At 39.8% G+C, this 144,179-nt stretch overlaps 1 protein-coding gene across 2 annotated transcripts; it reads left to right on the top strand.

The window, feature by feature from the left end:
• Window positions 1–39,509: 39,509 nt before the first annotated feature.
• On the top strand, window positions 39,510–133,420 carry CTSK (cathepsin K). 2 transcript variants are annotated; one of them, XM_044080049.1, is made up of 8 exons: window positions 39,510–39,695; window positions 56,534–56,667; window positions 94,537–94,659; window positions 99,734–99,889; window positions 106,023–106,241; window positions 106,519–106,684; window positions 116,357–116,462; window positions 133,099–133,420. In XM_044080049.1, exons 2-8 carry the CDS (start codon window positions 56,542–56,544, stop codon window positions 133,196–133,198), a joined length of 996 nt encoding a protein of 331 aa, XP_043935984.1. In that variant the 5' UTR covers window positions 39,510–39,695; window positions 56,534–56,541; the 3' UTR covers window positions 133,199–133,420. The 2 variants fall into 2 exon arrangements, with proteins under 2 accessions (XP_043935984.1, XP_043935986.1); XM_044080051.1 differs by lacking the exon at window positions 39,510–39,695 and adding an exon at window positions 55,866–56,013.
• Window positions 133,421–144,179: the final 10,759 nt, after the last annotated feature.

The following is a 144,179-nucleotide window of genomic DNA, read 5'->3' as shown; positions in this document are numbered from 1 at the left end:
TTAACACAAATCCTATGCAACTATCCATCTATGTAATAGCAGTATTTGATATATGTTCCTAGTTATGGGTAATTGTGCACACATGTCGATACCCTGCCCTAAAAGGTGGAGAGGTATAGTCTGTAACATAAAGCAACAGTTGCACATTCTCAGATAACAGTGAACATAAGTTTATAAAGTGTAAAAGGAAACACTTTTTGCATTATGTTGCATTCCAAAGGAAAAGTACAGTATTACAGTACTCACCGCTTATGGGTTCTAATGCCACACTCCCCAAATTTAAGACCCAGATGATTAAACTACTGTTTTAGCTTGTCATCAATAAAAAATACAGTACTGTTATGTAATCGTCATTATAGCATTTGCACTGCAGACTTCTAGACCTGTGGCTTGAATGGCCTGCTGTCAAGTGTAATCACTGTACATGTATTTCAAGTAATAAAGAAAATTCTTAGCAGTTGTTATTGTTAACAGTAGACTGTAACAGAATAGAATAAATTAATTGTAGAAAGCTTTGTATATTATCTGTCAAGTTACTAATGTTCCTCTTTTATTTATCTCACCCCCACTCCTTCTCTTATTTTATTTATTTATGGATTTCTTATTTTTATTATTATTATTATTATTATTATTATTATTATTATTATTATTATTATTATTATTATTATTATTATTATTTATATAATCATATTTCTTATTAGTGTACTATTTGGTATTACTTCTTATATTTTATGTGTAATTGTATATTTCTTTGTTGTTAAATAAGTTTTCATATTTATGATTTATTATTCTGTTCATAATTATATAATTAAAAACTTTTTATACTGATTTATTATTGTTTCTTTATTTTTTATAATTTTCATTTAATTTGTTTTATGTTTTATTTAATTTTTGGTTTGAATTTTTATTTATGTTATTACTACAGCACAGCAGGGTAGGCTGGTTCCAGGGTTTATATTACCTTTTCAAAACGGCTGTTCATCGAACACCCTTTCATCGATACATATCCACCAAAATACCAAAACTCCGAATGGCTACATTAACAAATTTTTCCCAGGGGAAAAAAATCGCCTGGCCATTGTCAGGAATTTGCCCTTTCCTCCACTGTAGTGCAATCTCAGAGTTAGTATATTTTAGTAGGGAGGTGTGGGGAGCACAGGCCCCCACATTGGGGGGGTGTGGGGGAAAAGCCCCCCACTTCATTGTGTCTGTAGGTTTGTTTTGTTTATTATTGGCCCAGTGATTTTTTTCCCCTGGGAAAAATATCACTTTTGTGGCCATTCTAAGTTTTGGTATTTTGATGGATATGTGTTGATGTAAGGGCATTCTATGAACAGCCCTGTCAACATCATAATATAGACCCCAGTTCCCCATGATCTGCCTACACTCACTCCATCAGCTGAAGCACCAATGCCCAAAACTTCTGGTTTGCAGCCTGCCGGCACTCCCCCTGCTGCCATTGCCCTACCTGGACCCTCAGGTAGTTCTTCCCCAGGCATGAGACCTATGGTCCTCTCTGGGTGCAGAGGCAGAGGGGTGCATACATCACCTGAGTGGAGTTGCCAGGTGTAGTACATAGGATTGTGTACCAGACCATGGGCACACAAGTACACACACAATGGAGAACCTGCTTTCCATCCTGGTACTGCAGACTGGCCGTAGGCACAGATGTCAGCCACTGCAGCCAGTGGCGCAGTGATGGAACAGTGCTGACAGTGCAATGAGTGAGGAATTGAGTCACACTGTTACCATGTTGACATCCATGGGATCTTGATCCCCCACCCCCACCCCAACCAAGGTGTTCATCCCTCTTTTATGTCCTTCACAAACCTTGTCTTTTGTCTTGTCTGTCTGCAAATGCTTCCTCACCTTCCCATCCTGCCTGCCCCAGACTTGCCTATGTTCCTTCCCCAATATTCCACTCTCTCCTTAAAAAAAAATAAAAAAAAAAGGACACCTCTCCCCCTAAAAAATGTTGGCCCATACATAGCTCTCCATTTCACACATGTCTAATTGACACACTTAATTTGGTCCAATTGGGGGCGAACAACTTGGTTTGGGTGGGGGTGGGGGGATCACGAACCTATGGATGTCATGTTTGGTGACATTAAGAATTGAGTCCTCACCTACTGGGCTGTCATCACTGTCACATCACTGTGTCAATGGCTGCAATGTCTGATGACAGCGTGTCTTTGTGTTATTCAGGACAACAATGGAGAGCAGTCTCTCCACTCAGTGTATTCATGCACCAATTGTGCAGCATACAATCCTATGCACCAGACTTGACAGTTCAGCTCTGGTGAAAAAATCACCCCCTCTGCCTCTACTCCCAGAGAGAGCCACAGGCCTATCCTCTGTGGCAGATACACCTAAGGGTCCAGGTATGGCAGGGACAACAGGGTAGTGCCACCGGGCTGCAGCCCAGAAGTGCTGGGTGTGTAAGCGGGCTATGAGGAACTGGCCTACCCTGCCGTGCCGTAGTAATAACATAAATACAATTAAAATTCCATAATGAAATAAAACATAACACAACATAATGGACAGAATAACATTAAACTGTAAACATGTAATAAATTAATATAAAAATAATAAATAATACAATTACAAACACAATGAAAAATAATATGAAATGAAAATGTATTTAACAGAAAAACTATACAATATTATACATAATAAACAAAACATAGGTAATAAAACATGATTCTGATAAGGAAAAATAAGATTACATACATAATATAATAATAGCACTACCACAGCACTCATATATTTCACCAACACTGTAAATCAGTATAGGAACCAAGGAAACCTAGTGTCTGCCACCTTCCTCTATCTGTCCAAAGCATTCGATACAGTACCCCACAGCAAACTACTTTCTATCCTAGCCAAACTCAACCTAAACAACCCCTCCTTGCTCTGGTTTCAAGACTACCCATCCAACCACCAACAAGCTGTTAAGTGGCAGAATTCCCTCTCCCCCCTTGTCCCAGTAACAGTAGGTGTACCACAGGGATCTATTCTGGGACTCCTACTACTTAATATCTTTACAAACACCCTCCACACCACCACCCAGCAAGCTACAATAGTCCAATATGCAGATAATACTACACTGATCTGCTCAGCCCCCACACATCAAATGCTCCAGACTAAATCCCAAGAGGCCTTCTCCAGTATCGAAAACTGGTTACAAAACTCACAACTAATACTTACTCCCCAAAAGACTCAACTTATGTTTTTCCACCTACCAAAACTATTGACTGCTCTGCTCTTTTCTGTATCAATTCTGCCAATAACACCCAAATCTGCCCAGTATCACAAGCTAAGCTTCTTCATCTAGTACTTAACCAAAACCTAAAGTTTGACAAACATATAGCACAAAACATATCCAAAGTCCATAACAACTTGGAACCCTATACCACTGCAAAAACTATCTAACCAAAGACACCAGAATTATTATATCCAGAACTCACCTTCTGTCTACATTGCTCTATGCATCCCCTGTATTAACAAACCGTAACAAGGCAGACCTACACAAACTGTTCATGTGCTATAATAAAATAGCTAAATTCGCAACCAACTCCAATTTCCACTCCCACCACTGTAACTCACTAAAACAACTAAGTCGGCTAGAAATCCCCAACTTACTAAACTATAAACAACTCACCATGGCTCATTACTTGCTGTACCACCCAAACAAGATTCCTGATCTCTCAGGCTTACTCAACTTTCATAATTCTGCTCACCAACTAAGATCCACAAACAAAGCCCTTCTTGAAGTAACTAAGTGTAGACAGAGTGCTGATGAATCCCTCTACTCCTACACAGTTGCTAAAATCTGGAATTCTCTTCCACCAGATTTCAGATTGCAAAACAGCAGTCCTACCTTTAAAACCTAGTTAAAAGCCCACCTCATTCTCATCTGGCAATGTACCTGTACTGACCATGGCAAGCCCTACTACCACCATTCAGATATATCTTCCTCCGGTACTACTCAAAGGTCAAACACATAAAAAAACTACCATAACAAACTGCATTTTTAAATGAGTGTATATAATTGTATATAGTATTACTGAGCTTTCTTACTCAAATACATTATATTTTCTGCTTTACTACTGTGCACTCTATATATTGTGCACGTCTGTAACTTCTCATCATAATATGCCATGATATACTGTTGTTTGCTCTATTAATCTGTACTCATATCTGACTTTTGTATTTTTATCATGTAAGTGGAGCTTTTGTATTTTTATGATTGTCATGTATGGGGAGATTTTCTCCCCAGGTCTCTGCTGAAAATGGGCACCTGATTGTCCTGTCAGACCAACCCAGTAATCAAATATAAAACAAATAAAATAAAATAAAGTAAAATAAATAAATAACAATACAAATAATAAAAATAAGAAATACATAAAAAAAAACAAGGAAGAGAACGGGTGGAGTGAGAGAAATAAAGAAATGACATTAGTAACCACACAGATAATACACAAAACTTTCTACAAATAATTTACTATATTCTGTTACATTTTACTTTCAACAATACCAAAGGTGAATAAATACCTTTATTACTGTGAATACTACCCTGTTGCTAACACAGACACAATATAATTCAGATCATATCACATCCAACAACCATTCATGGGGGCATATATTGCACATATGTATGTTCCACATACACTGATTACATTTGACAGCAGGCCATACGAGCCACAGCTACAGAGGTCTGCACTTCTAATGCTATCATTATGAATACGTAACACTACTGTACTTTTATTGATGACAACCTAAAACAGTATTCTAAACAGCTGTAATATTGGACTGCTGTTTAAACTAACATACTAATGCATGCATGCTTTTGCTTTACAATGGCATACTTAATGTGATGCAAGTGTTTACTACAATAAGCTGTATTTACGCCTAATGCTAAAATAAAAATACTGTTTGGAAGCATACATATCACTTGTATCTCGCATCCTCCTTATTCTTTCCTCATAGGTTTGCACATTCAGTGTTCATTCCGCATTAGTTATGTAAAATCAGAAAACAACATAATACCATTAAGAACATCAATAATGAACATATGCAGCTGCTACCTCTTACAAGCAGTGTCTGTAAGTGATACTTACACATCTGTGGAGTGCCATCAGTCCTGCATTCCTTGATGCAATGGCCGAGGATATCCCTCTTCCTTATCCTGAGGTCTCAGTAGTGATTCCTACACTGTTCACCAGTGCAGGGGGATACAGATAACCTGATCCATGATAGTGCTCCTGCAATAGCCAGGGACCATAATCAGTCACTAGGAGTCCAACAAACACTTTGGACTCCTGCACACTCCACCTTTGGGACCGAAATCTAAGAACCTCTTCCTGAACACCAGCCATGTCTAATGCAGATGAAAACCAATGTATAATGACTTTTCCTGCCAATTCCAGTTGTGACAGATACTGAGAACGCACACTATTGGACTTTGCAACATTTGAAAATGGTGCATACTGCTTAGCATTGTGCTAACATATTGCCAGAGTTTGCACAATGGGAAACAATAAAGTGAAGTTTATTAATACAGATATTATCATATCATTATATAACTGACAATATTACTGTGTCATACATCAGGAAAATACATAGGATATAAGAAATACTAGGTCAACTGTAATAACTCAAGGTGACTATAATGTGAAGTGGGTACAATTGAAAAGAGACAGATGTCTGCTGTATTAGAACCCTGAAACTTATCCATGGTAGTCCTAAACTCACAGCTGTTGCCAGTAGAAGAATTAAAGAACACATGTGCATGTTTAATTACACTGCAATGTAATGTAAGGACACATTAGTAAAATACAAGTTGCAATCCTTTTATGAAAACCGAAGACCATGTGAACTTCAGGCCAACACTTAACATCTGCAGCCGCAATTCAGTTGCGCATAACTGACGCCATTTCTGCTACTAGCATAAATGCACAGCAACACGCAAACAGTGGCTCCAGATATTGAGATAAAAACAAGTGAGAGTAAGCAGAATATAAAATCAATGTATCACATACACTACTAGACTATGTAACCACACAGGGAATATCTCCACATAGTATTACAATCCAATTCACCATCCAATGCACATGCCAAACACAGGATGGGTGCTTTAACCCTGTGTTTCAAGCATACACTTTTGCAGCAAGCAACAGCAGGCATACGGCACCATACCTCCCAACCTTTTTGAGCAAGGAATCTGGAAAAAGGTATAAATAATGGGGGGGGGGGAGACAAAGGCCTAAAAATAGGGATACTCTTTAAATATTTCTCTTACATACTTAGGAAGTGGATAGAATAACAGGTTATGCATTGGCATGACGTTTCTGAAAGATATGAAGTCTGTACTCAAATGTGTGCCATTATTTCCTGACTTCAGTCCTCAGTGATTTGCCAGAACACAATTGTATGAGAAACATACCAAATATATGAGTCCAACATCTGGACATTCTGCAAAAATTTGTACAGTTGAAAGGGATGTGCAGCACACAATCAAACTGAAAATAATGTACAGTCATAATAAAATATTACGTTACCTGTACATCTAGTGAAATGTTTCACTTTTACAATACTGCAGTTACTGATTACACACTCCATTATGACGTTTGCTTGCAAATATATAGCATTATTTTAGAAGTCTGTGCTTCCTGGTCATTCATCAGTTATCTGTCCAGTAGTCTGGGACATACAGAGTGTACACCATTCAATATCATTGCATTTACAATGTCAATGGATATTAACTGGGAATAATATATGTGGCTACCAACTAAGAAAAGACAGGTTGGATGCCACAGGCAAGCACTGACTTTTCTTTTCGGGTTGGGGGTGCAAAGATGTGTGCCTGCTATGGCACTAACAAGACTGTGTTAGTCTGGATACCCTACATGTCTGGCATGCTTCCTTTCATATGATTTAGTTATGGTTGATAACTGTTATCTCTAATGCATCCCTACTACAGATGTATAGTGATGTGGGAGGATGGTTTTAGCTTCCTAGATGTTGAGTCAGTGTGTTATGCCTTGTCTCATAGCCAATGCAAGGACTTACTGAGCATGGCTATACCTGCCTACAACCACAGCTGCTGCTGGTTCCTTCTACGAGTCATCAATAGACTGTGGCTATAGTGACCTTGGCATTGTGGGTAGAATGTGTTCCCCATCCCCTTGATGATCCAGCTGCAGCTGTTCCCACTGTAATTTGGGCAGCATAGCACATACTATGAGCACTGAGGGACATGTCAGTAGATTGTAACAATGTCATCAACCAGAGGTATGTAGGCACTGGCACTGTGAGTGCAGTAGCTGAAAAACATGCTCTATGGCACTACAAGTCGGACTGTGCATCTTGTTAAGGTGTTCCTCTGTGTGTGTGTGTGTGTGTGTGTGTGTGTGTGTGTGTGTGTGTGTGTGTGTGTGTGTGTGTGTGTGTGTGTATCTCCGATGGGTTTCCTCAGCTATCACTCCAGTGCATAGAATGCATCCACACCTAAGTGAGCCTTAGAGATATTCCCCATAGCACACATCTGGTGCAGTTGAGGAATGTGGCACATACGCAAGTCATGTTAACTGCAAGGGTTGCTAGCACACACATTCAACATGATTCCCATGACATTACACTTGACTTGGCAGTTATTTGAGTGGTAGACCTTACAGTTAATGTAAACCTTACCTGGTTCCCCAGGTGTTGTTCTCTTGTGTACATGACTGCGATGTATGGCACACATTATTGGAGAGTAATGTGATATATGTTAGAGTTGTAGCATACTTGTGATTGTCTCATCAGAACTTATGTTAAAATATATGTGCTCTCTGCCATGTTGTAGCATAGCATGCAGGAATGTTCGGAAGATACTGAATGCTGTTGCATATGAAACACCAAGCATGTCCCCTGGTAATCTGTTAATGGTACCTGTGGCTAACATACTAACTTCAACACATATGTTATATTCCACTGGGATGGGTTCCTGCATTTGGCTCCGTATGTGACTCAAGACTGCCAGAGGTTCCACAGTTCCTCCACTGTTTTCTTGCCCTGCAAAGTCTTCACCCCAGGGATGGCTCGTGCTATAGGACTGCAGGACTGCAGCCCCCCACCTAGGAAAAACAAAAAGAAAAGAAAACAAAACAGTAAGGACAAGAAGAAAACAAAAAAATAACTTTTAAAAATTCACGAGTCCCAGAACTTCACTCCACGCATGCGCGGATGCACTGAGAACTCAGACAGAACTCCAGACTTCCTTTGTCAATAGTCTGGATACAGGGGAAGGCATGTCCTGCAGATGCTCAGGAATCAATGCAGTGAGACTGCCTTTGTCAGCAGTCCAGATACAGGGGAAGGCATTTATGCCCCGCCGATGCCCAGGAATCAATGCGGTGATGACCGCACAAAACAGAGGCGCTCCGGACTGCTTCATCTGCAAGCAAGACCAATCAGGAGAGAGGTGTGGTGAGTTTTGAACTCTCACAGGGGATTGCACTGAGTGGGCTACGTGGATTTTAGTTGGGTAACTGTGACTTGGATTTTGGGATTGCACTGTGCGGGCTACGTGGATTTTACTGCTCCGTTGGACTGGGTACAATATTTTACAGCAGGTATGCTCTCTAGTGTGTGTGTGTGTGTGTGTGTGTGTGTGTGTGTGTGTGTGTGTGTGTGTGTGTGTGTGTGTGTGTGTGTGTGTGTGCACGCGCGTGTGTGTAGGGGCATCTGGCTGGGAAGGAGGCATTAAATTAGCTTTGGGATCAGAGTTAGAGACTCCACTGGAAATGAGCCTGGTGCAGCAATAGGCATCAATTCTAAACTTACTACCATAACTGAAGAAAGCTTTTGGAGCTGGTAGTGAGTAGTGATACTGAATTCCCACATGGCCTTGTACTATTTGATAGCTTGAGGGTTTTAATTATAGTTTTAAGTCCCTGTTATAATGGGGGAGTGGAGATTTGTTGCAGATAGCTTAAAGTTACTTATTTTTGCTGTAAAGATTGCTTGCATGGTAACTCCACCATATGGGCTACATTTTGATTATCAATATTCTTATGGCAGTTGGGAAAAGAATTCAGAGGAGTATGAAATGGCATTGGGTACAAGGTTATTAGGAGAACTGCGCTGTTTGAAGTTGTCAAAAAAGGTCTGCAAATGGGGGGGGGGTTATTTTACAGCAGCGATTCCAAAACTGTGTTCCACAGACCCCTAATGATGAATTCTAAAAGTCCATGGAGTTCCATTTCTCATTTCTGCAACAACCAACCAACTATATTAACAAAGAAAAAAAGAAAAACTTGTGTGTCTTCCTCGTTCATGGCTAACCAGCATTTTTATAGAGGAATGACGAGTGATAACTTTCGCGTTTGCGGCTGATGCAGAACTGCTTACTTACTCTATGTTTTCTGTCTGGCTGTTGGAATGTGGAGGGAAATTTAAATGAACTGTTACTTCTCCCCCAGTCAGACAGTTAATGTAGTTGTTTTATGCTGGTTGGTTCCTTTTACCAGTACTGCAGAGCTGATCAAGACTATCGTTTGGAAAGACCCTGAAGGTATTTTTTTTTTTTTTTTTGGTAAGGCTTGAATAGAAAACATATCTGTCCAGGTTTTTGCCTTATAGTTGTGGTCTGCTTCTCATAAAATTGAGTTTTTCTGGCAAATCCCTGGCAATTCATTGAGGACTGAGCTTTAGACTTTATATCCTTCAGAAAGAAAATTCATAGTAATGCAAAACTTGCTACCTTGTGGTGTGTGTGTGTAAAATGCTCCAGTTGCTATATACTGGTGGGTAGAGATATTTAGGCTTGAACCCTGTACCTTGGATGCAGGTGGCAAGGACCTGAATTCCCTACCCACCACCATTTGTAAAAAAGAAAAATTCCAGATTTTTGCCTCATATTTGTTCTGTTCCTCATAAAATCTGTGGTTTCTGTATCTTCATTTTTCCTTGCAAAGTCTGTAGTGCAGTGGTGCACTGGTAGCATTGTTGCCTGACAGCTACAGCTTCTCTGGTTTGATTCTTGGCTGGGGTGCCTTCTGTGTGGAGTCTGCATTTCCTCCCATCTTGCAAAGATGTGTTTCTCCCTGCTCTACTGAAAATTGGCTTTTGTTCCAAGTTAGACTAGCTTCCTGGTTAACAAATGTTTAAAAATAACAGCAGGCATTTGAATTTCAGACTTCATATTCTTCAGAAAGTACATGGTAACACAAAACCTTTTATTCTAGCAAGTTTCTAAGTTTATAACATGGATATTTGAAATGTGTCCCTATATTTGGGACTGTATTTCCCCATTATTGGCTTCGTCCGGGTATTTTGTGCTGAGGTTGAGAGCTATAATGTGAACTGAATTCACTGAATGTTTGGGGGCTGTATTCCCCCATTATTGGCTTTGTTCAGGTGTTTTGTGCTAAGAGGTTGACAGCTATGGTGAGAACTGAATTCACTAAATGGTAGCCATTTAAGTTTTAGTCTTCCTCTCTTTCACAAAACAGCTAATTTGGCATAGTGCAGTGGTATGTTTCTCTGCCTGTTTTGCCCAGGGGGTTCAAGACGTGGCAGTGAAATGTATGGTGGTAACACAGCATTTTATTCTAGCAACTTTCCAACATTATACAAGCAATATTTAAAATGTGTCCCAGGTTTTGGGGCTTTTGTCCCCCCCCCAATAAATTTCAGCTTTTTCCAGATTTCTTGTGCTGCAAAGTTCAGAGATACAGCTGAGTGTCGAGTAGATTTTACAAAGAGCTGAGACCTGCAGGGGAACAAAGGTTTTTAGTGCTGCTTATGCTGAGTCTGCTTGCGTTGTTAATAGCACAACAGGTAGAATACTTGCTTTTGATACAGAAGGCTGTGAGTTCTACTCCCACAGAAAGTAGATGCATTACTGATTGTGTACTGTGTTGTAAAGGGGGTGGATGCTGCAGTCCTTTTTGGCGAAGATACCTAGTAACTATGAACCTGTTATCAGTTTACCATCCATTCCCTATTGCGATATTACTAGCTTATCATTTTTTTTAATACATGCAACATAGGCAATTTATTCTTCAAGGGCAACAGGCACTTTATTTGTAGATGGAACAATGACATATAAAGCTGGTTGCTAGCAGCAACCTCTTCATTAGTTACAGATTTCTTTAATGTGGAATTATTTAGATGACCTTTTACTTCTTCAGAGATTGTGCATATTTACTGATACTGGTGGACTGCAGAAGGTTGAGTAGACTTTTATGATGGAAATGTTCTGAACTGGGCAGTTTTGTCATTGGTGCATGCATTTTGTTTCATTGTTTACTGGAAAAATGTCCAAAACAATAAATGCCCTCTAACAACTGTACTGTATTGTACAAGGAATATAATTTAATACAATCAGGAAGGTGTATTAAAGAGCATGTGTCTGTTTCGTGTTCAAGGGGCCTATGATTTAAAAACAGCTCAAAGTTAATCTTTATCTGCCACTGGCAAAATGTATTTTCTTTGAATATGGGTTTTAGTGCTGTTTCAATGCATGTGAGTTTCAAGGGCAGAGAAGTTTTAATGCTAAGTCTATTTTCATTGTGAGACTGCATTGCTTTGTTTAGCAGATATATATTAGGGTTTGTGCTGTAAAATGCAAAATAAAACTTTCAAATGAAATCCAAATAATCGCAGAAGTAAAGCAGTATGCACATTATAGTGTTTATGGTAAATGGGGCGAAATAACCAAGGAATGGGACATTGGAATGGCTGCATGGGGGAGGCTCCATTCGACCATGATTTTGTGAGGGGGGGAGGGTAGCAAACTCAGACAGTCCCGGTTGAACTATACCTCTCAGCCGTCCATATTTTTGCAGAATTAATAGATATTTGCTTCTTATTTTTGGTTTGTTCCTCATAAAATTTGTGGTTTCTGGCAAATCATTTAGGAATGAAGTCACTAAATGACAGACATTGAGTTTCAGACGTCATAACCTTCAGAAAAATGCATGCAAGACCTGTTATTCTATCAACTGTCTTAGGTTTATACAAGAGCAATTTTTAGTAGTGTTTGTATGTTCCCCCAATATATTTGGCCTTGTCCAGATTTCCAACATTAAGAGGTTGAGAGGTACGTGCAAATCGCTTTATAGAATTAGGAATATCCAAACCTCTCAATTGTCCCATATTTTGGCTCAAAATGTTGCTCTCCCCTAATAATCCCTCCTCAAAATGGCAATTTTGGAACAAAATATGGAGGGTTTACAATTATATATAACTGTAATGATCAGAGGTGTAGATTATTTTTATTTCAGAAATGCATGTAGATGCTCTTATTTTGTTAGTTGCTCAAGTTAACATTGTTAATATTAAAAAGGTGTCCCTTCTTTGACAGGTTCCCAGCTGTATTGTGTGGCAATTTTATATTTTTGCATCACATTTTTGGTCTGTTTTTCATAAAATTGTGGTTTTCTGGCAAATTAGTGGCAAATCATTAAAGATTGAAGTTAGAAAATAATGGCAGACATTTGAGTTTCAGATTTCATATCCTTCAGAAAATTCATACTAATGCAAGACCTACTACTGTTCTATTATCTTTCTGGGTTTATAAGAGCAATATTTAAAAATTGTCCTTATTTTTGGGCCTGTGTCCCACTTCTAGTTCTATATATGGCTTTGTCCAGATTTCTTGCCCTGAAGTTAAGAGGTATTAGTGTCAGTGCCCTCACCATCAGCCAGAGACATTTCAAATTGTGACATACTTGTTGCACCCCACTCCCCATTGTAGTGGCTTTGGATATGTCCAAGGAAGGCAAGGAGCAGTTATGCAGTGGAAGTGTGCAGAGTATTCCCCCATCCAAAGTAGACCACAAGTATGACCGTGGCTTTTCATCTGTCCTTGATTTTGCAGAATGTTCTGGTTTTCTGTCATATTTTTATACTGTTGATTTATGCTTCTTATTATTCAGGAAATGCATGCTGTCGCAGTGCCCTGTTGCTCTGTGTTAAAGTAGCAATGCTTTAATGACCATCAGGTAAGCTTGTCGGAGATTGCAAGATGCAAGTAAGCTTTAATAAGCATACTGTTAAAGAATTACCAGCATTGAAAGCCTTTTCGTTGTTGCCATGCAGAGAATATTTACATAACTAGATAATGTATAAGCCTTGGGTATTGAAATGCATATGACAGTATTTGTAATAAAGGACAGGATTACAGTATTTTCAGAAGCTCATTACATTTGTTGGAGACTTGCAGTCATCTTTGCAGTCTTTACCCATAAACTAAACAGAATGCCAATCTATCATGTGTGGTCCATAACTTGTGCAGGAATTCTTTAAGCAATTTATCTTGAGCTTGTTTCTTGTTTGCTGTTCATTTTTTTACTTTGACCATGTCTTCCACATGAAACAAGTAGATAGTTAAAAAACAAATAGTGAACTGTTGAGGAAACCAGAGCTGGAAAATGCCTGTAAAAAAGTCACTGACTGTGCAGGATATCCACGCCAAAAAAGAAGCTCGCAAATAGTCAAGGAAGTTTATTAAAGCGCTTTTCGTTTACCTGTTTAGGTAAACTTCTTCAGAAAACATTATACACTGTTAAACCAACTTTAAATAGTGTGACTTCATGATAAGTTTAGGCTGAAACCAATTACCAAGTTAATTGAAAGTGATAAAATAAAGGTATACTGGCTCAAAACTTTAAAATACCAACAGTTCTGTTGTAAACAACCCACCTTAAAACAATGTGAATAACACTATATGCACCAAAAGTGTGATAAAAATCACTACTCATAGAAATTACTAGTTAAAAAGTTTCCTTGTTAAATAACTCACTAAAAAGTGGATTTCACATTGAAATTAAAAATATAAAAGTAAAAAAATAAAAAAATATTAAAAATAATACTTCACATTGACCATAAAAAATTTTTAACTACATATATTATACTAATGTTACAAAATATATATGCAGATTAAATCATGTCAATGTCAAACATTGAAGTGGATGCTTTGAAAAGGTTAGTGGAAATTAACCACTGGTCAAACAAGAAGGATGTAACACCCTACTTATACTGTTAAAATTCCAACTTGAAAATTACATTTATCTTATCTCTTCAAACTCAAAATGCAGAGCACACTGGAAATAGAACATGTTTCATTCAACCCAGGCGTATGGTACGCTTCCAGTCTAATTTGCCAATACAGCTCCCTTTCCAATAGTCTAAGCTGGGTTGGCCCACCTCTACTATCCTGTGCAACTTGTTCAATACCAATGAATTTAAAACAGTGGGTCGGGTGCTCCTGAATGTGCCTAGCCAGTGCATTTGTTTCTTTGAGTTTCCTTATTGCGCATGTTACGTCTCTAAGCCTACGTTCAGTCTTGCCTATATAAAATCCTGAACATTTTTGGCACTGAGCCAAATAGACCAACATAGTAGAATTACAGTTTAACCTGTGTTTCAACTGGAATTCATAATTATGAACGAAAAATCTGTTTGATTCGTGTACTAACTTGCAGGATTGGCATTTAAACATGCCTGGTGATCTTGTTGATAGAGATTTTTGTCCAAACAGTGATTTAAGGTTCTTGGCTCTCCTGTATGTAATTTTTGGAGCAGACCCTAACTTGAGAGATTAATGGGTCTGCCCGAAATAGTTGCCAATTTTTGTTGATAATATGCCGTAAACTAGAACTATCAATTGTATATGTAGTTATAAACCTAGGTAGTTCCAGTTGTTCGGATTCAATAGTACTTTCAGTATGTTGGCCAAGAGTACTTTCAATATGTTGTTCCAAAGTAGGCAAGGCTGTAGATGCAGTGATGGAATGGATTTTAAATGGCAAGAGAGGCTCATAAAACTTGTCAGATCTTTTATGAGTGACCTCACTAATAAGGTCATCAATTAACTTGAGCGGATAGGCACGGCTCAAAAACATGCTTTTCATTAGTGTGCATTCTTGAAAAAAATCTTCATCTTTACTGATCATTCTTGCTGCTCTAACTAGTTGTCCCTTAACAACTGCACGTTTTTGTGAAAAGGGATGACAACTAGTAAAGTGCAAGTAGGTTTTCGAGTAATTAGATTTTCTGTGAATGAGTGCAAAATAGCAAGCAGCTTCCAAATCCTTGACCAACAAAATGTCAAGGTAAGGAATCTTCATGTTGTTAAAAGAGCAAGTGAATTGTAAAAAATTGGTGGTGTTGTTCAAGTAACCCACATACTCAACAGCTTCAAACTCTTCGCCTTTGAACAAAATGAAGATATCGTCCAGGAAACGGGTGTAATACCCTTCTTGTTCCATGTATGACTGGTGTTCGAATACAAATTGATGTTCCCAATTGGCCATGACCAAGTTGGCCACGCTCACCCCACAAGGTGACCCCATGGCTACACCAGTGTTTTGCATATAAAAGTTCTCTCCAAACATGAAAAAATTGTTAGCCAAAACCAGTTCAACTAGTTCACCTACGAGCCCAATTTCATAACTACTGCCACCAGCTCTCATTCTAGCACTGACCCACTCTATTGCCACTTCATGAGGGATACTCGTGTATAGATCTTTAACGTCGATAGTTAAAAAATTAAATTGGTGGTGGAACTTGATGTTGTTGATTTTTGTCAAAAATGACCATGAATCTTTACAGATTTGGGTCTCTAGTTTGACAAATTTCTGCAAGATACTATCAACAACTTTGGCACAAGCGAAGAGGGCTACGACTATCAACCAAGGGCGCATTGGTGGGTCTGATAGATTTTGTGCAATTTTGGTATTCCGAAGAGATAAGGATATCTCGGAAAAGATGTAAACATGTAGTCATAGTATTCTTGGTTAATCCTCCCCTCAAGGAACATTTCTTCAATGCTGTCCCTGATAATTTTGTATGATTTATTGACTTCACTCCTAGAACTTAGAGTGTAGGCTGGTGGTTCCAACATGGACCTCATACGTGCAAAATAATCATCTTGGTTGAAAATTACAACACCCCCTCCCTTGTCAGGTTTACACACACGTACGTTGTGTGATCTAAAGGTGGATAAGCTATCCATCTCACTAGTTCCAGTTCGTACCCTTTCTCCCCTAGACTCGTTTCTAACATTCCTAATGTCCACCTCACAAATTTGTTCGAATGTGGACAATAAGGGATGAAGGGGTGGATTAAATGTACTAGGTACGTGTAGTTGCTTGTTGCCTCCAGTATAAGTATTGCCTCCCATCATTAATTGGAAGTTGAGCTTCCTAGTGAATGTTTTTACATCTATTACAGCTTTCACAATGTCTAGATGTTGTTTAGGGACGTAAGTTTGACCTTTGGCCAACAAGTCTACCATCTCCATGGAGACCGGCATTTGAGAGAAATTGTATACTTTAAAGTCTCCAGAGGTGTTCGCTATAACCACTGGTTGTGTTCATAATTCCAACGTATCATTAATGTCAGAATTATCTACTTCGGGTTCAACAGACCCTAATGAAAGTGGACTCATCAACATGACATGTGAAAAGTCTGATACGGAAGGAGAATCAACCTTTACCTGTTGGTCCTTCTCTCGTCGGAACGGTTCGACCATTGATTCCTCTGTTTGGGTTTGGCCCCTAAAAAATTATTGTTGTTGAATTCTTCTTGCGTGTCGCTATTAAATCTATCATTCCCGTTGTTTCTATTTAACAACCGTTCACTCCTACGTAATTCAACTGGTGGAAATTCAACACTGTCAGTTCCTACCTCCTCCTCAATTTGATCAAAATTGTGAAATGTTGTGTCAGGTTGAGCATAGTAGGTAGTGTTCATTTTGTTTAAAGGGGCTCTCGAACTAGCCTTCCATACCTGACCGTGGGGGGGGGATAGGATAAGCTGCCCCATCCCTGTATGCCTTGGTGTCCCTGTCCAGTTTCTTAACCTTGACTGCCTTAAGCTTAGATAAGTAAGACTCAATACTAGAAAACAACCTGGCATAATCATAAGTGTAGCTTTCAAACAACAGGTCAGTTTTAATTGCATTGTCCAAAGCCCCTGCCTCTATGTTTAATTCACCAATTTGTAGAGTGTAATGTTTGATCATTAAATTCAGTAGGTCGGCTCCATGATGATCAAATAAAGCCAGTAGTTCCTGATGGAAAGTAGAATTAATTATTAGCCCAGTTGGAAACTGGTGATGTCTTAGTCCTTTAGGCACTATCTTACATGCCAAGCATTCTTTAAAGTACGCAATCTCCAGCTGTAATTTTTTAATCTTAACCAAAATAATGTCAAGCTGTTTTAGATTGTGCACAATGTCCAAGTCACCAACTCCTTGCTGTGGAGTAACCCCCAGTGCATTAGTACTGAAGGAAGGGTTGAAAGAAACCCAGTCAGTGAAAATAGGAAAATTTTGAATGTTGTTACTCACCACTGGAAATTGGTTACTAGCCCCTGAGGTAGGCAGTATTTGTTTACTGCCACCAATGTTCAGGCCTTGGAGTGTGTTATTCCTCCCAGAAACATTGTTCGTATCCATCAAAGATGTTGTTTGCTGTCCTATTTGTTGTACCAAACTAGGATGAATATTAGCGTGCGTAGGACCCACTTGGAACTGCTGGGCACCAGACATCGACGCTGTGGCCGGAATTCTCCTCTGCTCATCAGCGTTCGGGTTTGAATTAACTGCTGCTGGAATTGCGTTGTCGTTCGAGGTTCCCTGGTTAAAGGCTGGCACATTCACCGTCAAGAGATTAGAAGGGATTACGTTAAAGTTGTTACGCAGTGCACTTGGTGAAGCGTTAGCATCAGTTTGTTTCACATGCTGTTTTTCAAGGACATCGATCCTTAACAGCATGGCATCAATTTTGTTAAATAACAAATCTAGTGACTTATCGCTGATATTGTGAGTCTTGTTGTGAGCGTTAGAATGATGATTAGAGTTAGGCGAGTCCGGTCTGAGTAATTCCGGAGTAGCAATAGGGAAATCACTCGCAGGTTCACTGTTACTTTCAGACGCCATAACCAATAAAAAACAAATAGTGAACCGTTGAGGAAACCAGAGCTGGAAAATGCCTGTAAAAAAGTCACTGACTGTGCAGGATATCCACGCCAAAAAAGAAGCTCGCAAATAGTCAAGGAAGTTTATTAAAGCACTTTTAGTTTACCTGTTTAGGTAAACTTCTTCAGAAAACATTATACACTGTTAAACCAACTTTAAATAGTGTGACTTCATGGTAAGTTTAGGCTGAAACCAATTAACAAGTTAATTGAAAGTGAAAAAATAAAGGTATACTGGCTCAAAACTTTAAAATACCAACAGTTCTGTTGTAAACAACCCACCTTAAAACAATGTGAATAACACTATATGCACCAAAAATGTGATAAAAATCACTACTCATAGAAATTACTAGTTAAAAAGTTTCCTTGTTAAATAACTCACTAAGAAGTGGACAACAATAATTTTTTAGGGGCCAAACCCAAACAGAGGAATCAATGGTCGAACCGTTCCAACCAGAGAAGGACCAAAAGGTAAAGGTTGATTCTCCTTCCTTATCAGACTTTTCACATGTCATGTTGATGAGTCCACTTTCATTAGGGTCTGTTGAACCCGAAGTAGATAATTCTGACATTAATGATACGTTGGAATTACGAACACAACCAGTGGTTATAGCGAACACCTCTGGAGACTTTAAAGTATACAATTTCTCTCAAATGCCGGTCTCCATGGAGATGGTAGACTTGTTGGCCAAAGGTCAAACTTACGTCCCTAAACAACGTCTAGACATTGTGAAAGCTGTAATAGATGTAAAAACATTCACTAGGAAGCTCAACTTCCAATTAATGATGGGAGGCAATGCTTATACTGGATGTAACAAGCAACTACACGTACCTAGTACATTTAATCCACCCCTTCATCCCTTATTGTCCACATTCGAACAAATTTGTGAGGTGGACATTAGGAATGTTAGAAACGCGTCTAGGGGAGAAAGGGTATGAACTGGAACTAGTGAGATGGATAGCTTATCCACCTTTAGATCACACAACGTACGTGTGTGTAAACCTGACAAGGGAGGGGGTGTTGTAATTTTCAACCAAGATGATTATTTTGCACGTATGACGTCCATGTTGGAACCACCAGCCTACACTCTAAGTTCTAGGAGTGAAGTCAATAAATCATACAAAATTATCAGGGACAGCATTGAAGAAATGTTCCTTGAGGGGAGGATTAACCAAGAATACTATGACTACATGTTTACATCTTTTCCGAGATATCCTTATCTCTTCGGAATACCAAAATTGCACAAAAATCTATCAGACCCACCAATGCGGCCCTTGGTTGATAGTCGTGGCTCGCCCTCTTACGCTTGTGCCAAAGTTGTCGATAGTATCTTGCAGAAATTTGTCAAACTAGAGACCCAAATCTGTAAAGATTCATGGTCATTTTTGACAAAAATCAACAACATCGAGTTCCACCACCAATTTAATTTTTTAACTATCGACGTTAAAGATCTATACACGAGTATCCCTCATGAAGTGGCAATAGAGTGGGTCAGTGCTAGAATGAGAGCTGGTAAAGCGAGTAGTTATGAAATTGGGCTCGTAGGTGAACTACTTGAACTGGTTTTGGCTAACAATTTTTTTCATGTTCGGAGAGAACTTTTATATGCAAAACACTGGTGTAGCCATGGGGTCACCTTGTAGGCGGCGTAACTTGGTCATGGCCAATTGGGAACATCAATTTGTATTCGAACACCAGTCATACATGAAACAATTAGGGTATTACACCCGTTTCCTGGACGATATCTTCATTTTGTTCAAAGGCGAAGAGTTTGAAGCTGTTGAGTATGTGGGTTACTTGAACAACACCACCAATTTTTTACAATTCACTTGCTCTTTTAACAACATGAAGATTCCTTACCTTGACATTTTGTTGGTCAAGGATTTGGAAGCTGCTTGCTATTTTGCACTCATTCACAGAAAATCTACTTACTCAAACACCTACTTGCACTTTACTAGTTGTCATCCCTTTTCACAAAAACGTGCAGTTGTTAAGGGACAACTAGTTAGAACAGCAAGAATGATCAGTAAAGATGAAGATTTTTTTCAAGAATGCACACTAATGAAAAGCATGTTTTTGAGCCGTGCCTATCCGCTCAAGTTAATTGATGACCTTATTAGTGAGGTCACTCATAAAAGATCTGACAAGTTTTATGAGCCTCTCTTGCCATTTAAAATCCATTCCATCACTGCATCTACAGCCTTGCCTACTTTGGAACAACATATTGAAAGTACTCTTGACCAACATACTGAAAGTACTATTGAATCGAAACAACTGGAACTACCTAGGTTTATAACTACCTATACAATTGATAGTTCTAGTTTACGGCATATTATCAACAAAAATTGGCAACTATTTCGGGCAGACCCATTAATCTCTCTTAAGTTAGCGTCTGCTCCAAAAATTACATACAGGAGAGCCAAGAACCTTAAATCACTGTTTGAACAAAAATCTCTATCAACAAGATCACCAGGCATGTTTAAATGCCAATCATGCAACTATTGCAAGTTCGTACACGAATCAAACAGATTTTTCTTTCATAATTATGAATTCCAGTTGAAACACAGGTTAAACTGTAATTCTACTATGTTGGTCTATTTGGCTCAGTGCCAAAAATGTTCAGGATTTTATATAGGCAAGACTGAACGTGGGCTTAGAGACCACATGCGATAAGGAAACTCAAAGAAACAAATGCACTGGCTAGGCACATTCAGGAGCACCCGACCCACTGTTTTAAATTCATTGGTATTGAACAAGTTGTACAGGATAGTAGAGGTGGGCCAACCCAGCTTAGACTATTGGAAAGGGAGCTGTATTGGCAAATTAGACTGGAAGCGTACCATATGCCTGGGTTGAATGAAGCATGTTCTATTTCCAGTGTGTCTGATTTTGAGTTTGAAGAGATAAGATAAATGTAATTTTCAAGTTGGAATTTTAACAGTATAAGTAGGGTGTTACATCCTTCTTGTTTGACCAGTGGTTAATTTCCACTAACCTTTTCAAAGCATCCACTTCAATGTTTGACATTGACATGATTTAATCTGCATATATATTTTGTAACATTAGTATAATATATGTAGTTAAAAATTTTTTATGGTCAATGTGAAGTATTATTTTTAATATTTTTTTTTATTTTTTTACTTTTATATTTCTAATTTCAATGTGAAGTCCACTTTTTAGTGAGTTATTTAACAAGGAAACTTTTTAACTAGTAATTTCTATGAGTAGTGATTTTTATCACACTTTTGGTGCATATAGTATTATTCACATTGTTTTAAGGTGGGTTGTTTACAACAGAACTGTTGGTATTTTAAAGTTTTGAGCCAGTATACCTTTATTTTTTCACTTTCAATTAACTTGTTAATTGGTTTCAGCCTAAACTTACCATGAAGTCACACTATTTAAAGTTGGTTTAACAGTGTATAATGTTTTCTGAAGAAGTTTACCTAAACAGGTAAACGAAAAGCGCTTTAATAAACTTCCTTGACTATTTGCGAGCTTCTTTTGGATATCCTGCACAGTCAGTGACTTTTTTACAGGCATTTTCCAGCTCTGGTTTCCTCAACGGTTCACTATTTGTTTTTTACTAGTTTGCTTTGGATTTATTGGTTATGGCGTCTACAAGTAGATAGTTGTCAGGCAGCAGGTCTTTTTGAATAAGAAACTTTTTTACAAGTTGGGGTATAATAGAGATATCTACTTTCAGCATGTTACTTGGTAATTTTATAAAGCTGAATATAAATTATAATTAGAACTGCATTGCAAGGAGTAGTGGTTTGAGTTGAGTGCTGCTTGTTTTTTTTATACTTGATTTTGACTGGCATTCCAGTAATGTATTTAAGAAGTAATTTATTTTATTATGCCTCACAACCTGTGTTTCCATCTAGATATTAAGTAAGTTGTCATGTAGCCAATGCATTGAAATATTTTTTTCTTCTACACTTCATTTTGTCTTGACTGGACTATTGTAATGACTGTTTGGCACCCAGGGTAGCGTATTTAATTAAAGTTCCAGTTGTTGTGGTTTTGAGCATAGCTCCACCCCTTTCTAGTTGGCCACACCCATTCCAATTGGCCACACCCATTAAGCTGTCTCCTGCAGCCCCCCTTTAATTTGTAGTCAGCAGCCGCCACTGCTTCACCCTATCTGTCTATGGCTATTAGCAGCAGCAACATCAGCTTCAGCTTGTAGCACACACAAATGTATGCAAAATGTAGCTGCTACTAACAGTCTGTCAGTGCTTATGTTGTATCTGTACTCCACTATTTCCTCACTGCACATATAAGAAACAGCATGGTGTCTACATTGATGCCTTATTTCTTGTTGAGTAGCTCCACGGGATTGGTTGATTAGCAAGTAATTCAGCAGTGCATGCTGCAATTAGCATGTCTGAAGCACAGACTATGTCAGATGCAATCAGTTTAGTAATGTACACCATTATAAAAAGGCAAATGTGTAGCTAGGCAAACCAATGTGGATGAGAGTTGTGTCAGAATTCAAACTCAGTTACACATTTAATTTGGAACAGTATATTTTTACAGAGGAGTATTGTACATCAAGTAAGTATCCATTTTGTTGCCTAAATAATGCATATGTTGGAATGTAATTAGAAATTATGTGAAATAAATCAGTATGCATTTGTTAGAACTGTACTCATGACATGGCCTTGTTTTCCAGCCATTTGAAAGGCACAGAGGATGTAGAGTAAGCCAAAAGTCTAATGCTGTGTGATAACTATGCACACATGTTTCATGGATAGGTCCTTTGAGGGCACTTTTAAACATTACACTATTGTTTGGTTAGCAAATGTGTCCCTTAGCCTGTCATATTGTTTTTTTGAGGGGACGAGATGAGTACCTGCTATGGCACAAACTAGAATGGACTGTTGTGTTGGGTGTGTGATCAAAAGTGAGTATCTGTTATGGCACAAACAAGCATAGATTCCTCATGCTACTCTCCTTGTTTTTTAGCCCCTGTGTTACTTGTTGGCCACTATCGAATCTTTAAATTGTATTCAAGTGGTGACTACTGACCGCCTTCCTGTACTGCCTTATTTGTACTTATGAGATCCTTATATGTGTATCATTATTTTGCCTTTCAGTAAACAATATGCCCGTTCGGCTTAGGCCCCCATTTTCTGAGGCAGAGCATGACCTCATAATTGAAGCATTATGGCAACATCATGTGGACTTGATGTCCAGAGGGCAGGTCAATATGTCACAATGTGCAGCCCTGTGGGAAGAATTGGTCCAAAATGTCAATGCAGTTCAGAGACAAAATCGCAGCTATGAGCAGGTGCAACACAGAAGCATGGACATGATTCATGCTGCAAGGAGGCGTACTGCTGAAGCGGCATTTGATCATCAGTTCACCAGTGGTGGGCCTGCAGCAGAACAACCCCTCACCACCACCAAGGAATTCCTGGCAAACATTGCTACACAGGAAATCTCCCAGCAGTCCATCAGCCAGTATGTTCTGGATGTGGGTGCCACTCCTGCTTCTCAGGAGGAGCTTCCAGGTAGGCTTTGTTAGATCATCAGTAGAATACTGTTGCATTCATTCTGTAATAATGTATATAGTTTTAATGTGTGTCAGGTTGCTTTTTTGGTGGGGGTATTTAAGATAGCTGCAGTTTTAAGGTCATTTAGAAGTTGTCAGCCACATTCTTGTCAACATTGCAGTTACTGTAGATATAGATTATTAAAAGTATTACCCTCTGCTATACTGTTAAATGTAGTGCTGTTGCCATTACCTCTCCCTTTACTTTTTTTTCAGGACTGTCAGGAATCTACAGATCTAGGGTTCTTTCAGATATTTGTAGAATGTACAGATATGTGATTCATACCTCTGGCCCATATTTAAGATCATAGTGATTGAGTTGCAAACTATTGACAGGTCATTAAAGACTGGAGACATAAAATAACGACAGGGATCTCAACATTCAGACTGCATGCTCATCATAAATGTCATGGTGAAGCAATACCTGTTATACGATCACATTTCTAGGTTTATAAGGGCAATACGTCACAATTATACCTATTCTTGGGCCTTTGTCCACCCATTAGTCACAGCTTTGTCCACATTCCTTGCTCTAAGAAGTTGAGAGGTATGAATGTCTGTAATAGTGGCAGCTGGGTAAATTGCTTAACATATATTTCAATATAGTAGTGCAGGTATTAAGGTATTCCTGTTTTCCTTCCTTTTATCACAGGTGAACATGGAAGTGGTTCTGTGTCCCCTACACCACCTGATGTCAGTGTCTCATCAGACTCTGATGATGATGGTGGCCAATGTGAGGCACAGCCAGGGGTTGCAGAGGCTGATTCTGACACAGAGGTTAAAATCCAGTGACCTCCCTCATTATCACCAGACACAGCCAGTATGCCTACACATACTCAGTCTGCTGAGGCCATAGATACTGGACAGTTGGAGGGTGTGGACATTGAATAGAGAAGTATGGCTACTGTTGCGGCTTCAGTGACTGTTGACACTGGCTATAGCCAAACTGTTGGTGAGGTCCCACACAGGCGGATTGATAGAGGTGCTCGGAGGAGACCTGCTGTCCCTCCCCAACCTGTTGCAGGTGTCTCATCATGTGTCACTCGATGTATGTTTAGGGCCATCATGGAGGCATAGGTACGTTCAGAAAGGAACTCCAGTAGAATGCTCAGGGTTATAGTTGCAGCACAGTCTGATATCCATGACTGCCTCCACTGTATCTCAACTGTCAAGATTTTCGCATAATGTCCAGATGTTAGACTCATATTTATGGTCTGTTTCTCACAATGTTGTGGTTTCCTGGAAAATCAATGGCAAATCATTGAGAAATAAAGTCAGAAAATATTGGCAGACATCTGAATTTCAGACGTCATATCCTTCAGAAAATTCATGTTAATGCAATGCCTGTTATTCTATCAGCTTTCTAAGTTTGTAAGAGCAGTATTTAAAAAAGTGTCCCTATTTTAGGGCCTTTGTTCCTCCATTATTTGTGGCTTTGTCCTGATTTCTTGCTCTAAGAGCTTGAGAGGTATGTAGAGCACTATGAACACACACACACACACACACACACACACACACACACACATATATATATATATATATATATATATATATATATATATATACACACACACACATACACACACACACACACACACACACACACACATGGACACACACACACACACACACACACACATATATATATATGTATGGGTCTACTTCATATGATCGACAGACCATTTGATCGACACCCATTTGGTCGACAACCAGTATTCAAGGCACTTAACAGGGATTTGCCCCCCTCCTCAAAGTTGTGCGACCCATGAGTTGTTATATATAGTTAGGGGGGGTGGCGAAGCCCCCCCACCTATTTACGTTTAAAATGTGCAATTTTCTTGTATTTTCATGCTTTTAAATGAAAATAGGTGGGGGGCTTTCCACCCTAACTATATATAACAACTCCAAGGTTGCACAACATTGGGGAGGAGGGCAAATCCCAAAGTGCCTTGAATACTGGTTGTCAACCAAATGAGATGTCGACCAAATGAATTTCGATCAAATGGTCTGTCGATCATATGAAGTAGACCCATATATATATATATATATATATATATATATATATATATATATATATATATATATATATATAGTGCTATGACGTGAGAAGCTGCACTGTGGCTAACTAAACCTACAAGAATACATGTTTGCCTTTTCTTTTTACCCATTTGCATGCACTTAAGAAGTGTGCAAATGCAAGGTGCATTGCTCACATCTGAGACTTACTTTTATATAATACATACCTGTTACTATAGCCCACTCCAGGATTTCCCATTTACTAAAGGCAATAATTGAATGTATCCAGTGTCTAGGGTTGGCAGTTTGATATAAATCTTATTTCCTCTTTCACTGTTTCTGCACTGCTGCGCTCCACGCAAACTGGCTAAACCTTATCACAATTGTTTAATACATGTGGCACACCATGCAAATGTGGAATTAAAACAAGACAACACTGATAACAATATAGGACACAGAGTCACAGTCTGTAAAACACAACCTATTTCTAGTACACATCCAAAACCTCTACTTATATCAGGATTCGAACACTTGACAGCATTACAGTTTCATCAGACAGGATGGCAGCCTTAGTCATTTTGGTCACAGAAGCAGCTTGCCAAAACTGGGGTCATTCATCACACAGTCACCTGCATAAAAATGTACACTGCTATAAATCAGTTACCTAACAGATACAATGTATGATCAAATCTATATTATTGTCCTGAATATGTGGGGGATAATAACTGTGACAAACACCCATATACTGTGGGGTTTGTGGGTAGCATAGATTAGTTACTGTTATGGCAGTTACAAGGGGACACTCCTGTTTTGGGGCAGTGGGGGGAACAAACCACATTTACTGTTAGACTACAGACAAGTCTGAAGTCAGACACTGCAATGTGTAGCCTCACTTTCTAACTTCTGTCTTGAATGATGTACCAGTAATCTGCTGCAGCAGGACTATATGAATATTTCATGCATGAGGCCTACTAATTACAAATGGACACGTAATAGTAAAATAGCGTTTGTAGTCATGTTAATTTAATTTCTGTATAAATACACCACTATTTACTTGCGTACTGTACCATGTTCATAGGTACAAAAGTTATGTCATAATACTCTACAAGAATGCAGTGTAGGTTAAGGACCTACCTTGCAAATGCAGTATTTGACACAACTGTAGTTCAAGGGTGACTCTGTCTGAAGCAAGCAGTACACAGCCAATACATGGATAGGTACAGGTTGTGTGGGTTGCCTGGCATCATTTTTAAAATATGCATGTGAGTAGGAGAAAGGTATTAGTCCATAGGTCCCTAAGTGGTCAGTGAGTGTGCTATGTGTTGTCTCTTAGCCAAAGCAAGGGCATACTGAGCACACCTACATCTGTCTACAGAGACAGCAGCTGGGGGTTTCCTCCTCTGAGTCCTCCTTTGACTGTGGTGACCTAGGCATTGGTTGGGGGGATGTGTGTCTTCCCCTTGCTGATCCTGCTACAGCTGTTTCTGCAGGAGCAGACTGTGGCGTATAGCACATACTGTGAATATTTGTGTATATGTACATGGAGTATATTGCAAGGTTCCACCAGATATATCTAGGCACAGGAGCTGTAACTTCAGAAGCCCAAACACTTGCTCTGTGACATTCCTAGTTTGTGCGTGTGCCTCATTATGGTGTTTGTCCGCGGGTATGTGTGCATTTCTGATGGTTGTCATCATCCACGGTTCAAGGGCATAGCTAGCATCCCCCAAGTAAATGCCCCTGTGGGATGTCCCCCCAGCAGACATCTGATACAGCTGTGATGTGTGCCAGATATGGGAGTCATGATAACTGCCAGGGTTGCCCACACATACATTCAAGATAATCCCCTATGCATTGCACACAGCTTGGGAGTTGATGGAGTGGTATCCCTTGCAGGTAAAGTAGATTCTATCCTGCTCACTAGGTGATTCCTTAATGTGTACATGAATACAATCTATGACACCCAGTACTTCACAGCAGTGCACTGCATGGTAGAACTGTTGCATATTGCTGGCCTTCTCCTCAGGGGAAAGGGGGGAAGTTATCTGCTCACTGGCATGTAGGAACATAGTATCCAGGGACTGGTGGAGTATCCTGGATGCCAGTGCCTGTGACACACCCATCATGTCCTCAGCTTGCCTTTGTAAAGTACCTGTAGCTAATATCCTAAGAGCTACACATGCCTTAGTTTCCATTGGGATGGGTTCCCCTCGGTTGGCTCTGGCTCTGAGATGAGGGTGGCAGAGCTCACTGAGTTCTTGTAATATGTCCCTGTCCACCCTGTAGCACTCTACAATCTCCAGCTCATGTAACACCTGGAAGTTTACCCTGGGCCTGAAAACTGTTCTCCTCCTCAGTCTAGGCCTATTGTCAGCAGTACCAGCAGCACTGACTTCAGCCTCTAGCACATGCAGATGTAGAATAGCTGCAGTAGCCCCTAGGATTATCTTGGTTAAAATTTCCAAGTCTCTACTCCAATGGTCTTGAAGTACTGAGGGAAATCAGAATGTAGGCTATTATGCATACTTTATACATTTCTTGAGTAGGTCCACCATGTGCAATTGGCTAATTAAGATGCAATTCACCTGCGTAGGATATAATTAACAAGATTTAAAGGTCCTACTTCAGTGCTCAGTAATGCACTGTGTGCACTGTCATACAACAGAGTGCAGCTGTGCAAAGTTAAAGTAAGCCATGTCAAAAATTTATATTTTCATCCCTGTTGTCATGACACGTACAGAAAATACTAATTACTGCAACTTACACTTTATGTGTATAAGCTGCAATCTCAGAACAGTATGAGAAAAGTTGCCATACCCTGTAGTAGAACCCAGGACCATCTGCACCCCAATACAATACTTAACACCTGCCAACACAGAAGTACTTACACAAATTCCCATCACATGAAGATATTAGCAGAGTGCAACCCCACTTACCAGGTTTGTGTGATTCCCAGCAGTGTTCAGCAATATTAATTGAATGCATCTGGTTTCTATTTTTGGATGTATAGCTAATGCCTGATACGAGGGGTGGTCGGGTCGCACAAAGAAGGTATGCATTGCCAAAACTGTTTGCAGCAAGTGGTGCACTGCACAAACATGTGCATTACACAAAAAAAAACAAAGTAACCTGACATACCCCTCTGATCTGTCATAGACATCCATTGGAAACATAAACACCATGTAGGACCCTACACGAAGTGAACATCCTACACAGTTCCTGCTTTTTGTAATTCAACAAATCCATTTTTCCACTCATTTACATAATAACCATGCTGACAGCCTAGAATATACACTGTTAGTAGCCGTATAAGCTGAGCAACCGCACAGGAGCACAACTTTAACAGCAACCTCTCTTTTGACCACCACATTGCCACTGTGGTCAGAAAGTCCTTCTATGTGGCACATCTCATTATTAAGGGTTTTGCATCAAGGAAGAAAGAGGTCATTGTCTCCCTCTACTCTTCCCTCATTAGGCCAATCATTGAGTACAATGCCTTATTTGGCATGTACCTCACTAGACACCTGCAACAACTGGAGAGGCTGCAAAAGTACCTCACAAAGAAGATCCTAGGCCTTAAACTATGGACAGACTCAAAAAACTCCAACTATTCTCTGTCTCATATTGCCTACTTAGAGGCGATCTCTATTTGACTTACAAAGCCATGTTTGACCCAGATCTGTTAGAAATGCTACATCTAAAGAAATCCCAATACCTCCTCACCACATGCTCCAGAGACCTCAACCTCATTACCACAATCAACAGAACATGCTGGAGGGACAGGTTCATAACCCAGAGACTGCCCATGCTATGAAACAGACTTCCCATACATGTCAAGCAGAGCACCTCACTGGCCCTCTTCAAGAGAAATCTTGATGAGTGGATTGGAAATAGAAAATTCAACCCGGGGATCACTCCAGTGGCTCTACTCAACAGCAGCACTGGGAACTAAGGTTGGTTGGCACGATGCCAGGTTAATCCTATGGGCTAGGCTTCTAAAGGCTCCAGGACCATTAGCATAGTACACATCTATGAACCTATGAACCAATGAGCAAGGCAGAGTATTACTTTCCCTATGGTGACAGTACATTATACTTCTCTTTAACATTACATTTCTGGTAATAATATTTAAAACATTTTGCAGCAAGTGGCATACTGCGCAAACATGAGGTAAAAAAATACATTTAAATTTATAGTAATCTGACACAACTCCTGATGCTTTCAGACATCCACAGTGTATACTTCGCCCATTATATGTGTGTTGTTACATTTTCATAAGAATTCTGTCTATATTTCTGGACTTTTCCATGTCCTTGCTTCTGTGTAGACTCCTGTACACAGATATTTTCTATGTACACTACCAACATGGACACAGAATCTACACAGGTGTATTGAAGATTGTTGGATCACTCCACAATGTTGTCTCACTTCATTTGCATACATTTCAGCTACTTATGCTGACATTTGCATTCCATGAAAGTTTCATTAGTTGTGGATGAATGCATGTGATTGCATACCACTACATGGAGTTTACTGAATCTAAAACTCATTGCTCCTGTGCTTGTATCACACCATGATGCACACATGGAAAAACTAACCCTGTTAGTTTTACTGAATTCCTCCCGAATCAATGGGAACTGACAATATACCAGGATGTCTCCTTAGTAGCAGGAAACATGACTTACTGGGACCACTAGAAGCACTATTCATTTGTTGCCTCCAAACAGGCTTCATGTCATGTAAATGGAGGACTGCAACTTGTTATCCCTCTCCACAAGGGTGGAGCAACCATGGAACCAGGAATCTACCAACCCATAAGCCAGACTAGCCACATATGTAAGGCCATGGAAATAATAACCATGGAAATGATAAAGAATAACATAAGAAACCTTCAGATATTGGATCCAACCTAGTCTTGTTATGTTAAGGGCAGGCCATGCCTACTCAGCCTGGTGGACTTCTTTGAGAAGGTCATGAAAGCAATAAATGAAGGCATAATGGTACACAATGCCAACCTCAACTTGACCAAATCATTCTTCACAAGACCCCTCTCTGGCATTGCAGACAGTTTCTCAAAATTAGGAATAAACCACTATATCACCTGCTGCATAGGATCATAGGATCACAGGAGGTTACTAGGATAATGGCCCCAAGGCCCTTACATTCCTAGCCAAGTTCAACCTGTGTGCCCAAGGATATCTAGTTCAAGCAGACACTAAAATTAGCACCTATTATCCCTGTCCAAGAGGGACACAGGTGGAACCTCTGGGGTGAAGTTCAGGTTACTCATTCAATCATCCAAATTGTGCTTAAATAGGGGCAAAGAGGGGCTTTGTTTAACAAAATCCTTTACTAATGCACTCTACGGGCACCTACAGGAATGCATGAATCGTGCTATCCCAAACAAAACCAAGACTCACTCCTCCAAGAAAAGGAAAACAGTCTGGTGGACCCCTGCCATAAACAAGCTATACAATACAAGGAGGAAATTAGTACAGAAAAGAGTAAAATCCCAAAAAGGGAAGACATCCCTGATCAGTATCAGCAAGAAACGACATTCCCTCATAAAATCATCCAAGGCTAGCTTCAAAAGAAAAATTGCCATGGACTCCAAAGATAACCACAAGGCATTCTTTAGCTATGTCAAGAATCTAAGTGGCAATTCTCAGATCTACTCTGAGTTAGTGCAGAATGGCACAAAATATGCTGAACCGACCGATATAGCCCACATCCTTGCAGACAGGTACAGTGCCAACTTCACCCCCCTCTCAGCCTCAAAAGGGCCCATAACTTTACCAGAAGAATGTAGTGCCCCTGAAATCACAGACACTCAGGTTAAAACAGCCCTCTCCAAAGCCAAAACCACAGCATCAATGGGACCGGACAGTGTCCCAGGCTGCATCCTACACGAGCTCAAAGATGAACTAACCCCTCACCTAAACACACTGTTTAAACTCAGTCTCTCCACAGGCTATGTGCCCACAGAGTGGTGCACAGCAACGGTTATTCCGCTCAACAAAGGTGGAACCACAACAGACCCCAGGAACTATCACCCTATAAGCCTGATTAACTTTGTCTGCAAAGCTATGGAGCGCATCATCATGGATCTCATTAACAGAGACATTAGGAACCTCCAAACACTGGACCCTACCCAGTTCAGCTTTGTTAAGGGCAGATCATGCCTCCTAAACCTGGTGGACTTCATTAAGACAGTTACCAAGGCTATAGATGAGGGAAAGGTAGTCCACACAGCCTATCTAGTCCTCACAAAGGCCTTTGACACCATTCCCCACTCAGGTATTATATACAAGTCCACCAGCCTGAACATAAACCCCTATGTCACGAAATGGGTTGCCAACTGGCTCATGGACAGAACCCACATGGTAAGAGTTGCAGGAGCTAGGTCTGACTCTAAACCGGTTACAAGTGGCGATCCCCAGGGCTCAGTCCTAGGACCCCTCCTGTTTGGCATATACTTCTCAGAGGTACAGGCAAGCACAGGAGGATTATGGCTGACCAAGTTCACAGATGACTGCAAACTAGGGGCTATAATTGACTCTCCGGCTGACACAGACATCCTCCAAAAGGGTCTCACTGTGACAGATACCTGGTGTCATAACCATGGCCTCAAGCTAAATGCCAAAAAGTGCATAGTCATCCCCTTTGGAAAAAATAAAGTACCCACAAACTACCACATAGGTGGTAGCCCCCTAAATACGGAAGACGTAATAAGGGATCTGGGGACCCAAGTAGATAGTAACCTCTCCTTTGATAATCACATTGCCAAAGTGGTTAGAAAATCCTTCTATGTTGCCCACCTAATCACAAAAGGGTTTGCATCCAGATTGAAAGAGGTCATTGGGCCCCACTACGCATCACTCATCAGACCCATCATAGAGTACAATGCCCCATTTGGGATGTACCTTACAAGACACCTGCAACAACTGGAAAGACCACAGAAGTACCTCACCAAGAAGATCACTGGCCTCAAGAAGATGCCCTATGCAGCTCAACTGAAGAAACTCCAGCTGTACTCGGTTGCATACCGCCTACTCAGAGATGATCTCTGCCTGACATACAAGGCCATGGTCCAACCCAGAATTGATGGACATGCTCCACCTAAAGAAAACCATATCCCCTCGAGCCACACACTCCAGGCATCTAAACCTCACCACAACAATAAATAGGATGTGCTGGAGGGATAGATTCCTGTCCCAGAGACTTCCCATGCTCTAGAATAAGATTCCAATCTACATTAGGCAGTGCTCCTCGTTAACCCTCTTCAAGATAAACCTTGATGAGTGAATGGGAAACAGAAAGTTTACCCCAGGGATCACTTCAATGGCTCTGCTGGACAGAGGTACAGGGAACTAATCTAAGGGGGTGGCAAAAGCCAACACATTCCGGCTAGGCTTATAAATGCCTTTGGGTAGATAGCCTAGTACCTACCTATGAACCTATGAACCTATGAATAGGAAGCTCCTTCTAACAGTGGGGCAACCTCTGTGAGACAAATCTGTCTGTCCAGCAAGTTCTGTTGATGTCACATACCAAGTTAAGGTCCTTTGAATGAGTGACCCATGCCCCATTTAACTTACGAATGTACAGCATTTCCATTAAAGCTGGGTCAGAGATTACTCTATATGCAAGGCACAGGTCGCCTCTGAGCAGTCTGTATGATACAGACTAAAGTGACAATGATTCCAATCTGTCCACATATGACATATCTAGAAGACCCTGACTTTCTTTCTAAGGAACCTTTGTGGTCTCTCCAGTTGCTGCAGGTGTTTGGTGAAAAGGAACAAACCAAAGGGAGCATTGTACTCTATTATTTGCCTGATAAGGAAACAGTACAGGGGAGTTATAACCTCTTTTTTTTCTGTAGGCAATGCCTTTACCTATGAGATGAGTAATATAAAATGCCCTTCTTACCACTGTGGAGACATGGTGATTGAAGTTAAGGTTGCTGTCAATCTAATAAGTAAAAGAAAGTAAGGCAGAACACTGCTACGAAGCGTAATTCTTTTATTAAAATGCAAATATCCAAGGTTAGCGCTTTCGGGATAAAAACCCTTCTTCAGACACAGTAAAATCTCATCAAACATTATTTAAAATATCCACCAGCCAATGAGCTACTAGTAAACAACCCGCCTTTTTTGTAGTGCAGGTTTTAAAGGGACCATGTCATTAAGACCAGGGCTCCTATGAGCCATCAATTGTAAAATCCATCGTGATTCCAAGGATTCTGTGATTAATTTTACATCACCACCTCTATTATTCATTGTCACATTGGTTATGGCCTTAAAAAGGTATGGGTAGGATTTAATTCAATATGCCTATATAGTGCATTATGCTTGTCCTTATTCCTAATACTGGACAGGTGCTGTAGCACCCTTACCTTGAGCATATTACCCTAATATCACCTATAGTAGCAACATAGGTGATATTAGGGATATTGTACACAAAAATTGGAATATCCTAAGGAGTGATACCAAGTTGAGGGAGATCGTTGGTCCACGTCCCATTTTTGGGTATAGGCGCAACAGGAACCTTGAGGACATATTATGTAAAGAGAGGGGATTTACCATAGAAAGACCATTCAAAGTAAATATAGGCACCATACCCTGTGGGGCCTGTAAAGCTTGTCCACACATTAATAAGGACAATACTTTTATTCAACCAAATAATGGGCTAACTTTTAGTTTTAAGGCTAGAGCTACTTGCAGGACAGTAAATTTGGTTTATATAGCTGAGTGCATACAATGCACAGGGTTTTATGTAGGAAAGACAAATAATATGCTCAAGGTAAGGGTGCTACATCACCTGTCCAGTATTAGGAATAAGGACAAGCATAATGCACTATATAGGCATATTGAATTAAATCCTACCCATACCTTTCTTTTTAAGGCCATAACCAATGTGACAATGAATAATAGAGGTGGTGATGTAAAATTAATCACAGAATCCTTGGAATCACGATGGATTTTACAATTGATGGCTCATAGGAGCCCTGGTCTTAATGACATGGTCCCTTTAAAACCTGCACTACAAAAAAGGCGGGTAGTTTACTAGTAGCTCATTGGCTGGTGGATATTTTAAATAATGTTTGATGAGATTTTACTGTGTCTGAAGAAGGGTTTTTATCCCGAAAGCGCTAACCTTGGATATTTGCATTTTAATAAAAGAATTACGCTTCATAGCAGTGTTCTGCCTTACTTTCTTTTACTTATTGGATTTGGCTGTTGCTGTCTGGCAGGACTTTGGCATTGACACAGGATTTTGGTTTGTTTGCTGTCAATCTGTGTGCCAAGATCTCTCACCACTGATTGTGTGCTTTGGGTATTGCTATTGATGTGGTAATTTTCAGGAACATCACCATTGCCGAAGGGGATGATAATGATTTTTTGTGCATTAAGTTTAAGACCATGACTTTGACACCAGTCGTTAGTCTCCATAAGACCTTCTTTCAGGATGTTGATATTGCTAGGGGTTTCAATGATAGCTCCCAGTTTGCAGTCAGCAGCAAAATTTGTAAGCCACAATCCTTTAGTTTTAGCCTGTACTTTGGAAAAGTAGATTCCGAACAATAGGGGTTCCAGAACAGATTCCTGTGGAAAACCACTGGTTACAGGTCTGCCGGAGGAGGTGGAGTCCCCTATTTTGACCGTATGAGTTCTGTCAGTGAGCCAGTTTGCAACCCACCTGACAATATATGAGTAGATACCCAGCTGGGTGAGTTTATCAATGATTCCTGAGTGGAGAATTGTGTCAAAGGCCTTGATTAAGTCTAGGTAGGCTGTATGCACAGATTTGCCCTCGTTTAGGGCTTTGGTGACTATCTCGAAGAAGTCCACCAAGTTTAACAGGCATGATCTCCCTTTGACAAAGCCAAACTGAGTGGAGTCGCTCATTTGAAGATTTTGTATATCTTTGTAAATAAGGAATAGACAACTGGCTAACAGATAGGACACAAGAAGTCAGGATAGGTGAGTCTACCCCCACAAAAAGGCCAGTTACTAGTTGAGTCCCCCAGGGATTAGTGCTAGGGCTGCTCCATTTTGGCATCTACTTTTTTGAAGTCAAGGCCAACATCATAAGTTTCTGGCTGACCAAGTTTACAGATAATTGCAAACTAGGTGCAGTCATAGAATCTCCCAAATACACAAATATCCTCCAAAAAGGCCTGACAGAGACTAGTACCTGGTGCCAGAGTCACAGTCTAAATCTGAATGCCAAAAATTAGTCTTTTGGAACAGGAACTTCCACATGGAAATACATGCATTGATAATGCACTCCTACAAATTGGCCCCTTGGTCAGGGATTTGGGAATGTATGTATGCAGTATCTTGTCCTTTGACCATCATGTGTCTGCTGTAGTAAGTAAAGCATTTTATGTTGTGCAACTTATAAGCAAGAGTATGGCATCTAGGTCCGTAGATGTTATTGTTCTATTGTATTCGACTATCATTAGACCAATCATTGAGTACATCACCCCATTCAGTATGTATCTGACCAGGCATATGGAACAACTGCAGCATTTTCCTCAAAAAAGAATATGTGGTGTAGACAATATGTCCTGTGTGGGCCACATCAAAGCCTTATCCTTGTATTGTATCTTGTACAGACTGCAATCTATGCCTGGCCTTTAAAGAACCTCTGATCCAGCTCTTGTGGACCTGTTGCACATCCACAAAATAAATTGCATTAGAAACACCTAATTTAGTGATCTAAACTTCATATGCAGCATAAATAAGACATGTCAGATGAACAGGGATGCATCTCAGAGAATACCCCTTCTCTGGAACAGTTCCTCCCTGCACTTATTCAAGCACAACTTGGATCAGTAGATGGGAAATCAAAAATTTATCGTCAATCTGGTACCTATGTCTCTATTAGAAACAGGAAGCTTGTAAATGCTTGATCACCCATACCTAAGCTATACCCTGATAAAATGAGTGGTATGAAAACCTATCAAATATATATGGGAAGGTAGGTTTTAAAAGGCTCTTTAGGAACCTATGAGAAATATATATGACAAATTTAAAATTTATCTCCACTATATATTACATTTCTTGGAAATTGGATTAGATTGGGGCCTTATCTGAGAAGACTTTGGTTTGTTACAAGATAGTTGGCAGTCACTTCCCTTTGGGAGGGACAAGTTAGGAAGCTAGTCCAGCCAGTCTATGGCTGGCAAGGGAGTGCCTAAACAAAAAAAAAAAAAAAGACTGTCAGGGCTACTACCCAAAAGACATCAGTGAAGAAACAGAGAAAGTCATACATCCACCATTACTGAGAACAGCTCACATAGCTGTACTTTTCAATAAAATATATAAAATAAAAAATAATAAATGTCTCAGCCATCTTCTTTGTCTTCTCACATAATACCCAAACCAACCCTTCAGTAATAATGGGGGACATACCTCTCAACTGTCCTCATTTTCGCAGAATGTCCAGATTTTTGCCTCTTATTTTTGGTCTGTTCCTCATAAAATGTGTGGTTTTCTGGCAAATTAAAGAGAATTCAAAGTCAATAAATAATAATAAATAATGGCAGTCATTTGAGTTTCAGTCTTCATATCCTTTGGAAAATACATAATGGAAAATCTGTCATTCTAGCCACTTTTTAAGCTTATAGGACCAGTACTTTAAATCTGTCCCTATTTGGGACCTTTGCCCCCCCCCCCCATTATTTCTGGCTTTGTTTAGACTTCTTCCATTGAGAGGTTGAAAGCTATGGCTGGGCAGTGCTCAGTCCCCAAGAGTCAAGGCCATATTTATGGGCATTGACAGGGGACTGATCCAGCACTGTTGGACATTTGCAATGAAGAATTATCACTTTTATGTTCAGTGACATCTGGAAGTATATCTTTCAGTTGTGCACAGATGTTTAAGATTATGTGCTGCTAGACCTAAAACCTGGAGCAGTCCAAAAAATGGACTGTGTATCCAGATGGTTTAACCAGTTGATGCATGTTATTTTGGGATGTACTACAAGTGCTTATGTACTTGTAGGTCATGACACACATGCTCGAAAAAGCATGTGCTCTAACTCCAACTAGCCTGATCTTCAGTAATTACTTAGCCCTCTAGCATTCAAACTTATTATAAATCTGTATAGCCTTACTAGAGCCCAACTCTAACCCTAAAACTCCTACTGAGTTTCTAACATGAGTCCTCCCTCCCTTACCCAAAAACTCTAACCCTCTCACTAAACCTAAATTCCCCAATCACTCCCTAACTCTAAAACTCTACTCCTGCTCCCTAAACCTAAGACTCCCTTTCTATTCACTAACCTTAAAACTTCCTCCCTGCTCCCTAAACCTAATTCCCCTTCCAGATTGCTGCCCTAATTAACACCCCCACCTCCTTCCAAGCTACTTGACCAAACTCATGTTTGAGTTTGAGCATGAGCAACAACATGTATGAGTTATAAGACACTTGAATCTCTGGCTTCAAGACAGCGGTCTTTGAGTACCTGGGACTCAAGTGTTTGTAGCAGATATATTATTTTGGCCTTTAGTGACCGGACATCATCTCCTACACTTTTTTCCAAATTTCTTACTGAGGTCTCACCATACAACAATCCCATACTTCACCAATATTTCCTACCTGTTGCTGCAGAATCATTTTCTTTTCATGTCTTTACTGCTTTGGAACTAAACACAAAATGAGAGAAGGCATGAGAAAAGCATTACTGCCTATATTAGTAGAGAATGATAAAATGTTCTTTATTGGACTTTTGGATTAACGTTACTAAAATTTACTAATATTATAATGCAGTGTTTTTAATTAGATAAACACAGTTTCCTAACTTTTCCAGTTTAGTTTTTTTAATTCAAAATTTTCAAGACAGCCTATATACTGCTTTATAAAAGCAAAAGTTGTCATTATATAAAATCCCTGTCAAAATGTAGTTTTCTACCCCTAAAGTAGGTGTTGGTCTTACTTTGCAAAATTACATTTTGAGCACACATTTAAACCTCTTTTCTTCTTGTATTTATGAAGAGGATTCATTGAAATATTATGATGTTTTGTTCATAGGTAAATACTTGGCTACCTGCCTTTGCAAACAATTTCAAACGTAGCCAATTTCCCTTCCAAATGTGAGAATCAAACGTTGTGCCTTATGCCTATGAGGTAAGCACCTCAACCCATCACACCAACTTGGAGATAAAACCTCTGATAACTGTCAGAGGTAAGCACCACATTTAAATAAGCAAATGCAGTTTTATAATTTTGGCTAATTATACACTTTTCCACCAAATGCCCCCAACTCTGCTTCAGTATGACAGGTGTGATTTAGAAACACAGGCAAATGCACTTTTCACAACAACATTTTATTTTATTTTTATTTTATTTAACATTTGTTAACTGGGAATTTCCGACTTGGAACAAGGCCAATTTTCAGCGGAGGCCCAGGGAGAAAGGCTCCAGATGAGAGCATGATATCAGACCCTTCCTTCGCAAGACTGCAGTGCCTTCTGCACGGTATTTGAACATTTTTCCCTACCGGTTTAATAAGCAGCAGCAAAAACAGTAATGTAGACTGCATATTTTTATCCATTATTCCTGTATTCTACCTTTCATGAATCACAGTGTTTCATATTACAATGTATTTTGTACTTGTAGTAACACAAAGCTGTACGGAAGTAAGTAACATTTACAGGCAGGACCCTAAAGTACTGCATAAATGAAATGCCTTGATGAAAAATGTAGGCTATTCAAAAGTTGATGGAAAACATAAGTCTGCTGGGTCAATCAAGTTCACAGCTGTAAGTTCTCAATTTTACCGGCTGAATTTAGCCCTTAAGGATACGATTTATGGAAAAATACTTTGAAACAATGATACAGACCTTCCTCGTGCTTAGTAAGGGTTAAAAGTGGACACTCACTGACTTCCCAGTTTGAGTCCTGCCTCCTGCTTGACTCAGTCGCCATACAGACTAAAAGCAGCCGGGATTTTTTTCCATCTATTAATAACACTTCCTGATGCAAAAAAATCATATAAATGTGTTTCCTGCTGTAAGTGTTTCAAGAGGGAGTCTGCCAATTCAGAAGTGCTGAAGAAGAAACAAGTTTAAAAACAGCTCTGTAAAACAGATTGACAAGGAAACTTGAAGCAGACCATTCAGCTCATCAAAGGTACCCAACTTTTATTATATATTAGCAATTCTAATACTTGCCTTCTTTCACTTTTGCTTTCTTATTATATAGCACCAAGTAGGAACAGAAAGTTTTACCTCAGCTGGTGTGTACTGTATTTAGAAAGAACATACTGCTATGAACTAAATCTAAACAGTGGGGACCTATATATATATATATATATATATATATATATATATATATATATATATATATATATATATATATATATATGTATATATATATATATATATATATGCAATTTATTCTAAAAATGTGTGCTTTCACTGAGCTTGCCACTCAACGGCCGCACTTTCCTGAACTGGTACAGCCACACAGCTATTTAACATAGTTACGAAAATTTGTTCAATGACAGAAACCCATCAGCCAAAAATAAAAAAGTCACATGCTAGCATTTCATGTCTGCCTCCAATTATAAAACACACGCTGTTTTTCACAATTTATGGTTTATTCAAGGGAAGTAAAACACTTTTGCAGGTGTTAAATGGGGAACTAAATAAAAGTTTAACAGAGGTGGGTAGTCTTCAGATGTTTCATGTGAGTAGAAAAATCAAAACACCAATGAGACTGAGGTGGAACAAGTTTCCAGCCTTTACATGTCTGTTGTCAAAATCCACTTTGAAGTGGCTATTATTCTGTAACTATAGGTTTGAAACATACGGTCACTGTAGCTGGAGGAGCTAAATTGGGAAAGTCACATCAGTAATACTCAAAAGAAATGAAGTCAGCATTCCACTGATACAAGGGTAAGTCAGCTCTGTGTGTTGGTGGGTTTACCCAGCTCTGATAAATAGTTATTTCTCAAGACAAAGTATGTGGTTGCTTGGTGGGAATTGAGGCTAAATAGTTGCCACCAGCTTGGACTCAGGTGATGCATTTTATTTATTTATTTTTATTTTGTTGATAGGGTTGTCAGGCTAGGTATACAACAGCTAAGAAAAATAAAAAAAAGTACAGATGCAACAACTGTTGAAGATATAGAAACATAACGGGTTACCAGGTCATACCTCTTAACTGTCCATATTTTCACAGAATGTCCAGATTTTTGCCTCAAGTATTTGGTCTGTTCATCATAAAATTTGTGTTTTTCTGACAAATCACTGAGGATCAAATTCATTAAATAATGGCACACATTTGAATTTCAGACTTTATATCCTTCAGAAAATGCATGCTAATACATAATCTGATTTTCTATCTACTTCCTAAGTTTATAAGCACAATATTTAAAATCTGTCCCTGTTCTTGTACCTGTATCCCTCCATTATTTCCAGCTTTGTCCAGATTTCTTGCACTAAAAGTTTGAGAGTTTTGACTAGGATAATTCAGGCAAATTAGACAGTAAAATATCTTTTATCTATTGTCTTTGTTAGAACAAAGTTAACTGCAAGTCAAGCGAATTAGCATCAAGAGAAGAAAGAGCAAAGTAAAAAATAGTGTATGTGCGCTGGCGGATGATGTGTGTGTGTGTGTGTGTGTGTGTGTGTGTGTGTGTGTGTGTGTGTGTGTGTGTGTGTGTGTGTGTGTGTGCGTGTGTGTGTGTGTGTGTGTGTGTGTGTGTGTGTGTGTGTGTGTGTGTGAGTGTGTGTGTGTGTGTGAGTGTGTGTGTGCACGCGTGTGTGTATATGCATATATATATATATATATATATATATATATATATATATATATATATATATAGGTTCATAGGTTGGTGCTAGGCTATTGGCCCTAGGCCTATACAAGCCTAGCCATAACAATTCCCTGGCTATTTCTTCCCACAATATTTACACACACACACACACACACACACACACACATATATATATATATATATATATATATATATATATATATATATTACACACGTACATACAAATAAACAGAGAGGGGCATGGAGATTACAGACAATAGCAGGCATTTAGGATAAATTACTACAGCAAGTAAGGCAATCATAGAAACATATTGTATATACTCTGTAAAATACCTGCAGAGTTCTAAGCTACTAAGAATTACTTAGAATTAGAAGTTATCCTGGTTTAAAGTATATCTGCTTGGTATTCTTATAACATGTGTTATGAATATACAGAGCATCACTACTACATATACTTAGCAAAATCCATGATTATGTTGATTTAAAAACAGACAATGGGGGCAGCAACTTAGCCTGTAGAATGAAAACATAATGCATCCACATATAACACACCTGTGATCAGTTCCTTCTAGGAACAAGAGATGCTATAAAATAGTCTGTTAGCTCAGAGAAGACATGTAGCACAGGCTGTGATATTACACCAGAGTACCAGCACAGCACTATACGATCCTGCACCTATATAAGTCTTGTAACTGAAAATAACCATTCACCAACGATTCCTACTCAGAAAAAACATAGTAAGCTCACTCTCTTTGATATAACAATTTGTTTCTGTGAAATGTATATGCAATGCTTAAATATGCTATTTCCACACAGATTTTCACATCTAGCCAACACAATTTAAAAGGAATTTGTTAACTGAACTTCTCAGAAGAGAACATAGTAACTGAATATCTTGCTGATGGAGGGCAAGTAGAATTAAAACTGTTTGTGGGTGAAATGCAGGTGTTTAAATGTGTCCTTGTTTTGCAGACATGACCATTTTAGTTACGTTATGGAGATATAAGGAGGTTTCCTATATTAATGTACAGTGGTAAATCTGGCTTTCCTATTGCTGGCATTACAAGTTTAGATGTGGAGGTGGTCTGTCTGATATGCATACTTGATAATAACAAAAAGAATTTTCCAAAGAGAATGACATTAGCAATTTTGATCCATGCTTTGTGTCTGAGAAAGTATTTAGTTCTAATAAAGCTCTCCAAGTTACTGATTAACATTCTTAATTTCACTTTTTGTGTTTGAACTCAAATTTCAGCTTGTTGTCAAGCCGTAATGACAAATAATGTAATGGATTCCACATCAAATCATTTTCCTTTTAAAACTCTAAAGTATATCAGGGTAGAACATTCATCCCTCATTTTCCCCCAAGAAACTATATGTTTAGGTTGAGTGAATTCATTGTAAGATCAGAGGTTTCCAAAGTTGACTAAAACTACCCAAAAGGAACAGACACGTGCTGTGTGGTATTATCAGGGAAGAGAGAGTGGGGCCATGTGTCTATTGTACCAGATTCAATTGTTCACAGTGTTTCTCAGTCACTTACCAGTATGTAAACCAGTAAGTGACCAAGCACAGAGTTCTCTGGTACTAGTGATGAGAACCTGCCCAGAAGGAAACAAGGTGAAGGTGAGGTGTATAGCAGAGCTTCAACAGTAAATACAAACTATGTCACACTACTTGATATTATGTTATTCGCAATAGACTTGCAGATTTCCTGAAGCAGACTACTACAGGCAAAGACAGACTACACTACTTTTCAAATTTTATTTAAATGTAATGTAATTTAATCATTTCTTAATTGGGTACATAAATTAGTCATCATGAACCCTTTAACAGCATGGGCTGGGCCAACATGGCAAAAGTAAATGCAATAAGACTGTCTAGTCAACCACAGCATGATTTTAGGAGGTGGGAAGACACCACATTTCCCAGAGAAAGCCTTCATAGACATAGAGAGAAATGCAAATTCCACACAGATAGTGAATAGGATCATATTTCAACCCCAAACCTTGGAGCTCTGAGAGAGTCATCTTAAGCGCTAAATCACTGTGCTGCCCATACTGACAGGGATTGTAATTTGGTGAACTGCGGTTCTTTTCTGGTTCTTGCAGTTATGCCTGTCTAAGTTTGAAAGCTCTAAGATTATATGTTCATAGACAAGCACTAAACAAACAGATAAGGTTCCTCTGTGAGCAAGTCGTTGCAAGTCTAGCCAAATAATCAATTCAAAAGTTCAAAAAAACCTAAGTTCCTTCCTGCCTCGAGGAGGACAAGAAAAGATAGACTGACGGGGAGAAGTTGATGCTGCCCATCCAGTTTTAAGTTTACCTTGAAGGTGACAAGGGTGCTACATTGCTTGAAACATAGTAGAAGTTTGTTTCAGAGATGATGCATACACAATGTGACATATCTATATGTTGATGTAAGTTTAGTTACTTTATCCAGGTATATGCGGTGCCGTTTGTTCCATTGAGTAATAGGATGTCAAAGAAGGTTGGATCCTTCATTGCTCAAAAGGCTAGACACAGATCTTCATAGAGGATTTACTAAAAGACTGAATACAAAGACAGGACTGCCAGTCTGTCCTGAAAATTAAGATTTTTTCAGGTCACTAATCTTTGTCATTATGAATCTCTGGGGTTACTCATGTTGAAGTATATGTGTAGTCAAATACATGACAAAATATGCATTATATTCAATAACTGGCCTGAAGAGATATGATTAAATGGGATTTAAGGCTTCTTTAGATCTACTGTTGATTCAGAACTACTGCGGAGACATGACAGCTAAACAAAAAGGAATTATTGTTTTACTTATGCAGGATTTCTCAGCCTCACAAGAAATTGTCATAGATCTCTCAGTAAGATGATGCTAACCACCCATGCAAGTCTAACAAGTGGCTAGAGTTCTGAAACTGTACAAAATGTTCTGAGTGATTCAAAGACTTCTGGACTAGATACTTTCAGAAATATTATATAACTAAGCAAAACATAAAAGGACTAGAGAGGAGAAAGTAAAACTAACATGAAAATGCTGCAATACAATGGCTGTAGAGTAGTAATCTCCCACGGGACATTTTGCAGGGTGCAGTGTTTCCTCATGTATAGGTAACACAGTCTGCTGATAGAGGTGGTCACCTGTCTCCGAGTAACATTTGCTAGGATTCAGGAGACCTCTTGTCCCACACAGGACCCACAAAGACCACCACCTCTGCACCAGAGTTTGCTAATGATAAGGAGCACCTGGAAGTGATTTTTTAAACTAATAAGACTACAACACTCACATTCAAGGAGCATGCTGGAAATATAGTCAGGGAAGACCCACAAGAGGGAGGTATGGGACCCAAGTGGTGAAATTATCAGGTTCTGAAAAGTGATTTAATGGTTTGGGAAGGGTAGGAGGTGATATGGAGTAGGATTATTACCTGATGACATGACATGGAGTGGCAGAGAGTGAATCACAGAAACAGCTACATGAGGAAGGAAGCACTATACCATTGTCCTTCTGGGGAGAAATGGCTCCCTGGGAGTTAGAAACAGTGCAAAGTGAAACTGTAAAGTCTCAATGGCTTCTTAAGAAACAGCATGCACAGAAATATTCTCTAAGGTATTACATGGTTGAGGCTAGGATTAACCACATACTATATCTAAAAATTTGACTGAATCGTTGATGCAGATTCCATGGTTCTGGCATCACTGGGGACTGAGGACCAACATAGAAGGATCTGTGTCTAGAGCGATGTGATGAGTTCCATCTGTCTGGGGGGGACCCACGCTATTAAAATTAGTTAATGAGAAGACAAAGAAATCTGAGCCTTTCCCACAAATTATCATAAAGGTTATGTCACTAGGAAGAACAGTATAAAGAGGTTATTAGTAAATGGATAAAAAGTGTATAGAATACCAGCATGGATAACGGAAAATTGGTGAAGATAAATAAATAAATAAAAAGACAGACAGTACCAGTACCCCTGCTCTGGGTAAAAACATACTTGAGCCTTTGCCTTATTTATTTATTCATTTACTATTTGTTCATCAGATAAGTAGACTCGACTATTGACCTTTTTCAGCTCCAACCTGGGCCCATAAAGCAGAAAATACATCACAGTCTTTCAATCAACAATATTATATACAGAATGAGTACGTAACAAAATTCAGAACATAACAATAAGACTGAATGCAAACAGAGTAAGATTAAAAGACCCAGTCAGAGTGCAATGAGAAATAATATATATATATAAAATACAAGCTAAAATATGCATAAAATACAGTGCAATCATACATACATATAATACATAAACTCCTTCTCATCTGAAATATATGCATATAAGATGCCACATTAAGAGGCTGAGAAAAGTTTCTTAAATGTATTATATTATTCATGATATGGGATGGTAAGTTACTTAACCATTGTCATGGTACTAGATGCACATAGATTCAGTAAAGAGATGCACTTTGGGTGCATCTTTGAAGCTTCTAACTGTTTCCAGATTTTTTATGTCTGTAAGTAGATGGCTCCAGGTAGCAGGTCCTAGTCTAGAGAAGGCTCTTTCACCTATAGCAGTTTTAAATGGAGGGCATACTAGAGAGAAATTGTTGCCCTGTGTACTTCTGTGTACATAAACTTGTCTTTTAAAGGTAGTTTTACTCATAAAGGAGGCAGTGATTGTATTTTAGTACCTTGAAAATTAAATTACTGAGAAGAAAAGTGGCTCTATGAGGTATTGAAAGCCATTTCGAACTTTTTAGTACATTGTAATGGTACATCTTTGGTTCTGCTAACTGAGTGAATTTGCAGATTTTAGTGTCAGCAGTCTTAATTCTGTGAGTATTGTGGGCCAAATGCATAAAGATAAAAGGAAGGCCATATTCAAGTTTGGGTATTAAAATATTTTTAGCAATGGACCTGTGAACAGCAGGTGAAAGGAGGTGATGGATCTTATAATTGTAATTCAGCAAAGAATTATTTACAAAATCTGTGTTTGTGGTAAAGGAAAGGAAGGGTAAGGTCGAATATTAGGCCTGTGTACCTCTGTTCAGTGACATCAGTTATTATGTTCCCATTAAGATTTGTTAAGATAAAGGAGAAATGGTGGGTAATTTATTGGCTTAGGCAAAGACCATAATATTGGTTTTCTTAGGATTAATTAGTAGTGGACCAGGTGCATAATTGAATGAAATTGTCCTATAAATTGGTTTGCAGGTCAGAGTGGCTAGTACTGGATTGCTGAGCAGCATATCATCTGCATACATTATTAGTTTAAGATTTAGTAATTCTAGTGGGAGATCATTAACAAAGAGAGAGAGAGAGGAGAAGACATGACATAGACTCCTGTGGTACACCTGTAGTTAGTTTACCAGCGATAGATGAGACATTGCTATGGACTTGGAAGGTTGAGTCTTTTAGATATATCCCCAAAGTTGAGTCTTTTGAGTTCCTTCAGTTGAATCAAACATAACAAGGTGCATAATTTATTGGATGGACAGGAAGGATAAAAAAAATAATTACAGAAAGAAAAGACCTCCATGTAAAATAAATATGCAAGTTAAAACAAAGGAAATAAAGTTAGTGTGGTTTTCAGATGATGTGCTACCAAGAGGTTAGATAAAATGTACAGCAATTTGGGAAACATAAAAAAGAAGCAGGAAGTTATGCAATAATACAAATTATGGCAGAAAGGGCAGGGGAAAACAATCAAAACAGCAAATGCGAAAAATTAAGAAAGTTTAGTCAGTTCAGCCATGAAAATAGATAACATATTTTCTAGATGTAGAAAGGTGCAGAGAAAGACAAAAACAAAGACAGGGAAGCTTCGAACAGGTATGTAAAATAATTCTGAAAAACAGAGCTTTGAAATGAAAAGTAAATAATTATAATTCCCTCGTGCTCAATGATGACGTCATATGGTTTGCCAGTCCCCAATCCCTGAATGACCCTACAGCAAATACTGCTAAACATACCTAAAGTTTATATTCCCATCTCAGTGGCTGCATACAACCTCATGTTCCTGTTCACCAAAAATACGTCAGGTTTAGAAGCAACTGCCTCTGATGGAACAAACTCTACTATAAAAGGCAAAAGCTCCTAACACTAGTGAGAACAGCAAAAGTCAACATATTATAATTAACTTCAACAGGGTTAACAATAAACTCAGGAAGAAGATCAAATCCTGTAGATCTAATTATGAACTCAAAATTGTTACATCAGCAGAGCATAACTGCAAGACATTCTTTAATTATGTAAAAAAACCTCAAAAGTAATACACAGTATTACATCAGTCTTATCGCTAATAGCATCACACATGCAAATCCTGAGGATATAGCTAACATCCTTGCAGTTAATTCTGCTTTACAGTTTTCCCTTTGTCATGTGCAAACTTCCCAATACAAGTATCCAATCCATACCAACCCCCAGTAATCACATTTGAACAGACACAGATAGTAAAAGGATTCTCCAAGACCAAAAAACACCAGTTCTATAAGTTCAGATAACACACCAGCTTGTTTCCTGAGTTAGTACAAAACACCTTCCCTATCCAAACCTTTTTCTTCAACTATTCAAGCACAACCTCCTAAGTGAATGAATATCAGAAGCCTGGAAAGACACTGTAGAACTTTCACCTCAAAAGGGAGGCCCCTCCCCCACCACCACCACCACATTCCCTGGCAACTGTAGATCTAACAGCCTCCCCAACATTATTTGCAAGGTGATGACAGAGATCATCATGGACTTCATAAACAGAGTGATAAGAAACCTACACTCTTTAAACCATGCACACAGATTACCTTGACTTAGCTGGAATCATCAACAAACTGGTCAGATTCAATATAACACCCTATGTAACCCAATAGATTGCCATCTGGCTCACTGATAAGACACCATTCTCTTAGAATTAATTGTACATTATCCTGAAAGAGACTTCTAAACAGCGGTATACCCCAAGGGTCCCTTTTGGGACCATTTTCATTTGGCAATATTTCTTTGATATCATATCTGACATTAAAGGCCTTTGACTGACCAGATTAATAGATACTAGCATGCACAATCAACTCCTTGAAGATGCTCCAAGATGGCCTTACTTGATCAAACTTGTGGTGTCAGGATCAGTCTCTAAATCAGAATGCCAAAAAGATCTAGCATTGTACAATCTGAGAAAAAATCAATTCTCACACGTATCACATAAATTATAGGCTATGGATAAAATAGTATAATTTTTCAGTTATGAAGAAATGTTTCTCAAATAAAATTCATCTATCATAGCTGTCATTCTTCCACTATTTTGCTTTGATTATTATATTTGTACATTTCAAGAATGGAATCATGTGATCTGTCAAAGCCACATTCCATGAAAGAAAATTAATTAAAGACACTGCCAAAATTACTTTCAGTGAACCTCGGAGAGATAAGTTTGTAGGTGAGCCCCCATGTGGGGAGACACTTCCCACACCGCCCAAGCATATATATGCCTACTCCAAAGCTACACAGCTGTGAAGACAGTCTCCCTCATCTACAAAACATTACACATGATGCCTTCAACTCCATCAAAAACTGGTTAACTGAGAATCAACTATTCTTCAAACCCCCCACCCAAAAAAAATACTCTTATTCTTTCCTAAATCCCTAACACCTAACAAAGACAACTTCAAAATTTTATTATTAAATAGTACCATTATAGAAGTAATTTCCAGTACAAAACTACTAGGCATAATAATTAACGACCAATTGAAATTTGATCTACATATTCAAAAATCCATAAAAAACTACCATAAACTTAGAATGCTTTATAGATCAAAGACATTTATCACAAATCCTTCCAGAACTACACTTCCTAACTTTTTCCTTATTGTATGCTTCTCCCATTCTAACCAATCTACAGGCTAATCTAACATCTAAACTAGAAGTATGTTACAATAAAGTGGTTAGGTTTGCAGCAAATCAGTCGGTCAGTTGCCATCATTGCAGTGCACTCAGATCACTGGGCTTGAGCTACCTCTCTACCTCAAATATAACCAATTTCTCCTGGCATACAAGATGATATACAACCCCTCAGGTTGTCCTGCTGTTAGCTGTACTCTTAAATCACTACCTACTTAACTGTCCCCTTTGCTGCTTGAAAAACAACTCCTTACAGTTTATAAACCCAAAAAGTCAATCAGACTCCCTCTATACTCAAACTCAGTAACCAACGTTTGGAACAGTACCCCAATGGACATTAGACTGATATCTAGCACTCACTTGTTTAAACACTCATTTAAATACTTTCTCACCCAATCCTGGCTCTGTACTTACATGACACCAGGCTGAAACATAATCCTTTCTCTTTTTCTGGTTATCCTCTCCTCTTTCTCTTCATTTGTTACTCATCCTCTCTTTTCATCTCATCTTCTTATCATTCTTCCAGTCTTCTGTACTATCCACTGTCCCCTCCCCATCCTTTTAATAAAAACTAATCTGCAAAACTTTGCCTTAGCTCACTTCTGTAAATAAGCAAAGTCTGAAATTGTAAAATTGACAGAAACACAATATTGTTAACCAGCTATTTAGAGAAAAATGTAAATGCATATAAATGTAAATATTATACTGTTGTTTCTTCTGCCACCTCATTTGTATTGTGCCAGTATTACCTGTTATCTCTTCTATCATCACACTTGTGTTACAAATTGTGTATTACTGTGCACATATTAAATGTCCTGCTACTGGAGTTTTTCTTCCCAGGCCTCCACAAAAAATGGGTTTTATGCCCACTTAGACTTTCCAGGAAAACTAGTGTCAAATAAATAAAAATAAATAAAAAGGAACAAGAAAACTCCACTACTGCCTAATATTGTTTTGGTAGTCGAACGTCAGTCTATTGATATTTGTAGGATAGGCTGTTAGACTGACACATTTCCTTAAGAATTTGCTTTATTAATAGTGAGGGTAATAAACTGCTTATTTTGCCCATAATATGATTTAATACTGTGACTGCAGAAAGAATCTTCCAGGCTGTCTTGCACTATGACAGTTCCATAGTTCATTCATTGAGGTGCCAAAGTTGCCATCATGTATGGTGTTACCTACTCTTCAGAGGTATGCTGTAGTTCATTAGTAAGGTGTGCATTGCCAGAGAACTTGCATTGCCAGAGAACTTACACAGAGCAGTAGTAAATGAACAGATATTGTACACATACAGGTGTCCACTTTGACTGGGTTCCCCTGTAAGCATAAAATCAAAAACACAGTCTAAGGAGGCTTGAAAGAATGAAATTCAGAGTAATTGCAGAGCTATACAAATGTCTGACTGGTTGCAGCGCAAGCAAAAACCCATACCTACAAAATCAGAATGATGTCTTTCAATTTTGGTTCTAAGTTCTAGTCTATAGAAACAAGAGTCAGCCAGTGGCAAATAGCAGTTCACTGGGTAAGGATCATATATTATTCATAGGATCATAAGATCATAGGAGGTTACTAGGCTAATGGCCCTGGGACCCTTACAAGCCTAGCCAAGAGTTTATTCCCAAAAAAGAAACCTCAGTCAGCACCTGTCACCCCTGTCAGTGAGGGACATAGGTGGAATCCCTCGGACGAATTTGTAGTTTCCCATCCACTCATCAAGGTTGCACTTGAAGAGGGTCAGTGAGGTACTCTGTTTGACATGTATGGGAAGTCTGTTCCAGAGAGGAGACAGCCTCTGAGAGACAAACCTGTCTCTTCAGCAGGTTTTGTTGATGTTGCATATTATATTTAGACCTTTTGAGTGGGTAATGCGTGAGGAGTTAGACTTACGGATATGGAGCATCTCTAGTAGGGCAGGGACTGATATTGCCTTGGAGGCAAGACACAGATCACCTCTGAGCAATCTGTATGATACTAAATCTGTATGATACCCAGTAGAGTGATAGTGATTCGAGCTTGTCCACATAGGACAGTTGTTGGAGGTCATGGTTTCTCTTTATGAGGTATTTCTGTGGTCTTTGCAATTAGTACAGGTGTTTGGAGAGGGACATACCAAATGGGCATTATACTCAATTATAGACCTTTGAGGGATGAGTACAGAGAGGTAATAACCTCCTTTTTTCTGAATGCAATCCCTTTACTTATGAGATGAACAAAGTAAAAGGCTTTTCTGACTGCCGCTACATGATGGTTGAATGTAAGATTGTCATCAACCTGAGTACTCAGGTCTTTCACCAGAGGTTGTGTGCATAGGGGGTTGCTGTTGATGTGGTCATCAGTAGGGGTAATCAGACTTACAGTCATCAGCAAACGTGGTCAGCCACAGCCCCTTTGTCTTTGCCTGGACTTCTGAGAAGTAGTTGCCAAGCAGTAGGGGTCCCAGGACAGATCCCTGGGGAACACCACTAGTGACAGGTCTGCTGTTGGAGGTGGTGGCACCTGTTTTGACCTTTGTGGGTCTTATAGGTGAACCAGTTTACCACCCACCTGATGAGATAGGGATTTATGCCAAGTTGAGTTAGCTTTTCGATGATGCCCGAGTGGGGGATTGTGTCAAAGGCCTTTGGCCAAGTCAAGGTAAGCTGTATGTACTGACTCTCCCTCATCTAGGGCCTTGGTGACAGTCTCAAAGAAGTCAACCAGGTTCTACAGGCAAGATCTGCCATTGATGAATCTGAATTGGGTGGGGTCAAATGTTTGAAGATTGCCTATGTCCTTGTTTATGAGATCCATAATAATATGCTCCATGGCTTTACAGATCAGACATGTCTAGCTAATGGGGAAATAGTTTCCTAGGTCAGTACTGGCACCACCTTTCTGCAAGGGGATGACAATTGAAGTTCTCTACTTTGCTGGAATGAAGCCTGTAATTAGGCTGTGGTTGAATAAGGTAATCAATGGCAAAGCTAGTTCTTACTAGAGATGGTGCAGAATACAGCCTTGGATACTATCAGGTCCCATGGAAGCTGTGTTCTTTGCCTTGAATAGGGCCTTTAACATTTGATGTATGGATATGTGAGGTGTGGGACAAGTATTGGGAATGTCAAAATGGGCCTTTGGATGGGACAGGGGGGTGAAGTTTGTGCTGAACCTATCAGCTAGCAGGTTGGCTAAGTCAACAGGATCAGTGTAAGTGGTACCGTCGAATTCTAATGCAGAACAAACCTGGGCTTTTCCATAGAGGTTCCTTACATAGCTGAAGAAGGCTTTGTGGTTTCCCTTTGATTTGGAGGCTAGTTTCAATTCAAAATTGGCTTTGGAGGTTTTCACTAGTGATCTAATTTGCTTGTTGAGGCTGAGGAGGGTGCTTTTTCCAGTTTGGAATTTGTTCTTTTATTAACTTTGGACAGCGGTTTCTTCCTTTTGTTGTAAAGCTTGTTGATAGAAGATGACCACCAGACAGGTCTGTGTTTCCTCGAGGAGCAGGTTTAAGTTCTGTTGGGTATGGCTGAGTCCATGCAGTTGTACAGGTGCTTGTATACTGCATTGGCATACTGTTCAGCATAGTTGTCTGCATCCTCTGAGGGGGGAGATGATGTGAAGCTACTGATACCCTCCCTTAGGAGGCTGTAGCCAGCTTCTGAGAAGCTTTTTAGCCTGGTTACAGCTGGGGATGAGGGGTGGAGGTTGGGTCAGATAGAAACTTCAAATGAGGCAGACCGATAATCTGATCGCACCAGGGATGAACATACTATGCAAGTGGTGCAGCGGTCACCCATGTTGGTGAGAACAAAGTCCAGAATGTGGGAGAGGAGACAAGCTGATCTAGCACGTTAGAATTGATGAGGTCAAGGAATCGTTGCGTGAGTGCAGCAGGAATAGTTCACCCAGTCTATGGTGGGGTAGTTGAAGTCACCAAAGATCAAGGTATAAGGGAGTACCTTGATGGAGTCAAGTAGGTCCAGGTAGGAGAAGTGGGTGTCCTGAGTCATGGAGGGGGGGTCTATAGCTGGCTATAACTTGGATGGGTGTCTCCCCAACTGTCAGTTGCAGCTGGAGTAATTCCAGTGCGTCATGCTGGCAAACCAGTCTGGAGGTGTGCCTGTCCTTAATGAAGATACAGACTCCACCACCCTTAGTCTTTCCAACTTCGTTTTGGGGTTGAAAAATGTGGAATGAGGTATAGTCTTGTAAGGCAGGGGTGTTCTTCATAGCCCTGAATCAATTTTTTTAAGTTTTCCTCTACGATACTGACTGGACAATATGTATGCCTTTGCAGTCCACAAGCATCTGCCCAAACAAGTAATAATCCCCAAAAACTATTACTGTATATTTGTACTGCCATTTAAGGCCATACAAGTGACAGCCTCATGATAGGAATGAACTTCCAGCACCCCTTATGTGGGGGTCGGGGGTAAATGTATCTATTACCTAATTATTTTCCTACTGCCTTTCAAACAAAGATGTTGCTTGCTTTCCACATTTGAATAATTAGTAAAACTACCACTGTGTTGACAGAGTACCTTCTTATCATTTTTCCACGAGATTCTAATGTATCTTAACATTATATAATTGCAACGATGTACACTTTTTGCTGACAGGCGCAACGTGCTAAGCAGCCCTGACTTTTTTCCTGAGCAGTTGTTATAATTGTTGCTATAATGGCCTTTTCAAGAATTCTTGAGCAAAGAAGTAGGTTTTTATAGGGCAAAAGTGCATGTTGGGATAGATGTCCCACCTTTAAATGGCATAGTTAGATCACACAAAGAATATTATTACCCTGCATCAACTAAAAAGCTTTTAAGACAGAGGCAAGTAAAGTTAAGTTTAACAGATATGGAAGAGGGAAGATAATGGAAGGTAAATGAATGAGGAAACCAAAAACTTGCCTTTGGATTTCAAATTAAATCTGAAATACCTAACATATGCTCAGTTGGCAGTAGTTATATAAACAAGAGGGTGCATTGCTATTCCTCTGAAAGGCAATCCCAGATGGAGTGGGGGAATCTTTCAGTTTTACTTGGACCATAAATGAGGTCGTTCACCATTATTCAGTCTAGCTGTTCAACAAATGTGAACCTTACACAGCAGGAAAAATTAGATGAATTTTTAGCATTCCAAGTGCTAGGCTGATTGAGGGCAGACAAGATGGGGGAGTTATAAATGGTGTTTCCAAGACAAAAAAAAAATAAAATATTTTATAGTAAGTTCACATGCCTTCAACATCATTTGCAAGTATGGAATTTTCATTCTATTTCATAACCTCAGCTGCTCAGTGATGCTAACTAGGCTACAGGTCACCTATGTTGCTCATATTGGAATTGCTTTGTGATGCTATCCACATTCCTTCCCCATTTCAATCACTCCATAACTGCTATGTCCCTGCCACGGTCTCCTTTGATTTAATCAAAAGAATTTTCCTTCTTTCATCTGCCGGAATGTACTAGGTGGAGACCTGTGAGATATAGGAGGAAATGCAATCTAACATGATGGTAAGAGATGCATGGACCATTTGGTGGCACACTTCAGGGGAAATGGTATCTCATTGCATTCGCACCTGCTGTATAGGTTTAGCATGGGTATAGCTTTATATTCTGCCTACTACCTCTGAATGCTGGATGACATAGTCTTTATTTGTTTGTTTTTATGTATTTGTTAAGCAGAGCAGTGCACTGATCCACATGGACCTTGTTCAGACTCATTCTGTGAACACTGTATCATCGGTTAACTTACTCAGTCACACAGCTGGCAAATGGAGGTTGAGGGAATCACACTAGGGACTACAGCAAGCAGCTCATTAACAGTTCATAGCCTTAATCCTCACATCAGCTCAGTGCTTTGCCATGTTTCAGCCCATATTGTTTTAGCAGCTGTGTAGAAGCTATTTCTCACTGAGAAAGGGAGTTTTTATCCTTGATAGTTCGGAATCTTATTGAAGCTTTTGAGAACACTGATCCTGGAATGGGTCTTGAACATTTGACTTATACATGCTTAGCTATTCCTGATAATTTTTCAGCACTCCATACTGAGCTACAGCAAAATAGTACAGCATATGACTGCTTGTATGATAGAATGTCACCGTTGCAAAACCAGTATCTAATGTTTTTGAACCATGATCAGCTTGCCTTTCTTTTAGTTTATTGCTTATCTGGTTTGTAGATTCTGCTGTGCTATGGAACTGCAACAGAATATTCTTGAATAGTTTGTGTCCATGCTGGACTACATCAGTGGTCAGCTCTGAAGACATCTGTATAACCCCCGTCATATAAACATAATAATGCAGAGCACACTATCATAGATATATGCCCCAAGAATTTTAAGTTATCATAGCTGGCAGAAATGTTAGTGTTCAGATATACAAAAGGTTGCATTACTTTTTTTCTCTGTCCTTGGGTGTGACTGCACTGCTTACTGCACACACAGTATACAATAAACTCATTTGAAGGCAGCCCAGAGTGTGCCTTCAGTGTAGTGCAGCCCAGCCTTAAAACTCAGACAGATTCCAGCTTTGTTTGGATAACAGCTAACTCTTCTGGGTTAGTCTCCCTTCGTTTCTTTGGCTTCCAGCTAAGGCATACTAGTTGTAGCTGGATAACAGCAACATGATTGGTGGTGACGTCTCTGTGCTGGTGGGCTGTCCAATAAGGATGACTTAACAATTTTACTGAACAGAGTAACAGCATACTTTTCTGGTTGATTAGATTTTTGTCAGATGGTTCAGGGATTCTTTCAAACAAGTGAGAAGACAGATAACTTGTATATTCCAATACAGAGCAAGGTATTCTGTGTCTTGTAAGTATGTTTCATGTACCTTGCATAATTGCTTTAAATGTTGATTTGAATAATTGATTCCAGAAAGAAATAAAGATGATAATCACAACTGAGTTATTACATGTAAATAAAACTGTTAAAAATTAGAACTGGCATATTATTAAATGTGTATGATAAACATATAAATGACAGAACTTGCAGAACTACAGTTCACGTCTGGGAGCATAATAACTAGCTTATGCCTTTTAGCAGTGTTTCTTTTCGGAGATCTGGACTTTGCCCAAGTTTAGAAATGTTGCATTACTGTAAGTCAGATTTAACCTAACTAGACCTCTGATAATACGGAGCAGGAGGCATCTGGAGTTAATGAAACAGAATTTCTGTCTGACGTTAGATATTTTTCCATGTTAAGTACTACATATCCTGTGCTAGTACTTTGTTTACTAAAATCAACAGCTTCAGCTTTCATTTGTTAAAAGTGAACTTCATACTCATCAGATTCTTGTTAGTTGTAACTTTTTTTTTTTTTTTTCACTTCTAGATAAAAAAATGCATCAGTGGAGAATTCTGGTATTAATCGTGGTGGCAGTGCAGGCAACCTTGTCTCTGGATTCATCCTTAGACTTGGAGTGGGAGCTGTGGATGGAAAAACACAACAAACGATATAACAGCCAGGTACTGAATTGCCGCAAACAATATAACAAGTAATGATACTGCTGTCAGCACCATGTATTGCATAATAGCATCATAAAAAATACAGTTTGCCCTTTTCTATTCTTTCCTCCTTTTTTGTTTTGTTTTATTTGTTTGTTTTTGTTTTTATGAAGGGTTACTTGCTTAGGAGGCTCAGAGAGATCAAATGTTAAAAATGTCAAGGGTTGTATACAAGCAAATAGTGTTAATCTCATTTTGAAATAACTGAATGTAGGTCCTCGCATACATGGGTGAGTGATTAAGCAGATTTCTATCTAAACAGATACAGCTATTTTCTAGAAGGGGGGCTACAGATTTATAATGCTTCTCTATCTCTATCACCTTTAATAGCATAAAGTGCTGCTATAGCACTGACTGGAAAACAGAAGGAATGATTTGCTTACTGGAAGGTATTCTGCTGAGAATGTGTTTCTGAAACATGTTAATCAGCATCTGACTATGAACAAGGAGCTAAGCTCTGGAAAGAAATGGCTGTCATTTGGCAGCTTCTTGATGATTACAATAATTAGAAAGTGTTAGATTTGCTTCAATCAATGGATACTGGGATATTGAAAAATGAGCACATAAAACTATCACCTCAAGAAGAGCACCTGTTAATAGGGCTAAGCTGAGTGTCTCAATTAGCAGCTGTTTCTCCCCAACTCTATAGTTCTCATCATCTGACTTTATGCTCTATTGCTATCTTTGCTAATACGTTTCAAGGTCCTATCACGCTTTTCTTGAAATGGTATTTTCTTAAGTCTGTCTTCAAATATCCCTTCCCCAGATGTCCCACAAATCCTTTCTCCTTCCACTCTCACTCCTTTTCTACTCTACTCTGTGATTTGTTTTTTACTAGTGCACTCCATACAGTTTATACTTCACACTACTGTTCAATTCTCCATTGTCTGCATAGCCACCAGGATGGAGATGAGTACTCTAGATACAGCCTTAACACCATCTTATACAATGGTAAAAGGACCTCAGCATGTCTAAAATCAATACCCTGTAGTTACACATTCCACTATGGTACTCACTGTCATCACTAGTCCTTCCTATTAAATTGCATCATTCAATGTAGCAGTGACTATCATTATCCAGATTCCATTTTTCCTCACTCCTGCCAAGGGAAACATCTCCTATTATGCATGTTTAGCTTGGATTATTCCAACCACAAAGACCTAAAATTTACATTAAATCCCTGCTGCTACTTATTGACTACCTCTGCAAGCCTTACTAGGTCCCAGTGGGGCCTAACCAGACATCTGTGAGCCCCACTCTGTTATGGGTGTTATTGGTGAACAGTTTGCTCTTATGCTAGAAACCCAGTTTAATATCAGGCAAAATATACTAAATGGTGTAATTTACAATGCCGAACTTTGTGGTATTCTGTCAGCTCATAACTTTTCATAAAAAGTACTTTCACAAAGTCATCATCTTTTTTCGGCTGTTCCTGTTAGGGGTCCCCACAGCAGATCATCTGTTTCCATTTCTTCCTGTCCTCTGCATTTTGCTCTGTCACACCAACCACCTGCATGTCCCCTCTCACCACATCCATAAGCCTTATCTTAGGCCTTCCTCTTTTCCTGTTATGTGGTAGCTTCATCCTTAGCATCTTTTTCCCAACATACTCAGCATCCCTCCTCAGCACATGTCCAAACCAACGTAATCTTGCCTCTCTGGCTTTGTCTCCAAACCTTCCAACTTGGGCTGACCCTCTAATATACTTATTCGTAATCCTGTCCACCCTCGTCATACCCAGTGCAAATCTTAACATCTTTTAACTCTGCCACATCCAGCTCAGGTTCATAGGTTCATAGGTAGGTACTAGGCTATTGGCCCTAGGGCCTATACAAGCCTAGTCAAAAATGTACCCTAGCTTTCGCCACCCAAGAAAATTATTTTCCTGTGCCCCTGTCAAGCAGAACCACAGAAGTGATCCCCAGGGTGAATTTCCTATTACCCATCCAATCATCAAGATTTTTCTTGAAGAGTGCTAATGTGGAGCTCTGTTTCACATAGATAGGTAGTCTGTTCCAGAGTATGGGAAGTCTCTGGGACAGGAATCTATCCCTCCAGCATGTTCTGTTTATTGTGGTGACAAGGTTTAGGTCCCTAGAGCATGTAGCTCGGAGGGATTGGGATTTCTTTAAGTGGAGTATGTCCAACAGCTCTGGGTTTGACATAGCTTTGCATGTTAGGCAGAGATCGCCTCTGAGTAGGCGATATGTGACGGAGTAAAGCTGGAGTTTTTTGCGTAAGGCATCTGTTTGTGGCCAGTAATCCTCTTTGTGAGGTATTTTGCGGCCTTTCCAGTTGTTGTAGATGTCTTGTGAGGTACATACCAAAAAGGGCGTTGTACTCTATAATGGGTCTAATGAGTGATGAGTAGAGGGGAACAATGACCTCTTTTTTTCTGGATGAGAAACCTTTTGTGATGAGGTGTGCCATGTAGAAGGATTTTCTGACCACTTTGGCGATGTGATTATCAAAGGAGAGACTACTGTTCACCTGTGTCAAAGGTGTGTCAAACTCCTGCCTTTTTGTCAATGCCACTGTCTCCAACCTATATAACACAGCTGGTCTCACTACCCTCTTGTAGAACTTCCCTTTAACTCTTACTGGTACTCGTCTGTCACAATCACTCCTGACACTCTTCTCCACCCACTCCATCCAGCCTGTACTCTCTTCTTCACCTCTCTTCCACACTCACCGTTACTCTGAACTATTGATCCCAAGTATTTAAACTCATCCACCTTCGCCACCTCTAATCCTTGCATCCCCACCATTCCTCTATCCTCCCTCTCATTCGCACACATATATTCTGTCTTAGTCCTGCTGACCTTCATTCCTCTTCTCTCTAGAGCATATCTCCATCTCTCCAGGGTCATCTTCACCTGTTCCCTACTCTCACTACAGATCACAATGTCATCTGCAAACATCATAGTCCACGGGGACTCCTGTCTGATCTTGTCTGTCAACCTGTTCATCACCATTGCAAATAAGAAAGGGCTCAGAGCTGATCCTTGATGTAATCCCACCTCCACCTTAAACGCATCCGTCACTCCCACCGCAGACCTCACTGCTGTCACACTACCCTCGTACATATCCTGTACCACTCTTACATACTTCTCTGATACTCCCAATTTCCTCATACAATACCACAACTCCTCTCTAGGCACCCTGTCATATGCTTTCTCTAAGTCTACAAAAACACAGTGCAACTCATTCTGACCTTCTCTGTACTTCTCCATCAACACTCTCAGAGCAAACATCGCATCTGTAGTGCTCTTTTCCAGTGTGAAACCACACTGCTGATCACTAATCATCACCTCCCTTCTTAACCTAGCTTCCACTACCCTTTCCCATAACTTCATGCTGTGAAGCTCTGCACATCACCCTTATTCTTAAAAATCGGTACCAAAACACTTTTTCTCCATTCCTCAAGCATCCTCTGACTTTCCAAGATTTCATTAAACAATCTGGTTAAAAACTCCACTGCCATTTCACCTAAACACCTCCATACTTCCACAGATATGTCATCTGGACCAACAGCCTTTCCATTCTTCCTTCTCTTCATAGCTATCCTTACTTCCTCCTTGCTAATCCATTATACTTCATGATTCACTATCCCCACATCATCCAACCTTCTCTCCCGCTCATTCTCTTCATTCATCAACCCCTCTAAGGACTCTTTCCATCTCCTCAACACACTCTCCTCGCTTGTGAGTATGTTTCCCTCATTATCCTTTATCACCTTTACCTGCTGCACATCTTTCCTAGCTCGGTCCCTCTGTCTAGCCAATCAGTAGAGGTCTTTTTCTCCCGCCTTAGTGTCCAACCTTTCATACATCTCTTCATATGTCTTATCCTTAGCCTTCACCACCTCTCTCTTTGCCATGCACCTCATCTCCTTATACTCCTGTCTACTTTCTTCATCTCTCTGACAATCCCACTTCTTCTTTGCCATCTCTTTCTCTGTATACTCTCCTATACTTCCTCATTCCACCACCATGTCTCCTTGTCGTCCTTCCTCTGTCCAGATGTCATACCAAGCACCTTTCCACAAAGTACTTTCACAAAAAACTCCCACTCCCTGTTTCTTTCAGTCAGGCACTTCCTTATCTATTACACTGATGTGGACCCCATATCCCTTAATTTCATAGTCATTGTCTTGCTAAGGTACTGTGTGAGCCTTGCTGATGCCTAGATTTGTCATGTCTCCAGGGTTCCCTTTGTTCATGTTATGTTTGCCCAGAAATCATATTGGATCAGGTTAGACTGGCAAGACCTTGTTGTATCTAGCCACTGGGTCCATTCAGGAAGTAGCTTGCCATGTTTCCATAAGATGTAAGTTTTCTGAGCAGCCAACTTTAGCAGAATCAAGGTATGATTGACAACCTCAATTCCTGCTGTGACATTCTGATTTTTAAAAAGAAGATGAGCAGGGTCAGATTCATCAGGGGGTGCACAGCATTACTACCAGATCCTTTAGAACATTAGATGTGGTGTTAATAGTAATAAACTAGCAGACAAAATAATCACAAAAGCAAGACTAATGTAGTCTTTCCTTGATTTTTAAGGAACCCTGATCTAGATTTCCATGCTATCTGTTTTTCAAGGGAGATTCAGGGCTCAGAGTCATAATAAAATACATCAACAGAACATAATAAAATAAATGCTAACTGTGGTAATCACACAGAGTGCTGAAGCTTTGGAGGTGCTTTATGAATAACTGGCATGATTTATTTAACATAGGTTCATAGGTTCATGGATGTGTACTAGGCTAATACCCCTGAAGCCTTTACAAGCCCAGCCCATAGGATTACCCTGGCATCATGCCACCTGACCTTAGTTCCCAGTGCCTCTGTCAAGTAGAGCCACTGGAGTGATTCCCAGGGTGAATTTTCTATTTCCTATCCACTCATCAAGATTTCTCTTGAAGAGGGCCAGTGAGATGCTCTATTTGACATGGGAAGTCTGTTCCATAGCATGGGCAGTCTCTGGGTTATGAACCTGTCCCCCCAGCATGTTCTGTTGATTGTGCTAATGAGGTTGAGGTCTCTGGAGCGTGTGGTGGGGATGGATTGAGATTTCTTTAGATGTAGCATTTCTAACAGAGCTGGGTCAGACATGGCTTTGTAAGTCAAGCAGAGATCACCTCTAAGCAGGCGATATGAGACAGAGAATAGTTGGAGTTTTTTTTTAGTCTGTCCATATAGGACAAGTGTTTAAGGCCTGGGATCCTGTTTGTGAGGTACTTTTGCAGCCGCTCCAATTGCTGCAGGTATCTAGTGAGGTACATGCCAAATGGGGCATTGTACTCGATGATTGGGCTAATGAGGGAAGAGTAGGGGGAGACAATGACCTCTTTCTTTCTGGATGCAAAACCCTTAGTAATGAGCTGTGCCACACAGAAGGGCTTTCTGACCACAGTGGCAATGTGGTGGTCAAAAGAGAGGTTTCTGTCAACCTGTGTTCCCAGATCTCTTATAAAGCCTTCTGTGTTCAGTGGACTACCATTGATGTGGTAATTCATGGGAACTGGGTTTTTCCCAAAGGGGATGATGACACATTTTTTGGCATTGAGCTTAAGGCCATGGTTCTGACACCAGTCGTTGGTCTCAGTGAGGCCTTTCTGTAGGATGTCAACATCACTTGGGGAGTTAATAATAGCTCCCAACTTGCAATCGTCTGTGAACTTTGTCAGCCAGAATCCCTTTGTGTTGGCCTGGACTTCAGAGAAGTAGATACCAAACACGAGAGTACCCAGGACCGAACCCTGTGGGACTTCACTCATGACTGGTCGGCAGTTTGACTTGGAGTCAGCTGCTTTCACACTGTGAGTTCTGTCTGTGACCCAGTTTGCAACCCACCTAGTGATATATGGGTTGATGCCTAGCTTAGTAAGTTTTTCTATGATTCCTTAGTGGGGTATGGTAACAAAGGGCTTGGCCAGATCAAGGTAGGCTGTATGAACCACCTTGCCTTCATCCAGAGCTCAAGGTCTAACTCAAAGAAGTCGACCAGGTTGAGCAGGCATGATCTACCCTTCACAAAACCAAACTGTGTGGGATCCAGAGTTTGGAGATTCTCTATATCCTTGTTTATTAGGTCCATGATGATGCATTCCATACCTTTGCATATTAGACTCGTCAGCTAATAGGGCGATAGTTCCCAGCGTCTGCAGTCATTACTTCTTTGTGGAAAGGGATGACTGTAGCAGTGCGGCATTCACTAGGGACAAAGCCTGAAGTGAGGCTGTGATTGAACAGGGCACACAGGTGAGGTGCCAGTTCACTCTGTAGTTCATGTAGAACACAACCAGGGATATTGTCAGGTCCCACAGAAGCTGTATTCTTGGTCTTAGACAGTGCTGTTTTAACCTGTGCAGCAGTAATACTGGGTGCCTGGCAATCTACTGGTATTGTGATTGGTCCTTTGGGAGGATGAGGGGGGTAAAGTTGGCACTGAATCTGTCGGCCGGTATATTGGCAATGTCTGTTGGCTCGGTATAGGAGGTAAAATTGTGCATTAGCTCAGAGCAAATCTCAGTATTGCCATGAAGATTCTTTACATTAATTTAGAAGGCCTTGTGGTTGTCTTTACTATCTGCTGGAATTCTGTTTTCATAGCTAGCTTTAGAAGATTTGATGAGGGATCTCAATGTTTTGTTGAGGCTGATAAGGGAGTTTTTCCAGTCTTGAGACTTCACCTTATTCCACATCAGTGTCTTCCTTCTGTTGTAGAGTTTGTTTATGGCAGGGGACCACCAGATTGGCTTCCTTTTTTGGAGGAGAGCATCTTGGTTCTATTGGGTATGGCAAGATCCATGCATTTATGTACGTGTTCGTACAGTGCACTGGTGTATGATTCAGTGGTCATGCAACTATTCTCCATTTGCATGGGTGCCATGAAGTTAGCCACCTCTGTTTTTAGGAGCCCAAAGCTAGCTTTGGAGATGTTTTTCTTGGTGGTTACCTTTGGGGGGGGGGGGGGTTCTGGAGAGATGTGGATTTCCAAGGTGATTAGTTTGTGGTTGGATCTAACCAGGGAGGAGTTGACTATTGGTGCAGAGCAATGGTCGCCCATGTTAGTAATGACCAGGTCAAGGATGTTGCTACCTCTAGTGGGGGTAAGAATAAGCTGGTCCAGGGCATTGGAATTAATGAAATCCAGGAAATGTTGGGCAAGTTTATTGGTACATGAGTCATTTTCCCAGTTAAGAGAGGGGTAGTTGAAGTCGCCCAGTATGGAAGTGTTAGGTTGGACCCTAATATTCTCTAGGGTGCTTAGGAACAGGGGAGTGTGAGTCTTGGAACATGGTTGGAAACCTATAGCAGGCTACGACCTGAATCTCTGTCTTACCCAATGTTAGTTGCACCTGAATTATCTCTGATGTGTTATGTTGGACTACCAGTCTGGAAGTGTGTGCATCCTTTATGAATATGGAAACACCACCACCTTTGGAGCTTCAGTCCAAGTTCTGGAGCTGAAAAGTGTGGAATGAGTTATAGCCTGGTAGTGTAGGGGTGCTTTCTGCTGCTTTGAACCAGGTCCCTGTTACAGCACCAATGCCGATGTTTTCCATTTTAAGGAGTGCTTCGAGTGAGTGCATTTTGAGATTTAGACTTCTAGCACTGAGCAGCATGACCCTCAGATTGCATTTCTTTGTAGCAGTAATTTGATCTTTGGAACACTGCCTACAAAAGGCACTACAGGGGTGGCAAGAGCCTTGGCCAGTATCTGGAAGTCCAGGGCTGACAAGCAATCTCTGCAAGCCATCTCTGACAAAGCATCAAGGTCTATCAGTCATGTCATCCCAGGCAGACAGATACTGGATCCCCGTAGAATGACACCAAAAACCTAGCCAATTGTTGAAATCAATCATTTTCTGCTTGTACTGTGGTATAATTCTGGGTCATAGTAAGATGCTGCTCAGGGCTAGGGTCATACTCACCTGGGCTGCATAATCCAAGAGCTCCTCCACGTCTCTTTTCATGTAGTCCAGGGAGGTATGTCTCAGTTCATTCACACCCACATGTACAGTGACAGAGTTATATTTGTACCTGTTGTTGAAGGACCTGAGTGTGTGCGTTATGTGGCAGCTCCTGGCACCTGACAGACAGCTGACTGTTACTTTCTCCTCACTATAGAGTCACCTATGACTAGTATGTTGGTCATGCTGTTTTGCCTTAGGGGCTTTGGTTGAGTGGCAAACTGTTTAGGAGAGTTATGTGTCGCATGATTAGTGTTGTGTTGTGGTGGTTGATTGCGTTTCTGCCTTGGAGGTCTCTGCTGTTTGGGTAGATTTTTATTGAGAGCCTCTGCGAAGGTGGGTGTGTGGTTTGTGATTTTATGTGAAAGCAGTGCTGGTGTGTATTCTGGAGGGCTATGTGTTCCATGTGGTGTGGTGCAAGTGTTGATCTTCTTCTCTTGATCAGCGTAATGTGCGTAATTATAATCCTTACTAAAGACATTTGCCTGAGGTATTGGAACCTCTGCCATACCAGACAAGGTGTTTAGCAGTTTCCACAAGAAATCATTTGGGAAAGTGTGTGTGAGCTGACACAGAGAATTAAGGTGCTGTTGACAATCTCTTTCCTGTTGTCCAGTGGTCCAGAGTTTGATTCGCTCAGCCTCCATTGACTCTGAACAAGTCACTGACTGAGACAGCACTTCCTGCTGAGTCTGAAAAAGGTCCACTGAGGTCAGTGTTCAACCCTACTTAAAAACAAAAACAAAGCAAAAACAAAAATGAATAATAAATAAATTCCTGAAACAAACTTCTAAAGCTGCTTATTCAGCTGACCTGCTGCTAGGACTATGCTGTGATGTATAATGTACTTGCACTATACATGTGTCTGGGCAACCAGGTTACAGTGTTTTCCAGTAAAGTGTAGAAAATAGTACAACAAAATGAATAGTAGAGGTCACTGTTTACTGACAAGTGCCGAAAGCATCATAATTTCCTGTTCGTGTGCAAGGCACATATGTGACACCCTGAGATGTGCTCCATTACTGCAGGAACCATTATATTACGACATACAGCTGTCCACTCTGCCCTTCTTTGGTAACCTGTATGAACTTGTTCATAACTCCATCTTGCACAGTAGTGGGCTTATTAGCATATTTTAATAACACATGGAATATATATGGAATCCTAAAGCCAGTTTGGACATAGCCAGGCAGACATAGGACAAAGCATGCTATGGTGTATATTTTTAAAAATCATTTTTATTTGCAATAAGGTGTGGCAGAATTTATGTTTTTTTTTTTAATCTGACATATCTGTTTCATATAACTTTACTAACTAATTGTTTTTTTTTTCTGATACTTGCGCTATCTTACTGTCTTACTACCAGATCAAAGAACTGGTTGCAGACTAAAGCTGAATGCCAGTGCTGGAAGCTTTTCCAACAATTGGCATGTTATGCTGCAAAGATGGAACAGAGATGTTTACTGCCTGGAGCCAGCCACGGTGGTACGGCGGTAGCATTGTTACCTCATAGCAAGAGGTTCTCCCGTTCGATTGGGAGTGCCTTCTGTGTGGAGTCTGCATGTCCTCCCCGCGGTTGGGTAGCGTTCGAAAGACATGCGTGTGTAAATGGGCGTGCCTTTGTTGAAGGTTGGGCGTCGAGCTGGCACCTCGGCGTTTCATAAAAATCTACTGCCAATCATTAGCGGACCGGAGTTCTGCTGTGGCGACCCCTTAAAGGGAAAAAGCCGAAAGACAAACAACAACAACTGAAATGTCTAGGCTATGGTATAAGAAGGAGTTTGTTTTTTTCAGAATGAATATGACCAGTTCAATGTCAGGCAAAATGTATCCAGTGTAGTAGTGAAGGTCACATGCAAAGTCTCAGGCTGTAAAGTAGTTTGTTGTCCATACAGGGTCAGATGCAAATCTGGTCACTTTGTAATCAACCTCTTTTAGCAGGACAAAAGTGTATTCTGCACAAGTGATAGTGATGGGCAAAACACAGCAGTATGGTATGGTATCTGATCAAAACCAACTTATTATGTGTTTGAGACATGAATGCCAATAAATTTGCACCCCGAGCAAAGCTTCAGAGGTGAATCTTGGCATCCTTGTTGAGAACACTAAATAGGGGGTTGGCATCCTTGCTAATAACACTTAATAATGGGTTATGATCATTAAAATTTGATCATAATTCTTCGCAGAGTATGGAGCTTTGTCTGCACCATATACTAGCAGTTAGAGAAAAAAGAAAAAAAAGTGTAGGAGTGCAAAGTGTTTTATCAGCTTTCAATGTCTTTGAAAGCCAGTAAAACACTTTAGTACTGTCAAAGGGGCAGTAGGAAAAAGAAACTGGTGTCCCTCTGAAGAAGGAATTGCTTTAAAAGCTGTTAAGACACTTCCTTCTGCCACATCTGTAGTAAAGTGAAGCATCTTACAATTTTCTGCAGCTGTTCTATGCCGGCTAGCTCTGTCCATTGTCAGTCCCCAACATGGGAGATAATCTTAATAGTGCTTACAGGTGCTTAACAAACTTTCTCAGCACCTTTCTGGCAACAGAAAGATGCTAAATAAGCTTGTTTTTTCCTGTTTTTGGAGCATAATCGTGGGACTCCATGCACTACATTATTAGTAATTACCTAGAGTATAGGATTAGCAGAGATGGCAAAGATGATAGTCAGCATTCCTCTCAACTTCTTTGCTCAAGAATTTTGCACAAAGCCAAAAATAATGGGAGACAGCGGCCTAAAATCAGGGACATTTTTTTTTTAAATATTCCTACAGTTCACTTAAAAAGTTAATAGAACAACAGGTTTTGCATCAGCATTCATTTTCTGAACAATAATAAGAATAAAATTAATGTCGTGCATTATTGACTGACTACTGTTCTCCTCAATGATTTAGCAGAAATTCAAAAATTTTATGAGAGGTAGAACAAAAATATGAGACAAAATCAGGGACAGTTGAGAATTATGGTCGTCAGCATAGCCAAGCTAGCCATGGATTTTTTCCCATGATGCAAACCATGTCTATTTTCAGCTCTAAGTCTACTAGTACAGTTAGCTCATTTTGCAAATTAGACTATTAAATAATTTAAAATAATTCAACAGTTCTGGTTTGTAGTACATCTGTGGAATCTGAACCCAAGTGCCAGGTTATTGAACAGCACATATATATTGGAGCTGGAATCAAGAAAGCATCTGAATATACTCATCTAAATAATTGTCTCTTTTGTGTGTTTCATTGCCCGACTAGATAAAATACTAGGTCAGTCATCTACTGAGTCACAAGGTAGCACAGTAAAACAAGATCCCTGCTGGCCCTTCTAAGGCTAATGAGAGACAGAGCCTCACTCTAGGTGGTACGTTTAAAACCAAAAGAATACCCAGCTGGTATGCAATAAGAAGCAGTGAGCAATCAGTTTGTCCTTGATATCTTCCACAGTTTACTTGTCGTGATGAAGTCAGAAAGAACAAGTTTTCCATCCAGAGGTAGAAGTCAATAATGATTTTTTTAATGATTGCTGTGATACTTAAATCAGTAAGAATATTAGATACAAAAACTAGGCTTACTACATTTATATTCTGTCTGCCATTCTGTGTTCAAAAGAACGTGATGAATAGCCAAAAGCTTAGTGGACCACTCAGGCTTGTCATTATTGTTACTGATTCTTGAACCCCTTTGTAGTTTGTCTAAGTGTTGCAGATGCCATGAGGGATGTATTTATTTGGTCACGTATTTGTACATTTATTTACTTTGCTGACTAGACAGATTCCACTGGGTATATGGCTGTATTTCAAGTGAGACTGAGATATTGAGTCTAAGTATAGGAAGTTTGGCTAAGATACCAGAACAACTCTCAAATTCATCATTGACAGGTGCTATGAGCTCATTAACGTCCTCATGAATTAATACTAGCTCAAACAAATGACTGATCATTAAGCAGATGTTTTAACACATCACTTGAATGATGTTTAGAAGTTTTTACAAAAAGTTTGAGAGGGATTGGTCTTTGACTAGTCTCACACTCATTGATTCATATTCATACAAAATCCCCTATGTAGTCACTTATCATTATTATATTTAACCTTATGAATCCTTATTGATAGTGCCTGTCTTATAATGGAGGCAGTGTGGGTGATCTGCTTAGTGCAGAATCCACATCAGGGAATAATACATTAACCAATCTTTCACCAGTAAGCTTCTTCTTTTGCAACTAAACTATAATTTATTTTCCAAAGGGATTGATAGACCTCTTCTCTGATTGAAGTGCCGTAGTTATAAGAGATGTTACTCCTTCTGTGGAGATTATGAGTACCATATTTGTCAAGACCTTTCCAAAGAATAAATAACAAATAGCCCAGGTGCCATATTTAGCCCATCAATAATAGATTTATGTGAACTATTGGGCAAAGTGGACTGTTACTAGGTTAGCCTGCTTAGAATAAAATTCTCAAGCACTATTAAATCCATAATCAATGTAGAGTTTATTAATAAAAGTGATGAATTGTTAGAGACCAGACCACCCAGTCTCAGAGGAGTTGTACTCACAGGGTATGCACAGAGTGATGCAGGACTCAAAAAAGCTTTGGAAATATCTGCTTAGAATACATTGTACCTGGCAAAAATGACAAGGTTGTGAAGTGGTCTCTGACAGGAGCATCATTCTGCCTCTGATATTGATTAAATGTATGTAGTTAGATATAAAAGGGTTAAAATCACTGCAGAGAAATATTGAAATTGTAATTTTTGAAGTTAACTGTCTCTAGTCATGTTTAATACTGAGTATACTAATTTGGACTGCAATTAAGCCTTGTATGATAAGCTAAGTTGGATCTAGGCAACAGGTAAGGCAACATTTAGACTGGGAATTACCTCTTTTTTCACCATTAATAATGTCTCCATAGCACAGTAGAACTATGAACTAGTATATAATCTATAATGGCTTACAGTAGGTGACATTCTTTCTATATGCAGACAGAAAGAAAATGGGACACAGAATGAATAAGTAAAGACATAGGTGATTAGACAATACATTTTATATGACAAATATATTCTACAGAGTAATCAAAAAGAAACAGTAAAAAAAGGCTAGCCCAGGTTTAGAAGGAAGAGACCCTTAATAAGGGTACTGCTTTGACAGCACATCACCTTACTGGCCGAAAATGGAGCCTCAGGTTTGTCAGTAAGTAGCTTAATACATAACTTGTTGTTGTTGTGTCTTTTGGCTTTTCCCAGTTAGGGGTCGCCACAGCGGAACTCCGGTCCGCTAATGATTGGCAGTAGATTTTTATGTGCCAAGTTGCCAGCCCTGACGCACAACCTTCAACGAAGGCACGCCCATTCAAGCAAGTCTCCACACAGAAGATGCTTTAGCTGAGAATCGAACAGGACAACATCTAGCTGTGAGGCGACAACGCTACCGCAGCACCACCACCGCAGTTCAAGTAGCTTAATACATAACTAAAGCAAATAAATAAACATCACACATTCATGGTGCAACTAAACACATTACACAAATTTATTATGACTTCTAAGATGAAAACATTATGTTGCAGAGAAATGTTGGAAGCACTCTCTCAGCTTACTGACAAATAGGGCACCAATCTGCAGATATTTTGCCTGTAGGCAGAATGAAATTAAAAACATGAGATTCTGAGTCATATGATTAAAACTATGTAATATGCAGTGTATGCAAAACATTGGGCCAAGCTGATGATTCACTGGAGATCAGGAAACTCTTGGCACAGCTATTTCTGGTTAGACCAGAAATGCAGGAAGCTAGTTATTTTTTTTCATACAAAGTTGTTGCTTTTTAACTGGTTTCATTTCTGATTTTTGTATCTTTGCATATCTTGCAAGTAGCTGAAGGAAGGTTTTTTATTTTAAATAGGAAGTAAGAGCCTTTTTAGAAGTCTGTGATATACTGTATGCCCTTTTTAGTCAGAATGGCATCACACACACACACACACACACACACACACACACACACACACACACACACACACACACTTGTTTGTATGTGTGGGTGTGTGTGTATGAGAAAAGAAATACACAATCTTAAAGTAAAATCCCTGTGATGGTGCTGGATCCAATAAGCTTGCAGGATTTACTTTCTCATACCTTTATCCTGCATTTACCTCTGCTTTCACACTCATGTTCTTTGACATTCCTTTCCTGACTTTTGTCTTCTATTCCTCCCCAACTGCTGTGTAACCTTTTGAGAAATATGCAACAAGAACATCAAGTGAGATTATGAAAACCTAAATGCATAAAAAGATAGCAAACTGCCCTGTTCTTTGTTGTTTGGTCTGTCTTGTTCATTTCATTTGAACAGAGCTACCCATACCATGCTGTATAAGAGAAGAATAATATGATAATATCAATAATGCATATGTATTAGACACAAACCTATTAAATGCAGACTTCTTTATATACACAGCACTGTTCTACCCCATTCTACTCAACTGCTGTGATTCTAGGGGCTGTGTCAATTGCTCGAAGGACCAAACTGACGAGCCCATATGGCTGACTGAGATTACAGTACAAAATGTCCACGGAGGCAAGGGCTCACCCAAAAGATGTTTTGGGTGAGCCCTTGCCTCCGTGGACATTTTTTACAAGTTTCATTTTTGTTCTTTGGTTTGGATTGAGATTACAGTACAGTAGGGATCTATTCTATAAACTTCAGTGTCACCAAATCAGCAAGTTCAAAGGAGGGCAGGCCAGGCTATAATGCGTGAAGTTCACAGGTATGGAGAGGAGGATTCTCCAACTGTGGGCAGAGATACAGCATTTCTTTCAGGAACTACATGACTAGCTAGTTCTGGTTAATAGTCCTGCCCTTCACAATTTTGCAGCTTGCAGAATAAGCTGGAAGCTGACCATCGAGTGTGGTATAGGGTCATCTCAGATGGAGAACTTCGGCCATTTGAATATACTGGCCTGTAAAGTGAAAGGCTCTGTGTAACCTTAATCCCCTGGTAAGTTTGCCTTTCTGCAATTGGAAGGTGTAGTGGAATCAGAGGGTCTATATCAGAAGCAAGGCCCTGAAGTACATCTGGTTGAAACCCCAGCAGTGGGGGCATTCTTAGCCAGGAATGTGGAATGTCATGGACTACAATGCCTGAAACTGCACCCTTCTTAGCCACTGCAGAGTAATGTGCAACAATTAGCTTTGCCTTTATACCCTTGGATTTTGCTGAACTTTGCAATAAGTTGCCGAATCAGTGGGACTGGAGGGAAGGCTTATAGGAAACATTTAGTTTCATAAGTAAGTACTAGACTAGCTGTCCTTGTGGCCACTTTAAGCCAATTTCCCTTCTGGTGCTCGAATTAACCTATCCAGTTTGGTGTTAAATTGGTCTTACCCATCCCATGGTCAATAATTTTATATTACCCCTAGTGAGAATAATTGGAATAATACCATAGATAATTTAGGGTGACCCATGCATGGGTTAAAGTGTTTAGGTGTTGCCACTGGAGAATGCATCCACTGCCCCCTATGACACGCCTTTCTACAATGAGCAGAACATAGTGAGAAACATTCTCCCAAGTGGAAAAAGGTCAATTTTTGGAACGCCTCCTTCCATATCTGAACCAGACATGATCTCTAAATCTGCAATTCTAGAAGAGGGCTGGAGGAAAGACCCTTCCAACTTGCTCACTTCCCCTGTGATATGAGCAACTGAAAGTGTAACATCTTTCCCTGTAGCCCACTGCCAGATATGCATTGCCTATCTACAAATGGAACATGACTCCATGTTACTTTAATAGTTCAGATACCACACAATGGATTAGTAGTCTAACCAAATGAGGAATCCTGGCAGCAGCTTTTACTCCAATCCCTTCAGGCACATAAAGACGCTCAGTGTTCCAAATGGTTTATGTAGGCCCTTTTTCCAAGAAATGCTGAAGTAAGCTTCCATCCTACCCACAACACATCCATTGTCCAAACTTGCAATAGGTTTGGCTGCAGAGTGCCATATTTCACCACAGGCTCCAGGGTTTGGATGACCCAGGAGATATTTTCCTTCTTCACTAAGTACATGCTTTGGCATTTTTGAAACAAGGAATGGTAGCCAGAGACCATTTCAGCACCTCATGAGCATCAAGGGTATCCAAGGAAGAGATAAGCCAAAGGTGAGCTGGAAGGTAGAGAGGACTCAATGTATTTATTGAGGTCATCCAGGTGTAGATAGGAAGGTGAAGAAAAATCACTATCCTTGTCTGTCTCAGAAACAGTGGTTTCTGGATATTCAGACTCTTCATAGAATGATTGGATGGAGGAAATCTCCCAACCCACTAGGTGTAGGAGTCATCTCACATACAGTTTTCTACAAGGCTAAGCATATGATGAGCATGACCTGAGTGTGGGGTGATAAAGAGCTGTTGCCTGAGAACATGTCTGACAAAGGTGGTGCATGGGTAGCTGAAGCATCCACCAGGCTCAGTGTTAGGCCTGGTGTGTGCATCAGGTCTAGCACTGGTATGAGGCCATTCTCTCTATATGAGTGTGGATCCATATCTGTAATTCAATGTCCCACCAGATATCAAATAATTGTATGATATCTATGCTTTAAGCAGCAAGCTGTGATATAAGATGATCCACTGTCCTCTTCAGCCAGGATCAATGGACCCAACTGAACCTGGAAGATATCTGAGGAGGAGAAGTCTTGGCCATGTGTCCCCCATCCTGTGGCCAGATCACTCTACAGACAACTCCATGGACTCAGGCCAGTTTGCCTCAAGTTGCACATGATCAACCAAGAGAAGGAGAGTACCAAAATCCTAAAATATAACCCCAGGGGGCGAGCGTCTTTTGGAGCACTCATTGCCCTCTGAGGTGAAGAAGTAGATTCAAGCCATCAGCTTTCAAGGATGAGTGCAACACCTCTGGGACCCAGAACACCATTTATCAGTGGGCTTACCTTCTGAAAGGCTAAGGTCCTTCCTACCCTCTGAGTTTCAGACCTTGTGACATTGTTCCAAACAAGGCTTGAAGCTGCACATGGGTCTACTTGTCAGTCTCCATATGAGGAGTTTTCATCTGATGCCATCCTTCTCATAGAGAGGACAGACTTGTATTTTTCTGTGTAATATACATGAGTGACAGGGTTGAAATTTTGTCATTTATGTCAGTGCTTCTCAGCATCCTCTTCTCCAAGACAGTAAAGGAGATGCCACTGTAGGAGTGCAGGCTTTAGCTTTACATTATATTTGATGGTAGAAGAAGACTAAGCTTATCTATTTTATCCTTTTACATGCAGTTAATATTCTAACTCCCCTTTACCTTTACCTGCCCCCTTTCCCTTTTTTCCATGTGTCACATGCTATCTTGAATGCTTCTGTGGATTTCTTCTACATCACCCATTCAACTAGTCTATTCCATGGGTTTATAACTTGCTCTGTGAAAAAAATACTTTCATGGAGCCAAAGAGTAGTCAGTTGCTACAATCACCTAACTGTGCCCTCTCTTTTTCCATCTGTTCATTATGTTCAGGATTACCACTTCATATCTTCTTGGCATGATTTTGTGCACCAGCATCATGCTTGCATCTTCTGGTCAAATTAATGTCTTATTTGATCATATTCCTTCTCCTCCATCTCACAGATCTTTCTGGTAGCTTTCTTCTGGATTCCTTCCAAGAGCCAGCTGTCCCTTACCTTGCATATAATCCATTACTGCAAGCAGTGCTCAAAGTGTGGTCTGACCAAAGCCCCATACAGGGGAAGCACCACCTTTAGACTCCAATTCCCCTTAAAATGCCCTCAAGTATTCTGTCTTCTGCAGCTGCTGCCTTCTCACTCTGCTCCAAGTGGTCCAGCCCCGATGTTATCAACACCCCAGGTCCCCCTAACTGCTATGCTGACATCTGTTCCACTGCATAACAGAGCTGTTGGAACCTATTTTCAGTACTTTACATATGTTTGTACTGAAAACTCAGATATCTCTTTTCTGCCTTTCTGTTAAGCTATCCCAAATTACTTGCCAGACACTTCTCCATCTTCCATTGCCACACTCATTTTTGTGTAATAAGCAGAGTTTGATCCTGATTTGTATTTCCCCAGATGTGTCTCAGGCAAATCTACTGATGAACACTGGACTTGTGATAGACTCATAGATCCAGAATAGACCCCTGTGGTACTCCACTAATCACTTTCCTAATTCCTGATATTGTTCCTCTTATCACAACTCCCTGTGCCCTGCCATTTATCTATGCAGCTATCCAGTACTTTAATCATGGTCCTAGCCCAAGCTCATGCCCTCCCATTTTCCTTTCAGCTTCATGTGGGAGACTGAGTGATTGAACTTGCTAAAATCTTGGTAGACCAAGTCTATTTGTACACCGTATGAAGTTCACCTGTAACCCTGTCACAAAAAATGAGAGGAAAGCCTTCTGGTCATGAACTTATGCTTGTTTCAGTCATGGTGATCCTTGTCTTCTAGAAATCCTACCAGCCTTCTACTCAGGAATCTCTCTCTGACTTTCCCTGTAACTCTTGGTAAGCTAATAGGCCTGTAACTTCCTGGATTTGTTTAGCTCCCCTCATTCTCAGTGGTATCACACTTGAGGCCTTTCAGCATACCTCTCATGCTGCATATATTGACAATAGGAACAAAGGCCCTAAGTAGGTACAGCCAGCAAAAAAATCTGGGCATCTTGTTAACATAAAATTCGAAGAACAAATAGCACTTAACTCTTCCTGCTTCCAGTAGGAATGCAGGATACTAGTAAAAATATTTAAAAAACAGAGAATGACAAAAGTGATGGCAAAATGCAAACACATTATCACAGAGACAGTGTCAAATTTGTAATTTTTAATAAACTGTGTTGCAATATTCTACCAAACAAGGTAATGTAGGATGTGTGTCCTCTTTCTATAACTTGTTAGTTCCACTAGTATGTTGGTCAAGTACTGTGTCTCTTGTGTTCTAGGTGGCTTCAAAATGCATGTATGATGAGGAGCATTCAGAAAATTGTGTGAAGAGGGAAATCAAACGCAAAAATAGGGATGCACCACCAAGAATAGGTACATCATGTGCAGGGGTAAATCAGACCTGAAAATAGGAATGTTCCTCCACAGTAAGGACAGTTGAGAGGTCTGCCTTCCAGTCATATGGTACTTCTGCACTAGCTAGTGATCCATTGAAGCTCTAAATCAGGGGATCTGCCAAGGCAACATACAGGCCAGATTTCTGAGGACTGAGGGAGGTAGTTTGTTCCTTTTTCTTTATCCACCAGAAGGGCTACTATTTTTTGTGAAACTCCTCATTCTCTGTCTTGGTGTCTCACCAATATTCTCCCCATTCTTTATTTACTTATTTTATTTTATTTTAACATTTGTTTACCAGGAAAGTCTGGCTGGGACAGATCCCATTTTCAGTGAAGCTCTGGGGTGGAAACACTCCAGATGCATGTCTTTGGAATGTGGGAGGAAAATGGAACACCCAGAGGAAACCCACATGAACACAGGGAGGAAATGCAGAATCTGTGCAGAAGGCACTCCATCTGAGTACCGAACCAGAGAACCTCTTGTTTTCATGTGACAACACTAACCACTGCACCACTGCACCTCCCTCACTCTCAGTATAGTACCCTCCCATGGTTTTCCTTTGTGAAGACTGAAGCAAAGTATTCATTCCGTATATCTGTTTTTCCCCAGTCTTCTCTGATTTCCCTGTCATCTTTGCTCAACCTGGCCAGCTGTCTCCTTCATCTCCTTCTTTCTACTATGTAACTAAGAAAACCCTTTCTTCCCATCTTGAACCCTTCTGCTAACAACCTGCATTTGCTGCCCTTATCAACTTTCTTCCCTTTTGCTAACCTTTTCGTACTGTACCTCCTACATCTTCCTACAGTTTCTGCTCCATCTCTTGTAGGTCCTATCTTTTGTTTTCTAGCCTCACATCCATATGTAAACAAATTGGCCTTCTCTTTTTACCTTTTTGCCTCTTCCTCACATCCTTGTCATGACTTTGAGTACTTCATCCCTGATCCATTTCCATAACATGTCTACTCCTCAGTGTGTTCCCAGTCTCCTAACTTATCCTTGATCACCTACTCCTGTACAGCATTGTCCACTCTGCTAAAATTTGACATGGTTTGGCATGGTTTCACATTCCTTACTACTAGACACCCTGACATCCCTATCATTTGCCCCTTCTGCTATAGCCTGGTTTAAAAGCTATCTGTCAAATAGGCAGAAATCTGTCCAATGGCAAAGTGTACTATCCCCCTTGCTCCCAACTACCATAGGTGTACCACAAGGCTCCATATTAGGCCCACTTCTTTTCTCCATATTTACCAATAATCTCCATACCACCACACAGCATGCTTCACTTATGCAATACACTGAAGATTCAACTGAAATGTTCAGCTCCATCACTTCCCACCCTACAACAGCTCACCCAGGAATCCTTTAGCAATGTGGAAAGTTGGATCACTCAGATCAAACTTATCCTAAACCCTAATAAAACCAAATTACTACTTTTCACCCCCAACAAAACCATTTACACCCCTCTATCCTTCACTGTCTCCTCCAAAAATGGCACTAAAATCTCTCTCTCTGACCATACCAAACTCCTAGGCATTGAAATTGATAAAAATCTACACTTTGACGTCCACATTTCACAAACTATCACAAAAGTCCATAAAAAATGGGAATACTATATAGGCACAGGAAATCCCTCTCAAAACAAGCATGGATTACCCTAGCCCAAACTCCCCTCTTGTCTACCCTAATGTATGCTGATCAGCTTAGAAAACTTGACCTTATCAGACTTGAATCATGTTATAATAAAATCGCCAAGTTTGCAAACAGCTCCACCTTTAGAACCCACCATTGCCAGGTTCTAAGGGAACTGCAATAGCTGAAACTGCCCCAGCTGCTAACCTATCACCAATTAGTCATTGCTTACAATGTGGTAACAAACATCCAGAAAAAAAAACCCTGCGGTAGGCCAATTTCTCACCCAGTATAATACAAATCATCCTCTCTGATCTTCTGACAAACCCCTCCTCTGTATCTCTAGAGCTAACAATACTGCAGGAAAAGCACTGTTCTCCCACTCCATAGCTACCTGGAATAATCTCCCTCCTGCTCTGATTTCTGAGCCTACCTCTTCTCACTTTAAAAATCTCACTTAGAACACACTTAAAGAATAAGTGGCTATGCCCATGTACTACATAAGTCCTCAAATTATTCCACTTATATACCTCACTTCCTAATATACCCACTGTAATATATATTACAGTCTAGGTCTTCTCCTAATGCTGATTGAATTTGTATACTTATTCTGTTATTAACCATGTGTAACTATTTTTTCCTGTATATGTAGGTCTTGTTATGTCTTCTGCTGTATACTGTATTTTAACATATTGTGTAAAATTTTACTTAGTGTGGAGCTTTTCTTCCTGGGCCTCCGCTGAAAATGGACCTGTGTCCAGTCGGACCATCCTGGTAAACAAGTGTAAAATAAAATAAAATAAATAAATAAATTCCATAATATCAACTCTTTCTTTCTTTTTATTTTTATCCTTCCACATAATCTAAGCCATACAGTGGCATGATCACTAATGGTGTCTTAGCCTAGACATCCACAGCACGATCTGAAATGGTTCAGAGAATATCCAAAATTCTGTCCTTTCTGTTGCAGTCCTACACAATTTGGATTTACACTGGTGCATTCTTTAATGTTCTAAAATCTCACCCCAACTTTACACTAGAGCTCGAGATCCCCCAGTCTGCTCTTGGCAGATTCAGATCCCCCATAACTATTACTGTTACCCTTTTCTTCCTCCAACCTCACCTCCTAATCTCTCTCTTCCATTCTCTCATCTTCTTCTCTTACTCTTCTTCTCCTTTTCCCAGTTAGGGGTCACCACAGTGGATCACCTGTCCGCTCATGATTGGCAGTGGAGTTTTACGGTGTCGAGTTGCCAGACCGGCAGCCAACCTTCCACAGAGGCACACACATGCACGCATTCATGCATAGGGCTAATTTAAAGTGTCCAATCCACCTACAGCATGTATCTGGGATGTGGAGGAAACTGGAGCACCCAGAGGAAATCCATGCGACCACAGGGAGGCCATGCAGACTCTGCACAGAAGGCAACCCAGCCGAGGATCAAACCGGAGAGCCTCTTGTTGTGAGGCAGCAACGCTAACCACTGCACCACTGTGGCCAACCCCATCTTCTTCTCTTACTGTGCCTGGGAAATTATACAGTGTATCTCCCCTTTTCTCTACATTTACTGCCAGGGCATTTAACATAGCTTCTAATCCTGATTGTGTCCTTGCTCCTTTCTTGGTTTGGTGTTCTTCCTACTCTCTGATGATAAATTTGATGCCATCCTTTATGTAGATTGTTATTGCACACCAATCTCTCCCTTCTCCGCTATTCCACAACATGCCCTCTATCCCTGACTGTGTGACTGGCCTAGTTTTCTGTGATACAAGCAGTGCCCACCCTCCTCCCACCACCTCATTCAGCACTACTTACAGCTTTCCATCTTCCTACAGAGACTCCTTATTTTGCAGAATAAGACTATGCAGTCATACTTTGAGTCACTTTTGTTTATTCCTCTGCTCTACATAGAAATCTAATAGTCAAAAGGAGACTCTGTATATTTGCATCTGGGCAGTGTTCAGAGAAACCTTATGAATATGCACCAGGACTAAGAACTATGCAAGAAGCGGAAAGGCAGCTAAGTACAGTCAATAAAGTCAGCATGTGGTAATTTCTGAGGAAATAGCTGATCTGTGATAGGTGAGAAGATAAACCCAGTCAGAGGTCCTATCGAGGCAGATCCCCGATGAGTGATTATTGATTTGTTGGAAAATAAACAGAAATCTAAAGTCCAGTACTTAAACCAGCTAGGATCCCATAATGCTATAAAAACAGAAGATGTTTTTATTACTGCAGCTCATCCTCCACATGCTAGACCTGGCACATAAACATTTAAAGGCCAGACCATAATACTGTGAAAGAATACTAGGCCACATAAACATGTCATAAAAGCACAGGATTCAGAAGACAGCTTAAGTAGAGGAAGAATTTCTGCTCCCTGATTAGTACCACTGTTAGGTGTTTCAGAGACTGTTGATATGAATGTGATACCACTAACTACTACTAGATTCTGCATCTCATAAAACCTAACAAAAAAAATTCAAAGCCAGCATAACTACCTTGCATAACTACCTTGTACTTTGGTTCATGCCAGTGTCTTCAAGAAATAACTTCACCTTTGTGGATGTGACACCCATGCACTGTTCTCTGTAATCAAAGGGCCTCAGTCTTCACCACTAACACCACCGAGGGACGTGCACATTGAGAGGATGATAGGTACATATACAGTAAAGGACAATTTCCCTTAAGAGCACACAGAGATCACAGTAAGTCTGAGCTGGTTTCTCCCTCTCTCTCTCCCTGGATCCCCAATAAGGCTCCCCACTGGCACAGCTACAGGGTTAAGATCTCAGCCGAGTGGATAAGCCAAAACCTCTAGCACCCTGTCTATCCAACCAGTGCTTTGTGTCCCTGCCCAAATAGTTGACACACACACACACACACACACACACACACACACACACACACACACACACACACACACACACACACACACACACACACACTTTGAGATTTGATTTATATACAAACACACAGACACTCCTGGGGAAGGCTGGCACAGGTTCACTAGCTATGGCCCCTTCTGCCTAGACTATAAGGTAGTTATCTCTGCCATCAACCACCCTTACTTATCAGCTACTATAAAGGCCCTTACCAAAGGGTGCCTAATCTTACTGTGTAATGTTACTATTATCCAAAAGGTAAGTGTGACCAGAACTTTTAAGGCTATTCAAGAGTGGTCTATACAGTATCACCAAATACATGTGCAAGTACTCTAAGAGCTTAAATATCTCTAACCAAAATCAGCCACAATTAAAAGGTTTAAATATTTTTAATAATAAACAATAAAAGCACAAGACAATACTCAATAACTCAACACAGTGACAACAGAGTTCAGAATCACAGGAAATACTTTAAAACAACATTGCAGGATAGTCTCACATAAATACAGAAATCTAAACTAATCTTACTGTATTCCTATCTATCTCTAGGAGAAATCACTGTACCTAAATAACTTACTTACAGAGCAAGACAAGTGCTGGTGAGCAGAATGTTTTCAGATCCAAGACAAGATACAAAATGCACATACTTTTTCTCTGAGATAGTTCTTAAATTAATAATACATATTACTACTGGGTTAGCTAGATTGCATTACTATTTGACACCTGCCTCTAGTTCCCAGGCTAAACAGATACCAACAGAATTTAACATGTCTGTTAAAATACTTATCTTTCAGATGTACAGCTGCTAGGACGTCACAGAGCAATATAAAAACACTTTACATGTGAAACCTAGTAATTATCTCTGTCTCAAGACAATAGAAAGAAACCCCTAGCACTAGGCATCCTGTCTGTTAGCTGAGATAAACTAACTTTATAACACATCATAAAACTCTTTTACTTATTTTCTTAGAGTTTTCAAGTTAACTCTGTATATTCCAGCCTTTGCTATCAATACATACATTTGTATAGGCATGTAGTTTATACACGTTTTTGCTCTTTTCCAACAGGGTGCACTGTGGTTACAGTTTTGAAGCTCAGTACTGAACATACAGTTTTCTTACATTTGTAGGACAAGCACACAAATCATATTACTATTCACAAATGACATAGAATTGTTTACAAAATTCTAGCTAGCTGGGCTGGCAGCCTTCACAGTGGAAAACAAAACAAGGTTGCACATAGATATTTTGTGTGTGTGTTACTAACTGTCCTTGGATTTTTTTGTACTTACACTCACCAAGAGAAAAGCAATTTTATGGGTCTGTATATAAGCCAGTAAACCCATTAATTCCTCCTCTGGACAAAAGCCTGCCCTTTTAATTCCATAGTCAAGGTTAGAGGCCTACAAGAGCCCAACAGCTCCCACTTGGAGTAACAGTTGTTGTGTCTTTTGGCTTTTCCCGGTTAGGGGTCGCCACAGCTAATGATTGGTAGTTGATTTTTACGTGCCGAGTTACCAGCCCTGACTCACAACCTTCAACGAAGGTACGCGCATTCACGCATGTCTCTACGCAGAAGACACTCTAGCTGAGAATCGAACCAGACAGCATCTTACTGTGAGGCGACAACGCTACCGCAGCACCACTACCGTGGGTACTTGGAGTAACAGTGATTTCTAAAATTTCTGCTATGCTTGGGTGCAGGCAACAATGCAATACCATCATCACCATAAATCATATGTTCTTTGAAAACCCCTATACTTCCGTTGAGGTCAGTACTGCAGTGGTTTGCAGCACCTCCCATAAAGATGGTCACTCATGCCCACTCCTCTGACCAGCTCTCCCAGCTTCCTGTGCAGCTAATCAAACACAGATCATTAGGTGTGCAGTCATCATTTTCTCTCTCTATGCCACAGAACCAGGCTATATGTATATAAATGGTAAGGTTAAAGATTTTTTTTTACACTGCTAGCAGAACTTTACTTCTACTGACTTTTATTCAAATACTATATTTGTATTTAAGGTGGATCACATCCTATTAATACCACTTGAGCGCCTGCAATGAACCAGATAAATCAGTTTAGTAATTCTGAGATAAATTGTTGTCCGATGGCTAAACTAGAGTAGTTTTGCCATTCCTTTGTCATGCTTTCTTCTGTTGTAAGATTACAGTTCTCATAGTGTTAGAGTATGATAGAATTTACTTCAGTAAATTCTATTTTTTTTTTTTTTATTATTTACTGTTTTGTTAATCAGAAAGAAGGACTAGTACATGACTCTTCTCAGTCAATGCACAGCCCATAAGGCAAACAACAGAAAAAAGCAGTTGCCAAAAACATAAACAGTAACAAGTAAGCAAAGTGAAAAGAATGCAAGAAGTATGCAGCAAATGACAGTAGCATGGCAATGGCATTAATACAACAGATATTGAGCCACTAAGAGAACAAAATTAAGTGTATAAAGTAACTATCACAAAAAGTAGTATATACAGCATGTCAATTCTGAATACTCTATCCATATTAGAAGAGATAACCAAATATTAACTTCTGTAGCAGTAGATATTTGCATTGTGTAAAGTAGTAGGAATTCAGGTAACCAGCATCCTTAAAGTAGGTGCATTGTACTCACTGGATAAATGTGCTTTTACATATTTCTTAAAGTTTAACAAATATTGCAGAGCTGTGATTTCATTAGGTATGCTATTCTGTGAGCCAGGGTCAAGCTTTAGGAAATTATCTTTAAGACAATGCTACTGAAAACTGGAGTCTATTTAGTTTAAGGCTGTTAGAGCTGCAGTGTATGTATGAGGAGTCCTGAACTGATAATTACTGAGAAGTGGGCAGTATCTATCCTGGAGTAGTGTGAAAGTGAGAGTGTTAAGCAGATAGCTAGATCTGGCTACGATAAGAAACTATTTATCTCTCTGAATACAGATGCAGCAGTGTTCGCTGAAAGAAAAAACATTTATGAAGTGAAAATGCATATTTTTGGTTGTCTGTAGTAATGCAGTATTACAACTGAATAATCTAGCTATACTGAATAAAATTTACGGCCAGATTCCAAAAGACTTGTTTTCAGTGTGACTTACTCCAGTGTAATAAGCCACTTACACTGAAAGCAAGTAATTTGGAATCAGGACCATATTGCAGCCTGGGGATCAAAATGTTGATTGCAGTAGCTCTATGTGCTTCACAAGAAAGTAGCTTGGCTATCCATCCATCCTCAACCCCTTTTCCCATTCTGCACATGGGGTTGGGGTGTGACTTCAACAGTGACATTCATCTCGAGCCAAGATTTACACCACCAGGTGGCTAACCCTGCCATGATAGTTCATTGGTACCACTCACTCGCACCTATGGCCAGTTTAGAGTGTCCAGTCCACCTACTGCATGTTTTTGGAATGTGGGAAGAAACCACAGTACCCAAAGAAAACCCACACAACTACAGGGATGACATGCAGACTCCACACAGACGACACCCCAGGTGAGAATCAAACCAGAGAACCTTTTGCTGTAAGACAACAAAGCTAACCGCTGCGCCACTCCGGCCTCTTTATCGTGGCTATATGGTACTTTAAATTACTGAGTTACTTGCGAAATAGTGTTTTCAATATGGCTGTGAAAGGAGAGTGAATCATCTAGAAGAATCCGTAGATAGCTTTGTTGCCAGGTGTATGGGAGGGGGATTCCAAGTAGATTGTATATCTGTGAAATATTGATGAGTTTCCTAGAAGTTTCAAAATGCATGACTGTGTTTACTAGAATTAATGCTCGGTTTATTGCCAGAGAGATGATTCCAAATGCAAATACTTTAGATGTATAGTAAAAACAGTGATGGCCACATGTCAACCTCTTCCTGAATACTTATTAATGTTCAGTGGGCTATTTTTATGCTCGTACAACTCTCCCTGTGTTGGCAAATTAGCATGGTACATGCTGCATTGTCTGCTCTGCTGAAGTGTTATGCAGGTGCACACTTCCACACATCCACAATGCTTGGTTACAGTATGTATACCCCTGGCTGGGCTTATGGTGCCAACTCCTTATGCATATGGCATGCATTCTAAGTATTCATGCAGATGGCATTCCTGCTGTAGAGCAAACCCAATAGCCTTTCCCAAGAACAGACAAGCTGACATCAGTCACTTACCCCTATCCCTGCCCATCTGGCTCCTCTAAGGCTTGGGTCACTAATTAAATCCAGGTCTTCTGGATTACAATTAGGGCTCCATCTTTCTGTACCATAGAAATTACTATATTTACATGATTTGTAACACTCAAAGAATGCTGAAGTACTTTGTCAGTAGAAAATTCTAATTTAAAATGTGCATTAAAAATGCTCACAATGGCTTTAGGAGCAAGATCCAGTGAAATGGTACAAACTTCATACACCCAGCATGCTATAAAATGCAGAGAAAATGACAGCTCTTCTTTAGAGAGAACTGCACAGCCTTGTTAGAAAACTATGTCAGAAACCTGTTAAATGGTGTGACATTATGCAGAACTGAGCTAAGAACAGCTAACTTGCACATGGAATAGCACTATCATATCATAGCACTAGATAACATCTTTCCCTTAACCTCATAAACTAGTTTGTGTATCAGATAGCACTACCATATCCTAGCAGTATATAATATCTTGCTCTTAACCTCAGAAACTACCCCCAAAGACCCCTGTTAAAAATCATCTTTAATCCTAAACAGCCCACCATTACAGGTCTGGACAACATGAATATGGAATTTACAAATGTCTCTGTGGCCATCTTGGTAGATTTGGGCATCCTAAGGCAATGTAGCAGTTGTCTCATTCTCAGACAACCATTAAACAAAAATAACATGGTATGAAAGAGATTTAAATACACAACTTCCTTGGAGGCAAAAATGTTGCATACAAACGAGGTTATCAGGAATACTCACACTGCATAACTCACACATATACCCCTCACCACACACACAGAGTGTATTATGTTGAGGTACTTACAAGAAACCTTCCAAAATCTCAAGGACCTCCAAAGCCACGTAACAGCAACACTATTAATCAATAATCATTAAAACGCACACCCAAAGCAACACAAACATCTCACATAAGCCTACACCAAGTGATCCCCCAAAGCAAAACTCATAAAGCATGTACTTTACTTAAAACTCTTGTAATTGGGGACTTTATTGTGTGATACACAGATTCTCCACTCACCAGATTTGACAAGGAGAAAAAAATGGTTAGCTGCCTATCTGGAGCCAAGATCCACAATATCATGCACACACTCAGGCCACCGTATCACAGGTACCAATATGATTCTGTCATAGTCCATGTGGGTGTAAATGATCTGAGATGTACCTCACTGGACTATATAAAAGAGACATAATGGAGCTCTCAGAATAGGTGTCACAGATTGGTATGAGCCTTGTAATGAGCAGCATTCTACCTTCACAAAGGATGATGCCATAGTATGAACATAAAGTGATTAATTTTAATATTTGGCTTAGATTCTGGTGTCACTCCAGGAGGATCTGATATCTATCAGCATGGGAGGATATGATCAACAGACCTCGCTGCTTTGCCAAAGATGGGATGCATCATTTTCCCTCTAGGCTTTTGGATATTGGCTAAAATTTTATCCACCCTCTTAGAGCCATTTTTGGGCAATACCAGAAAGACAAAACTACCAACATAGAGAAAACGTCTCCATGCAACCTTAAGGTGTTACTGCTTAGTGCTAGGAGCCTAAACAAGACTCCACACCCTTCAAGCTCTCCTAACTCTGGAGAATGTAAACGTGTGCCGTGACCAAGATATGGTTTAAAGCTGTAGGAAGTACTCTGTCAGTGCAAGGCTACATAGCCATCCACACATTTAGACCAACAACAGCACAAACTGGGGCCAAAGGTGGAGGTGTCTTGATCTATGTTAGTAACAAAAATACCTCCAAGTTGGTTAGACAAGATAATACCATGGAACTTATCCATGTGCAAGTCACCACAGATAAGGTTTCTCACCATGTCATGGCTTTGTCCAGGTCACCATCTATGCCCCTAGAGTCTCATGACTCTTACCTAAACCTACTAGAGGCTCTCACCATCCAATGAAACACCCTATTCATGTGTGACTTTAACAAAGGAACAATACATTCTGGACTTTTTTTAGCACACTCTGAAAGAGACAGTCAGAGGATCAAGCATACCGGATCTGGTGCTTACCACATAGGAGAGCATTGCATCCCCCACACCTGTGTCACCTCCTCTCTAGTGAGGTTAGATCATAAAGCTGTCTCTTTTGAAGTAAAAATCAACCCAGAAAACCTAGCTAAACCAGTAACAGTTAGGAACTATTCTAAGGCAAACTACATCCTATTAAGTGACAGTTTGTCAAAATTTAAGGCTCCCCCTAACCTTGACACCACAGGTACCTATGAAGAATTATTCACAAACATGTGAATGACTACACAGAGACTCCCATACCTACCATTACTAAACTCAAAACAAGCACTAAAAACAACCCCCACTGGTGGGATCCTGTCCTAAACAGGGTATATAATAAAAGAAGAAACCTCATGGCCAAAATCAGAAAGAGCATCTCGTGTAAAGACATCTTGTTTCTATCATAGCCCATGTGGGTGTAAAATATCTGTGATGTACCTCACTGGACTATATGAAAAGAGACATAATGGATCTCTCAGAATATGTTTCACAGATAGGTACAAGCCTTGCAATGAGCAGCATTCTACGTTCACCAAGGATGATGCCATAGTGTGAACATAAAATGACTAATTTTGATAACTGGCTTACATTCTTGGTCTAATTAAGTCCAACAAGGCCAACCACAGGTTCAGAACAGCTTTGCAGGCTAAGGACAATCACAAGGCTTTCTTCAGCTATATCCAGAACCTTAAAGGTAACACACAGCATGGTACCACCTTCACTGATCAGGGTGACACAGCAAACCTACTGGCTGATAAATTCAGTTCATACTTCACCTCCCCCACCTACTCTCCCCCAGCTCCACCAGTTGGAATCATCCTCCATCATACTACCCCCATTTAAAAAGGTGCTGGCAGCATTTGCAAAAGCCAGGAACACCACCTCCATGAGTCTCAACAACATCTCTGGTTGCCTCCTGAACAGTCTAAAATGCAACTTATCAGGATCACTTGAGGCACTTTTCAACTACAGCCTGGAAACAGCCTATGTTCCAAGTGAATGGAGAACCACAACATTCATTCACCTCCTGTTGACAAAGGCCGTCAATAAGAAACGTATTATACTAACTAATACCCTCCCTACAAATCTTTAATTACCTCCCCACTAACATGACCCCCCATAGACACCCATGGTACTTGAGACTCAAATGGTTTGGGGTGTGGCATCTAGGCTTGTATGCACCCTGGTGGTCATTAGCCTGGCAATAACCTATGAACCTAAGCGTGAAGGCAAATGGTGTATCATCCATACAAAACATTACACTTACACACGCACACACACACACACACACACACACACACACACACACACACACACACACACACACACACACACACACACACACACACACACACACACACACAAATTCTAGTGTTTTGAGGCCCCTCAGTCCATACTTTGGGGAATTCCACTCAAATGTCATGCATTTTTCTCCCTTTACTGGAAAAGCTCACCCAGACTCTGCCACAACTTGTTGTGAGAGAAAGGTTAGTTTGCTTTTGCTTTCATGTATTTTGTATTACTTTATTCCCTTCTTCTATTTTGTATACTGTGATTTGTTTTCTTTACACTGTGTTTTACTTATATTCTACTTTTAATTGGGGCATCTACCAGCAAACGGCTACAACAAGTCTATAGACCCTTGCATCATCTGGGACAAGACTGGATCACTAAATAGGCTGAGGCCTGCTGCTCATCTTGAGATTGGTGTTAATGTTCTGCTTTTGGTGAGAGAAGAAGCAAAGGAGCATTGTATCCCAGCAGAGTGAAGCTGTGGTGAGACAGCACTAGTAGTAGCCAGGCAGTAGCCATTCACGCGATCCCCTCTTTTCATTATTCTTGACAGGCTAATTCTTTGTTTTCAGTAAGTACTGCTTGATTTGTTTCTAACTTCAGAATATTTGCCTAAATACTTCCGTAAATTTTCAGGCTCTACTTATTAGTTTGCCCTCAAGTTCTTGATACTGCCCTGTAAAGACACAGGCACATTAAGTGACATTTTTCCTGTAAAAGTACAATTTAAATTTCACCAATACCTAGCTGCACACAGGATAACTAGTTTGCAGTGTCAAGCACTGTCCCCAGAGTTGCAAACAGATACTCCTGACATTGCTTTATATTCTCACTCCAACTGTCTATTCAATAAAAAGGGTCTGTTAACATGGTTATGAACTTTCCCACTATCTCAGTTACCAGCTTGGTGGATATGGGCATCCTAAGGCAATGTAGAAATTGCCTCGTGTTTACTGACAACCAGTTAATTCTCAAACAAACTGATATGGTATGTGAGAGATGTATTTAGACAATGTCACCGGAGGCAAAGCTCTCACATAAAAATACTCCTAATGTCAATACGGCTGTCAGTAGTACACACACTGCACCCACCACACATAATTCAAAGCAGACATACAGATCCACATATGCTGAGGCACTTAAATGTAACCTTCCTGAACCCCAAAGACCTCCTAGATGAAGTACGCATTACAAATACATTCAACAGCCCCAAATTCACTCTTTCAAAACAATACTTACATCAACACATGCAGCCAAATCTCATGGAGCCTATACTTCTAAGCCCATAAGGCAAGCCACCACACAATCCAACATTCTGGTTATTGGAGACTCCAATGTGAGACACACTGATGTCCCTCTCACCAGGCTGAGTAAGGAGAAAGTTGCGATGAGTTGTATATCAGGGGCTAGGATCCACCACATTACACACGCACTCAGGTCAATGGACCACAAGTACCTGTATGACTCAGTCATAGTCCATGTGGGTTTAAGTGATCTGAGACATACTTCCCTAGACTATATGAAGAGAGACATCATGGAGCTCTCGGAATTTGTGTCCCAGGCTGGTATGAGCCTAGCATTGAGCAGCATTTTACCTTCTCCAAGGATGATACCACAATACAAACAAAAGATGACTGACTTTAGTAACTGGCTTAGTTTCTGGTGTCATTCTAAGGGGGTGGAATGTTTGAAAGCATGATCAACAGATTATTCTGCTTTACCAGGGATGGGCTGTACCTCTCCCCTCTAGGCTTTTGAATATTAGCCAAAACATTATCTTCCCCCTGAGTGCCCTTTTTAGGCAATGCTAAACTGAAAGTACTTCAGATATAGCAAATCAAAAGCAAGAAAATCTAAAGGTATTACTGCTCAATGCTAGGAGACGACTAAACAAAAAAACTCCACTCCCTAGAAGCTCTCTTCACCCTAGAGAACGCTGATGTCTGTGTGGTCACTGAGACATGATTTAAAAAGCCACATAGAAGGGTAGGTGCAAACTACATAGGAAAAGATGTGAATTGTGGGAACAATAAATACAGGGAAGGAATGAGGTTTAAAAGAAGGCAGACCTTAAATGAGCTATGTAATGTTTGACTGAAAATGATTGGGTAGATTATAAGTGATGTATAATATTTGCAACTCGGAGTGTGTCAGTATGGTTTGCAATGTAAAATGCTTTCAACTAGGACTGTGTCGATGTGGTTTGTGTTCATTTATATAAATGTAAAACTGCTTAATGCTTATGTCGTAAGTAATGATTTAATAAAGATGTGTCTTGTTTAAAAAGGGTCAGGAATTAAATAATTTATGTAATGCTGCTTAGGTTATATGATATATAGCAATATATATATATATGAAGTATAATGTTTGTTAATGTTAATTTGTTAATACAGTTTGATTACTTTTGTATACATGTAAATTTGCCTATGTCACCAGTGATAATTCAATAAAGGTGTTTAAAAGAAAAAGATATAGCAAACCTACTGGCTGATAAATTCAGTTGCAACTTTGCCCCTCTCTCCCCTTCAACCTTTTCTCAGGAAATACCATCAAATATAACTCCCCCTACAATCGCTAGGGAACAGATCCTTAATGCTCTCTCTAAGGCCAATAATACTGCATCACTGGGCCCAGACAATATCCTAGGATGCCTTCTAAATAGCATGAAACATGACCTATCAGGCCATCTGGAATTGCTATTTAACTGTAGCCTCCAAAAAGGTTTTGTGCCTCATGAATGGAGATCCATCTGCACAAAGGTGGGCCATCTATGGACCCTGGAAACTACAGACCCATAAGTCTCACTAGTCTTATATACAAAGCCATGGAAAGAATTATCATGGAATTGATCAGTGATGATATAGTAAACTTCCAGACATTGGATCCAACCCAGTTTGGTTTTGTCAAGGTCAGGTCATGCCTGCTCAACCTGCTGAACTTCTTTGAGAAGGTCACCAAAGCAATGGATAAGAGAAAAATGGTTCAAACTCCCTCCTTGACCAAGGCATATGACACAACTCCCCATTTAGGCATTGTTAACAAACTTAAGAGGTTAGGTACAAACCTATATATCACATGGTGGATAGCCAGCTGGCTCACAGACAGGACCTAGGAAGTTAGAGTTGGGGTGTCCACCTCTACATAGAGGCCATTCAAAATTAGAATCCCTAAGGGAGCGGTCCTTGGACCATTCCTTTTTGGCATTTACTTCTCTAAAGTCAAGACCAATGTCAGTGGTCTCTGGCTGACTAAATCTGCAGATGATTGCAAATTAGGAGCTGTCATTGAATCTCACACTAACACAAATGTTCTCCAGGAAGGGCTGACACAGACAAACAGCTGGTATCAGAGCCATGGACTAACATTAAATGTCAAGAAATGCATAATAGTATCCTTCAAGAAGTCATCCACCCTGGTAATGATCATATTGACAACACACCCCTTAGAGCTGACCCAGTAGTCAGGGACTTAGATACATATGTAGACAGTAATCCAGCCTTTGACCATTACATGCCTACAGTGGTGAGGAAATCATTCTATGTTGCCCAACTTATAAACAAAGGTATGGCATCCAGGTCCAAGGAAGTCATTGTTCCACTGTATTCGGCAATCATCAGACTTATCATTTGAGTACAGTGCCCCATTGGCTATGTACTTAACCAGGCATATCCAACAACTGGAACATCCACAAAGGTCCACAGAAGAGCCTCATGTTGATCAAGAATGAACACAGGAATGGTTAAGGAGAGGTGAATTTACATCAATAAATGAAAGGTTAATATTGGCAGCCCAAGACAGTGGGCTATGTACACGCTGGTTTACTAAGTCCATTGAACATGTGGGAGAAACAGACATATGTAGGTTTTGTGGAACTGAATTGGAAACAGTCACACACCTTATTGCTGGTTGGAACTCTAATGGCAGAGGGACTGTATACTGAAAGGCATAATAATGTGGCGAGATTGTTACACTGGAGATTGTGCAAACACTATGGTATCTAAGTGGCTGAAAAACACTGGAAACATGAGCCACAGACAATCACAGAAAATGATGAAGTTTACATTACATGGGATCACTCAATACCAACAGTCCAAAAGATAGATACTAGAAAACCGGATACAGTGGTCCAAGAAAAGAAGACAAAAGTAGCACTGATCATTGAAATCACCACACCTAGTGACTACAGTGTCTTGCGTACAGAGAGACACAAAGTCAGAAAATACCTCGATCTGCAGGCAGAAACGAGAGCTATATGGAAGAAAGATACCCAGACAGTTCCAATAGTAGTAGGAGCAACTGGTCTTATAAAAAATAATTTACAATTGTATTTTGATATGTTACCAATTCATGTAACACCGTACGAATTGCAGAAGGAGTCATTACTGGGCACATTGCAGGTGCTGCGAAGAGCACTTTTGGCTAACATCAAAGAGTGAAACAATACTAATTTCATGAACTTTAATCGTACTTTGACTTAGGAATGGGGTCTATTCCCATCATGGTAGTAGAAACCCAAAAGACTTGGAGAAAGTCAAAAAAGATTCCTCACTAAAAGAATAAAGGGCATAAGTAAAATGTCCTATGCAGACCACCTCAAGACCCTATCCCTGCATTCTTTCTCCTACAGGCTGTTGAGGGGAGATCTGTTACTGGCATAAAGGGATGGTCAGACCCCACTCTGATGGACCTCCTGCATATCCACAAAACAAACAGCACCAGTATTACCCATTCTAAAGACTTAAACGTTGCCTGTGATATAAATAGGACCTGCTGGAAAGACAGCTGTGTATCCCAGAGACTGCTCCATCTCTGGAACAGGCTCACCATCCATGTGAAGAAGAGTTCCGCCCTAACTAAATTCAAGTGTAACTTGGAGAATTGGATGGAGAACAGGAAATTCATCCCAAGTTTGGCACCTACATCTCTAAGGGACACAGGCAACCTGTAAATGGTTCCTCTCCCAGACCCCTTCTTGTAAATGTTTCACCTTCCAACCCCCTACTAATATTTATCAAGGGTACCAGAACTTGTCAGCAATTTAGGATGCACAGCTAGGCTTAAAAAGTCCATTGTCATCCTTAGCCTAGTAAGCAGCTATGAACCATTCTTTCATTTTACTGCAAAAAACAAATGTGTGAGAATTTGCACACTTAAATGACAGAAAATACATAGTTCTCTGCAGTTCAATAACTCCTGTGACTTGTTTATACCAAGTGCCCATGACTTCCTTGCCTGTGTCGCTTGTCTTGCTTCAGAATGTCCTCCTTCAAGTATTCTGGCATCTCTGGACTTAGACAGGCCCTTACCTGAGTGTTCAGTTCTCACCTATTTAATTCTGTTAAACAGGCCCCTGCCTGGTTATCTGGCTCCTGCCTCTATAGGTCCCGATTACCAGCCGCCCTGCATCTGTCCTTCTGTAATCCTTGTACAGTGAGAAGCAATGCCACTGTTGTTTCCATGTTCCATCTTAGGACCAGCCCCCTACTTGTGTCCCTCTGCAATACCTGCCCAGTGAGAGGAAAATGTCACTGCTACTTCTAATTTCCATTCTCTTTTTACAGTGTTCCCTCTCCTACTAGGGTTACTTTGGCTCTATCACATTACATGACAGATCATCTTCTTGCTCCAGTTATGGACCTTTTTGTTGAATGACTTGACTTCTAACTCAAATCCACAATACCAGTATGTTTAGATAAATATATATGCACATCTGTGTACTTAAATAAGTTGAAATATTAGCAAGATCAAAAATAAAACATCAAAGCTGCAGTGTGCATGCTCAGAGAACTTACTGTGGAGCATGTAGAAATGTGGGACGGCTCCATACCCACCTTCCACTAAATATATATTTTAACTCTGAGATCATACAATACTAAAGGAAGGAGATATTTCCCAACCCCAATATTGCAGTGATCTTGCAAAACCGAGCTATTTGTTTTGTTGACCAAAGTGCGTCAACAAAACAGATGTCGACTTTAAAGGCAGTCGACTTACGTAATCACTCCCATATATGTATATATACATATATATAGAGAGAGAGAGAGAGAGAGAGAGATGTGTGTATGTATGTGTAAATCTGTGTGCATGAAAGAGACACTGCTGAAAGAACTAGCGTATATGTGATATCTCTGAAGCATGTGTCTGTCAGATTGGTATATCAGTCATTGTTTACACCATGCACCGTTTGCGCTGGAGATGGCAAATTTAAATTCTGGCATCTATATAATCTCTCATTTGGGGGCATTTCTTCATTTTCCTAATATATACATAAAGAGCTTGGCAGGTATAACATTTAATTATTTTGTTAGTTCCCTGATTAGTATTACAGAGATTAGGTGAGGAGAAATATATCATGATGTAATATAATAAGATAGTGAGAATCAATCTGAGAACATATACTACAAGTGCAGAGTTAAATTCTAAACATATGGTAACTGCATAGTCAAACTAATGCTGTTTTTTTAACTCTTAAGTCAGGCTTACTGTTTCTACTTGCAATATATTGATGCATGCTATTATGAAGGGTTCATCACAGAATAATGCAAAACATTTTGCTGTTTTGAAGCTATATGTCCTCACCTGTTGTATTAGTAAGTGAGTCACTTTCCATATTTAATGTATTTGAGCTCAAAATCCCAGTATGGATTACACATTTCTGTAATGTTGGGGCACTACTGTACATTCAAATCTCATTTTCATGCCAAGATGTTTTAACACCATTGTGCTTGTACACTATGCATCACGCACGGCTTTGCTACATTGAGATGTTAATATATATCACTGTTACTTTTCTGTCTTTGTTGTAGGATGAACATTTGTCAAGAAGGATGATCTGGGAAAAGAATCTGAGGTTCATTACAAATCACAATCTAGAATTCTCACTTGGAATGCACACTTTTGAAGTTGGAATGAACCACTTGGGAGACATGGTGAGTACAAACGTGGATGGCCTTTTAGGCTACAGCACTGTGAAAGAAATAAAATAACATCTTTGTGATGATAGAACAATAGTGTGATGATTGAAAGAGTGAGATATTATAAGCCACAGGATTTATTTAGACATACACATTACACCACATAAACATAAGGTGGACAGGGCAACTTACTGGACAAACGGAATTTTCTGGATTATTTGGTTTTGTGGAATATGTAGCAGACTGGAAGTGTGCTTAGACAATAAGACAAATTGCAGTGCTGCGGTACAGATATAGCAGATAAGGAAAAATCTAGTGATATAACATGTAAAAGGATTATGGTAACAGATTAGACCAGCAGCCATCTGTAAGTCATCTGGGCTGTTGTTACATATTTTTCAGCCATGCAGGATATAACAGACCACTTGTTCACAAAGTCAGCTAATCTGTTTGTCGCCTAATTATAAATAAGATTGCCTGTAGTTATTAAAGGCCCATTACATTATAATACAGTGAAAGAGTGCTTTAAAAATTTAAATGGACAACTACCTTCTCCACCACATCCAATGCCATGCAACATTAAATCACCGGTACTTTCCCCAGGCTCCTGCACAAAACCAACAGCTGCTTTTTTTTAAATTCAATGTCATGCACAGAATCTAATACTTTTTCACATTTAGAAACATTTTTACTTCAATTGGAAAGAAAATCATGAAAAGAGCTGGATACAACATCGTAAAATTTAATTTCTTTGGGTGAGGTTCACTCATCAGCACCAAAACTCAAGCACATTGTTTGTCCATTTGAATAGAAAAGACATCTGGTTGATATCTGTTTAATTGACCCAATTTCCCAATTTGGTCAGCTAAACAGATGGTCATCAGGCATGCGAGATTGACAATCCCCTGGTAGAGGAATATACCTTTCTCCCTAGGGATTGTGCAATCTTGGAGTTAGAATATATAATTATCAGGGGTGCCCCCCTACAAAAAAAAACAATGTTTTTTTTGTTTTTTTTTTGTAGGTTTTGCATGCATCGAGAATTAATTCTTGGTGCATGTGTAGTAGTGTGTCGATATGCATAATGTCAATCAATTTGGTTGACATTATACATGTTGACAAAAGTAATATCTGATGGATTTAAATAGATACATAGATGTGTATATATATATATATATATATATATATATATATATATATATATATATATATATATATATATATATATACACACATATATATATATATATATATATATATATATATATATATATATATATATATATATATATATATATATATATACACATATTTATATGGACCTACTTTGTTTCATTGAAAGCTCATTTCACTGAATTTCAATTCACCCTGACAAAATCGCTGAAAGCTCAAATTACTGTAAAATCATTTCACCGAATCTCAGTTCACTGAAGTGAAGTACTGACACTGTGTGGAGTACTGTAAAGCAAGTAAAAGGTATATGCCCTTTTCCCTAGTGTAGTGCGATCCTGGAGTTAGTATATATAGTTAGGGGGGTGTGGGGGGGTGTAGCCCCCCATTTAGCTTGGGTCTATATTGTCTTCTGGAAAGAGTTAGTCATTGGTGTTGTAAGTATGCATGTCTATGGTTTAAAATGTATTGTTTTCAGTGAAATATAATATAAACCCAAACTAGGTGGGAGGGCTATACCCCCCCCCCATTGTGGGGTCTGTGCTCTCCACACCTACCCTAACTATATATACTAATTCCAGGGTCAGACTACAGTGGGGAAAAGGGCATATACCTTTTACTTGCCTTACAGTACTCTACAAGTCTCTTATCACACTTTTGGTGTTTAGTGTACTGCCACCTATGTGGTAATTCACAGGTACATGTTTTTACCCAAAGGGGATAACTATGCATTTCTTGGCATTGAGCTTGAGCCCATGGCTCTGGCACCAAGCATCTGTTTCTGTAAGGCCCTTTTGTAGAGTATCCACATCATTTGGGGATTCAGTAATGGCTCCCAGTTTGCAGTCATCTGCGAACTTTGTTAGCCAGAGTCCCTTAGTGTTGGCCTGTACTTAAGAGAAGTAGATGCCAAACAAGAGAGGTCCCAGGACTGAACCCTTAGGTACTCCACTTGTCACTTGTCTGGAGCTGGATTTGGAGTCAGCTACTTTTACAGTGTGGGTTCTGTCAGTAAGCCAGTTGGCAACCCATCGAGAGACGTAGGGATTAGTAAGTTTATCTATGATTCCAGAGTGGGGGATGGTGTCAAAGGCCTTGGCAAGGTCCAGATAGGCTGTGTGGACTGCCTTACCCTCATTCACGGCTCTGGAGACTGATTCAAAGAAATCAATCAGGTTCAGGAGACAAGATTGACCCTTCACGAACCCAAACTGGGTGGGGTCCAGTGTTTTAAGGTTGCCAATGTCTTTGTTTATAAGTTCCATGAAAATATGCTCCATGGCCTTGCAGATCAGGCTCGTCAGACTGATGGGGCGGTAGTTCCTGGGACCCAAGATGGATCCCCCCTTGTGGAGTGGGATAACTGTAGCTGTGTGCCACTCAGTGGGCACGAAGCCTGAGGTGAGGGTATGATTAAACATGACACTTAGGTGAGGTACCAGTTCATTCTGTAGTTCATGTAGTACACAGCCCAGGATGTCACATGGTCCCATGGTTGCTGTATTCTTAGCTTTGGAGAGTGCGTTTTTTTACCTGTGTGGCCATTATTACCAGAATTTGGCAATCTTCTGATATTGAGAGGGGCCATTTAGGGGGTAAGACAGGGGTGAAGTTGGCACTGAATCAATGTGCCAGGATATTGGCAATATCCTTGGGATCAGTGTATTTAATGTCATTCTGTTGTAGCTCAGAGCAGATCTGAGCATTGCCATTTAGATTCTTGACATAGTTATAGAATGCCTTGTGGTTGTCTTTGGAATCTTTGGCAATTTTATTTTCGTAACTAGCTTTGGGGGATTTTATGAGGGATCTCAGCTTCTTACTGAGGCTGGTAAGGGAGTTTTTTGCATCCTGGGATTTTCCTCTTTTCTGTAACAGTTTCTTCCTTTTGTTGTAAAGTTTGTTTATGGTAGGGGACCACCAGATTGGCTTCATTTTTTTGGAGGAGAGCATCTTGGTTCTATTTGGGATGGCACAATTCATGCATGAGTGGATGTGCTTGTACAGTGCCTTTAGTGTAGGACTCAGCAGTCGAACTTTCAGTTCCCGTCTGCATGGGTGTCATGAAGTTTGTAACTTCTTACTTGAGTAGCATGAAGTTGGCTTTGGAGAAGTTTTTTATAGAGGTTTCCTTACTGGGGGGTGAGGGTGGGATGTGGATTAAGGGTGATTAGCTTATGGTCTGACCTGACCAATGAGGGGGTGACCATAGGTGTGGAGCATCGATTTCCCATGTTGGTAATGACCAGGTCTAGGATATTGGAGCCTCTGGTGGGACTATGGATTAGTTGATCCAGGGCATTGGAATTTATGAATTCCAAGAACTGTTGGGCAAAGGTGCTGGTACACGAGTAGTTTTCCCAGTTAATGGCAGAGTAGTTGACATCACCTAGTATTAGGATGTTTGGTTGTATATTAATATTTTCCAGTATGTTTAGAAAGGTGTGGTGAGAATCTCAGGGCATGGTGGGGGATCTGTATCAAGCTACAATTTGGATTGCAGTCTTACCTAGTGTTAGTTGCACCTGGAGAATTTCAGATGCATTGTGTTGGGCAACTAACCTGGTGGTGTGAATATCCTTGGTGAATATGGACACTCCTCCACCTTTAGTGTTTCGATCCTGGTTTAGGGGCCGAAAAGTGTGGTAAGAGTTGTAGCCTGGTATTGCAGGGGTGCTCTCTGGAGCCTTGAACCAGGTCTCAGTTACTGCACAGGTATCGATGTTCTCTATTTTTAGGAGTGCCTCGAGAGAGTGCATTTTGAGGTTTAGACTTCTAGCATTGAGTAGCATTACCTTCAGATTTTGCATGCTTGTACCTCTTACGGTGGTGGTTTTGTCTTTTGAACTTTGCCTAAAAAAGGCTCTATATGGGTGGCAAGAGCCTTAGCCAGTAACCTGAATCCCAGGGGCAACAGGTGCAGACCATCTCTGGCAAAGCATCGTGGTCTGTCGATCATGTCGTCCCAGGCAGACAGATACTGGATCCTCTTTGAATGACACCAGAAATACAAATTTTGTTTACTTTACTGCAGTTTCTTTTTGCGGGAGCAACTAAAGAGTGTGAGATCTCAAGGGTGTCAGTGTCTATATTTTGCATGTATAATGTATATTATTTTTACTTTATCTTGTAGCAAGTAACATATATTTGGTGGATTTAGTAGAATTTTAGTACATTTTATAATGTGTCAAGGGTATACTTAAACTCTGGAATCTATGCCAGGTGTGTCAAAAAATTTGATGATATGCCAAGATCTAGATAAATAAAAATGTATCTACGAAGTGTGCTAGTACCAGATATGTGCTTATATCAAACCCTGCATCTGGGGTCAACTGTTAAGATAAATATATATATGCTAACCAGGCACCTGACACTTTCATTTTAATTTACTATGGTTGCTATTACCCATTCTTTCATTTTGGTCTATATTCCAAAATAGTAGCAGAATTTTGATGACATCTAGAAACCTCACCAACATCATAAATACAATCAAAGAAATGTAATTCCTGGTACATGAACCAGTCTATTTCAGTTATGTGAAATCCATGAGGATATCATTTTTAGCTGTTACATCACATAAAAGGAAATTATACCACTTGTGCATGACAGATAAAATTATAAATTTAATAATATTCAATTATCTAGTTGCTACTACACAAAAATAGAACTTTAAATATGAAATGAATAGCAGATATGGAAAACAGTTGTAGGTTTGTTTTTTCTGGGGGGTGGGGAGGGACAAATGTGGAGCTTAACTTAAGTCATGTTAATGTTTATGTGGCACTGAGCTCACTCACTCAACAATTTAAACCAGTGGAGCATAATTTAAAAACTGAAGAGTAACACAATTTTCAAATGAAAACATGCCTTACTGCAAGTGAACCCCTGACTATAAAGCTTTCTGTTGTTTTTCTTGCAGACAAGTGAAGAGGTGGTTAAGAAGATGACGGGGCTAATTGTTCCACAAACTCCTCCCAACCTAAATACAACATATTATGTTCCAGATCTGACTGAAACCCTGCCAGATTCAATTGACTACAGAAAAAAGGGTTATGTCACTCCTGTCCGCAACCAGGTGAACAGCAATAATGCATTTTGTTTTATTTATATTTATTTATTTATTTATTTTTACTTGTTGAATTAATTTAGTTCCACTAAGCCTATGTCCTTTTTCCAGGAAGGACCACAGGAAGTATTTATACTGATAGGTTAACTTTTATCCAGGATGCCAGGAAAATTTCCCTTCCTTTTTTCAATAACTACAATTTTATCTTACATCTGCCTGAGCTACCACCAACTAAGGCAGATGGCATCTCTGTTTAAAGTCTCATCCAAAGAATACCACACTCATGAGTGCAGAATCTCCCACTGTTATGTAGGAATAGACTCCAGTCTTCTGATCTTCCAGCAGAAGTAAGCTTGTTCAGCAGTAGGGGCCAAGGGTTGAATCATTCCTATATCTACATGGCGAATAACACAGTTGACTGCAGATGCATGTCAAATGGATGTGCTCTCATTAAGAAATCAAATCCAAGGTGACATTTTTTTATGGAATTTTCTCATCAGTGAGCCATTTATGTGACTACTGTAAAACTAAATGAGCTTTGCAATATAACTGCAGTCAAAAGTGATGTTTAGAATGGAATACGTTTTAAGTCCGTGGACCAAAAGGTTGTGGGCAACATTACCCCCAACAACCTCTGGCCACAGCTGCAGATGGCTGGAGTGTAAAATGCTGTTTTTGCATTCATGCAGAAGCAGAAATTAACCATCCGTTACTTTGCCACATATGTTTGCTCTGCTGTTTTGGTTTTCTAGTAAATCTCAGAGGAATACAGTAAGTTGACAATGCCAGTGCATCAGGTTTCAGCTCTGCATTTGGATGTAACACGTTATTCCTTTAGGTTTTTAAGTGAATTAGTACAATATTTAAAAGCTGTTCCCTCATTGCTTCCAGACTTCCACACTCATTTTTTTAAGCAAAGAACTTGGGAGATATGTTTGTACCTCCATGCAAGGGCTCAGTGCTACAACATTCATATTATGCCAGCAAGGTCTCTACGTTTAGTTGGCATAATATGCAACATTTATCACTGCACCCTCTGAGTGATGACTTAACAGGAAACTAGACAGCACCATCTTGCTTTTTGCTTCTATATGAAAGCTGAAATGGCGTTTTGTACTTTGGACATCTGCTGCTGTGGGCAGAGTGTATGGCAGTAATGTCGCCCACAACCTTTCCATTTGTGGGCTTACAATGGTGTTCTGTTTATAATACAAAGATGTAGTTATTAAGGTTAGGTTAGGTACCATAAGAAGCATTTTCAAGCAAAACAAGTGCTTGATGTCATATACTAATGCTTAATAGTCTTGCAGTCTGTAAAACCTAATACAGTAACTAAATCAGCATCTAAGACACATTCATTATATATGAATGTGTAACTGTTTGCTATTTAGAATGAGTAACTGAGTAGTTCGTGTCACTTATCTCAGTTCTTTCACTCACAGTTATTACTTCCTGTAAAGAAAAGTTGAAATGAAACTGTGACTGATAAAGTAGAGTCTGCAGTGTTCCCCTTTGATTTGTTGGTCTGTTCCTTTCCATCATCAGATAACTAAGGTGCAACAGTAGAATTAATAGTAGTATTATACCATGACCCCCCCAAAACGTGCACGCTGATTGGCCAGCGTGCCCGTTGTAAATCGAGATATACTAATGGAAAAAGGTCCGGTTGCCCGGACTTTTTTCCATTAGTATAACTCGGTTTTTAAAACACTGTCTCGCTATGTTAAAAGGGTTTAACATAGCGGGACAGCTTTAAAATAAGCAACGGAGATCTCCGTTGCTTATTTTAAAGCTGTCTTGCTATGTTAAACCCATTTAACATAGCGAGACAGTGTTTTAAAAGCAACGAGAAAGCAAGATCTCCGTTGCTTTTTTTAGTGTCTCGCTATGTTAAATGAGTTTAACATAGTGAGACAGTTTTAAAATAAGCAACGGAGATGTCCGTTGCTTATTTTAAAACTATCTCGCTATGTTAAACTCATTTAACATAGCAAGACACTAAAAAAAAGCAACGGAGATCTTGCTTTCTCCGCTTTTACAACTCTGATGTACTGCGCGGTGCAGTACATCAGAACCGCCGGATGCCAGACATCTGCGGAAGGGCAGTAAACAGGCATTATACTATGCCATTATTTAAGAAAAGTAACAGTTTCTTTTCTTAAATAATGTCATGGTATAATAGCAATAACCCACTTCTGGGTGTGGGTAATGCTAAATTTACCCGGTTGGCTTTGTTTGGTCCTCGGGCTACCGAGACCAAACCACGCCAACCGTGGGTAATAGCATTACCCACACCCAGCGAAGTTATTGCTATATTATACCATGACCCCCCAAAACGTGCATGCTGATTGGCCAGCATGCCTGTTGTAAATCGAGTTATACTAATGGAAAAAGGTCCGGTCGCCCGGACTTTTTTCCATTAGTAACTTCGTTTTAAAACACTGTCTCGCTATGTTAAATGGGTTTAACATAGCAAGACAGCTTTAAAATAAGCACCGTTGCTTATTTTAAAGCTGTCTCGCTATGTTAAACCCATTTAACATAGCGAGACAGTGTTAAAAACGGAGAAAGCAAGATCTCCGTTGCTTTTTATGTCTCGCTATGTTAAATGAGTTTAACATAGCGAGACAGTTTTAAAATAAGCAACGGAGATGTCCGTTGCTTATTTTAAAACTGTCTCGCTATGTTAAACTCATTTAACATAGCGAGATAAAAGCAACGGAGATCTTGCTTTCTCCGTTTGCTCACAACTCTGATGTACTGCGGGCGCAGTACATCAGAACTACGCGGATGCCAGACATCTGCGGAAGGGCAGTAAACAGGCATTATACTATGCCATTATTTAAGAAAAGTAACAGTTTCTTTTCTTAAATAATGTCATGGTATAATAGCAATAACCCACTTCTGGGTGTGGGTAATGCTAAATTTACCCGCGGTTGGCTTTCTTTGGTCCTCGGGCCGCCCGGGACCAAACCACGCCAACCGTGGGTAAATTTAGCATTACCCACACCCAGGCATGGGTTATTGCTATAATAGCAGCAGTGGCAAGAGTTCTTCCATCATCTTAGAAGACAAGTAAATGACTTTTTCGTCTGATAGCAAAATACCAGTCCTTGGTTAGGTAGCAGAGAAAAAAAGGATGAGAGGTATTGAGTAACAGAAGCTAAGACTTCCAAGCTGGTCACAGAGACTGGGATTTAGAACCTCTCAAGAATCTAAATTGCTGGCGTAACATAAACATGCTTTATAAATGCATATACCGTGCTGTATAATGTGGATGTAACTGGATCTTTGGATATTCCTGCTTAACTTGTGTGTATTCCTGGCCTATTGCACCAGAATAGCCATGAATTGTGGGAATGAATGTTGGTGCATAAATGATATAGGACATGCCTTCATAAAATAAGCTTAGTTGGATTAGCACTGCACCCGTATACCAATCTCACACAAGAAGGCATCTTTTATTCCCAGTGAAATTTCCACTGCATTGTTTAATTGCAATTTTTTTTGAATGGTTGGCAGCTTTTGCAGCCCAGCCTGACTTTCTCAGCAGAAAGTCTTTTCCTTATAATTTTGTGAAGCACTTGCACAATTCTTTGCAGATCAGGTAATGAAGACAAGGCAGTCCTTCACTAATGCTTCACTCGTGTGTTTCAGTGATTTATTCGTGGATCTGCCACACTTTTGCTGGCCAGAGATTTACTATGCAACATATAGTAAGACCATGAAAATGCTTTCATCCATGCCTCCTAACCTCTGTGAACTGAACCCTAGACAAACAAGGTTGACTAAATGTTACCTTGGAACACTAAGGACAATTATTATGAAGACAGCGAGGTTATCACTTATGATAAGGGTGATTCCGTCTTCTTTAAAAAAATGTTGCTCACCCTGAGCCTTAAAAAAATTACATTTGACCCTGTCTGGTGGATTATTGTGCAGTGGCTAACTTCCCATTTATAGGAAAGATTACAGAAAAAGTGCTCTTTGCATAGATGTATTCATGTCTTCCATCTCATGACCACTTAAACCCTTGTCAGTCTGGTTTTAGACCTAAGCACAGCATTGAGATTGCCCTCATTTGAGCAGTGAGTAACCAAAGATTGTATTCTGCCCTAGTTCTCCTTGATCATATAGTGACTTTGGATGTCATAGACTATGGGATTCTTATAGAACAACTTAAATATGATTGTGTTTTAATAACCCTGTTTCAAGTAGTTTGCCAGATCATGGTCTCTGTGATCAGTTCCTCCAGAGGTCTCCCACAGTATATGGTCTGCATCAGTATATCGTTTTGACACCCCTTTTGTTCACAGTTTAAATGTTACTGCTGAGGGAGGTCATTATTTATTATAAAACATATGCTGATCTATTCCAGCTCTACCTGTCTTTCTCTTAAGAGTCAGTGCTTGACTTTACTGCTCAAGGGAACTTCTTGGAATTTAGTTCACATTGGCTAATGCACAACCACTTTAACTTTAACTCAGCAAAAACTGAGGCCATGTTCAATCATGCCATTGTTTGCCCATCACTTCTTCTACTGCTTTCTCTCATAATAACTTGAGGGAAACAAGTTGGAATTTGTGTTTGTTATCTGAGTGCCCTTCTTGATAACAGTCAGACAGTAAAGGACTTAATTTCAGCTGCTATTAAGATGTCTAATTTCCTTTTGAAGAATGTAGCCTGGATCAGGTACCTTATTCCACCTTACATCCTAGCAATGGTGGTTCATGTACTTAATATTTAAGATATGGAATAGAGTTACACTATCTACATGGGCATTATAGAAGGTGACTAGATCCAATTGCAGTAAGTGCAGAATTCCACTGCTAGACAACTAAACAGCACTCCTTCTTTCAGTCTTCTGGCATCCAAACCACTACTCCAGCTGGGATCATATGGGCATAGTCAGGGCTTTTTCCTTCTATACCATAAAGCTGAGTACTCCCTTACAAATATGTCATTAAAAGTATTTCCTTGGAGCAGGAATTATTTTGATGTAAATATTTTCACAGTCTGACTGTTTGAAGTGCCTATAAAAGCTGTGACACTGGACTAAATTTGGGGTTCTGGCCATGAATGTGGCATAATAGATGGTGTTCTTTTATCTTGCCTGGTAAACTGGTTCCTCCATTGCAGAAGAAGATGATCAGATTTAATCTTAAGGTCATGAACAATAGTCAAGTGAATTAAGTGACAAGCCTGTAGTAAAAAGACAAGGTATTACAAATTGTGCAGGTACCACTTATTTAGTTCACTATTTAGTATGTACAGTATACACTATGTAGCTAATAGCTTTGTAATACAAGTATGGTACCCAGCCTGCCATTATAGATCATTAGGTTCTAACCCAGTCAAGGGCAACTGTAGTGATTGCATAATATGCTATGTTGTGCAAGTCAGTTCTTAATAAAAATGCTTTGTTTAGAGTATGGATTGTTTAACTTCATTAACAGTGTCTGTTTGGAACATCCATGTGTGCCTAATCTTGAATTAAATAGTACACTGCAAGTTGCAATATCAGACAGTCATGGGATGCAATATCCTGAAGGGCTCATCCAATGAAGCTATATAAGAAAGACACTAATGCTGTCATCTAGGCTATCATTTATATCACAGTGTCAGGTAATAGGCATCCATACATTCATCACAAATAAATTCCTAGCAGTCCTTACCCAGTAAACATCTGAGGGGATATTTGGTGTGCCCTTCTTATTTTTGAGTGCTTTAATGTGAGTAAGATGTATAAGATACTCTGGAGAGACCCTACATGCTATCCGCTATTCAAGCTCTGTGCACTATAGTATTTTGTAAATAAATGAATCAGAATGAATAAGTGGAGGAGGCATTGTCTTTTATATGTGACATTTCAGTGTCAGCCTACTAAACATACATGCTCAGGGGAATAGTAACCAAATATATAACTGTTCTGTTTTCGGGATTAGTGACGTTCACCATTATTGATTGTTGTAGCTAATGTATTACAATAGAAGTGCCCTAGCAGAATATAACTCACATGGTGGGAGCTCAGTACAGCACTTGGAAAGATACTGGGTAACTTTCAGAAATAAAAAGTTAATTTGTCTGAAGCTAACCCAAGCAAAAAAAAAGTTATGTGCTTCCTTTTTTTCCTATCAATTAGGGATCATGTGGTTCATGTTGGGCATTCAGTTCTGTTGGGGCTCTGGAAGGGCAGCTGAAGAGAAAGACTGGTAAACTTCGGAATCTCAGTCCTCAGAACTTAGTTGACTGTGTTGAGACTAATAACGGATGTGGAGGTGGCTACATGACCAATGCATTTGACTATGTGAAGCAGAATCGAGGGATTGACTCAGAGGAGTCGTATCCGTATGTAGGGCAGGTTGGTATTATTTAAGTTCTTGTTTATTTTTTTCTAAAAAAAAAAACTGTTACAAATTCAGAAAAAGAGGTTGTCTGATGAAAGTTGTTCTGATATAAACAATGAAACAACACAGGACACAGAATACTCTAGACGTAAAAGTCCTTAGATGCTTGCAAAAGTTTGTCTGCTACGAGATCCTCATTTTAATGTTTGTCCCTTTTATTTATCTTTTCATAACTCATTCTTATCATTTATTTTCTTGTTTGTTACTGTTTCCTGCTTTAATAATTGATAGGACCAATCCTGCCAATATAACCCAAAAGGAAAAGCTGCCAAATGCAGAAAATATGTCAACATTACAGAAGGAAGTGAAAAAGATCTGAAGCACGCTGTTGCCAAAGTTGGACCAGTCTCTGTAGGCATTGATGCTAGTTTGTCTTCATTCCAGTTCTATACCAAAGGTAAATGAAAATAATATATTTCTGTCTGTTGAACAGGTTCTTCAAAGCAGTTATAAAATAGATACACTTCTGGACTTGGTGAACACAATTGCAGAATAAAACAAATATCTGAATGAAGGAGAAACCGTTCTTTCTCTTCATTACTTATTGTGCATTCATTTTCTTCTTTAAAATTGTGTCATCCTGCTTCAAAATGTAAACTTAATTCCAGTTTGAATGTACACAGTCAGAAATAGCAGACAAAAAAAATCAACCACCGTGACCAGCACAGGTAACCAAAAACTATGGGTAATGCTACTCAACGCCAGAAGTCTCAACCTCAAAATGCACACACTCGAGGCTCTCCCCAGCATGGAGAAAATCGATGTTTGTGCAGTGACGGAAACCTGATTCAAGGCTCAAGAGAGCACTCCAGCACTGCCAGGTTACAATTCATATCATACCTTCCGGCCTCAGTTACCAGATCACAGTACAAAGGGTGGAGGTGTATCCATATTCATCAAGGATACCCATATCTCCAGGTTAGTAGCGCAGCATGATGCCCCAGAGATCATCCATGTGCAACTATCAGCAGGCAAAACCACATTTCAAGTCATAGCCGGTTATAGATCACCCACCATGTCCCAAGTTGCTCACTCTGCATTCCTTGAGACATTGGAAAATATAAAGGTCCTACCCAACACCATAATCTTGGGTGATTTCAACTACCCTGGTATAGACTGGGCGAACTCCTATGCTCAGCGATTCATAGAATTTATAAATTCAAATGCCCTTGAACAACTAGTATGTTCCCCCACTAGTGGGGACAAGATATTGGATTTAATCATCACAAATATGGGTGCCCATTGTACCACACCCGTTATCACCCCCTCCTTGGTCAGATCTGACTACAAACTGATAACCCTGGACATCCTCACTCCTCCACCTCCCCCAATCAAAGAAACCATAGTCAAAAACCTTTCCAAAGCAAACTTCAAACTACTTGCATCCGAAGTGGAAAGCTTCACTATTCCCTTGCAGAAGGATAATGATATCCTGGATGCGGAATCCTACACCAAGGCACTCTATATGCATCTTCAGGATTGCATGGACCATGCTATCCCAAATAAAACCAAGACTCCTTCCTCAAGCAAGAAGAAACCAGTCTGGTGGACCCCAGCCATAAGCTAACTTTACAATAAAAGGAGGAGACTTATACAAAAAAAGGCCAAATCTCAAGTAGAAAAATCATCCCTGATCAGCATTAGTAAGAAACTGAGGGCCCTCATCAAGTCAACTAAAGCTAATTTTGAAAAGAAAGTTGCTAAGGATGCCAAGGATAACCATAAGGCCTTCTATGGCTAAGTCAAAAACATAAATGGCAACTCTCAGGTCTGTTCTGAGCTAGTACAAAATGGAACAAAATACACTGACCCTTCCGACATTGCCAACATCTTGGCTGACAGGTTCAGTGCAACCCCCCCCCCCCCTCACCAGCTACAGGGCCTATTACCATTCTAGGGGATTGTGCAAGTCCAATTATTACTGATACATTGGTTAACAAGGCTCTATCTAAAGCTAAAAGCACTGCCTCCATGGGACCAGATGGTGTCCCAGGCTGTGTCATACGCGAGCTCCAAAAGGAATTAACCCCGCATCTTAATACCCTGTTCAGTCTCAGCCTCTCCACAGGATATGTGCCCATAGAATGGCGCATGGCAATGGTGGTCCCGCTACACAAGGGTGGGGCCACAACTGACCCTGGGAACTACCGACCAATAAGTCTGACCAGTCTGATCTGTAAGGCTATGGAGCGAATCATTATGGAACTCATAAATGGAGAGATTGGGAACCTCCAGTCGCTGGACCCCACACAGTTCGGCTTCATCAAGGGCAGATCATGCCTCCTGAACCTGGTGGATTTCTTTGAGACAATTACTCAGGCTATAGATAAGGGAAAGGAGGTCACACGGCTTACCTTGACCTTGCTAAAGCATTGGACACCATTCCCCATTCAGGTATTATTGATAAGCTCACCAGCCTGGGCATAAACCCTTATGTCACAAGATGGATTGCAAACTGGCTCTCAGACAGATCCCATAAAGTAAGAGTAGCGGGATTTATGTCCGAATCCAGACCAGTAACGAGTGGTGTGCCTCAGGGCTCTGTTCTGGGGCCACTCCTGTTTGGCATATACTTTTCAGAAGTACAGGCAAGCACGGAAGGGCTGTGGTTGACTACGTTTGCGGACGAATGCAAATTGGGTGCTATAATAGAGTCTCCGGCTGACATGGAGATCCTCCAGAAGGGCCTAAATGAGACTGATGCATGGTGTCAAAGCCATGGTCTCAAGCTAAATGCAAAAAAATGCGTAGTAATCCCCTTTGGAAAAAACAGAGTACCCGCAAACTATAGCATAGGAGGTAATCCCCTGAAATCTGAAGAAGAAATAAGGGATCTAGGGACCCAAGAAGATAGTCAGCTTTCCTTTGATAACCATGTTGCCAAAGTGGTTAGAAAATCCTTCTATGTGACCCATCTAATCACGAAAGGGTTTGCATCAAGATCTAAGGATGTAATGGTGCCCCTCTACTCTTCCCTCATCAGACCCATTATTGAGTACAATGCACCAATTGGAATGTACCTGGCTAGACATCTCCAGCAGCTGGAGAGACCACAAAGGTACCTAACCAAGAGGATTGCTGGCCTCAAGCAGTTGCACTATGCAGCACGATTGAAAAAGCTAAGACTGTTCTCTATTGCATACCGCTTTCTCAGAGGCGATCTCTGTCTAACATACAGAGCCATGTCCAACCCAGAATTGTTGAACATGCTCCATCTTAGCAAAACCGAATCTACTCGAGCTACATGCTCTAGGGATATAAACCTCAGCACAACAATGAATAGAACATACTGGAGGGATAGATTCCCTTCACAGATACTTCCCTTACTATGGAACAGGGTCCCGATCTACATAAGACAGAGCCCCTCACTATCACTCTTCAAGAGGAACCTTGATGAGTGGATGGGTAACAGAAAATTCACACCGGGGATCACACCAACAGCACTACTAGATAGGGGCCAAGGGTACCAGCTGCTAGTACAAGGGTCTAGGGAACTACTAAAGGGGCGGTGAATACCGCACAACGTGGCTGGGCTAATATATGCCTTCGGGCAGATAGCCCAGTACCAACCTATGAACCTGCACTGACTAGCTTCATGCAGTACTGCCAGGAGACTACATTACCAAAGAACACTAAAAGTGTTGTAAGTTCATTTAGTTCTTTGTTCTTTTTTTTTTTTTTCAAAGCTTTATTTTACTTTTGTTTCATTATTTTGGTACAACATTTACAAAAAAACATTTTACTGAAACTGGTCAGGATACAGAGACAAATAAGGCCAATAAACATTCACATAACCAACCAAAACATTTAAAGCTTATTTTCTTAATATGACAGGAGAGACTATACTATTAAAAGATACATGACATTCTTGACTCAAGTAATTCAAGCTATCATTACTGGCACAAAATTGAAAAATCAGTAGTTAATAAAGAATATAATATGAAAACATCACATATACAACTATTTACATATAGTGCTACATTCTTACACTATTATTATTACTATATTAACACTTTGAAGTAACTATAAAGGAATTGAATGAGTTAAATCCTTTGGAGGGAAGGACTAGCCATAGTACTAGTATAGGAGAGCAGGTGTAAAGTCATTTTATATTACTTCAGGATACAGTCTAAGGTTGTACTCCAGAAGTTAAGGTATTTCATGCGTTTGCTAATATTTTCCGTAGTTTGTTTATGGGATAGAATATACTTGGATGCCATCTTTGTAAAACTGTCCCAGTTTATTTTAGAACGGTCCAACCAGTTCTGTGTTATATAAAGCTTAATTAGCATAAAGAGAGCAATCTGGACTCTCACTTCATTAGTGGGAAGGCCCTTTTAACCCACATGCAATATAGCAAATTCCCATGAAAGGGTGGATTTCCCGTAACCCATTTTTTCCTGTTTAATCCTAAGTGAGTTCCATAAGCTCTGTGCATATTTACAGTATCACAGGATCTGCAGAAGGTCAGCTGTCACTGTGGGGCAGAAGGGGCAGAGAGGTGAAGTACTTGGAAAGGAGCTGTTAAGACGCTCCGGGGTATAATATGCATTATTACGTGTATATAGTAATTTCTTGAACAGGGCAAACCTGGTTGTATTATTTATTGCTTAGGAGAAGTGAACCTCTGTCAGTTCTTTTTGTTCATAGGTTCATAGGTTCATAGGTTGGTACTAGGCTAACGGCCCTAGGGCCCATACAAGCCTAGCCAAAAAATGTACCCTGGCTTTCGCTACCCAAGAAAATTATTTTCCTGTGCCCCTGTCGAGCAGAGCCACAGAAGTGATCCCCGGGGTGAATTTCCCATTTCCCATCCAATCATCAAGATTTTTCTTGAAGAGTGCTAATGAGGAGCTCTGTTTTACATAGATAGGTAGTCTGTTCCAGAGTATGGGAAGTCTCTGGGACAGGAATCTATCCCTCCAGCATGTTCTGTTTATTGTGGTGACAAGGTTAAGGTCCCTAGAGCATGTAGCTCGGAGGGATTGGGATTTCTTTAAGTGGAGCATGTCCAACAGCTCTGGGTTTGACATAGCTTTGTATGTTAGGCAGAGATCGCCCTGAGTAGGCGATATGCGATGGAGTAAAGCTGTAGTTTTTTGAGACGGTTTGCATAGGGCATATGTTTGAGGCCAGTAATCCTCTTTGTGAGGTATTTCTGTGGTCTTTCCAGTTGTTGTAGATGTCTTGTGAGGTACATACCAAAAGGGGTGTTGTACTCTATAATGGGTCTAATGAGTGATGAGTAGAGGGGAACAATGACCTCTTTTTTTCTGGATGAGAATCCTTTTGTGATGAGATGAGCCATGTAGAAGGATTTCCTGACCACTGTGGCGATGTGATTATCAAAGGAGAGGCTACTGTCCACCTGTGTCCCAAGGTCTCATCACATTTTCGGCATTAAGTAGACTACCAGCTATGTGGTAGTTCATGGGTACAGAGTTTTTACCAAAGGGGATGACAATACACTTTTTGGCATTGAGCTTTAGGCCATGGCTTTGACACCAGGTATCTGTCTCATTGAGGCCCTTTTGTAGTTTGTCCACATCATAAGGAGTTTCGATTATGGCTCCTAGTTTGCAGTCATCTGCAAACTTTGTTAGCCAAAGACCTTATGAGTTGGTCTGCACTTCAGAGAAGTAGATACTAAACAGGAGAGGACGCAGGACTGAACCCTGTGGTACTCCACTTGTCACTGGTCTGATGTCGGATTTGGAATCCGCTACTTTCACAGTGTGGGTTCTGTCCGTGAGCCAGTTGGCAACCCATCTTGTGACATAGGGATTTATACCTAGTTTAGTGAGCTTATCTATAATTCCAGAGTGGGGGAATGGTGTCGAAAGCCTTGGCGAGATCTAGATAAGCTGTGTGAACCATTTTACCCTCATCTATGACTTTGGTGACTGCTTCAAAGAAGTCAATCAGGTTTAGGAGACATGATCTGCCTTTTACAAATCCAAACTGAGTAGGGTCCAGAGTTTGGAGATTACCAATGTCTTTGTTTATGAGTTCCATGATGATACGTTCCATGGCCTTGCAGATAAGGCTCGTCAGGCTAATGGGGCGGTAGTTCCCAGGGTCCGTCCTGGCTCCCCCTTTATGGAGTGGGATAACTGTCGCAGTGCGCCATTCAGTGGGTACAAAGCCTGAGGTGAGGCTATGATTGAACATGGTACTTAGGTAGGGTGCCAGTTCATTCTGTAGTTCATGTAGAATTCAGCCTGGGATATTGTCAGGTCCCATGGATGCTGTGTTCCTGGCTTTGGAAAGTGTGTTTTTTACCTGTGCAGCCGTGATTATAGGAACTTTGCATTCTTCAGGTATAGAGATGGGCCCTCTGGGGGGTGAGAGGGGGGCAAAGTTAGCACTGAACCTATCTGCTAGGATGTTGGCAATATCAGTTGGTTCTGTATATTTAGTGCCATTATGCTGTAACTCAGAGCAGATCTGAGTGTTCCCATTTAGATTCTTGACATAGCTATAGAATGCTTTGTGGTTGTCTTTAGGGTCAGTGGCAATTTTGTTTTCATAACTAGCTTTGGAGGATTTTATGAGGGATCTCAGCTTCTTACTGAGGTTGACCAGGGAGTTCCTCCAGTCATGGGATTTTACTCTTTTTTGCAACAGTTTCTTTCTTCTGTTGTAGAGTTTGTTTATGGCAGAGGTCCACCAGATTGGCTTCCTTTTTTTGGAGGATAACATCTTGGTTCTATTAAGGATAGCATGATCCATACACTCGTGTAAGTGCTTATAAAGTGCATTTGTGTAGGATTCGGCATTCATACCTCTATTGTCCGTCTGCATGGGTGTCATGAAGTTTGCCACTTCTGTCTTAAGAAGTGTGAAGTTGGCTTTTGAGAAGTTTACGATGGTTTCCCTAATTGGGGCTGAGGGTGGGATGTGGATGTCTAGGCTGATTAGCTTGTGGTCAGATCTGACCAACGAGGAATTGACCTCTGGTGTGGAACACCAGTTTCCCATGTTGGTAATGACCAGGTCTAGATATTGCTGCCCCTGGTGGGGGTGTGAATAAGTTGATCCAAGGCGTTGGAATTTATGAATTCTAGAAAATGTTGAGCAAAAGAGTTGGTACACGAGTAGTTTTCCCAGTTAATGGTGGGGTAGTTGAAATCGCCCATTATTAGGGTGTTGGGTTGTACCCTAATACTTTCCAGTGTATCAAGAAATGAGAAGTGTGAATCCTGGGGCATGGTGGGGGGTCTGTAGCAAGCTACAATTTGGATTGCAGTCTCGCCCAGAGTTAGTTGCACTTGGATAATCTCAGATGCATTATGCTGTGCAACTAGCCTGGAGGTGTGGATATCCTTAATGAATATGGACACGCCTCCGCCTTTGGTGCTTCTTTATGGGTTAGGTGGCCGAAAGGTGTGGTATGAATTGAAGCCTGGTAATGCAGGGGTGCTCTCTGGAGCTTTGAACCAGGTCTCTGTCACTGCACAGATGTCAATGTTCTCCATTTTAAGGAGTGCCTCGAATGAGTGCATTTTGAGGTTTAGACTTCTAGCATTGAGCAGCATTACCCTCAGATTTTGCTTGCTTGTACCTGTTACGGTGGTGAATTTGTCATCTGAACCTTGCCTAAAAAAGGCACTATAGGGGTTGCAAGAGTCTTAGCTAGTATCCGGAATCCTAAGGGCGACAGGTGCAGGCCATCTCTGGCAAAGCATCATGGACTGTCAATCATGTCGTCCCAGGCAGACAAATACTGGATCCCCTTAGAATGACACCTGAAGCTTAGCCAATTGTTGAAGTCAATCATTTTGTCCTTGTACTGTGATATCATTCTGGGTGATGGCAGAATGCTACTCAGGGTTATGGTCATACCTGCCTGGGATGCAAGATCGGAGAGCTCCTCCATGTTTCTTTTCATGTAGTCCAGGGAGGTACGTCTCGGGTCATTCACAACAACATGGACAATGACAGTGTTATATTTGTACTTATTGTGGAGTGACCTGAGTGCATGCGTTATGTGGTGGATCCTGGCACCTGACAGGCAGCTGACAGTAACTTTCTCCTTGTTTAGTCTAGTGAGTGGAACATCAGTGTGCCTGACTATTGAGTCACCTATAACTAGAGTGTTGGGTACGTTGTTATGCCTTATGGGCTGTGATTGAGGGGCAATAGGAGAGTAAAAAAATCAGCAAACATGGAACATAGTATAAAAAGAATCAGGATGCAGAAACACAAAGAAGCAATTTTGCATCCCAAGCTGTGGTTGAGTTTCTCCAATACTGTGCAAATGTAATAGAAGATTGGTATTTAATGGCTGAGATAAAGCTGTATGTAATTGATAACATTTTCTTTTTAATTTTTAGACACTTCAGGAGGGCTAGGGCAATGTTTATTTCTTCCTGACCCTCATCAGGGAAATTACCCAAAGTAGATACTAACTCTTTGATTTGTCTCAGAATTACTATATATTTGTTATTAAGTTCAAATTTTATTTTTATGTCCTTTAGAGAGTTATCCTTAATGGCATATAAATCCCAGACATTTAAGTTTTTAATATGGGGAAATTGGTCAAGATTTATCATTGTATTACCCAGTTTTAGATTTGGATTTAAATGAATGGGTTGCAAAAGAATAAGTGCGTTTGTTAGACCTAGATGAGCTTCTGGAAAAGATGTATTTTATATTTGATTAGTTTATGTAGTTTCATTAGTTCCATTAGTTCTTTGTTCTAATGGCAATAAAATTCTGTCCTGCTCTAAAACGATGGCATTATTTTAATCAAAACTTGTTTGTCTGTAAATTTTCAGCTTTATTCTCATTTCATTGTGTGAGCAATAGTTCTGGATGATTAAACAAAAATTATTGTACAGCTTTTAATATGTCTTGTGCTACTTTAGTCAGCTATGCTATTTGAGAAATACTTTAGCTGCACTTAGTCATATTTTGTGTAACTGATCAAAGGATTATTAAATCTTTAAATTATATATACAAACTTATTATAAATGTTGTCACTGTGCTGTTCCATGGTGTGTTAATCTGTTAAGTATAAAATGAATAAAGAGCTTGGGATGCAAAATTGCTTCTTTGTGTTTCTGCATCCTGATTCTTTTTAAACTGTGTTCCATGTTTGCTGATTTTTTTACTCTCCTATTGCCCCAACCCACCCAAATCCCTACTTAATTGGGTACTTTCACTTAATCCTGCCCGGTGGCTGCAGCCGATGTTCTAATACCACCCTCATCGAGTAGTATGCATTTACAGGCAATTGCTGCAGAAGTATGTAGGAAGCCTTTGTTAAAGTAAGAGACACCAAAGGAGATATAGCTACTTTCCCTGGTAAGCAGCTGCATGCAGTGTGCTCTGGCACCTCTTAGCTATGCTTGCTGCTGCAACTTAAATGACATCAGAGCAGGTCCAAAGTCCTCAAGTGATTACGATACCACTGATGAGTCGCAAGTCCAAACTTGAACAGGGCAACACTGTAACAAGTTTAGATTTCTTCCACCTGTAATGAGAGTCTAGGTCAATGGACATGACATTCCATTCTGCATCATTCTGGCACCTAGTCCACTATTTGAACTGGGAACACTGGTTCCACATTCAGGGTTCCACTTTTTTAATGGAGCTGGCTGTTTGTGTCCTGACTCTGATGACTAAAATCTTCTCTCCAGACCTGTTATATAAATATTGTGAGCAAAAGTAACTACAATGTTTATTTATATTTTTACAGTCTTTAGTTTTTTTGTCATCCACTTTAATCAGCATGCAGTTTTGCTAAGCAGCTATATTCTATCTGCATACAATTAGCTTAGATGCTGAAACATGATGGTAGTTATTCCTACAGTAGGCAGCAAGATTTAGGCAGACTCTAGAATATTTAAACCTTCCCTGTGCAGTAGCCAAGCACTATGCTTCCATAGTCACCATTTTTCAGCATTTTAACTGCAAGAGTATGTTCGTACGTGTAACTGTATCCTGCATGGGGCTGTCTTAATGTTACGCAGGAGTGTTACATTTCACCAACAGACACTGAAAGAAACAGCATAATTTAGATTTGTGTGCTTTTAAATTTATCACCATTTTTCTTTACTTACAGGTGTCTACTATGATAAAGACTGTAACATTCAGAATATTGATCATGCTGTGCTTGCAGTTGGCTATGGTACAGCAAAGGGCAGCAAATACTGGATTGTCAAAAACAGGTAAGCGAGTGAGTGACTTATGTCAAATATTGTCTGGTTTAGTTGGAAGGATAGAAAATAGGAATAAAAAGCCGGACTCATTACATAAGGAAATTCATTTTAATTACTGGTGAAAGCAAATATTTTTCTTAATGTGTAATATAGGGAACGCACTCCTGTCAAAAATAAATGTGATTAGGTCTTCTGTTTGCTTTGCAGCTGGTACTTTGATTGTTGACCACTGGGATCACTTTCTTTGTGTAGGTCTTCTGTTTGTCGAACAGATTCTTTAAAGCAGGAATTCCCCACATCAGGCAAAGTAGTTGTTTACATGGGAGGTCTGTAGTCAGTTTTTTTACTTAAATGATTGTGTGATGACCTGGTGGCAACCAGTGCCACTAAATGTGAAGTAAACAAAACACAACCTTGACACTAAGAGCCTAGTGGGATTTTGCACCACTTTCCTGGATATGGGTCTCCAACCTCCACACCCAACTTAGACTCCACATTGTTCACTTACAGAGCTACACCACTCTCTGCGAGAACCAATGTCTCCCAGCGCTCCTCTATCCACAGTAACTGCCTTTCACTGAAAGTATTATTTTTCACATTCACACATGTACACAATTTCCAGGGAAGGCTGTTGAATCCTCCAGTTCCACACAGCTTTCTTCCTGGGCCTGGTAGTACTGCCACCACTCTGAAGAAAGTCAGAGACTTCCAGTAATGGTATGCTCTGATTGTGACACTTGATATCTCTTTTGCAGGCAGTCAGCCAAAGCAGTTTCAAAGACATGGCCTTTCAGTGTGTTATTCCTCAGTGTAAATGGTTACCCTCTTCTTAATTAGCAACAGTGCATAAATACTCTTGTAATAAATAAATAAATACCAGCCGCATTAGCTTAGAGATAATTAAAACAGGTTTTACTTAAATAATCAAGAAAATAATACAAATACCAAATAGAATATACATAGGTTGGCACACAAAGATTAAAGTACAATAAGTATAGATAGAATGCATACAGAAAAATCTAACTCCAGCTGTCTAAGTGTCCTAGCCAGCTGCTACAAGGAGTACTCTACCTTAAAATGACTAGCTAATTTCCACAGATAGGATGTTCTCACAGCAACTTCACACTAGTCTCCAAAGATTTCATTAAGGCACAACTATGTAGCTAAAGTCCTTATGTGACTTCATTGTTGCTACATATACTGGTCATAAACAGCTAGCCCCACACCTATCACAACAGTATGAGTTTGTTCCATTACCTATTCACATCTGTTTCTTCTTTACTTGCATCCCAGATAGTTTTTTAAAAGTTTCAATGACCATTGCATTCCAATGCTGTTTCATCCCCATCTCGTATCTTAGAGAAGGTGCCACTCTGTCTGTGAACTAGCCCCTCACTCTGTTCTTTAACATCTGGGCAAACAAGAGTGTTTGCTAGGTAACATATAAATTGCAAATCAACATATCAAAAACAGAAGAGAAAAACAACATACAAAGAGGAATATATTTTCTTGCTTCAGCCTAGTATAAACACATTGCACAATCATTCTTTCTTAGCCTGTCATCATCTCTGGCTTCACAGATTGCTGTGGCTAATGGTACTCAGTGACACATTTTTAATATGAAATAACCACAAACCCCAGAGTCTGTAATGTTTTTCCCGTTTTTGCACGAGGTAGGGGTGTTGCATCAATGGTGACAATTATCTATAGCCAATTTTCACACTGCTAGCTAACTAGCCTTGCCACAGTTTTTCCTTCCACAACCCACGCATGCATGCATACACAAACTTATAACCAGCTTAGTATGTCCAATCCATCTACTGTATGACTTGGGGTCTATATCACGTAGTCGAATTATGACAACTTTGAACGTTCTATGGTCGAAACCATATGTTCAAAGTTGTCATACTTTGAATACAAAAAAAAAAAAAAAACAGGAACAACTTCCTGCATTTCCGTGTTATATTGCAGTCTCAGAGTTGGTATATTTAAAGAGCGGAGGGTGTGGGGTGTGCAGGGGGGCTTGCCTCCCTACTTACAACCCTTTATTTTCTTTTCTGTTTTTTTTTTTTTTTTTACGTGTTCAAAATTCTGTAAGTTCTAACATATAGGTTCAAACATATGCTGTTCGAACTTACAGAATTTCGACTACGTGATATAGACCCCATGTTTTCAGAATGTGGGAGGAAACTGGAGCACCCAGAGAAAATCCATGTGAACACAGGGAGGACATGCAGACTCTGCACAGGAGGCATCCCAGTCAAGAATCGACCCAGAGAACTTCTTTCTGTGAGCAACAACACTGTCCATTGCACCAGTATGCTGACATATTTGAGAACAGTCAATCATAAAAACATAATTATGGCTGAATGGAGGATGGCTAGCTTACCATGTAGCTTATGTGACTTTGCCTATTGCGTTATGACTGGTATTTGTATCTACCTATTTAGACCAGCTTTGACAAAAGTTTTTCTTAAATACAGCTCTTCACACTCCAGCTGTCCTAAGATAGGTTAGTTCTCATTATTTTTAATGAATCACAAAGCAACATTGGCCAGACAACTATTTTAACTGACTAATTTTCACTGGAATGTATCATGCTGGTTGAATGTATATTTCCTGAGAAAATAAAGACCATAGATTTATTTGTATTAATGGAGAAGAATTGTGAGGTATACCACAATATAGTTATGTTTTCTAGCTAAGAAAAAAGTGAAAGTACTTTGAATACTGTATTTGGAGGCTAGGGCAGAGCATGTTCAAAAGCTTGAACTGATGAATGCAGTCTGAAGAGGTGACTTACTCGAGTTCTGATAGGGAGGAGAAGGAGATGAAGGTCAGGTGAAGAAGGTGAGGATGGTCAGCGAAGTGGCTCAGCAGTTAAGAGCTCTGCCATACAGATTTGGGGTCCTGGCTTCAGTTCTGAGCAGCAGTTACCACATGTGCAGAGTTGTCATGTTCTCCATAGGTTTTCTTTGTGTATTCTGGTTTCCTCCCCAAAACATATTGGTTGATTGGGTACTCTAAGGTGTCTATATATGTATATTACATTTAACCTTTGCTTTTGTGGCCTTGGTTGCAGTGAAAAAGGGTTGAAGATGACCACTGTGGCCTGGGTTGAGGCTGAGAAGGTCCCAATATTATCAGGTCATTTACCCAATTAGAAAATAAATTTGAAAAGAAAGGAGAAAAAAGAAAAGGTAATTAACATTTAGAATATCCTATAAGATCAGCCCAATGAAGATAGTACTCCAGTGTTTTAAAACAAATTAAGGTATATCCAGGCTTCTGAACAAAAATGTCTTAATCTGCCATAGAACGTCATATAAAACATATTGGCTTTATAAGTAAACAAACCAAACTCCTTCCATTAGTGTAATGCCATGTGAGTGGACTTCTTCTTCAGCAGTATAGTAATGCAGTGATAAAGGGATCAGGTTAGCAACAGCTTCAGAAAAAGTTACAGCAATTTTAAAGTATGAGAAAGGTGAATGGAAATCTGGAAATGTATGACCCGCTCACACAGTGACAATATCTGTAGAGCATACTGGCATTCTTCTAGTCTTGTAATGTCAAATCTCATAGTTGCTTCCAGAATCTCGAGCTACTCCGGTAGTAAGCTACTATGGGGTTCCAATCCGTTTCCGGATGTAGAATGAGTATGCTGTAGGATTTAAAGCTTCATATTCAGGAGAGCTGGGCATTTACAGGGCTAGTGTTGCTACCTTTCTAGAGGAAGTTAACAAAAAGATTCAGCAGGACTGGTTGGTGCAGTTCCTGCAAAGTTAATTTTCTTGCAGATGAGCAGCAGCTAAGCAGGGACAACACCTCTAGACTGGCAAAATGGGTTGGCAATCATTATTTTCAAAAATGGAGAATGGAGGGTGCGCAACAGTTATAAAGGGAAAACACTTCTCATCATCCCAGGAAAACTTACCCAGGTTGCTGGAAAGGTGGCTGTATCCGATATTTGAGCCTCTGATCTAGGACTCTTTGTCATTGCACTGATATTGAAAGTGTTATGGCAAGTTCTCAGTTTTGTATACATCTGATTTGTGGACCTGGAGAAAAATCATTTGGCCATGTACCCTGAAATATCCTGTGGGAGATGATACAACAATATGGGGATTTGGGGCAACTGTTGTGTGCCATTCAGTCCATATATTTGCAGAATCAAAGTTGTGTCCATATTCTGTTTTTCATGTCAAATGCATAGGACTTAGCCAGAGATGTGTTCTTTGTCACTACACCTGTTCACAATTTTGATGAGGAGGATAGCAAAGTACAGCCAGTGTTTGGAGAGTATCCAGTTTGGGGGCATGAGGGTTACATCTCTAATGTTTGAAGATGATGTTGTCCCTTTTGCCTCAAGTAATTCTGGTCTTTGGTATGCACTGGAGCAGTTCACTGCTGAGTGTGAAGTAACTGGGATGAGAATCAGCACTTCCAAATTTGAGGTCATGATTCTCCTCCAAAAATTAGTGGACTGCCTCTGCAGGCAAAGTGGAGGGGGGCATTTACCTCAAGTTGGGGGGGGGGGGGGTAAGTAACTTAGGGTCTTGTTCAAAAGTGTGGGTATGTGAGACTTGGATAATGAGCAGTGGATGCATGCAACAGTGGTAGTACCACAGGTATTGTACCAGACTATGGTGGTAAAGCAGCAGCTGAGTGCCAAGACAAAGGTCACAGCTTTCTAATCACTCTATGTCCCCACCCTCAGCTATGATCAAGACCTTTGTCATTGAAAGAAGACCTCATGGATGCAAATGGTGGAAATGATGTCCCTTCATAGGGCTGTTGGACTCACTATTTGGGACATAATGAGAGTTTGGCAATCTGGGAATATCTTGGGGTAGAGACACTGCTTGTCAAAATTAAGAAGATACACTTGAGGCTGTTTGGGCATCTTATGAGTATGCCCCATGAGCAGCATGCACAGGAGGTACACCAAACACACCTCACTGGCAGGACACCCCAGGGCAGACCCAGACACACTGGAGAGATTATATCTCTCAGCTGGCCTGGGAATGCCAAGCCACACCCAGTTGTTAGCTGGAGATTATTGCTGGTGATAAGCATGTCTATTCTGCCCTGTTTATCTTGGTGGCACCATGACCAGCACCATGTTAAGCAGTTTAGAAAATGGATGGATGAGCAATACCTCAACTTTTCATAGCAGAAGTCTAGTCAGTCAGATGTAATCCAATTTTTTATGAGTGGATCACCACTGAGGTGCTCAGGAGAAGTCCCCAAGCATATAGAATCTGGTAAAGTCTTTGACGCTGTACCTAACAGAAAGTTAGCGGGTAAATTAAATGTATCGAGGTAGGACCCACATTGTTGAAAAGGATCAGAAACTGGATGACAAAATAAAAAAATGGAGAATGGCATTTACAAGATAAACAGATGGAGAAAAGCTGGTAACTGAGCGCAATAGGCTTTAGTACTATTCATTTTCTCAGTTTTTAAGCTTTAATCTGTATTTGATTTAGGTGTGTAAGGCTGAGCACTACAAAACATTAAAACTATAAGTAGATATAAATTAATCCACAGGGAAAACTAGTACTTCTTTAGCATTGAAGTTGCTAGTTGAGCCTCCTTAACTAAGAAAAAAGAACAACAAACTGTAGCTAATCTCATTTAAGACTTCAAAAATAATCAAGCACTTGTAACTTGTTTAGAAATCAATACTTATTCAAACGTAGAAAATATTAAATAGATGAGCGTTTTTACCCTTAACAAAGCTTCATCAAAAGAGATGAAGATATAGATAAATGGAGAAAATGCTCTTCTGTTAGACTTGGTGTGGTTTGAGGACCAAATTTCTAGATACTATGAAGCATTTAGTGCAAAAACACAAAAATTATGACCTTTGGTGTGAAAATTTAAAAAAAATGGACTTATGATCCCAATAAAATATAAAAGCTTGTCTTGGTCCCTGTATTAATAACAGATGAGATAAAATACCGTAGTTTTATAATCATCCCCAGAATAAATCATGCAGTGCAATACAATGTGAATTGGTAATTTTGTTGTTCCAACTATAATAATCATAATCCAGTTGTACAAGGTATTAGCAAAAGCATATTAGAAGTACAGCATGTCATTCTAGAAGCCCTGTACAAGAAGAGCAACTTGACTCATGGGAATCATACAATTCAGAGTAAACGGAATGGTGACGAGAATGGAGGGGCCAATGGAATGGTGACGAGAATGGAGGGGCCAATGGAATGGTGACAAGAATGGAGGGGCCAAGGGTATGGTGATGAGAATGGAGGGGCCAAGGGTATGGTGACGAGAATGGAGGGGCCAAGGGTATGGTGATGAGAATGGAGGGGCCAAGGGTATGCAGAAATATTTAGAGACCTTTTTATTTATGCAGTGTAAGAAGCAGAGGAGATGCAGATGAAATAAGGATGTAGAGCACTGTGAAGGCCTCTAATGATGGGATTGTGGACTAATTTAAGGACATAGAATTTCACAGATGGCTGCAGAGTCCCACACTGCCCTACCAGAGGCAACAGTACAAAGAATGCTACTAAAGGTATTCAAGGACTTAGAGTCTTCCTTGCTGTTTTCTGTTTAAACTGTGTCTTCAAATGATTTGGTGTATGGTGTTCTTTTGCATTTGAACTATCAGCTTCTTGCTTAACAATTTCTTTGGTCAAACTACATAGCCTTCTTACAGCCCATTTCCATTAAATGGTTCCTAACATCAGAATGCCTAGTTGGATAAATGAATGTTATGATTTGATAATCAGAATAATAAAATAGCAATTTTGCTATCAACTACAGAAAGGCCATACCACAGAGTGCACAAATTTCTATGCAGTCTGGGACATTGTTTGGCGATAGATATGTCCCTAATGAGGCTGGGTTATTGTACTAGCATGTACTGTAATTCCAGGCTCCTTAAATCCCCTTCCTGCTTCCGGTAGACCAAGACGATTATGTTGCACTCATGGATGATGTCACTAAGCTCAGACTCCACTAAGCCATGGAGAGGACCATCATCTATGATTTCCAAGCTCTAGCTCTATAGAGGAGGCACCAGTGCTTTGAATGTAAATTCCTTTTCTTTCTGGGGTATTCATATGCTATAAACACAACTGTTGATAAGAGGTTATCTCAAGAAACACATAATGACATGGACAATTCAAATCACCGATTGATCGGTGTTCAATACATGAATCCCAGTTGCAGTAGCCTAAGCTATATGGGATCTTACCTCCTGCAGTTGTCATCTTTACAAAGCTTTGGGTGCCGTCTAGTTGCTGCAAGTGTCAGGAGTGCTTGGGTGTACAGCTAGATCACCAAATCTCTTCAGAGAGTTTTTGTCTCAGAAGTGAGTGATTTACTCCCTGTGATGTATCATTCTGCTACCAATTCTTCAAGAGCTGGGCAGATAAGTTCCCACTGGAAAAGCCTTCCTAATTTAAGCTGATTCTTGAGGGTTTTTAATGTCAGAAATTTTTGCTTTTCCTGAGCGACAGAGTGATATGGATATGGACCACCTTAATATTTTGAAAGGAGTTGTAGTATTGATGCTTATGTAAACTTTTTGTGAGGAGAAGTTGAATTTTTGACAAAAACTTTTTCAGATTTTAAAGTTTTGTGTGTTTGGAACAGGGTAATGTGCTTGGGGGGTGGGGATGTTCAGTAGTTTACTTCCCACAGAACTACTTGTTCTTTGATGTTCCCCTTAACAACTCAGCAGAGTTCTGCTACCCACATTCCAGTCCTCATTACCAGCTTATTGATGGAGCAACAGTCAGACTCCATGGTTGTAACTTCCCTGGTGCATAAAAGAAAAAAAAATGTGAAAGGAATCTTTAAAGATTAGCCAGGTTGCTTGTTTGCTTCAACAGTTGGTGGGTGACTCTGCTAAGGTCATTTGTTGTTCCTCAGACCATCCAGTCTTGTTCTCCTGGCCCACTTTATATAACCTTCAAAGACACCAAAGAACAGGGAAAAGCCACACCCTCTGCAGTTGTATGGATGTCTTTGGCAGACAAGAGGAGAACAAGTATTGCCACTGTCTGAGAATGGAGCAGGTGAATGGTCTTCATTTGACCAGGATGAGTTGGGGATGCTGGGTCCAGTGTACCTATGAGTCATACTGTGTTCAGGCACTGTACGAGCACATCCACTCATACATGAATCGTGCCATCCCAAACAGAACCAAGATGCTCTCATCCAAAAAAAGGAAGCCAATCTGGTGGTCCCCTGCCATAAACATACTTTACAATAAAAGGAAGAAACTGTTGCAGAAAAGAGGAAAATCCCAGGATGCAAAAAAACTCCCTTACCAGCCTCAGTAAGAAACTGAGATCCCTCATAAAATCCTCCAAAGCTAGTTACGAAAATAAAATTGCCAAAGATTCCAAAGACAACCACAAGGCATTCTATAACTATGTCAAGAATCTAAATGGCAATGCTCAGATCTGCTCTAAGCTAAAACAGAATGGCATTAAATATACTGATCCCAAGTATATTGCCAATATCCTGGCAGATCGATTCAGTGCCAACTTCACCCCCCCCTCTCACCCCCTAAATGGCCCATCTCTATGCCGGAAGATTGCCATATTCCGGTAATAACGGCCACACAGGTAAAAAACGCACTCTCCAAAGCTAAGAATGCAGCATCCATGGGACCAGATGATATCTCGGGCTGTGTACTTCATGAACTACAATATGAACTGGCACCTCACCTAAGTGTCATGTTTAATCATAGCCTCACCTCAGGTTTCGTGCCCACTGAGTGGCGCAGAGCTACAGTTATCCCACTCCACAAGTTGAGATCCACCTTGGATCCTGGAAACTACCATCCCATCAGTCTGACAAGCCTTATCTGCAAGGCCATGGAGCGTATTATCATGGAACTTATAAACAAAGACATTGGCAACCTTCAGACACTGGACCCCACCCAGTTTGGGTTCATGAAGGGCCGGTCTTGTCTCCTGAACCTGATTGACTTCTTTGAATCAGTCTCCAGAGCCATGAACAAGGGTAAGGTGGTCCACACAGCCTATCTAGACCTTGCCAAGGCCTTTGACACCATCCCCCACTCTGGAATCATAGATAAAATTACTAAGCTGGGCATTAATCCCTACGTCACCCAATGGGTTGCTAACTGGCTTACTGATAGAACCCACACTGTAAAAGTAGCCGACTCCAAATCCAGCTCCAGACAAGTGACAAGTGGAGTACCTCAGGGTTCAGTCCTGTGACCACTCTTGTTTGGCATCTACTTCTCTGAAGTACAGGCCAACACTAAGGGACTCTGGCTAACAAAGTTCGCAGATGACTGCAAACTGGGAGCCATTATTGAATCCCCAAATGATGTGGATACTCTACAAAAGGGCCTTACAGAAACAGATGCTTGGTGCCAGAGCCCTTGGCTCAAGCTCAATGCCAAGAAATGTATAGTTATCCCCTTTGGGAAAAAACATGTATCCGTGAATTACCATATAGGTGGCAGTACACTAAACACTGAAAGTGTGATAAGAGACTTAGGGACACAGGTGGACAGTGGTCTCACCTTTGATAACCATATCGCCACAACAGTCAGGAAATCTTTCTATGTGGCACACCTCATCACTAAGGGCTTTTCATCCAGAGAAAAGGAGGTCATTGTCCCACTGTACTCATCCCTCATTAGACCCATTATAGAATACAACGCCCCATTTGGTATGTACCTCTCAAGACATCTGCAACAACTGGAAAGGCCACAGAAATACCTCACTAAAAGAATCACAGGCCTAAAGCAGATGCCCTACACTGACTGCATTAAAAAACTCCAGCTATACTCTGTCGCACATCGTCTACTCAGAGGCGATCTCTGCTTAACATACAAGGCCATGTCAAACTCAGAGCTGTTGGACATGCTACACTTAAAGAAATCCCAATCCCTTAGAGCCACATGCTCCAGGGATCTAAACCTTGTCATCACAATAAACAAAACATACTGGAGGGATACGTTCCTGACCCAGAGACTCCTCAGACTCTGGACTAGATTGCCCATATGTGTCAATCAGAGTGCCTCTTTGGCCCTCTTCAAAAGGAACCTTGACGATTGTATGGGAGAAAGAAAATTCACCCCAGGGATCACGTCAGTCGCACTGCTAGACATGGGTCCAGGGAAGTAAATAGTGTGGGAAGAAATAGCCAGGGAATTGTTATGGCTAGGCTTGTATAGGCCCTAGGGCTGATAGCCTAGTACCAACCTATGAACCTATGAACCTATGAACCTATGAATGTGCATAGTGAGAAATAACTTCCAGACTGCTGTTAATATTTTCATGTACAGGGCAGGGCAGATTTACTAGGATTTGCCAAGGAACTGAGTGATGCTTTTTCATTGCCTAAACAGTCCTCTGGCAAGAAAAGGAAAATAATTCCTTCTCATTCTGACATGAATTTTCTGTCAGTGGAGCAGTCAGAGCTAGGGACGGGTGTACTTCAGGAGTATCTTCTCTGTCTGAGCATTTTGATTCTGAGGACAGTATGGTTTCATATTCTCTGCTGAAGAAATTTCTTTCGCTGACATTTTATCTAACATAAAAAGAGGTGTTTCAGTGTGAACAGAATGAAATTCCATTGGCACAAAAAAAATTATGATGTGTTTCAGCTAGAGATGCCAAAGGCTGCACTTGTCACATCTGCATTGCCTGCTTTAGAGAACATTTTTTCTCACTGCCTCAAGCCTCTTTGATGGTAACCTTCTGCTAATAAGAGGTCTGACATGTTATATAATATGCCTCAATCTGCTGCTGTTAAACAGGGTACTGCTACTAACTTCGTTACGTCTGACAAAAATTAGAAAGTAATGGATAACTTGGGAAAGAAAATGTATTCCTCTTGTTCTTTAACTTTTAGGATTTTGAACTGCTAAGTATATATGTCAAAGATTTTGCTTCTGTCTTTTGAGAATACACAAAATGTAATGGTTAACTTTCCTTCTTCTAAGATGAAAAATTCATATAATGCTTCTTTGAAAGCAGTCTCTCAGATAACTAAGAATATTTTAAAATGTGCTTATGGTGCTGTGGACTCTTCTAACAGAGCTGTTGCAATTGTATCATTTTTGAGGAGATTTGCTTGCCTCCATTCTAAAAAATCTTCCTGACAATGTTAAATCTGAGATTTTAAATTCTGTCTCGTAAATGAACAGACTCTTTTGCAGAGCCAGATCCAGCACTTGATGACCTAGGCTATTGCCTAGGGCCTGCTGGCTGGGGGAAGGCCCATCCATAACATTAATTTAATGAAAAAAGTGACAGTTTAAGTTTTCTTGCATATATTACTTTTTCTCTATGTTTGTATATCTTATTGTATCATGTGTTTGTACATGCATCCGCTTTAAGATGCACACACACACGTGCAACACTGAGCAATGTGCAAGGTTTGATTTACATTATGGAGACTGGAGATTTTTGAAGTACTGGAACAGCAGCATTATGTATTAAACTTATAGAAGCAAAGTAAGTTTACAACAGCATTATGGATGAATCGCACGAGGGAAATGTGTGTGTATATGTGTGTAATGCTGTAGTTAGAGAGGGTTGGTTAGTTAATTATCTTGCTCAGGCTGAAATCCTGTACCTTGGCTAGAGGAGACAGGAGCCTTAATCCTCTACACTAACTAACAGAATATTAAGATACACTATGTCATTACAGTTGGTTGAAATGTTCTGAAATGGGTACTTTTGTCATTTATTGATTCATACATTTTATTTCACTGATTAATGGGAAAAAACGTTAAAAACTACAAATTTAAAATGCACTATACTAGATGTTGCTGTATTTTACTACAAATATATTAAATCAGGAAGTTAATCAAATAACACATTTATATATAGTCCTAAAATGTGTACAGGGGGCCCGTAGTTTGAAAACAGCCCAGGGACCAAGGTACACTTAATCCATCATTGGTCAAGTGCATTTTTGATGAATGTGAGCTTCAATACATTTTCAATGAACATGAATTTCAATGCATTTTCACTGCACATGAGTTTCAGTGCATTTTCAATAAACTTGAGTTTCAATGCATGTTCAATGAATGGGAGCTTTAGAAGAGTTTACTATTGCTCCTGCCAAGTCTGACTTCAATATGCAACTGTGTTGTTTTGCAAATGGCAATTAGTGTTTGTGCTATAAAATTTGTTAGCAGTGTTAGTAGTGCAGCATGTAGCATACTTATTTTTGGTGCAGGAGGCTGTGGGTTCTGCTACCACACCATGTATATGGATTGCTGATACTGTAGTGCAGTATAAGGGGGATTCTACACTCCTCAGTATGCCATTGTTTGAATGAGATATTAAACTGAGGCACCATGTGCCTGCTTTGATGGTTGATACTGTGAGATCTTTTATATCCACCTGAGTTATGAAAATTCCCCAATGTCCTGGCCAAATTTCCCCTAGTAGTGTAAATACCACCAAGGATCTCTCCTGAAAAGAGGCTACTAGCCTAGTGGGACTAACCTAATCAACAAAGGATGAATACATGAAACATTTTAAATTAAATTCACACCTTTGAATTCATTTCAAAAGTAAAAAAGAAAATAATATGTACTCTGACAGTTTTGAACAGTGTTTATGGTAAAATGGGGAGAGGGACAAGTAATAGGACACTGAAATGACTGGGGAGAGGCCCTGGTCCATTACCTTGCCTAGGGCTCCATTTGACCCTGATCTGGCTCTGTCTGTTTTCCCTCTGCAGCTGAGTTGCTTAAGAAGTGTGATGAAAGAGGAAAACTGATTCAAGAACTGACTCAGATTTTTCAGTTCTCCTTTAGCAGACCAAATAGTAGTTTTGCTTTCTCCTCAGCATCCTTTGCCTATAAACAGTTTAAGCAGCAAGAGCCTGTAATCAGGATTTCAAAACAATGGAAAGGAGGGTTGGAAAGGAAAGGAAAGGAAAAGTCTCCATAAAAAAGGAAAGTCCTTTCAGTCACTATAATTATTTGCCTATTCAATAGTAGCAGCTTGCCTCTGTGCATGTTCTCCCCCACACACACACTCCTGTCTGGTGTCCTTGAATACTTCCACTAGAGTGCTTTGCACCATTGTCTTTTAGGCAAAGTTTTTTATCCAAGGATATTTTTGTTCCTAAACCAGAAGACTGCTGGAGTCCAGTATTGGATCTTTCTTTTCTAATCATTTTTTCAAGATTCAAAAGTTCAAGATGTTGTCACTTCAAAATCTTGTACCTCGGATTCTACATCTTGCTTTCGTGGTAAAGCTGGAGCTAAAGGACACCTATCATGACATTCCTATTGCCAAGCATTTCAGATGTTTTTTAAGATTTTCTGTAACTGGCTTAGATGGTCAGTTATCTGTTTTACCCTTTGGACTCTGCACTGCTTCAGACTCTTTTTCTAGCTGTCAAGAGTGCTCTGAACTGTTCATGAACTTCTACTCAATCTTGGTATTCAAATCAATTTCACAGGTTGATTTTCCTGGGATGTTTGCTGGACTCAGCCTTTGGAAGAGCCTTTCTTCCTCCAGACAAGGTAGAAATGTTTCAACAGTTCCTCCTGAGTTTCTCCATCCTAAATCAAGTAGCTGCAAGGGAGTTCCACAAGAATATAGGGTACACAGCACCAATAATAATCATGCTGCCCTTTACCAGACTGCACATGAGGAAAATACAGAGGTATCACAGATCAGTCTGGATTCAGCATCTATACCCCTTGACTTTTCAGATTCCAGTTCTTGGATTTATAAAGAGGGAGGATGAATGGTGGGTAGACCAGATAGCTTGCAATCCCGGTCTTCCATTTTCCCTTCTGACCCCCTTCTAGTTAGTCACCACAGACACTTCAGACATCTTGTGGAGAGGAGTTTCAAAATGGGCAAAAGTACAAGTTCTGTGGGATCCAGTAGACAGACAGACATACATACATACAGACAGACAGACAGACAGAAGCACATAAATGTCAGGGAGATGTTGGCTGCTATCAATGCATTGAAGGCCTTGAAATATCTGTCGTCCCCAGGACCTCTGCAAGTGTACACAGACAACACCACACAATATGATACATAAACAAACAGGCTGGTACTAGATCCCACTCTCTTTGCAGAGACCTAGGAGCCAGCAATTCAGCTCTGTCTGACTGTTCAAGATTCATACATTCTGTCGAGTAAAATCTTATTGCAGACAAGCTCATTAGGACCAGGATAATTCTACAGACATGAAAAACCTTATCCTGGGGTCTTCCAAGAATTGCTCTAACTGTGGAGAACACCCCAAGTAGATCTGCGTGCCTATTGTCAGAACAGACAACTAAAGAAATTCTGCTCCAGGATTCCTTGCAGTCAAGTCAGGAAGACATATGCTTTTCTGTTCCCATGAACAGGAATATTCCTGAATGCCTTTCAACCCTTTCCAGTGATTACCAGGGTTCTTCTAAAGTTACAGAGGAACTCTCTAAAAAATGTGCTGGTGCCTCCCTTCTGGTCAAGACAGAAGAGGTTCTCCCTTGTTTTCAATGTGGCAAAGGTAAATTACCACAAGCCTCCCTACAGACTGAATTAACTCACACAAGCCAGGGAGAATGTTTGATCCAACTCAGTATGGAAACGCTTCAACTAACTGCCTGGATGATATAATTTTGATACCTTTTTGGCAGTTTTTATTTCCTGAGGAAGTGCAAAGTTACTAAAGAAGGTGAGAAAATCTTCTACTTGAAAATCATATATATGTAAGCTGAAAAGATTTTCTAATTGAAGCCAGTCAGAGTCAAGATCCTTTTTAGGCCTTGTTGCCTCTGTAAAGGCACAATTGGTGCCCACTTCCTCTAGTCTGCCCATACATCCCACACTCCTTTATAACAATGTTCAAGACAATTTTGATTTGAACCAGCTTGGGGGGATGATTTGAGGTTCTTAATATGTAAGACATTTTTAAGTATTGCACTGGCATCTACTAGAGCATGCAAGTTACAAGCACTTATTGTGAGACAACCCTATCTCATTTTTCACAAGGACAGGGTTTATTTGAGAATAAATACTACCTTTATGCTTAAATTCATCTTGGAGTTTACTTTGACAGACTATTTATCTCAGTCTTCTATCTTGAACCAAAGAACAAGAGGGAAATAACTGTTCACTCTATAGATGTACACAGTCAGGCAGCTCAGATACTAGTAAGACAAAACTCTTTTTTTTTCCATTTTTAAATACAGATTACTCATGAACTTGTATATTTGCAGTATGGCATTTCAAAGTGGGTGTCCAAAGTCATGTATCCACATTTAATGTAGATGTTACTAAACCCTGCCTTGTGAAAGCAACATGCATATATTTTGCAAAATAACTCTCTTTGATGTTTGTTATATGTGCATTTCCATTTTAGTCTGCTTTGCATTAGCAACAATTTGATCATAAACTGCTGTGGCAACTTTAAAACTCTTAAACACCACAATGCAAACACATATTCTGAAATCAGTTTTAAATAAATCACATGTACAATCTTAACTTCTGCAGAACAGGTAAGGATTTTTCTGTATCTGGCTTAGTTGTCAAAAAAATGTAAGTTGTCTAATAGGATTCCTATGTTAGACAAGTAGTGAATATGATCTGCCATAATCAAAAGGCCCCACGGAAGTCCATGAAACAGACACATGAAGGGTTCATTTATATGTCAGAAAATCTGGGGGCATAATCAGGACATTCAAGAAGCCAGGGCATTTCTAGTTCTCTCCTTAGTGCTTGATTTTCATAACAACATTACAGTAAATTCTCAGTTAACTGGCACCCATGGGGATTAGTAGATGCCAGATACCTGTAGTTTCTGGTTGCTTGAGAGTTACTATTAAAAACAGGCCTAATACTGTGCCCTATACTATTTGTTTGGCTTGATTTGTTCTCAGGTTGGGGAGAGAGGGAATTTATTCCTATCTTCCTATTTAAAACTCTCGAACTCTAAAAACATAAGGTATATTTCTGCGGGGAAAACAGAAAGTGCAACACATGAAAATTGTACTGTATTTCTTCAATTTTTTTGCTTGAGTTCCGGTTTATTGAGAGTTTACTGTATTTACCAGAAATCTTAGAGAAAGATTGTTCTTTCATTAAAAATAGGATAAAAGTATAAGAAGCAGAAGAAGGAAGCAGCTTGTGAGTGTGGCATGCAAACTGTTTCCACTGAAATGCAAATTAGGGTGATAAATTTGTCTACTAACCTTAGGCAGGTAAGTTCATCCTGGTGACCAGTTTGGCAGAAGTACATTCACTGTACTCACCAGTTATCTAGATCACTAAACTTTTGTCTTTATTCTGTGTATTAAATGCATTGGAATAATATCAGTTTCTGCACTGGAATGCAGTACCTATAAGTTTATTCCAGTAATATTTTTAATTACTTTTACTTTTATTCTGAAATCCTTATATTTATCAGATTCCAATGTATTTGTTTTGAAGTGGGATCTATTGACATAATGAGTTAGGTTCCTTTTTGTGAAACTTCTAACCGTCTCATTAAAATAAGGTGACAAATAAAGGAAGTGATGGCAACAGGTTTTACGCATTTAGTACAGAGGGACAAAGTCTGGACCCGTTTAAATGTTTGCATGCACAAGTAGTGCATAGAGGGGACTCAAACGTTTCATTTTACAATATTTACTTTTTTCTGTTTACAGCTGGGGAGAGGAATGGGGTGACAAGGGCTACATCCTAATGTCAAGAGAGAAAAATAACAACTGTGGAATTGCCAGCCTTGCCAGCTTCCCTCTAATGTAAAATGAAGAGGAAGACAATACCTGACATGTGGAGATGAGTGATGACAGATACGGCAAGAGACTGTGTCTAAGAAAAAAACTGACAGATCATGACTGATATTACACTATAATTTTCCCTCTGCATATACAGAAAGGTTAAATGTATATGTTACGGCTGTCTTGCACTGTTATTTACATTGTACCTGCTGAAACAGGATTTAAATAAAAACACACTTTACATTAACAATTTGCAAAAGTTCCTTCATTAAAATAAGTTTTTTCTTTCTTTTCAAGGAAATTCTTAATGTTGTTAGTACATTACAGTATTGTTTTATGCTATGTATTTTCCTGAATGAGTTGTTCTGCAGCAATGGAAATTCATGCAAATGTTTCTCTTTCCCTTCCTATGCAGTATCAAATGCAAGTTCTTATGGATCTGCTTTATTATAAACTTGTGAAGGAAAGATTCATTTTAGAACCATAGCTTTCAACTGTTAAGAGAGCTGAGCCTTGCCTTTCTTCTTATATTTCTCACTTGCCCCGTAGAAGAAATACTAGGGCCTCTGTTTAACCCAAGACCTTCCATACGTTTGTTTCATATTTCAAAATGTGACTTTCATTTTGTTTCACAATAACCATAGCTTCCTCCATGAAGGAATAGCACTTTATATTTTAATAACTATTTCCAGCGCAGAGCTCACATTATCAATTTTAAGTGTTTAGTGCAGGCAAAACCATACCATTCATTAATGTCAGAAACCATTGAGTTTTTAATCATGATGAGAATGAGTTGTAACACAGTGCATTTTTTTAACTTAATACCTGAATTCTAAGTTGATGTGCTTATTGGCACTGGTAAAGTCATGTAATTCAATAAGAAGGTCATTCTGATGGTAACTATGTGACTGACGGCTAAAACAGCCACTACATGTCCATACCTCTCAACTGTACAAATTTGTGCAGAATATCCAGATTTTTCCCTCATATTTTTGGGCATTTTTTTATAAAATTGTGGTTTTCTAGTAAATCATTGGCAATTCATTGAAGATTTAAGTCAGAAAATAATGACAGACATTTTAGTTTCAGCTCTACACCCTTTAGATAATTCATGCTCGTGCAAAACCTGTTATTCTATCGACTTTCTAAGTTTGTAAGAGCAATATTAATAATCATCCCTGTTTTTGGGACTTTGTCCCCCATTATTTATGGCTTTGTCCAGATTTTTTGCTCTGAGAGGTTGAGAGGTATGTGAGAGATGATTCTTTTAAGGATGAGCTAGACTAGCAAGAACAGCTAACCTAAAATGGAATGTCTGCACACATTAGGCTTCAGATCATAATCCTTTTCTGAAAAGTGATGCACTACAGACTGAAAGGTTGGACTAATAACATGATGCAGTATCATTTGTAAGTTATATAATTCACTTTAATCCATTTTAGGACTAAATGGCAGTTTATGTGTGCACTTGTTTTAGCTTCCTTGGATATGGAGAATCAAAACAAAGCCTTGTAGTCATGCCTGGCCTGACAAATGACAGGAGAATGAAAGTTATGGAGATTGTAAAGCAGTTAGTGTCTCCTGGCTCTTTTTCCAAAATAGGACCACAATTATGCCATATGTGTGGCATTCAAAATATATATTACTACAGTTTTGTGACATCTGTATTAAACCCCAGTGAAAGCAGTGGAAACCAGCTGTAAGGTCCTTGGAGACTGGTACTGGTAACTATTTTGTAAGCCTGTTCCATTTTGGTTGGACGCACCTTAGTGTCTCAACTGAGTGCCGACGTTTCAATAGGGTGCCAAAAATTCTTCATCTCCATCTTTGGATGAAGGCAGCAGATCTTTAGATGAATCTCTTTGTTTAAATTGACATGAGAAAATATATTGATATACAGTACTAATTTTTTCATGCTGAAATGAAAGAACACTGGGGGAAAAAAAGACTGAAACTAAACCAGTCTCAAAAAGAAAACAAACATTATCTTTCTGCAATTACTAAGAATAGTATAAAAAAGAAAAAAACACTAATAAACTCTTCAGACATAATTTTTCTGAATAGTGTTACTGTTAGGGGGAGAAGAATGGGTTTTAAGTAAGTTAATGTGTAAAATTGTGGTTAGGGACATCAGTAGTATTATAGCTAGGGTTAGTACACAAGGAAGGATGTACAGGGAAATTTCACTCACAAGTACTTACTCATGTGCTAACCCTAACCCTCTACTGCCCCCATTCCTAACCCTAACCCAACATACTACCATACCAAAAACGCTTTCTTTAATGGTATCAATAAAAAAGACACTAGAACACACATATTCAGACACACACACACACACACACACACACACACACACACACACACACACACACACACACACACACACACACACACACACACACACAATAAAAAACACAAACATACACAAAATATTTAAAGTATAATTTTACATATACCTAAATCTAACCCTAACTCAGAAACACTTGCTCATACACTCCTACTACTAATATCCAAGATTTTGGATTTTCTAAAAGCTTCTGCATTAAAAGAAATCATAATTTACCTTCATGCAACAAAGCAAACATACCACAAATAAAACTTGGTGAAGTGAGTGCTTGAAATTGGTGTTAGTACACAAAAGGGACTTTCAATGTAAGTTAACAGTAGTATACTCTCTCAATAAGATGTGCATTTGGCAGAAAATGCTGCAACCTTCAAGATATATGTACCACTCCTAGATTATCCTAAACAACATGTTGAAGTTATGTGTTGTGGTACTGGCAGCAACAGGATGTAGCCCACTGGTTTGTGGCTCAGCCTTGGTCTTTGACTGGTTAACAATGCACCAGCGATCCTTTGATCCCCACACAGAAGAATTATGTGGCACTTCTATATGCCATAAATGCAAATCATTAGTAAAGACTTAGTTCATAAAAGCATCAGATCACCATAAGGAAAATTCTGATGACTGCTTCAACTCAAGATAAACAATAGAAACAACAGTTTGGGGCTGAGTTCCATTTTACTAAGGCATATGGATGTGTATAGCAGACTGAATTATCAGCAGCATTTCATCAAACAGAACAATAAAATTTGTTTTGTTTGCTATTTTCATTGCAGGAAGCAAACTCCCAGGGTGATACCATCAGAACATATATTGTTTGTTCAAGCACTCTGCTGTTTCTTATCTTTGTTTACTTCTGAATTTTGTTGTATGAAAATGTTCCCTTCCTGTCACATTTATAAAAATAACTTTTCACCTCACATGTAATTCCTTTTTATAGGTTCATAGGTTTATAGCAACCGCACAAGCCTAGCCATGTTAATCCCAAGTATCCCCATTTGTTTTTGTTTTTTGGGGGGGTAGTTCACAGAACGAATTTATGAACAGAGTGTGTCTGTTATCAACACCAGCTACTTCTGTCCATGAGAGACATGTGTGCCAAGAAATAATGTGACATACATCTGGACTTGAACCCTTGATGCTATGGACAAAAGGCAATCTTCAGACAAGTGATCTATGTCAACACTCCACAAACTAAGTTATCTAAAGAAACACATGCATATTAATGTTGTATATGCATAAAGTAGCTAGTAAAATATTTTAGTGTTGATCTTTGATATGTCTGAACACATATTAAAAATAAGCATATCTGTAAGACCTGGATTCCAAAGAATGCTTTCTAAGATATATAAGATGAAGAGATAAGACTTTTTTTTTCTGACCATGGCCTGTGGTACAAAAAATGCTATAACATGTTAAGAGAAAGTGCCCATAAATATTCTCTGAGAAGATAGTCCTCAATTGTGCCCACCCTCTGGTAGCTGAGCTCATCATGGGACATCTGTCTTTGCCCACGACCCTGAATATTTTTTTTATTTTTCCTAATAGTTGTGAGAGTCAGGGCAGCAAGGATTAATGCTATTTTTTTGGCTAATTCTATAACTGACACCCTCTGGTGTAGGCAGTTTAATGTCTCTGGCCCAAACTAGTCTGCATTATAATAAGCTGCCTGTCTACTCACTCCCATCCTACTCAGTGGCTTACACTGCTCACCACTTTAGTCACTTCTTTTTCTAGTGAAAAGATGGTGCATAATAAATGGAAACATCCTCACCTACCACATGGAAGCAGAAATACCTACTTATTTCCTGACTCAATCCAGACTGGGCCATGACACCTTGGCTGCTCTTGGAATAATTTTCATCAGTATCACAGGTTGACTCCTTGCCTCTGTAGTAGTAGTATGATGACCTCATGGAAGACAATGATTTATAGAAAGGAGGTGAACATGTTTTTAAACATTTCAAGTGTGGTCGAGTCTGAAAGCCAACACCAAAACTAATAAAGTGCAGCCCGCACTACATAACTAAGATTATCTATGGACTTTAATCCTTTAAGCTGGTTGCCTGTACTATGAATGAATATATTCCTTTGGGGGAGAGAGGTAGCCTCTGCTCTGCATTCTAGAAACTTTAATGGATGGAAATGCACAGTGAGGCTGTTATAGACCACCATATACAGTAAAATATAAAGAAAAATCATCAGAAACTGGGGATCTTATATAGACACAAGCATTTCTTAACTACAGCAACCAATGTTTCCTAGGAAAAACCTTTTTACTTCCCTCCCTTCTTTATGGTGCTCCTATCCTCACTAATTTACAAACGCCTACCCTAAGCAAGATGGAACAGTACTACAACAAAGTAAAGTTTACCACAAACTCTAAATATCACACACACCACTGTAAAGCACTATTAGAACTAAACCTGGCTTGAACTTCCCAACCAACTTTATTTTATTCAGCTATCCACTTTGCACAGCCTTATTTTCAAGCCTAAATCCTTAGCCACACCTTATACACCAAATAGAGCCCTCTGATTAGAAGGCAAGAATCTCTTAGCTATCTCAAAACTCACAAAAAACAGGTCACTCTTTGTATTCATATTCTGTCTCTGAACCATGGAATTCACTACCTCTTGCTACCAGGTCTATGCCTGGCCTAACCCTCTTTAAAGCCTCTTTAAAAAATCATCTCAAAAATACATGGCTCTGCTCCTGTACAAATCGGGCATAATGCTCAGCTCATCCTCTTCTTCCATGCTAGTGTCATTTTCTTCTTCTGTTGCATCTCACTCCTTCACAGTCTGCAAGATACTAATGTCTCTCGTAACACCTTCTCTGTTTCTATACAATATCCTTAAGCAACTGCTTAGTCTGTAATGCCGCTTTTCTTCTCTCTCACTATCTTTCTGCATCACTTCCTAACTGAAACCTGAAAAATTAAATGAAAATGTTTCTGCTGTTGAAACCAAAATCTGATTAATGCATTGAGCCTTGCAGTCTGTTGACTTTTTCAGCACTGTATTAACTTATGCGCAATTACTAATAAAATAACTTACCTATGTAACAGACGACATGTACTATACTGTTAAAGTTTACAGTTTTAATGCAAGGTTTATTTCATGATTAGTATAGATGATAACTTTCCATTCTCCATTTACCTCATACCAAACATGTTCATACAAATACCAGATCTAACAAAGAATCAGATCTAACACCATTCTGTTTCAATGTCCTTTTATACACTTTTTTGTGTCCTTCAGATCCTGTCCATGCAAGCAGTCTTATGATGTTAATACTGTTGGAATTTTTTTGATTTCATGCAGTCTATTGAGAACTTTCAAAGTCAGTACTTTGATATTTGCCTGATGTCATACAGTCTGTTAATAAGCTGCATTCTGTTCTGTTTCAAGGTGAATTATGTAACAATCTTAAACTCAGGGAGTTGTTCCTGTCTCCGGCCAGTAGGGAGTTGCTCATCCCTGCATGTGGGTTTTTTAGGAAGCAGAGAGCCATTCTTATCTGTAGTTCTCCTTGAAGCTTGTACCAAGCACAGAACATTTTGTACCACACATAGTAGGATGCCAAAGCATGCATTTATTTTTCAGACTAAGAAAAGCATAACCCTTTAATGTACATATGCTAGCAAACAGAAATGTACATGCATCTAAATGTCTATATTTTAATATATATATATATGTATAGACATCTATATATATATATATGTGTGTGTGTGTGTGTGTGTGTGTACACACACACACACGCACACACACACACACACACATAGAAGTATACATGCACTATTGTAAATGTTTGAATGTATATATCTAACAAAACCAACATTTTATTTTTCATGTACTATAACAACCGGTGATACACTGTTCTACCTACATACTACTTTTGTATACTTTATCTACTCAAAAGCTATGTATATGTTGTTAGAATAACTAAAATTGTCTATAATGATAAAACTCTATAGATGTGTAGTATATCTTGTAATCTAGTTAACATTCTATCAGCTTATTTTTGTATAGTATTCCTCGTGTCACTTGTATTGCCCTTTGACTATAATGTATTTGTATTGCATTGTATGTGGAGCTTTTCTCCCTGGGCCTCCACTAAAAATGGGTTCTGTAGACTCAATCAGAACACACCGGTAAACAAATGTCAAATAAATAAATAAATAAGCTAGCGGTACATTGCCCTTCCCAACACTTATGTATAAGGTGCCACTTCTATTTCCAATATAATATAATGCACTTACAAGGGTTCCTCCTCCATACACCTAAAAGAATATGAGCTTATTGTCTAGAGCCCCTAATCCCCTTGCAAATGTTATGTTTGCATTGCTCTGTATTCTTTTATGAATATTGGTGGCTTGATTGCTTGTGTACCTGAAAAGCTGAACAGATTCATGGTATGAGAATCTAGGAGATGGATTTGGAGAGCTGGAGAAGCATATATTACATATGTCTCCAGGTACCTTATGATAATGCAGGTTAGTTGGGGACAGGGCCATTACAAGCTATATCTCAGTATCTATCTGTCTATCTATGTGTCTCACAAACACACGCACACACACACACACACACACACACACACACACACACACACACACACACACACACACACACACACAGATACATATGATGGGACTAATTGTAATTGAATCTTGTTGTGGTTGATATCTGTTTAATTCAAAGAAAGCAACAAAAGCAACCAAAGGAGCAGTCCACACAGGATTTATTCAATGAAGCGCTTTTGTCCAATTAGTAATCAGGACTTCTTCAGATAAAAAAATGTCTTAAATACAACTTCAAAAAGTTACATGATCAAAGTAGGATAATAACTACACGCTTCCCTCCAAAAATGTAACCCTCTGTGTGTTTGAAAACATTTAAAACTACATCTACTAGAAATAATAAAAAATTCAAAATACATTCAAAACACATAGCAGCACAACAACAAAATTCTTATGGTAGCTCTATAACAAGCTAGAATGTTACCTTCACTCTGTTTTTTTATAAATGTATGTAGGCAAATGCATACCCTTTATCTTAACAAACTCTTCAGTTTTAAAAGACATAAAATAGAACACATCTCATTTAATCCTGGGTAGCAACACGCATTTAAGCGAATTTGCTACATCAATTCAAGTTTTTCTAATAATAAAGAACTGGGTCCACCCCTGATGTCCAGAGTAACTTGGTCAGTGGCCCTGATTTTAAAAGTGTGTGTTTGATTCGAGGATGTGTGCCCTTCTAAGGCATTTTCATGCTTGCCCCTGTTCATGCTATAAATGTGTTCATAGACACATTCTTTCAACTTACAGTCGGTCTTGCTGACATAGAAAGCCATAGAAAGCCAGACAAGATTGGCATTGGGCAAGCTACACAATCATCCTAGAATTACAGTTAATTTTTTTAGTTGTAAAATATCTTATATTTCTTATAATAAAGCTTTGGCTTATATCCATGTATTTGCAAAACCTACACATTTCACACTTATACATGCCTGGGAGTCTCACTGAACAAGGGTTGGTGTTTTCCAACAAGTTCTTCAGGTTGCATCTCCTCCTAAAAACCACTGAGGGATGCCCCCCAACTTATTTGACAGGTCTTGGTCACCCATCAACAGGTTCCAATTATTGTTTAGAATATTTTTGATGTCTAAAGCATCTATACTAAAAGTTGTGATGAAACTCAATGAGAACTTGTTAGTGTACATAGTGTGGCAAACTACATTGGTATTGCCATCACTTTGGTTTAACTCAGCCTGTGTGCCACTATACACTCTATTACTACTCAATAGTGGTGTATAAAAAACTCTGTTTCTTTTAGATTGTACTTCTTCAGTTAACTCCTGAATCAGTGAATCAGGGTAACCCCTCCTGAGGAATATACCCCTCAATGTTGAACATTCTTCGACAAATTTTTCCTCTACTGAAACCATCCTTGCTGCTCTTACAAGTTGGCCTTTGATAACTGACCATTTCTGATGAAACGGGTGTGAGCTGGTATAATGCAAGAAGGCATTCGAGTAGGTACTTTTCCTGTAAATCTTAGATAAGAGGTTCCCATGGATTCTATCTTTCTTCAGGTCAATGTCTAAGTACACCACAAAGTCTTGGTGAAAAGTGTAAGTAAATTGCAAAAAAATGGTTGCATTATTAAAATACCTAACTAATTCTAGAGCATCTCTTTTGCCTCCTTTAAGGATGATAAAAACGTCATCCAGGAAACGTGTGTAAAAATAAATCTGTTCATTAATCTCGCTATTCTTTGTAATATATTCTAGCTCCCAATAAGCAATGACCAAGTTGGCAAAGCTTGCTGTACAAGGTGAACCCATAGCCACCCCAATTTTTTGTAAATAGATTTCATTATCAAAACTGATGTAATTATTAGTCAAGATAATATCCAATAAAGTCTCGACTAACGTAACTTCTGTTTGTGGTGCACCCCTCAATCTCAACATATGTGAGACCCATTCAATACCTTCTACATGTGGGATTGACGTATATAATTCTTTAACGTCTGTATGTTTCTGGCATACAAGGTCATCTCAGACACAGCCTTGATGGAGTTGCTACATATCCGTAAGTCAAACTTCATTTGCACAACCAACATGCAAGGCCTCAACCTGGTGTGTGGCATCCATAGAACTTGTTGGTGGGATAGATTTGTTTCCCAAAGACTCCCCATCTATGGAATAGACTCCCTCTCCATGTCAAGCAGAGTACCTCTCTAGCCCTCTTTAATTGGAACCTGGACGACTAAATGGGAAACAGAAAATACACCCCTGCTGGACAGGGAAACCGGTGCTGACTTTGTGGGAACATGGGCAAAATTCTTGGCTAGGCTTATAAGGGCCTCCTGGTCAATAGCCAAGTATCATCTTATGAGCCTATAAACCTATATCTTACTAATTAGTATCTCAGCTGATAGGCACACTGATTCTACTCTCACCAGGCTGGGTAAGAATAGGGTGACAGTCTGTTGTCATTCTGGTGGCAGAATCTGTACAATTATGAGGATTGTAACCCTTCCCCCAAAACAACTGAACAAATGCAATTCCAACCTGGTAGTGGCCATGCGGCTGTGAATTATATGAGATATTAAACCCAGACAGACATGCAGAGAGATATGATGGATCTTGCTGTGCATGTGTCCAGTTCAACTAAACCTCTGGTCCTGAATAGAATTCTGCTGTCACTCAGAATGATGCCCAAATTCAAAGAAAATACAGTTGGTTTTAATAATTTATGTAATTGGTTACATTCTAGAGTAAATGCAGTATGAGTCAGTTTAGAATAAGATGATAGACAAACCTATTTGCTTCACAAGAGATAGCCTGCACCTTTTATATAACGGATTCTGCATACTGGCCAAAGCTTTTCATGCCCCCATAGTGTCTGTTTTTAGGCAAATTCCATCTTCTTGATTTCCCAACATAGCAAAAAACACCTTACTAGATCCTAATCCTGACCACATCAAGGTTGCTGTACTCGGTGCAAGAAGTCATCAAGCCGTCTGATTTAGAGACTCTCCTACAACTTGAACACATCCATACTTGTATAGTAATACAGATGTGGTTTCAGTTCAGATATAGCCCTCCCTTGGTATCAGGGATCAACACCTATCATGTGAGTATCAGACTTTGTCATAGACCTTATTCTAGGTTCATAGGTAAGTACTAGGTTACCTGACTTTGTAGCCATTTAAGCCTAGCCAGTTTACCTTTTGGTGCTCAAAATAACATATCCCATTTGGTTATAGACTGGCCTTACCCATCCCATAGTTGATTTTTATTTTATTTAACATTTGTTTACTGGGAAAGTCCGACTGGACACAGGTCCTTTTTCAGCAGAGGCCCGGGGAGAAAAGCTTCATGAGTAACAGTAAATTTTCATGCATGCATTACAATAATCAAAATGTATAAAGTAAAAAAGGTAGTATATATAAGAAAATACAAATTTGTTGCATCTTGACAACAAAACCTAGGCTTTGAAAATAGCTAGTACTATTTGTAGGTATGACTTATGTCAAGATATAAGGTTAAGAGAGGTCTGTAGGAACAAAGGTTTAAACACTGGGGGAGAAGTTGGATATGTTTTGGGTATACTGTGATGTATCAGAGCACACATGAGGGGTTAGTACAGGAACATAGTCACTTATTTTTTAGATAAGCTTTAAGTGATGGCCTAAAGTGGTTAGTGGATGAGATTGAGAGAATGTAGTTAGGAAGGGAGTTCCATATACAAGATATATAGTTGGAAAATAAAGATTCTCCTGCAGTGTTGTTGGCCTTGGAGACGGTGGGTAAGTTCTTGTTGTTAGAGCGAAGTGGTCTTCTGGAACTGCAATAAATGATGAGATTATGTAGTGCAGGGGTTCTAGTGGGTTGTGTTACAATTTTGTGAGTTATAGATTTGTCGCCTCACAGTTAGATGTTGTCCATTCGATTCTCAGTTAGAGCGTCTTCTATGTGGCGACATGCGTGAATGGGCGTTCCTTCGTTGAACGTTGTGCGTTAGGCCCGGCAAGCCAGTACGTAAAAATCTACTGTCAATCATTAGCAGACCGGAGTTCTGCTGTGGCGACCCCTAACCAGGAAAAGCAGAAAGACACAAACAGAGATTGTTGGTTGTAAAGAATAATGT

The sequence above is a fragment of the Protopterus annectens genome, chromosome 8.part0 (genome assembly GCF_019279795.1).
Source record: "Protopterus annectens isolate FY-2018-M chromosome 8.part0, PAN1.0, whole genome shotgun sequence".
NCBI lineage: Eukaryota > Metazoa > Chordata > Ceratodontiformes > Protopteridae > Protopterus > Protopterus annectens.
The sequence above is the reverse complement of the archived record's forward strand: the minus strand, read 5'-3'. Positions and strand labels throughout refer to the sequence as shown.

Bases quoted from the DNA above. Each gene is read 5' to 3' on its own strand.
- CTSK (XM_044080049.1), top strand. From the start codon at position 56,542: ATGCATCAGTGGAGAATTCTGGTATTAATCGTGGTGGCAGTGCAGGCA. The intron at 99,890-106,022 runs GTGAACAGCAAT...CCTATCAATTAG, and splicing joins TCACTCCTGTCCGCAACCAG to GGATCATGTGGTTCATGTTG. The intron at 116,463-133,098 runs GTAAGCGAGTGA...TTCTGTTTACAG, and splicing joins TACTGGATTGTCAAAAACAG to CTGGGGAGAGGAATGGGGTG.